This window comes from Podarcis erhardii (assembly GCF_964252035.2).
Source record: "Podarcis erhardii genome assembly, chromosome: 8".
NCBI lineage: Eukaryota > Metazoa > Chordata > Lepidosauria > Squamata > Lacertidae > Podarcis > Podarcis erhardii.
The window spans coordinates 82,614,049-82,758,227 of NC_138499.1; the positions used below are offsets into that span (position 1 = coordinate 82,614,049).

At 45.0% G+C, this 144,179-nt stretch overlaps 1 protein-coding gene and 2 long non-coding RNA genes across 5 annotated transcripts in view; 1 reads left to right on the top strand and 2 right to left on the bottom strand.

Moving 5' to 3' along the window:
- Window positions 1–13,298: 13,298 nt before the first annotated feature.
- On the bottom strand, window positions 13,299–32,203 carry IRX4 (iroquois homeobox 4). 3 transcript variants are annotated; one of them, XM_081872791.1, is made up of 6 exons: window positions 31,887–32,203; window positions 22,919–23,084; window positions 21,024–21,275; window positions 18,935–19,041; window positions 15,660–15,973; window positions 13,299–14,733 (listed from the first exon to the last, which is right to left on the bottom strand). In XM_081872791.1, exons 2-6 carry the CDS (start codon window positions 22,961–22,963, stop codon window positions 13,970–13,972), a joined length of 1,482 nt encoding a protein of 493 aa, XP_081728917.1. In that variant the 5' UTR covers window positions 22,964–23,084; window positions 31,887–32,203; the 3' UTR covers window positions 13,299–13,969. The 3 variants fall into 3 exon arrangements, with proteins under 3 accessions (XP_081728917.1, XP_081728919.1, XP_081728918.1); XM_081872793.1 differs by lacking the exon at window positions 22,919–23,084; XM_081872792.1 differs by lacking the exon at window positions 31,887–32,203 and having other exon boundaries at window positions 22,919–23,631.
- Window positions 32,204–32,227: 24 nt separating this feature from the next.
- Window positions 32,228–62,422, top strand: LOC309347953. Its single transcript, XR_014159070.1, has 3 exons — window positions 32,228–32,447; window positions 58,999–59,148; window positions 62,055–62,422. It is a non-coding gene; the product is annotated as an uncharacterized lncRNA (long non-coding RNA).
- A 53,370-nt stretch (window positions 62,423–115,792) lies between these two features.
- The window catches only part of LOC309347979, a 162,324-nt gene continuing 133,937 nt past the window's right edge, over window positions 115,793–144,179 (bottom strand). Inside the window, exons 2-3 of the long non-coding RNA XR_014159102.1 lie at window positions 118,863–119,917; window positions 115,793–116,378 (exon numbers count right to left, since the gene is read on the bottom strand). This is a non-coding gene — a long non-coding RNA (uncharacterized lncRNA). The remainder of the gene's footprint in view (window positions 116,379–118,862; window positions 119,918–144,179) is intronic.

The following is a 144,179-nucleotide window of genomic DNA, read 5'->3' on the forward strand; positions in this document are numbered from 1 at the left end:
GCCAGCAGTGGAATGGCAATAGATCTAAACAGAGTTGGTTTTAAGGTGCTTTGAGAACATGGCTAGAGGGTGGCCCAATAAATAAAATAAATACAGAGTGTTGGTGGCAATTTCTCAAGCAAATTTAAGGACACGACCCAGCCAAAGTTAAGCATTTAAGGTTTAATTGATTTCAGTAGGAGATAGTTAAGCAAATGCTTTAATTGTGGATAAGTGTAATCGTAACCAGAGCAGCCAATGATCTTTGAATCCTAGGGCACCGTAAGATGAAACCAACAAACAAGCCCAGATGAAAATAGAGGCTACTTAGTAAACATCACTGCAAGGACCTGAAACTTGATTAAGATCTGGAACATCTTCACTGGGCTTGATCCAGGCGAACGTAAACATTCCAGGGCCTCGTTAATTTCTGTACAAATGATTTATATAAGATGTGCATTGTCCTTCTATTAGAATAAAGGGGGTTTTGAAATGCGAAGCTGGCAAGATTGTGCCCATTGTAAATTCACAAGGATAGCTTCCTTTGATGGGAAGGGATTTTTCATAGAAAATTCTTAGCAGTCCACCAAACTACCATTCCCAGGGTTCTTTGGGAGAAGGCCTGTTAAACTAGGGTGTTTGTACTGTAGAGCTACACATGAACACACACTTTATAGACTGCCTCCCCCCTCAAAATACTGGGAACTGTAGATTGTTAAGGATGCTGGGAATTGTAGTTCTGTGAGAGGTAAGCTGCAGTTCTTGGGATTCTTTGGGGGGAAGTTGTGTGCTTTAAATGTGCTTTAAATATACATTGCATATGCAGCATTAATATGCATGTAGAATACAAAGCTGAGGCTTTTGTGATATTTATTTCATACATGTTTACTAGAGATGCTGCCTAGGGGCCCTTGGGAGTTTCCACAATCTCTTTAAAAAATCTTTTTTATTCAGTTTTACACTACACATTTAGATTCAAACATTAGACATAATCATCAATATTTAGGATTCCCTGAATCCTTAGACTTCCCTCCATGGTTTCCATTTTCAATCTTTTTAAACTGCATCATATATTTTCTCTATTTTTCTTTAAACAATCCATTTTTACCTTTGTTTATAATACATTACAAGTGTTACTCAAATCCTGCCAAAGTTTTTAGTTGTTTACAATGTTCTCTTTGATAATTTGTACATCTCTCCCATTCCTTATTAAAGTTTCTCTCTTCCTGGTTTCTGATTTTCCTGGTCATTTTCGCCATTTTGGCATAGTCCATCATCTTCATCAGCCATTCATCTCTGGTCGGGACTTTATCTTCGTTCCATCTCTGGGCCCTCCACAGACTATCTTGTATTGATTTACAAAACCCTGAACAACTTGGGTCCGGGATACCTCAGAAATCCCAGAACCCTTATGTTTCTGCTCTGATATCACTGAGATCATCCGCAGGACCATTTTCAGTCATTCCCCGAGTTGGTGAGGCTCATGTGACAACAACAAGAAGCCGAGTCTTCATTGTCATCAGCGCTGTCCTGTGGAACACCCCGCCAATAGAGATTTGGGGGCACTTTCTGGGCTAACTTTTAAATTTCTGCTGAAAACTTTTCTCTTCTGCCAGGCCTATGCAGGCATTTAAGAGTTTGCTGTTTACAATTTATTTTTTGCTTTTAACTTCTTTAAAACTTTTTTATGATGATATTGTTTGGTTTTTAGGTTTTTGTGCTGTTGTAAACCGCTGTGGTATATTTTATGGTACAGCGGTATATAAATACTTTTATAAACAAAAAAAATATTGATTAAATTCCCAGTTGTTATTCGCCTCTTCTCCAAAGTCAGGGGCGTTCCTCCATAGATAACCTAATTCTGCGGGCAAATCCAGGTATCTGCCTTGTGTTATAACTAGGGCTTTTTAAGGCAACATGACTGTAATCCTATACCCAGTTTCTTGAGAGTAAGCCCCATTGAACTCATGAGGTTTACCATGAATGTATATACATCAGATTGCGCTGTTTATCTCTTTTGAAATCTGCACGATTAACATCAATATTTCACAGAGAAAACAAATTGTAAAGACACAGTATCTGGTTCTGCTTCAGAGAAATTAATTGGCAAAACTCCAATTGATTTCAGCTGGAGACCTATTGACCCCTGAAGTGAAATCAATAATTATTTGGCAGCTTAAGGAAATTAAATAAAGCGGTATCACTGAGGTACCACTTTAGCTAAGCCGTGCGATTTCTGTTCTCATCCTGAAGCAAAGTTCTTAACCCGAGGTACTACTTCTGGGTTAGCAGAGTGTGTAACCTGAAACGTCTGTAACCTGAAGCATATGTAACCTGAGGTACCACTGTATAGCCTACTGACCTTCATCCGAAGATCACAGGGCAGCTTGCAACCTAAAATGTGTGTACAGAAGTTCCTCTGGGATCAGTAGGATTCCAAATAACTGTGTTTAGGATCCAGTAGTAAAAAGCCCGTGATACTGCTTTTGAGAAATTGTTTTCAGAACTATTTCGGTATGTCCCCGTGTGCTCTTGAAATGTTAATCCCCTGGTTCTAAAAATATCTCTTGGAACTAAGGGTTGCTTCCAGCATCTACTTAACCCAACTATGGTCTTTCCTATCTCAGTGGGTTGACTTTCCCACCACTGACATATGATTACGAATGGGCCGAGCTGATATGCTGAACCCCACTGTTTATCCACCAAGCCCAAAACTAGCTCTTTCCCAGCCTTCTGCTCCACACATGCCATTAAATTTAAGGTGCTGGGGTTTGAATGTGAGACCTTATATATATATATATATATATATATGCAGGTTTTGGTGTCCTCGGGTGTCTTCCCGTGTAAAAGTTGGGGTGTCTAGGCGACGTTTCGACGAGGTCTCACTCGTCATCTTCAGGCTGGTGCTTTCGGCTTCTTGTTACTGGAACAGAGCAGGATCTCAGTGTTTGAGTTCCTATAAATACTGTAGAGGGGGTGTGGTGTATAGCCTCCAATGTTCTGGGCAGAGAGGAAGTTCCCAGGCTAGTGTGCCTTTTCTTCTTTTGTTCCTTAATTACTTGAGAGATATCTTGAGTGATTTCTTGAGTGATATCCTGAGTACCACTTAGGTGGGTCATTAGGTGTGGATTAGTTGTTAAAGTCTTTGTGTCTTGACCTCTTGAACTTTGTGAAGAGTTTTCCTGAGAAGATGGCTGTACTGTACTTAGTTGTGCTCTGGCTTGGCTTCGTGTATAGGGGCGAGCTGTGGTTTTGTGGCTTGTGTCAGCCAGATCTGTGTAGGGATTGCAGGGGGGTGCAGCATCCGGAGGTGCCACCATGGATTGGCTACTGGATGGTGTCTGTAATTCATCTGTGGAGAGGGTCTGGGTTTGGGTCTGGTGTGGTTGATTGGTGTTGGCGTTCTGTGTGCCTCTGGATCTGGTGTCAGTTTTTGTGATCACTCAAGATATCTCTCAAGTAATTAAGGAACAAAAGAAGAAAAGGCACACTAGCCTGGGAACTTCCTCTCTGCCCAGAACATTGGAGGCTATACACCACACCCCCTCTACAGTATTTATAGGAACTCAAACACTGAGATCCTGCTCTGTTCCAGTAACAAGAAGCCGAAAGCACCAGCCTGAAGATGACGAGTGAGACCTCGTCGAAACGTCGCCTAGACACCCCAACTTTTACACGGGAAGACACCCGAGGACACCAAAACCTGCATTCCTGTACCCGTGAAAATCTACGAAAGCAAATATATATATATATGTCAAGAACATTCTGTTACCACTGAGCTGTGGCCAGACTGTCCATGGTTTTCATATGCTGCTGCTAATATATTGTTGTTGTTGTTGTTGAGTCGTTTAGTCGTGTCCGACTCTTCGTGACCCCATGGACCAGAGCACGCCAGGCGCTCCTGTCTTCCACTGCCTCCTGCAGTTTGGTCAAACTCATGCTGGTAGCTTCGAGAACACTGTCCAACCATCTCATCCTCTGTCGTCCCCTTCTCCTTGTGCCCTCCATCTTTCCCAGCATCAGGGTCTTTTCCAGGGAGTCTTCTCTTCTCATGAGGTGGCCAAAGTATTGGAGCCTCAGCTTCAGGATCTGTCCTTCCAGTGAGCACTCAGGGCTGATTTCCTTAAGAATGAATAGGTTTGATCTTCTTGCAGTCCATGGGACTCTCAAGAGTCTCCTCCAGCACCATAATTCAAAAGCATCAGTTCTTCGGCGATCAGCCTTCTTTATGGTCCAGCTCTCACTTCCATACATTACTACTGGGAAAACCATAGTTTTAACTATACGGACCTTTGTTGGCAAGGTGATATATATTCTACTGCAAACACATAGACATGCACACATTTTACAGCCTGCTTCACTTCCACATACAACTATCTATATATGTATGTATGTATGGGGGTGGGGGGATCTTATGCCAAGGTTGGGACTGTTTCAGGCTTCATGAGTAACATTGCCTAGCTCAGATCAGCCAGGCATCTTTCTTCTCTTCATATTTTGAGAATAAAGGCCTTTAAAACATATAAAGAAAAAGGGAAGACCAGGCCAAAGGGGGAGGGGAGTAAAATCAGCTGCCTGAGTCTGCCTGAAAATATTTTGTACCATTTCTTTACTAAAATATTTTAAATTGCAAACTGCCTCAGATGCCCTGGCAGTTTCCTCAATGCCCTGAGGGGGGGGGGGCAGGTGGGGTAGCTGCCCCCTGATAAAGTAAAACAATAGAAATACTTAACTAAGTGGCCAATCATATCGGTTCTGCTCCCCTAACAAAAGTCTTGCCCCCCCCAACAAAAATCCTGGCTACGCCTATGAATGAAGAGAAACATGAATCAGGACTACAGCATCGGAATAAAAACTTTTAGATGGACAGTTTTGGGAGTGCCAATATTGGGGGCGTCACCCCAGCAATTTACTGGGACCTCAGTGTTGAGGGGAATGAAAGCAAAGAGTTCATTTACTGGTCCCCGTTTATAAGCTATGTGGCCCAACAAAAACAGTCTAATCCAGGCATCCCCAAACTCGGCCCTCCAGATGTTTTAGGACTACAACTCCCATCATCCCTAGCTAACAGGACCAGTGGTCAGGGATGATGGGAGCTGTATTTTCCAAACAGCTGGAGGGCCAAGTTCAGGGATGCCTGGTCTAATCCTTTCACCTGTTTCCTATAGATCTATCTGGCTTGATTCAGTTTCAAAGCACTGTTGGTCTTTGGCATAGCGAACAAAATTAAAAAGATAAAAAAGGGGAAACACTTAGTACACTGTATTTATTTTAGTTGAAAGTCCTGATAATGATCTCTTGACCTACTCACTGATGCAATTGTTTTTTAATGAGTATATGTTTTAGATACTGCAGTGTGGTGGTGGTTTGTTTTACATTGCTCTACTTGTTTACATATCTTGCAAAGAATTTCAATAAAAGCATTTACAAAACAACACACCTACTCAAATGCATTTTTCATAGCAATCCATGGAATTTATTTCCAGCAGAAATGGGATGCTGGCCGTTCTGTGCGCCTGTGTATCTGGTTATTAAAATATCTGTGAGGGTTAGAAGAAGAAGAAGAAGAGTTTGGATTTGATATCCTGCCTTTCACTCCCTTTAAGGAGTCTCAAAGCGGCTAACATTCTCCTTTCCCTTCCTCCCCCACAACAAACACTCTGTGAGGTGAGTGGGGCTGAGAGACTTCAAAGAAGTGTGACTGGCCCAAGGTCACCCAGCAGCTGCACGTGGAGGAGCGGAGATGCGAACCCGATTCCCCAGATTACGAGACTACCGCTCTTAACCACTACACCACACTGGCTCTCACTGGTGAATTAGGATTGTTAAAGAAGATTATTTGGTCCTCAGCAGCAGGTCATTTCTCTCTCTTCCTCTCTCACAGCCTTAGAACCTTTTTGGGGGTGGGAGAGATGTCACTCTACGAAGCTCATTGGCAGCTGGTTCAGGACTGACCAAAGGAAATACTTCTTCACACAGTGGATATTTAATTTTCTTCTTCTTTTAAGAATTAGAAAAATCTCTGGATAGTGAATCTAAGAACATAAGAAAAGCCCTTTTAGATCAGGCTGAAGACTCAACATGTCCAACATCTTGTTCTCACAGTGACCAACCAGATGCCTATGAGAAGCATGCAAGAAGGACCCGTCCAAAACCTGCCAAAGACTATCCATATCTCTGACACCTGGATTATTGATAGACATGTACATTTGGGCACAGTTGGGTACCCATATCCCATTGAAATCAGTGGGACTTCAGCACATGACTCTGTCTTGGGCTGTGGCCATTAACTTGAAAGTAAGTTCTCGCTGAAGGGACGCGGGTGGCGCTGTGGGTTAAACCACAGAGCCTAGGTCTTGCTGATCAGAAGGTTGGCGGTTTGAATCCCCACGACGGGGTGAGCTCCCGTTGCTCGGTCCCAGCTCCTGCCAACCTAGCAGTTCAAAAGCACGTCAAAGTGCAAGTAGATAAATAGGTACCGCTCCGGCGGGAAGGTAAACGGCATTTCCGTGCGCTGCTCTGGTTCTCCAGAAGCGGCTTAGTCATGCTGGCCACATGACCCGGAAGCTGTACGCCGGCTCCCTCGGCCAATAAAGCGAGATGAGCGCCGCAACCCCAGAGTCGGCCACGACTGGACCTAATGCTCAGGGGTCCCTTTACCTTTAAGTTCTCGCTGTTATTTGGGACTCCCAAGCATTTTAAGCTTTTCTGCACCAAGTTTTGGATAGTCCGGTTTCTTGTCTTTCCCCGTTGGTCTACAGGGAGAGGATCTGATGAGGCCCCATGCACTGGAATCGGTTAAAAAAAGGAAGGTGAATGATAGACAGACACCAAGCATTTTTTTCCAGAGAGAGACGGGGGTGGGAGCACTATGAGGTTCTTCCCCCAACCACCTTGATGCTTTCTTTAAGCTGTCTTTTCATTAGCAACATAAACACTTGACTGACTGCCGCAAAAGAGCTGTTCTTCATCATAGTTCGTAGCTTTTTAATGTTTTGTTTCATGATGTTTTTATATATGTTGGAAGCCACCCAGAGTGGCTGAGGCCAGTGGCGTAGCGTGGGGGGTGCCGGCCGCACTGGGTGCAACATCTGGGGGTTAGGGTTAGGGGACGCAAATCCACGGGTTAGGGGGCGCAAATTACTTGCCTTGCCCCGGGTGCTGACAACCCACGCTATGCCACTGGCTGAGGCAATCCAGTCAGATGGGCAGGGTACAAGTAAATTATTATTATTATTATTATTATTATTATTATTATTATTATTTACGATTTTTGTACTTAGGTCATTGCTGATAACAGATACCTGTAACTAGTTATAACAGCTACAACCCTTTTTCTCTCTGGTTAATGTACACACATATTTATATTTAAAGATCTGCCTGTGTGTGTGTAAGAGGGACTTCAGACAAAATTGCCCTGAATCGTGGACGGCTCCACTCAACCACTTAAACGACCCATTTATTAAAGTGACTAAGAAAACAGAGGGATTGGTGACTTAGAGCAGAACAGAAGCGGAAGCGTTTTGCTTGAAGCCTTTCATAGCTCTGCTTTCTTCGCCAGCGCAACGCGGGCGCTGCAGCCCCTGCCTGGACGCGGCAAGGCGAAAGAGGCAGCGCTCTGCCCCGACTCGCGATTTTGCATGCATGCGTGGGGAAAAGACGAGGCCGAGAAGAAAGGAGCAGGTGACATTAATCGCATGCATGATCTCAGGAGACAATCATTTGAAATCTTAATTGGCTGCCTTTTAAATATCATTTAAGGTCTCGTTTGGCCCGCTCCCCCCCTCTCTCTCCAGTTAAGAAGGCGTTGTGTCAAAGCCTATTTGCTTTCCTGGACGGCTCTCTCGCCTCTTAAGTCTCTCTCTCCCCCCCCCCCCTAAAAAAAAAGGAGAAAAGACAAGAGAGAAAGAAATAGACCCATCATCAGCCGAGGTTTGCGAGGTCGATAAAGCTTTTAGATTTGAAGATGTTTTCAGGAAGCCCATTTCCTGCGGCCAAGAGTTGTTAATGGAGCTTAAGGAATTATCTTATGACTCCGACCCGGAGAGCCCCCAGTCTCTCTCTCTCTCTCTCTCTCTCTCTCTCTCTCTCTCTCTCTCTCTCCTTCCCTCCCCCTCGCCTATTCCCTTTCTCCGGCTCCCTTGTCGAGACTGAAGCTCCAGCCGCCGCCGCCGCTGCTGTCAAAGTCTCTTAATGAAATGTAACGCGCCGCTGATTACAGTTTTATTTGGGCCCTATGTAAAAAGGCCATGTTAATTTCCCCTCCTCTCCGCGGAGGCTGGGAATTTGCCACGGCCCAGTGCGCGACAGAGGCGCTGCCTTGCAAGCCCAGAAATGCCACCCCCCCCCGCGCGCCCTTCCCGCCCCGATTCTTCTCCCCAGTGCCGTGTGTGTGTGTGTGTGTTTGGAGAGAGAGAGTCCCCAATTTCCGGTGGCTTTTTCCGCCATCGCCTCCAGGTAGATGCTGGGTGTTGGGCTTTCATTTGTATGTAACGTTGTCGGTATGTACGAGATGTATTGATCCAGGCTCGCTCGAGATTAATTTCTCGCAGAGCCTGATGCGGATTTGCTGGGGGCTGCGGGGAGGGGAGCGCACGGCGCTGGGTGATCTGAACGCAATCCGCGAGGAAGTTCTCCTGCGCGCCAGGCAAGCGCAAGATTGCGCGCGAGGCTTGCCCCCCCTAGAGGATTGCCGCTTGGGAGAAAGGCCCCCCGCAGTCAGTTTCGTTGGGTCGCAGATCCTGCTCACTTCGACGCGGTTTGCGCAAGAGAACTTCCCCGCGTACTCTATCCCCGTTTATTATAAGTTGTTTCATTTACAGGGAGGGCAAAATTTAAAATTATGTATTGCTCCATAGGATTGATTCTGTACACTGGCGGCGGGGTGTGTGTGTGGATTCCTATCCTCTGTTGCGCTGTGCGGAGAAATTATCCACCCGGAAACCTTGAGCCTTTTCATATTGTTGGTGACGGGGAGGGAAAGTTGTCCTGTTCGTTTCAGTTCGTTTCAGAACAGCTTTCACTCTCTTGAAATTCACGGGACTGGAGAAGAGGGCTCCAGCCTTTCTTCACCTATTTGCTCGCATTGTTTTTAAGGATAAAACAATCAAACCCACAAAGTAATAACAGCAAGTCTCTATTTAATCGCCCATTCCAAAATTCCGCGCGTAAAAATAAAGGAACCTGGGGAGGAGGGAAGCTATAAAAGTGGCTGAGAAACGTTGCCATCAAATCATTTTTTTTAAAGAAAGAAAACAAAAAAATAATAATCCTGAGATATTTGAAGTTAGCTGATTTTCTCCACCTCTGACGTTTCGAAACTCTTTTTAACGTCCTTGTCTATTATTGCCTGGCTGGAGGAGTGCTGGAAAATTAAATGGCTGGGGTTGGTGAGGAGAGAGGAACTAAATATGTCCTGACAAAACACAAAACGCGATTTCTTAATAACAGGAAATAATTCTCGCGGGATGTGTTTCAAAGTCTCACGCGGGCTTACTCTGCGCGGGCACATCTAGAGCCACAGTTTAGCGCGCGAAGGAAGCTGCTTTCCCTCCGTCTCCCCTGCGCACCCACCAGTGGCGTAGCGTGGGGGGCCGGCCGCACCGGGCGCAACATCTGGGGCTTAGGGGTAGGGGTAGGGTTAGGGGGCGCAAATCCACGGGTTAGGGGGCGCAAATTACTTGCCTTGCCCCGGGTGCTGACAACCCACGCTACGCCACTGGCACCCACCAGCCCTCCATCTTTTGAGGTCCCTTGCCCGCTTTGCTTTTCCCCCGAACCCAGAGCCGCTGCCCCCCAGCTCCTCACTGCGTCGGACTGCCAAGATGGTGTGCTTTGTCTGTCCGCGGGGTCCGTTTCCCTGCAGCCGCCCGCCCAGACGGCATTAAAATTCCTCCTGGCCCAGCCTCTGGCTGCAAAGCCATCTCCCCAGAGGCCCCACTTTTCGCTATTACTGTCAAGTACCCTTGACTCTTTATTTTGTGCCCTTTTTATCTATTACAACTAATTCGAGTTCTTCTGCCCTTTTCAGCTCCAAGACGTGCCTTTCCGTAAGATGCCCCCCTCCCCTCCTTTCTCCCCACTCCATCCTCTCCCCGCCCCGCCCCCCCGGGTGCAAAGCCTTCTCGAAATTGAAGAGGCTGCCCCCCCCCCGCGCGTTCCCTCCTTTCCCCCTTTTACTGTCAAAATGAAAATTTCACTTCAAATTATCTTGGCTGATGCAACGGGTTTCCTCGCCCCCCCCCTTCCTTCCTTCCCCTTCTTCTCACACCCCCGCTCTCCCCTCTTTCCTTTCCCCAGGCTGGGGGCCTCCTGTCTCAGCCTTTTGACAGCCCCCATCAGCAGAGAGGTTCACTCATTTCGATAATATCATCCGAGGGAGCGAAAGTCAATATAATGACAGGGGGGAATTTAAGGAGGAGGAAAAGGGGGGGTAGAGTGCGTGGGGGGAGTTGCAGTCCAATTACAGACGCTTGCAAGGAAAAAAAGAGAGAGAAGGGAAGGGACGGCGGCCACACCAGCAGCACAGCCACCGCCTTTCCGCTGCCTCGGTCCGAGCGCCTCTCGGTTCAGTTCCAGCCCCAGCGCGTCTCCTTCCATCTGGGCGCCCTTTGGCGCACCAAACCCAGCCCAGATCCGCCACCCGCTTAAGCACTAAGCGCTTGTGTTTTTCTTCTCCATTTGACTCCTGTCAATAACAGAGGATGTGGCAGTTTCTAATCCCTTCCTGGCGCGATCCGTTGGGAGAAATCTAGGGTGCCCTTTCGGATTTATCCTGCGCTGCAGGGTCGGAGGTGGTGATGTTGGATGGTTTTGTTTTGTACGTTCGTTCCTTTGTTTTGGATAGTGAGAAAACAGAACCATCTCCACCGTTTGTACTTAGGGGTATGTTCTGTTGTTGTGTCGCGTGGGACCTGCTCCCAGTAAATGCGCCCTAGCAGAGTATTTGCGCCACCCTCCACCCCTAACGGGGCGTTTTGGAAATCTGTGTTGTGGCGGACGGCATTAGGCAGCTCGGCCATAAGAACAACAAAAATGCACTGGCAGCGCGCGCGCGTTGCCATTTATTCTTGGACACCCCCACCGTACAGAACCGTCGCAAGGTCAAACAGTCAGTTGCCGTGCGGGGCGGAGAGAAGTAAAGGGATTTGCGCCCTTGGCATACAGAGGCCTATTTAATTGCTCAGAACAAGGTTGCTGGGTGCGTAAAAGCACCAGGCGCAGAAGTGAGCTGGCCAGAGACGGGGGCTATATGTAGAGAAAGAATCACATGTGGTCTGGAGGAGGAAGAGGAGGAGGGTGTCCTCTAGAGAAGCCTTAAATGGCACCCTTGGTTCTAATCTCATCCCTTAGACCTAACTGGGCAACTTGTGGATAGGGTGGCATTTGCGCATAATTTTTAATTATTTCTATTTTAAATACGGTAGGTGTCCATTGGAGCCTTCTTGGGGGGCACAAATCATTGCCTTTTCACCTTGGCTTTTGGGGACTTCGAGAGAGGCGATGAAAGACTGGTTTAAAAACACTTTCTCTCCTCCCATCTCCAACTCCCTCAACCCCTTAAACTTCTCTGGATTGTGGGTACAGATCTCAGGCGAGTTCTGTTGGTGGCTCTCCCCCCTCATCCTGCAGAAAACTTTACACCCCCGGACTTGCGAAGAGAGGCGAGATCTTCAAAGCCCTGTCTGCTTTCTTCTAGCTAAATGGTAAATCGCCCGAGCCTTCTCCTGAATCGCGCGCGGGGGCGGGCGGGCGGAGGGAGAGAAGCGCTCGCTCTTTCTCTTGGCTGAGCTTCTATTTAATGTCAAAACGGTAAACCATCCGTCCTGAAGTGCTGAAATATTCATAGAGAATCCAACGATTCTTTCTCCCCGTACCAGCGAAGAAGCTTCAAGTTAAAACAGTAGTTTAAATCATCAAATGTTCCATGTGAATCAATTGCTTCGCGCACATTGAAAAAGAAAAGGACCAGCCTTAGTAAATGGGACCTCTACTCCACCGGTGACTTCGCATCCCTATGCCCAATTTTTATACAAAACCATTTATCGAGATCCATTCTAACTTTTCACAAAGTTTTAGCATATTAACACACACCCCTTCTAAAAATAAATAGGCAACTTCATCCACTAACCACTTAATCCACACCATTTGTATATAGCCTTGCAGTTTCCTGGGGAAACCGAATTCCCTTAAATTCTCTTGCAACTCAATCCTGTGCATGTTTACTCGGAAGCAAGTCTCCTTGGCTTCGGTGAAAAGCAACCCTGCAAAGGTTCTCACCCTTAGTCGGAAAGAAAACAAAGACACGAACGAACCCCAGTTTACATCACAGCAGTCCCCGCTTAAGCTGGACTGAGGATCGGAACTCTGCTTTGAAAATTAAGGTCTACCGGGTTTGCATACACACATACTGTATATCAGGGTAAAAGAACCTCTTAGGGTGCCTCGCCCCTCCCCCTATTTCAGACCACACGTGATTCTTCTACGCACGGAATAACTGTTGCAATAGAAACTATTAGACTGGCTTGTGTCTTTTTTTGCTTAAAAGATTGTGCCATCTCTGCTTTGATAGCACAGTGGGTAAATTCAAAAAGAACAGAATAATGGAATTCTTTCCCCACCCATTTCCTGCCTGCCCTTATGTCCCTGAGCGAGCTTTGGGCCCTTGTTGTGGATGTGGCCAAACTGCACCAACGCCTGCAGCTGTCCAAAGGGAAACGGAGAGGACAGGAGGCGCTGAATCGGCATTCACTGGGTAGGTGCGAGGGAGGGTGATCGCTTGATTAAAAAGCCAGGAGAGGATTCTTTTGGAGTCCCCCCCATTGAAAACTAAGATTACAGTCAGACAGGTGAAAATGAACATATATATTTTAAGGCGTAATGAGAAGTCGCCAGCCTCTTAGAGATTCTCGGTTTCGGCTGCTAGTGATGCAGCTGAACCAGGTGAAGTCAAGGTGGCCGGGTCTCAAGCTGGTTTAAGGTCCAGAACCACATCAGCGCCAAATGCACCGTTGATTTTAGAGGGGGCCGTTTTCCTCTCGTGGGTTCCTACTGAGGTCTCTACCACTCGGGAGTATGTCCCGGGTGTCGAAAGGGACGGGCTGCAAACGCACTTGCGCGTGGAAAAGAATGCCACCCAGGTGCGCAAGACTTTGATTTCCAAGAGTGCGCTCCGCCCTACATTTATTGACTGGGGAATTCCGTACATCTCCACGGGACGTGAAATAGACACGCGTCTTCCAACGCGTTTGGGACCCAGGCGTCGAAGCTCCACTTCCTACGCAGGCAACGCAAACAGACCACAAATCATAGGGTACCTCTGAGAGACAGACAATTTATTTGGAGTGAACATACCTTTTCGACATAGCTTATTTGTCAAGTTCAAATTCGGTGTGTGCGCGTGTGCGGGCAATGGTGTCAACTTGGTGGAAGAAGTGCTGTTTTTTCGTGGGTGAGATGCTAACGATGAGAAGGGGAGGGCGGGGTGGGTGGGTAGGGAAGTTCGAAGAAGAAACTAAAATTGGCATGCCACAAATCAATTTTTTTTTTTTGTTTTAGAAAAAGGAAAAAAAGGGAGGGGGGAAACAGAATAGACAAACAACTCCCTCCCCAGGAAGCTGAATTCGAATCTCGCGCCTGGTAAACTTTGCAAGGTAAACGCAGAAGGACGCCTCTATAAACTAGTGGAACGTGCTATGGACTTAAATAACCGTGAAGACATTGATCCCTTAAGGCTGCAGCCAAGTGACAGTCTTTTCGTTCTCTCTCCTTATACCAGAAACTTTTAAAATCCTTGCTCGGTTTTTGCGACGGAAAAAACGTCTCTGGTTTGGAACGGAAACTCTCTCCAAGTCTCTCTCTCTGCGTGTGTCTCTCCACCTCCCGCCGCTCAGTCCCTCGGGGCCCAGCCTGTCTGCCCCCCCCCCATTCCACCGTCTTGCCTCCCTCCCCCGGCCTGTCCCAGGGAGGCGGACGGGGCGGGCGTCGGTCGTTAGGAGCAGAACATTTTGCTGCCTGCTTTGGGGAAAGCCAGAAAGTCTTTGCCAGAGTCCTGGGGCGCAGCCAGGCCTGCCAGCTGCCCTTTGAGCACGGCGGTGGCGCCGCCGCCCAGCGAGCGCCCCAGGGCCCCCGTCTCCAAGAGGGAGCCTTTGGTGGTAGCCCAAGACACTGCGGTGCTGCTCAAGGCCTGGTTCAAAGTACTGTGCCGGAAGAGCGGGTCGTGGAACACGCCGTCAACCCAGTTCCTGAGGTTGGTGACGGGGGAATCCTTCGGGTGCCTCTCCAAGACGCCCCCAGCCGTCGGGGCCGGCGCGGCGCTAGAGGCACTGGACGCCCCCTGCTGGCGCTTCAGCATGCACGACGGGTACTCGGCCTGGTTGAGCGAGGTGGCCGTGTGCGCCAGGGACCAAATCCTCGGCTTGCTGGACGCCTCCAGGAGCTGCTGCTGCTGCTGGTAACACGGCTTGGCCTCGCAGCTCCTCTGCCGCGCGCTCAGCAGCTCCGCTGCCTCGCAGCCCTCCGCGCCCGCCGTCGGGTCCTTGAGGCAGCTCTTTGCCCGCTCGAGGGGGCTTTCCAGCGGGGCGGCGCCGGCGCCCAAGGAAGAGGGATCCTTGCAGGCCTCGGTGGCGCACGCTTCCCCCTCCGCGTGGCCGAAAGCCGCAGCCTTCAGCTCGCCCTCGGAGCTCTCCGACTCCAGCGGGTCGTAGTCGTCCAGGTCGCTGAGGCCCAACTCTTTGTCCTCCTTGCTGGCCGGCTCTGGGCAAAGGAGGGAAAGGAGGACACGTTACAAACGAGACGGGCAGGGCGCGGCAGATGCATTTGCAGTTGAGGTTCATTCTTGGCTAGTTGAGGTTCCTGCATTGCAGGGAGTTTATCTAGATAACCCACGGGGCTTACGATTCTGTGCAATGGCTTTAAAGGCGAGGACTCCTCCACCCATTCTCTGTCTGTATTTTGCTTCCCCTCACTCTTCACAACAGCTCTGTAGGATGCGCGGTTAACATTTTACTAATCGGAACCAGAAATGGGCAGTCACTTGTGTTGGGATGTGTATAGGGGGACGTGACCAGTTTATATAGGCTGCGCCCCTTTACCTGTCTTGCTGGACACAGTGGGCGTGGCTCTCACAGGGAGGATTTCCTGTAGACCCTGTGAGATCCAACTTCCCCTGTGTGTGCCTTTCTAGCAAGAACGCATTGTGGGTTGGGCTGCGTCGTAAACGTCCCTCAACTTACCCAAGGCAACCCAAGCACTGCATGCCTTCCAAAGGTTTCGAAACCCAAATGAAATGCCGGTGTTGCCCTCAGGCCTAGCAAAACAAGCGACGCGCTTTTCTAGACGAGGAAGCAAACCTTTCTAAGGTTTTTGGTCGGGTGGGAAACCGTTGCAAAGCCCAGCAGGCGCACCCCTCATTTGACAGCCCCCTTCCCCTGTCAAAGCAGAGCAGACTCAGAAGGGACACTGGCCGCCTCAAGACATTCTCTCGAAATCCCCAAAGCAGCTCAACTGCAAATCCAGAAGCCTCTTTATTGCATTAAAGGCAACACACCCATACTTTTTGTCTCCTGGACTCCCAACACCCATCGCCCTCCCCGTGTGCCCAGTATCCTTGTCCCAGAGAAGGGCGACAGGCCTAAGATAGTTCCTGCCTCCAATAAACGGCTAAGAGACTTGGAAGATACCCTCGAGTTTCTCATTCTTCAAGCTCTCCCCTTGACCCTCTCCCTCGTCCTCGTCTTCGTAGGGTCTCTTTTCGTCCGCACACTTGTTCCTGGGGGGCCAGGTCATCTTGTTCTCCTTCTTGAGCCTCCTCCTGGCGTTGGCGAACCAGGTGGAGACCTGCGTGAGGGTCATCTTGGTGATGATGGCTAGCATGATCTTCTCGCCTTTGGTGGGGTAGGGGTTCTTGCGGTGCTCCTGCAGCCAGGCCTTCAGCGTGCTAGTGGTCTCCCGAGTGGCGTTTTTCCTCCGCGTCCCTCCATCCATGGTACCATATCTAGGGCGGGGGGAAGAGTGTCAGTGAAAATGCAGCGCCAACGAGCCGGAAGAAAGCACCACCCACATTGGTCTGATTCACCGACGCAATTCCATTTCCCGCGAGAAAGGGATCCTGGTATCCGAGGTTCACCTTTAAATATTTCCTCTCTTTCTACAAAACCCAGAACGCGCTGGTCTTAGCAGGAAAACGGTTCAACTTGGTTAAGCCAAGCAGCTAGAAAGACGGAGCGTTTGGATACACAATTGGTGATTAACAGGACCTTAATCAGCTTGCTATCCTGCCTATACTTACTTGGGAGTAAATCCCCCCTTGAAAATGGGGTCGTACAGTTAATCTTGGGATGATCACCTCGATCATGGATAGAGTCTTTGGGACTTGCCTCGCTAATAACTTACTCGGGGCAAGACCAATGTACACCTGATCTAAATCGGGAGTATAGAGAGCCTCAAAACAAGGACACTCGGGCTGCTGAAAAGCGTGCTGCGGGTCTTGTACCCGCTTCCTCTGAAGTGAGTCCCGGTGACTTCTGAGTTTGCACCGGATTGCAGCCTGAAAGCATGTCTACTTCAGAAGGCAAACAGCCGCCCTTGAGAGTTATCCAAAATTCAACTCCTGCAAAATGGATATGCTAAAATAATATTTTTTAAAAAAGTCTACTCTTGCTCCAGCGCTCTGAGAGAGTCCACCGAAGTAACCTCAGGGCGCAGTTATTAATAAAAGTATTTATTTTATTATTAGTAAATTTCTCTCCTACCCATTCCATATATATATGCTGCACAAGACACTGGGCTATACCTGAATATTTAATGCACATCATCTAAGGAAAGGTCATCAGCACCCAGTGGGCTTGAAAGGTTGGAACAGCGTAAGGAGGAATCTTGGTGTGTGTGTTTTAAAGCAATAACCGCACCAAAGGTTTAAAAAAAGAAGAAGAAATATAAAATTGTTCGGCACATTTGTAAACGTGGTGGGGGAGTGACAAAAAGCGGCCCCCAACCTGCCCATGTAAAAGTAAAAAGAGAAGCCAGTAGATGAGTGAAACCAACCAAACGATGAGTGAAACCAACCAAACGATGAGTGAAAGGCCAACGTGACGTCTTGCTCGTGTGAACGAACCATCGCGAGCTCAACAGAGGCAGGACTTCCTGGCACCTTAAACGCCGTGTTGTTAAACGGGTCCAATTTATACTTATAACAAAGGCTGGATCATCTGAGGTTGGCTACGTCAGGGGTTAAAGAGTCGTCAAAAATAGAAGTCTCGGAAAGGACTTCCCTATCATCTTCACAGTGTTTTTCAGCAGAGTCGGTTTCATGCATTCAGATCCCAGTTAATGAAGTGTGCCCTACTCAAGCAGAGAGAAAGGATGCGCGTGCACGTGTGATGTAGCCCGTGGAAGCCAGTCGGGAAGAGAGTATTTGTGATTAAATCCATACGGATCTATTGCTGTGATAGGGCAGATCCTATCGCATAGATCGAGCGCTAAGTCAACCACAGCGCTTTCCTACTATCCCTGGACAATATCCACCAGGGATGCTATACTTGAAAACGCTAGAGGATAAAACGCCAATGATAGGAGTAAGTCGCTCGTGTGACTTCGCCTTGCCTTCAGATTTATTGTGTTCCGCCAGTGAAGGCGCGTGTCTTCCTTTCTCACTTTGTAATTTTGGTTTCAAAGCCCACCATTGGACTTCCGCATGTGCAGAACTAGACTGTATCCTGTGGAAAGCGGAGGCGTGCGAATGAAATGGCACATGGGAGCTAATTGAGATCGACTCCGTGAAACTCTTTCATCAGGGAAACCTCTCCAACCCCCCTCCCCGCGCCTGACTACAAATCCCATCAGCTCAGGCAAGCATAGCCACTGACCAGCGATGATGGGAGTTTAGCAACATCTGAAGCAGTTTCCCAAAGTTGGGTCCCCAGCTGTTTTTTTGGACTACAAGTCCCATCATTCCTGACCATTGATCCTGCTAGCTAGGGATGATGGGAGTTGTAGTCCCAAAACAGCTGGCGCCCTAACTTTGGGAAACCCTGATCTGGAGGACCAAAAGTTCTCCACACCTGATTAAGATCAAGGATGGAGAAGAGGCTTTCCCCAACCGGATGACCTATAGTTGTTGTTGAACTACAACTCCCATTATCGAGTTGGCCGGGCTGGCTGACGCTGATGGGAATTGGAGTTCAACAGAGTGGAGTGCCGCAGGCAAATCCGCTTACTCCTTCGTAAAACGGATCGGGTCACAGTATCGGTCTCCATTACTCAATGAGGACTTGCTTCCAAAGAAATATAGCGAGGAGAGGAGGGGTGTCATTCAGATTAAGATCGATGAAAGAGGTCAAAAGGAAAGCTTTTGCATTCTCTGTGGGCTCCTCCAAAACGAATCGGAGATTAGAGGTGTAAAACTAGCTCCGGATCAGTGCAGAAGAACGAAGAACAGGTTCGTTTCGTGCAGACAACACGGAAACATAACTTGTTATTGGCATTTATAGAGATAAAGAGCGGACGCCATTAAAGCTCCATTTAAACCCATTTCTTTCTTTCGGTAATGCGCTGGCTTTTAGGCGCCTTGGTTTCTCGCTGGAGTCAATGGGGTCTGAGCCGCTTCAGGGCAGGTTCACACGTGCACGCTACACCGATTCCTCGTGCCTGATTTGGTGAGCAGCCTCTGCTGAAAAGCACGCCCGTTCTCAAGGAGGCGCGCTTCGGTGCTTGCTTCGGATGCGTTCAGGATCCCGTCTTGCAAGCGCTCCATTGGTGAGATCAGAGATCATCTAACTCTGATAAAAGGGCGGCTTATTCTGGCCACACTCGTTTGCTACTGGTCCTTTGAGAAAAGCACAAGCTGAAGACGTTTCCTGATTAAGAAGCGCAACTAACCTCCTCTCCTCTCTCCCCCCCCATGGCCCCCACTGCCTTTTCCTGCCCCTCAATGAATGGCTGATGGTTTGTTTCTTACCTGTCATATTGATACTGACTGAGCGTGTGGTCGTATGGATAGTAAGCAGCCGCCTGGGTGATTCCCGCATGCGCAGATCCGCTCCCATCCTTCGAATCAAAGCTGTTCTGGAACATGAAAAGCAAAGGCGTCTTCTTATCAGCGTTCCCCTCCCCCACGGGCAGTGCGGGTGGGGGGGGGCAGGAGGGGAGACACGCGCAAATGGACACGTTTTTATTTATTTTTACAATGGAGAAACACATCGAGGAGCAAAAAATCCTCTAGCACATTTTCAAAGCTAAACAGGATCCGGCTTGATTTCAAATGGGATGGGAGGCCACGTGTTGAGATTCCTGCATCGTAGGGGGTTAGAATAGAATAGAATAGATGACTCTCGGGACCCTTCCGACTCGTCACTTCTGTGATTCTATCGGGGGGTTAAACTGTTTAAGCTGCAAACTTGGGCACAAGTCCCACTGAACTCAGTACAACTTACTTCTGAGTAGACTGGCATAGATTGTACTGTATTTCAGTATTTCTTCAATTCCTGTATACTGGACTTGCACTTAATTGGAGAGGAACACGAAGTTCCTTGTACTCTTGTCCACTGACTCAGTGTTAGCATCTCTTGGCCCGATTTGATGCGCGTTTACTCAGAGGAAACCTTATTTTCCTGCCATGCAATTTACTCACAGGAAAGCTGGTTTAGCCTCTGCAATCCACTGGAGTCCAGTGCTTTCCTTCATCCGCCTAAGAATGGTATTTTATGCACACTGGGCTCAAAGAACAAGTGACTAGGGATAAGCAAGGGCCAAATATCACCTAGAGCAGTGATGTCCAAACTTTTATTCAAACAGGGCCAGATTTGATGAAGTGAAGGGCCGTGAAAGCCGACCAAAGGGCCGACCGAAGTTGTTAACCTTTAGGATTGAAGTTGTTGAGCGTTTTTTTTAGGATTGGAGTTATTGAGGTGCGACTCAATAAACATACTTTCACAAAAAAGGGGGGGAAAGAGGGGGCAATTGGGACGATGAGACGTGACCTGTTTGCCACACAGGGAAGTATACAAAGAGTTAATTTCTTGACGCAGACATTTTATGCATAATTTTACATTTAAACATTCGGTGAGCAAACTCGAGTTCCTGTTCCAGTGACAACTCCAGACTCCTTTTCTTGGGTCAGTTTCAGTACACAGACAGAGATCAGCAATGCCACGATGTCTTAGCGTTTATCATTTATCTCTAATTAAGTAGTTGGATCGCAGAGATCACCAGACAATAGTTTCTCAGCGCTTATTACCGTCTATCTCTAATTACATAGTTGTAGGCTGATCTCCGTGTTGTTAGACACCTGAATTAGCAACGCCTATGATTGACTGAAGTTTCTCACAGCCCCGATTCATATTCACTTTGGATTAGCCCATGGCACATAGACAGGTTACATAGCCGTTGTCTAATTAAGCAACCCATGGCATTTTAAAGTCTCTGTGGATTATTTTTATTGTTTGGTACTACATTTTGTGTTTTTATATTGTAAGCCGCCCTGTGCTCCTCGGATGAAAGGTGGCATAGAAATTTAATAAATAAAATAAATCGGAAACATTTTGTAATCCCTCCAGGTTTAAACAAAACAAATTCCTTCCAGTAGCACCTTAAAGATGTGTATCTGAAGAAGTGTGCATGCACACGAAAGCTCATACCAAGAACTGACTTAGTTGGTCTTTAAGGTGCTACTGGAAGGAATTTGTTTTGTTTTGACTATGGCAGACCAACACGGCTACCTATCTGCCTCCAGGTTTACTTGTACTAGTGATACATCTCTAACTCTACACACACGTGGGGATGCACAACACACACACGTTGCTATTAAAAAGTGCATAACTAGAAATTAAGTCCCGCTTAACTTGATGAGGTTCACTCTCTTAGGGTCTCAGTCTGCCTTAATGTCCTTAGGGACTGGGTTGAGCTGTGAAGCTTCTAGCTAAGCTGCGACTCTCTCAGTTTGCTGACTTGGAAGAGCAAAAGTTCCTTGGTAATGGGGCAATGGGGTTTCCTTCTTGCCCAGTCAATGCGTTGAGGTGGAAGTCGTGCTCGCTGCGCAGAAGACTTACCAAGGAGTAGAAAGCCGACGCCTCCGTCCCGTAGGTCACGTAGTTGCCATAGCCTTGCGTGTTCGTGTAGGGACTCCCATAGACTCCCAGGGCAGCTGCCGAGTTGAGCTCGTGCCTGGCCGTGGCTAGCAGCCTGCTCTCGTACACGGGGCAATAGACGGGGGTCTGAGCCGAGGCTGCGGCCCCAGAGTCCGTGAGCGTCCTGCCGGTGGTCTCACAGCAAGTGGTCAAGGAGTTGGTGGTCATCAGGAACTAGGACGAGAGAAGACAGGGCAGTGATCTTAGAAGGGGCGGCTGACAGCCATGGCAACCAACAGGCCGATCTACCAACCAGTTCTAGCGAGGGTCATTTTTGGTCCCAAATCAGTGAGCTTTCACACAACCCACTGACTCCCGTGTCCATTGGTTTTAATGAGCATCTCTTCTTCACGTTAATTAATCCGGAGCAACCGCCACCCCCTCTATCCGACCTCACAAAGGGCACAAACTCGGGACAGCGCGGTCCATCCGTGTTATCACACAGAAACGCGCGACGAAACGGTCGTCTGCAACAGCCCAGTCACTTGCAGAATCCTCAGCTCCCAAGATGGAGGGGGGGCACCCAGGCCGAATAGCGGAAGGGAAAAGCAGTGGCTGCAATCCTATACACGTTTACCTGGGAGCAAGTCCCATTGTGCTCAATGGGGCTGACTTCCGAATAGACCTGCATGGGATTGCAACGTTAGTGATCTTAAATAAGTACCTTATATATTATGTTAAACCCAGTGGCTTAACTGGTTTGTGGATCGGGGAGAAATTTAAAGATCGGTTGGGGAGGGGGGGAACCTAGTTCCAGTTCACACTTGTCAACTAAGGAGAAAGAGAAAGAGAGAAAGAAAATACTTTTCAGTTTTTAATGCATTCTTCCGGCGAGCTAGACCGCTCACATTAACATTAATACATACATCCGTCTCGGTTCTAGAACACGTTTATTTCCGAGTAAAAGTACTGAGAATGTTAATGAAGTTTAATCCCAGATCCTTCGCGAGAGCTAATTGAACATTTGTTTTAACTGCAGATTCCAACACCCACTTCTGTCCCAGAAGTTCGGTCCTGCTCTCTTTTAAGGGTACGATCCAGAAAGGAGTTGAGCCGAGGCCTCAGCTGATACAGGGCCCCTGACTGCAGCGACCTCGCACCTCACCCAAGTTCCTGGTAAACGAAGTGGCCCGTGAATCTGGCTTGAACCGGCCAGTTGTTGGGGTTGTTGAATCGGCTTCCATCCACCCGCTTACTTCAGAGTAGGTCCGCGGACCCGGGGGAACGAGCTGCTTCCTTCTTATCCCTTGCCCCAATTCACCTCTGGGCAGTAAGTAAAACCCTCTGAGATCAATGAACACCTGAGATCTTTCCGTCCTTAGCGCGCTGCGGGAGTAATTTGTTGCAGGCTAGCTAGCACCCCTCTGAAACTAGAGACCTTCCAAATCTCAGGACGGGGCTCTCCAACCCAATCCTAAACGATACCCCGCCCCTTGACTCCAATTTAACTCCCCACCCCTCACTGTTAACATTCTCACTCTAGGTCAAGGTTCCTCCGAAGTAAGCCTCGATGAATCCAGGACAGGTGGACTTTCTAAACCAGTTCGTGGTTAGAGCACCGCAGAATTAGGATACCAAGGCGACAGTCTCCCTTTTACCTGGAAGTAAGTGCCTTTGGTTTCACGGAGGCCTTACTTCCGCGTAAAGATGGCAGTCACTGCTCTTGGGGAAGGGGGGGGGGTCATCCCTTCCTCCAGCCCCCAGTTGATCTGAAGCAGATTAGGTCCCTACAAAAGCGCCTCCCAGGAGATGGGAATTCTCCCGCGCGCCTTCACAGGGGAGGGCAGTAGATGCGATGGGAGTCCGGCAGGACTTACCTGGGGTGCAGACGAGTAGGGGTATCCGAACTGGGGGTAGGACATGGCCACGGGGGGCTCCCAGGCTCCAGGAACAACCAGGAGAGGCGCTGGATCCGCGGGCTCCGCAGGCTGCCTCGCTGTGCCGTGTGGCCCCGAGTGATGGATAATCCGAGCTTTCTAGGGGCTTAGAGGACCAAGCATAAAACCATCTTGAATTCATCTGCCTTGAACCTGAAACTATTTTTTAGTGTGTGTGTGTGTGTGTTGGGGGGGGGTGTCTTCCCTCCCCCGCACAACACACACACGCACACACACAACTCGCGATCTTAAAAAGATCTGCCTAGGCAGCGTGGCGCTTCTTCAACACGAACAACATAAAAGGCACGGTTGCTCTGAGGTTTCATGGGGGGAAATACATATTGTTGCCCACACACAGGCAGCGGCGGAGGGAGGGGAAGAGAACCACTCCTAGCTCAAACACACATGTCAAATCAAACATCTGACGTCAAGAAGAAGAAAAAACAAACCCTACAGAAACTGCCTCTCGCGCGCATATTTGTGTGCACCTTTGTGGTAGACCACGGCCTGGAATTTAAACCGAATACCCAGGATGAAAGTTTGTTTTCAAACGCCTCAGAGCACGCTGGCTGATCGCTATTTCAGGGAGTTCTCCTGCGCTGATAAGGAAAGCGAACCCCAAAGGTACAAAATGGCAAAACCCTGAGTTGTTCATAACTGCATCTCAGATATCAATAGTTTGGAGAGGGGAAATCAGTGTCGTCTCTCCCCCCCCCCCGAATCACTGAAGGGTGGTCAGCACTTTTAATTAGAAATTAATTAATGAGCAGCTGCCTGCTGCTTCCTCCCACTCCTCCCTGCCCTGCAGTCATCAGTCCCACTTACAAACGAGGCCGCTGGAAGGGCAGGCGCGCAAGCGAGGCTTTTAAATCAACAGTTGAAACGAGCTCCGGAGCTGACAGTCAAAGCACGTGGAGAAGGACGAAGCCCCGCCACCAAAGTGCACGTTAGGAAAGGGCAAGGAATGGGCATTTGCGCTGAACGGACATTATGTTAGACGTTTTAGGCTTTAAGAAACTTTTTGGGGTGGGGAGATATGGAAAACCAAAGTGAGGAGAGGCCACAACTTCAGGCCATTGAGTGGCAGGGGGAGAGTGATCTTCAAACTCAGGCCAGATCTGATTTGCAAAGCGAGAGTATCTCTCCATACTCAAAACAGCAGCTGACATTCATACAGCATTGTACAATCTTCGAACTACTTCGCATGCATTATCTCAGGAATCCTTACAAGAGCAATGCAAAACTGAGTGTTTCCAGGTACACACACACACACACACACACACACATATATATAAAATTGGGGCACAGGTCCAAATTTACATTAAAAATTGCATATGCTAACTTAAATGTCTATGTGCAGCTATAGACAGCAAAGTCAACTAATTTCTCATCCAAGCCACTCTAGTTTAAAAATCCAGTTAACTGGTACCCATTTCAGATGTGTTCCTCTTTAATTCATTTAAACAGTAGTAAAGTGAATTTCCCAACAGATCCTGCTTCAAATCAATTAAGCGCCCCTTCAGTTATCCCATTTCATTACTTCCAACTCATCTTAAGAGAAAGTCATCTTCAGCTGATGTAGTTCCCCAAATTTACACTCTTATACCTCGAATTAATGTCAATTAAGACCAACCCTTTCATTTCCCCCTGAATTTATTATCCACTGGCAACACTTCGGGGCATGGAGAAAAAGATCTGGAATCTGAGATACTTAGGCTCACCACTAGCTACAGCCTGGTCAGTATCCTGGTCTTGCAGTGCGGGACAGTTGCTGAGAGGGTGATTGGCCTAAAACCTCTTAGCAAGTTCATAGGGGAGGGGATTTTGTGGTTCACAGTCTGTGCTAAGGTAACTCTCAAACTCTCTCTTAATGGTTTTAATTTTTTGTTGTGTGGGAATATACAAGTTTTCTAGGTAGGTAGAATATGAAAACTAGTTCATATTTTTTTAATCAGGAGACTGATCAAAGAATACCACCCCAATTGTAGTTGTGATTTCCTGGAATAAATATGGCTTCCCATATTGTCAAGCCCTCTACGCTTCCTCTGGTGTGCCCTCTCTCACATGTCCAATGATCCCCTCAGATCTCTGACAGAGAAACAATAAATCAGCTTTGTCCCACCTGGCTTTCAGTCCTTAATTTAAGCCACATTTTCCTGAGTGGCAGCACAGAAATAGATGAAATAAACATCATTCCCTATCTGTATCATACAGATTCACTACCTGTGACCATCCAACTTCCATACAGTTTTATCAAACTGTGCCCCTTTCTCTCAATGTCCAGCTGGTATCCATTAGCTCCCCAGAATCCCACTGTCCAAGAGTCGCTAGTTTATATTATAACATGAAATCACAGAACAGCACCACCTCTCTTTAAAACAAACTCTGATATTTGACCAGAGATTCTGTTTGAGAGCAGAAGGCAGAGCTAGGCCTTTCCTTAGTACCTCCCTGTTCACACCTTTGGATTATCTCTGGCCAAGATACATTCACAACAAGCCATTTAAACTTCACATGAATTGGTCAAGAATAGTCATCCCTCCCACTTTTGAACTGGAAGAGAGGGGAGGGAGAAAAATCAACCTTTCCTGAAAGTATGCGTAAAGTGTTTAAGAGGTGGCTAATTTACTATGTGATCTGTGTATACACTCTTATTTCATTTTATGACTACAAATATAAGACTACATCAGAAAGTCATTTTCTTGGAGACTTATTAAACTGTAGATCTCAGATTTCTGCCAAAGCCTCTTGTTAGACCTTTTTATTCTACTAGGGAAGTTTAAGTGTTTAATGGGAGTGGTGCTTTAAATGTTTAATGAGAATGATATTTGGTCTTTCTTGATTTCTATCTCTCGTTGTTAGCCCAAGTCGCCAGCACCATCCCTGGAAGGAGCAATGCACATTTCATTGATGTTAGTAGCAAAACGCCAATTAATTTTAATGGAGCTGGAATTTCTGCAATGCTGAGTGCTGTCGAGGGCTCAAAGGCCCGCCCGCAATTCTTCGGGCAGGTCGGGATCTCTCATTCTCAGCGTGTGATCCTAAACATTTGGATCCTTCAAGACTTTTCTGTAGTCTTCCTTTTAAGTGAACTTACTGGCCTTAGCTGGAAAGAGCTAAATGCTCAGTAGGATGGTTTCAGATACTGCCATCAGTAAAGTGGGATTACAGAATACAATATTCTGGATGAAGGAACAAGGTAAAACCAGAAAGAATTTGGTACTTTAGAAGGTTCATCACAACGATGAAAACTGCATTCAAAAGGCAAATACGCTGCGAATGAAGTTTTGTTTGAACTCGCTTCCCATTTATGGAAGTCAGTTGCATGGAGGGTCAAGGAAGCCCTATGCAAAACCTATGAAAAGTATAGGACCCTATGCAAACTCTTGAGGGTTTGGCTAGGCTGAAGGTCTCTCTCTTTATCTCCCCAGGATATTTACCATCTGTCCCATTTACAGGGTAGGCCAGGATATAAATTCAGCAAAAATGTTCGCTTTGAAGACAGTTCCAGTGTGATTTACTTCCGGCATGTTTATTAATCCTAAAGGATTAATTTACTTATAGTATCACTCTACTTAAATTCTAGTTCTGACCATAAAACAGCAGGGGATGTCCAGCAGCAGCCATACTCAGGGTAGATAGAGCCTTAAGTCCACTGACTTCAATGGATCTACAATATGGCTGCCATTGGATATACCCAGGAAATCTATTTTTTGAAAGTAAGTGATTTCAGGGGGATGAGCAAAAATATTATTTTTAATCATTTTTTTGAAGGTGAGAGTGGACTGTTACCCTCCTTAGTAACTCCCGCTAAATTCAGAGGAGCTTTTACTTTGGGTTAAAAGAGAGAAGTTCTTATTAATAAGTTGGCATACCATTACTACTGGTTTCACGACCCCTATCAGTCCCCTTCACCTTGTCACCTTTATCTAGGCCTCTCCTGGAAAGTCCAGTACATATAATTTTCCTCTTGTGTATGTGTATGTGTTGGGGAGTGGGGAGGGTAGGGGATCTAGAAAAACCTCAATCTCTGAAAATCGGGCTACTCTGCCTAGAGAGGAACTTGCAGTGGGGAAGTTAGCCAGACCCAGGGCGGGCGAGTTTCTGTGCGCATTTGCGCGCGTGGAGAGGGGAGGGCAGCTGTGGCGGGGGAGGGAGGGATGAAAGGAGTGCAGACTTGCTCGGAGAGCTGCCTGGGTTCAGACATGTGAATAGCCCCAGGGTCACACTCTAATTAATGATGATGTTCCCTTCTTCTCCCCAGCTGGAAAACTTGGTGCCTCCCAGGGACGAATCTGCCCGCTCTGACAGCTCGATTGAGGGTGATGGATGACTATCTGGAGACCGCAGTACACCTAATATAATCATATCTGCTGCGTAATTGCTATAATTTACCGAGGCAAAGCCTTGGCTCTAGGACGAGCGCGTTAAAAGGCAGCAAAGGAGCTCAGCAGCCTCTTGAAAAGAGTGGGCCACCCTGAACCTAGTTTAAGCGCGTTTACCTAGGAGTAAGAGGCACAAGGGATGTATTCAGATTATCTGTGCTAGTTCCCTGGAACTTTGGTGAAACACTGGGCTCATCCATCCTGTCCTTTAATGTGGATAGTATGAGGGAAAGGAAAGTCTGGGAAAGCACTGATTTTGAGGAGAGCGTCATATGGACAGTGGAGAATGAACGGGTTGGAAACTTAACCAGTCACATTAAACGACAGGGCGGACGATCACCCCTTTCCACCCGCATTGTATGTTTACTCAAATGAATAGGCCCTACTTCTAAGGAACAGCCCAATTCCACGTGCGTGGTTTTTTAAACTGTAAAGCAAGTCCCACTATGGTTCGTCAGGAACTGAGACCAAACTGGGGAGGAAAGAGTTAACACCCCCCCCCCCCCAAGGCTTCTGCTATCTCTCTCCGCTCCGCCTGCGGCTTTTAAATGAAAATAAATACGTCTAGCACATGTCCAAACACAGATGTATCGCGCGCAATATGTGGGGTGTCCCACCCTCTAGTCCGCAAACAGGGTTGTGATCCTGCGCACGCTTGTCACGGAGTCAAGTCCACTTCTGGGAAGCTATGACCAGAGTTGCACTGTAAAGTTTATTTGGGTAGATCTGGAGGTCGCAACACACATTGGTGGAACTTTCGCGGAAGGAAGCATAAGACTGCAGCGGTTGTATAATATTTGCAGGGCGTATAAGCGTATCAGACCCCAGGAATCTCCGGCACGCAGATCACTTAAAGCGACTGAGCGGTTCATGGCGGCAGCTCCAGTAGTTTAGGGATCGCAGACGCTTTACAAATAAATGCATTGGGGGGCGGGGGGGGGCTGCTTCATGGGCAGGCTGTGACATTAATTTCTTCCCCCCACCGGCTGCATTTCTAAAACTGTTTCTCCTCCTCGTAGCCTGCCTGTAGTTGAAGAAGGAACCAGCCAACTGGATGGAGGAACCTCTTTCAGAAACGAAAGCCAAAGTTTGCAAGTACTTCATGGAGACTGGGGATGGTGGCAGCTGCAGGTCTAGCCAGGCTTACTCAGAAGGCACAACCCAGTCGATGAAAGTAACTCCTAAGGAATAAATCAGCTTTAGAGGCCGTGGTCCTAAACAGGATGCGATTCTGTGCTCGTTTACCTGGGAATAAGACTTACCGAAACTCAATGGGACTTACTTTCGAGTAGACCCGCTTTTTAAAAATAAATGATTGCACGAGGACCATCTCTGAAGATAAAGGAAACCCGAGAGCCACGCAGCCTATACATTGCAAGTATACAATACCAGGAGGTGGGGCGGGGGGTGTTTACTGCAACACGCAGGCGCGTCGCCCTCCAGGAGACGGGGGCGGGGTGCAGCCTCCCAGATCTCCAAAGGAGCTCAGCCTTAAACGTTGCAATTAGCTGACTGAAGCAGACAACTTTTACAGAGGATGGTGCAATGTTTTTTTTCTCCTCCCCCCCTCTTCCGCCAAACCGCAACGTTGCAAATCCATCTTCACACACACACACACACACGTCTTTTTCAAATACTCAAACAATTCCACCGGGATCACCCCGCACTGGCAGACGTAGCAAAGAAGTTTCTCGCCCGTTTCTGGATCCATAACATAGCGTCTCCACCATGATCCATGCCATCCTATCCCGCTTCTAGACGAAATTTCCTCCCTGGGACCCTTTGAACTGCAATCCTTTATCCACGATAAACGCAGCAAGTCTAGGATCGCGTTGTTGGTTAGGTGCTCAGTCGAAATCAATGCGTTTTTTCCTTCTTTTTTGGCTAGGGACTTCCATAACGTTCTACTACAAAGTCATGGTGGGTTGCTAACTACTCGCCCTCACCCTTGACTTCGGAGTAACCGCACGATCCGTGCTGATTGACTTGGGAATGTGTCTAATTGGGTGCAGTGGCGCACCCCTCCCCGCCCCCGGTAAGTATCCAACTTTAGGATTTCAACTTTAGGTTTGTATCCTGAAGCACGCTTCCTTGGAAGTTCAGGCGTTGCAATGAACGAGTCTCGCGCCCGAATAAACACGCGCAAGATCGGCACTGACTGGCTTCAACGCGCCTAATAGCAGGGTGCGTGGCTCCAGCTCCACACACTCAATCGGAAGTCAGCCCCCCAAGAACAAAGTGGGATCATGATTCCCTCGAGTCCCTGAAATAGTTCTCCCCCATACAGCCTAAGTTCCCCTCTCCTCCAGCAAACACCACGCCAAGCGCTGCCCTGTTTCCAGGCTCCTCATAAATCTCTGTGAGGGAGGTGAGTTTTCTCGCAAACGCCCCACTTTAGGAGGAAAGGCATTCTGATGAATTTCATTATTTCCCCATTCAAAGCTAGAAAGTAACGGTGTCCTAAAGACAGTCCCTGCGTTTAGCAGCGTACCTCGCTCACGAAGAGACCCAGGGACAGGAGTCTGAGCGCTATCCTGTGGAAAACAACAACTTTTGCGCATAAGGCAACAAGCTGACTTCTACACGTAACAGGGAGCAGCCAGAGCGAAGCCCTTCTTTTGCCAAAGAGACCACCCAGCGCAATCCTCATAACACATCTCCCAAAATCAGAACGAGTGGGTGCTATTTCTTGAAAAACAACAGCAGCAGAAGCAACAAATACGCAGCGTAGCAGAGCGAAGTGTGCAGCGTCTTCAGGGTTTAAATCTCTGCAGATTTTTTCATCGTTCTTCTCCAAGAAACTAAAGCCAATGTCTGGTTGGTTTGTTTTTTTAATCCTCCCCAAGAAAACTTGAAAGAAAGAGAAGTGCAGGAGCAGGCCTTCGCAGGTTAGGTAGCTGCTCTGATTGAGGTCGGCAGGAAATTGATCTGAACATAACCATCGGGTTATTTTTGCCCTAACTTTCTCTGCCTGAATGGCCCAGGACTAACCACTTCCTCTGGTTCCGAATTTACAGTTTCTCAAGACACCCCTGATAAGGAAAGATACCGCCGCATCTTCGCCCCCAACCCCTACAAACACCCCCCCCTCAACCAGCACCCAAAAGGCGAACAATCTAAGTTGAACTCCTGCGCATATTAACTTGGAGGCGAATCCCAAATAAAAGGAGTGGGACTTCCTCCCGTAAACAGGATTTGGATCGGGCCAGAAGGGTGTTAAAAGAATCTGGAGCCCGCGACCTTGGAAAAACCTTTCCCAACGCTTTGGACTTCGGAGCTAGCGGCGCTTCTCCAGCTTTCCTGTTTGTAAAATGGATGAAAAAGCGTAAACTAGAAAATTGAGGGTATCTCCTTGCCGGCGACCTCACCAAACCTGACACTGGACTTGCACTAGCCAGAGACCCGCAGAGGGTCTAGGATCAACCAGTGCGTGTGGACAAACTGGTTTTAGACAGGCGCCTGGCCAGACCTAACACAGAAGCCCCAACCCCCTATTTTCTCGCAAATATCCGCACGGACGTTTTTTGTCGTTTTATTCTCCCGGCCTGGCTAATAACCGAGGCGAATTTACTCCTGTAACCAACAACAACAAATCAATGGGATTCATTTGCCAATGTCTTTGGCTCCCCCCATTAAACCCCCCCTTTTCTTCGACTTACAGTAAGGAATCTGTGGCGCTTCTCCAAAAAACACCTCCCCAGAGGACCAGGTTAGAAGGAGGACCCACCCAGTTCTTGTCAGCGCCGAAATCTTTGCAGTCGTAGCCCAAAGCTGTGAAGCCGGAGATTTTAAAAGTGTGTCGTCGAACATGTGTAGAGTGCCTTGCAGTCACTCCTGAACCATGCACAACAACACGATTGGGATGGGCGGGGGGAGGTGACAGAGTTTTCGGGCTCGATTTCTAAGCAGCCCCACTTCTCAGGCTAGAAACTGTGTCTGAAATCCTATACCCACTTGGCTGTGAGTCCGCCGCGTTGAACTCCGTGGGACTTCCTACGCAGTAAACAAATACAGGATTTCACCGACCAGCGCGAGTTTACAGAAGCGATTTAAAGCAACCCCCCCCCCCCGCCAAACAGAGGAACTTTACACCCGCAGTTCCCTCATAGGGGTGCCCTCCCCACGCCTTCACGGTCCTCCAAGCTTGGGCTCCTTTTCCACGTCCACCAAACTTTCTTGGCCAACGCAGCCTCCCTGCCCAAAGTCTCCTAGAGCAACCAACCAAAGTTGCACTCTATGCATGACCGCGAAACCCTTTCCCTTTCCCCATCCCCGCGCCGAGAAAAGAAGAAGCATGTGTGTAAGGCGGCTTTCTCTTCAGCCCTAGGTAAACACTGCCCAAGCCGCATGATGGATCGCCCGTAGTTTCTCTTCCATAGGCAGCCCGAGATTTCCCAGCCGGCTGGCTGCAGAAGGCAGGCTATTGTTGGGGTGCGCGTGGATGGATGGAAGGATAGATGGGCGGAAAGGAAGCCGGGGTGCAAGTGCACCGCCAGCAAGGAAGTGCCTCTCTTTCTTGTTACCTGCAATCACGCCGGGCTGCGCCTAGGATCTCCTGGCGAGAGCTTGTCCATGGCAAAGGGTGGCCGCGTCTTTTCGCCTCGCTCGCAGCGGCTCGCTTTGGAGAGAGCAGCAGCCACAGCAGCGCGCTAATGGAGACATTGCTCAGTGTATGGAATACCTGACTGGAGTCAGTCCGACGAGTGAGTGCCTCCAGTCCCCAGGCGCCACAGTCACTTCACTAACCCCCTGCACCGGAGTGACGTTCGAGTGCAGAGCTGCGCTTACCGCGCGCCTTTTCCTCCTCCTGATTAACACTTTCCAACGCTGCCCTCGCTCGCTCGCTGCTGCTGCTGCTGCCCGCCCCCCCCCCCCGCTCGCAACTTGCGCTGCTGGCCGCTGCCTGCGCAGGTCAGAGCTCCGCCGGTTCGAGTCCGGAGGGAGGGCAGTCCTCTTGCATCCCTAAGACCAGCAAACGCGCTCTTTAAAAACCAGGCGCCACATTTCTATAGCTCTTTAGATTATCTTCCAAGTTCTTCAGAACCGTCGTCGTAGTAGCTATCCCCCTACAACAACCCTGGAAGGTAGGTCGATTACCTGCTGATGGAGGTAGGGGAGGTGGGGGAGGGGGAAGAGAGAAAGCACCGAGGCTTGTTATCAAACACTAGTTGGGGGTTGAGATGAGATCTGAATCCCGGGCTTCCTAGATCACTGCCCACTCTCTTAGCAACTATGCTATAACTGCTCATTGGGTCATTTCTGCAGCACTTTCATTGTCCAAAGCTATTTCTGACCCATTTTCAGCTTAGCATTATTTGGGACCCATTTCCACAGGGAGCCACGACTGGGAAAGATGCTCACACTCTGTGCCCCTAGCAACCAAGAAGCTGACAACAATATCAAAATTGGTGAAAACCATTTAGCCTTATAGTGCAATCCCATGCAAATCTATTAGGTCAGTTCTACTGAGGATTTAAATGCAATTCAGTAAATGCCCACTGAATTGCAACCTTGCAACATAGGCCTAGGTATCTTTACTCAGAAGTAAGCCTCACTGTGTTCAGTGGTGCTTACTCCTAGATATGTGTGCCTAGGATTGCAGATTTATAGTGGGATTCTCTATGCTGTCTACTCAGAAGTAAGTCCCACTGAGTTCATGGGATTTACTTCCAGGTATATTAGCACAGGGATGCGGGTGGCGCTGTGGGTTAAACCACAGAGCCTAGGACTTGCCAATCAGAAGGTTGGCGGTTCGAATCCCCGTGACGGGGTGAGCTCCCGTTGCTCGGTCCCTGCTGCTGCCAACCTAGCAGTTTGAAAGCACGTCAAAGTGCAAGTAGATAAATAGGTACCGCTCTGGCGGGAAGGTAAACAGCGTTTCCGTGTGCTGCTCTGGTTTGTCAGAAGCGGCTTAGTCATGCTGGCCACATGACCCGGAAGCTGTACGCTGGCTCCCTCGGCCAATAAAGTGAGATGAGCGCTGCAACCCCAGAGTCGGTCACGACTGGACCTAATGGTCAGGGGTCCCTTTACCTTTACCTTTATATTAACACAGGACTGCACCCTTAATCTTATTCCAACCCTCCGAGCACTGTCCAGATTTTATTTACTTCCTTTCCTCCTAATGTGCAGTTAGATTGGGCCATACAACCCATATCACCCAGTCTGAAGTTGCCAAAGTCCCTTCTCCTGGCACACCAGGTGGATGTAGAATCTGCAATTTTAAATCTATCCAGAAGGAATATTTCATTCAGGGTCCAGATCCCACTTACATGGGAAGTTCCTCAGCTTTGGAAGGAACAGGCAGAAAGACCCAGAAAAGCCTATGCTGAGGAGCAGAAAGAGGGAACACTAAAAACAGATCCACAGGGGCAGGAGGAGGCCTGGAAATAAAGACCTTATATCTAATGCCTTTATATCGTGGGAGGAAGATAAGAAATTACCCCTGGGATCTGAATGCTGTTCTTTCTTTGTGCTTGGGCGGTTCACGCGGTCCCCAACCTGAAACACACTGCGGTCCAGTTGATGCATTCTGTAGAATTAAATGGCAAAGCTCTTCCTGGCCTGTATCACTGCAAAGGAAACTCCATCTTAGGAAGAAAGAACCTCCTTCCAGATTCAAAACAAGCAGCGCACTCCCCACTGCTGCCTTTGAAAATTGCAATGCTTAACAAATATAGATAGGTAGCCGTGTTGGTCTGCCATAGTCAAAACAAAATAAAAAAATTCCTTCCAGTAGCACCTTAAAGACCAACTGTGTATCTGAAGAAGTGTGCATGCACACGAAAGCTCATACCTAGAACTAACTTAGCTGGTCTTTAAGGTGCTACTGGAAGGAATTTTTTTATTTTGTAATGCTTAACAAAGTAGTTCAATCCAAAGGGAACGAAAGCTTTGCCCACGTGATTCTGCCTGCTGAAACTATAAACAGGAGTGAAGTATGTGCTGGCCAGCTAATAACAGTTCCCTGATTTTAAGGGGTTTGCCATAATCAAGGCCATGATTGCCAAAGCCACCTATCAGGGCTGAATTCAACAGAAAGCAAGGCAGCTACAAGCCAAATGGCCTTGTGAATGGCTACCTCTGAATTAATGGCCCGGCTTAACTTTACAGTGATACCTCGGGTTAAATACTTAATTCATTCCGGAGGTCCGTACTTAACCTGAAACTGTTCTTAACCTGAAGCACCACTTTAGCTAATGGGGCCTCCTCCTGCTGCCGCTGCGCTGCTGGAGCATGATTTCTCTTCTCATCCTGAAGCAAAGTTCTTAACCTGAAGCACTATCAGTGGTGTAGCGTGGGGGGTGCAGGGGGGGGGGGCGGCCGCACCGGGCGCAACATCTGGGGGTTAGGGTTAGGGGGCACAAATCCACGGGTTAGGGGGTACAAATCCACGGGTTAGGGCGTGCAAATTACTTGCCTTGCCCTGGGTGCTGACAACCCACGCTACGCCACTGAGCACTATTTCTGGGTTAGCGGAGTGTGTAACCTGAAGCGTATGTAACCTGAAGCGTATGTAACCCGAGGTACCACTGTGCTTGAAGGGAGAACTACTTATTTCAATCACACTCACTTTTGAGAATTCCCAAAGACCGGTCTTTTGCAAGAGGCTGTGCGAGTCTCTTGAAGCAAAAACCACAGAGAGTCTTGTGGCACCTTCAAGACTAACACATTGATTATGGGATAAGCTTTCATGGAATCCGGCCCATTTCCCACCCCGCTGGATATATGCACCTGCAAGTCAGGATAACACTTGGTGCATATGACGAAGTGGACTGCACTCCACAAAAGCTTATGCCATAATGAATTTACTTTTGAATAAATCGGCTTAGAACGGCCGCCTTTATTGTGGAATTGAGCCTTCGTATCGCTGTAATCCCTGCAACCTGCTAAAGTCTTTAAAGCTGTTGCTGGTGTATACTTCTGAGTAGAAGGGCAAACAACTTTTTACAGGCTGATCTGAAAAACATTTACTTGGAAATAAGCTCTCTGGCCTTCTGCAAACCTTACTTCCAAGGATCAAGTTGCTTTGCCTTTCTTGTTGTCTGTTACATTTAAAGATGGAGGAGCAAGAGTCAGGGATATCACTTGTTTGGACTGGTGATATTCAGAGTTGTGAACTCACTCAAAGGCCTATTACAGTCAGAAGTGTGGACTGGAACTTTTCAGAAGGAAAAAAAGTAGTTACAGTTTGTATCATTGCACATTATGGTATAGGAAATATGAAAAAAAAACCTTTATATTTATATAGCACTTTAAGATTTCCAAAGTGCTTCACGGACAAAATCTCTGTAATCCTTACAAAGAATCCTTTAATGTAGGCCAGTAGAATTACAGTGTTTCCATATTGCAACATGGGTGAGACTTCACTCCCTTTCCTGCTTGAAGAATGAAGGAGCAGACACTTCATATTTTGAAACTTTAATTCCTGCTCCTGAACTCAGACTTGACATTCTGCAGACTGTATTCTAGCACCAACACTGGAGTTTAATCACCATCTGCCCGCAAGTAAGGCAAACCTCCAAGTTTTGTGCTGAATCAAATCCAGGAGTTTCACTGTGAAATCTGAAGATAAAATGTTAGAAATTCAGAATCAGAAACTTAAACAAGAATCCCAAATGAAAAATTCACACGGTTTACAAAGTTGTATCGTGACAAAGAAGGCTAGCTCTGTTAGCTCATCTATCTTCCTATTTTAAACACAGAAGCCTTGTAACTCATACAAAATGTGTGTGATGGGGAGGGGAAGAAGGAGAACAAAAATATCTAGCCCTCAAATAGTGCAATTACTTAAACAGAAGGTGTGAAGTTGAGCTTGTTTAGGGCATGAGGAGTAAGTGAGTAAGCCAACCTTCATCACCCTTGCACCCTCCAGATGTTTTAGACTACAACTCCCAGCAGCTGCACATCTGGAGTGCATTCAGGTTGGCGAAGGCTGAAATAAGTCATCAAATTTCCATTGCATCTATTTGAGTTCCCTTGTGGTTTTGGTACACTGCTTCTTGCTCATCTCCAAATAGCAACACTGAGCCTAATGTACAAGGACCTGCAATGGGGGACATTTCTTTTTCCTCACGCTGAATTCATGACGTGATGTTGCAAGGACTGAAATACATTAGAAAGCCCTTCAGGGCTTTCAGAGTGAAAGGAAAGTTATTAATTTGAATTATGGCAGCGCATATATTTAAATATTAACTATTTACCTGGCACTGACCTGCATTCATCCAAACCTGCAGTTGTACAGAACTGGTGCAGAGCTTTTAAAAATGGGAAGAGGGTTCGGGGAAACACAGAGGATTGCCTGTTCTGGCCACTTTCCCAGTGAGACTAGACCTCCCTTTCTTTAATGCAGCCATTTGAAAGATTTTGAGATGGAAATTCAGCATACAGATCCTTCAGCTTCAGAAAGTTTTGGGCTGTGGTTTTTGAACAGGAAATGCCAGTTCACACACATGGAATATATCTTAGATTAGAAGTAACCACGTGTGAGAAAAAGCTCGTGGCTTCTTACCTCACTGCAAAGAGAGCCAGTGTGGTGTAGTGGTTAAGAGCGGTGGACTCGTAATCTGGTGAACCGGGTTCGCGTCTCCGCTCCTCCACCTGCAGCTGCTGGGTGACCTTGGGCCAGTCACACTTCTCTGAAGTCTCTCAGCCCCACTTACCTCACAGACTGTTTGTTGTGGGGAGGAAGGGAAAGGAGGTTGTGAGCCGCTTTGAGACCCCTTAGGGTAGTGATAAAGCGGGATATCAAATCCAAACTCTTCAAAGCAACATGGCGAGGGGGCAGTTTGGAGCAGAGAAATGACGGGGAAAAGGGGTGTTTAATTTGTGAAACCTCAAGCGGGGAGGAGTAGCTTGGAAAGCAGCAACACAGGAAGCCAGGGCAGGATTAGAACCTGAATCGATGCTCTTTGTTTTATATTGCCCCCTCTTGATGCTGCATTTTTCTCAAAGAACTGGCTGCCAAGGTCTATTAGTTATTGCATTTACTTTATATCCCACCTTTCTCTCCCTGTGAGAAAAGGGCACCTAACCCTTTCCCCTAATCTCTCATTGTTCTTTGGACAAGAAATATGATGCTCAGGGCCTGAAACGGTTGGAATTTGTATTCCAGAATAATTTATATATCCTTTGTGGGAGCCCTGCAGATGTTTCGAAGGGGTGGTGTACGTATTTGAACAAACATGGTAGAAGTGCTGTCAACCACATTATAGTGTCATTGTCAACCTTTGTGAACACCTGTGAAGTGTTAGAAAGAATAGAAAGAGACCACTTTCTAGTACAGTGGTACCATAAGTTAAGAACTTAATTCGTTCTGAAGGTCCGTTCTTAACCTGAAACTGTTCTTAACCTGAGGTACCACTTTAGCTATTGGGGCCTCCCACTGCCGCCACACTGCTGGAGCACGATTTCTGTTCTCACCCTGAAGCAAAATTCTTAACCCAAGGTACTATTTCTGGGTTTATCTCTGACTATCGGTCGAATAAAGGAAATTGATTGATTGATGGGTATTTCTGGGTTAGCGGAGTCTGTAACCTGAAGCATCTGTAACCTGAGGTACCACTATATCAGTCTCCACAGGTCCTCTAATATAATGCAGGATGTGAGCTTGGAAAGTATGAAATGGTCTCACAGACTGAGCAGTGATATTCAAGAAACACTATATAGTAATCATCTGATGATCTTGTGTCAACTTTTTATGAGCAGCTATCCAAATCTTGCTGATGTCTTCCAGTAAATTGTCACAGAACTCAGGCCCTGTTCCATAACTTCTACAATTATAAACTACACACAATCAATACACCTAAGCTGGTTTGACAGTCAGTGCAAAGAGGCCCAGAAAGTTCTGGCTAAGACAATTAGGGATTCCTGTAAGATGAATTCATGGGAAACTTGATTAAATGTAGGTTGACACGGCAGAAAAACAAGAAAGCTGAATATATGAAACCCCAGTGGCAAGAATTGGGACTAGCAGTAATGGAACAGAGAGAAGACAAATTCTGGAAACTGGTGATCTGGGGTATTAATTCAGTGAGCTCATCACAGGAAGACTCAGTTCTTGCCTCTGAGTGGGTTAAATGTTTCTCCAAAATAATTGGTGGTCAATCTGGGCAATCACATGTACCAGCAGTTTGTAAGGATTTCTCAAACCTACCTGAATGGCAACCAGTCTCCCTATTGTTTTCTAAAGAAAGCTCTGTGTAGAATGGGTTGAATCTGGAATTAGTCATACATAGAGTAAACCCTCTAAAGTCTGTAGGAATTAAGATAGTCCTCAAGACTGACAATCCCAATTGATTTCAATGGGTCTACTCTAAGGCTGTACAGTGCTACCTCGGTTTAAGTACTTAATTCGTTCCGGAGGTCCGTTCTTAAGCTGAAAGAGTTCTTAACCTGAAGCACCACTTTAGCTAATGGGGCCTCCTGCTGCCGCTGTGCCGCCGCCGCACAATTTCTGTTCTCATCCTGAAGCAAAGTTCTTAACCAGAGGTACTATCAGTGGCGTAGCGTGGGGGGTGCAGGGGGGGCCGGCCGCACCGGGCGCAACATCTGGGGTTAGGGCAAATCCACGGGTTAGGGGGCGCAAATCCACGGGTTAGGGGGCGCAAATCCACGGGTTAGGGGGCGCAAATTACTTGCCTTGCCCCGGGTGCTGACAACCCACGCTACGCCACTGGGTACTATTTCTGGGTTAGCGGAGTCTGTAACCTGAAGAGTATGTAACCTGAAGCGTATGTAACCCGAGGTACCACTGTATACACATTGTACCTTTACAGCACATTCAAAACACGTTCTTTACCTCAGATAATTCTGGGCACTATAGTTCACCCCCCCCCAGTTACAATTCCCAGCAGCCCTTAACAAACAGCAGTGCCCATAACTCATTGAAGGGAAAGAATGTGCTTTAAAGGTTTAGTGTGTACACAGCCTTAGTAATTCTGGGTGATTTACTTTGTTTGGAATGTAACCTGTCATATAAATGAATGAAACTCAGTTATCCAAGTGTAGATCCTTACGTAGCCATAAGATGGTGGGAACTGAACCTGGGACATTAGGCGCACAAGCCATGTGCTCTTCAACTGAGTTCATATGGAATTGCGAGGCTGTAGCTCATCCACTGCAACGAGAACTTGAGAAATCAATCCATGGAGTCAATGGGATCTCCTCTCAGTATGGCTAAGTATGGATCCATCCTAGTTGCATAGCCTGATGAAAGAAATACACACCACCACCTCTGCCTTAGCCAGAAGCCCACAGCCATCTGTATACTTATTCCTGAATACATATGGTCAGGCTGCAAGCATTCATTCATTAAAACTGATGTATAAATAAATAATGAATTATTATTATTATTATTATTATTATTATTATTATTATTATTGTTATTATTTTAAATATTATAAAGTTTTAAGTAGGACCTTTGCAAACACCCTTTTGCTTCTGAATCCAGTGTGAGGCAGGCCATTCTAGGGTGAATTAACACGGCGCCTAGTCAACAGAGTAGAGCAGTTGTGTATAAGTGAGGAGGTCACTCAGAAATTGAGCCTTGTTGCGGGGATAACATGGGCATGACAAGTCCACAAGTGTCCCTAAGGTAAAGGACCCCTGGACAGTTAAGTCCCGTCAAAGGCAACTATGGGGTTGTGGCGCCCATCTCGCTTTCAGGCCAAGGGAGCTGGCGTTTGCCCACAGACAGCTTTCCGGGTCATGTGACCAGCATGACTAAACCACTTCTGGCACAACGGGACACTGTGACGGCAGCCAGAGCGCATGGAAACGCCATTTATTTCCCCACACTGGCTTGCTTTTGAACTGCTAGGTTGGCAGAAGCTGGGACAGAGCAATGGGAGCTCACCCCATCGTGGGGATTCGAACTGCTGACCTTCTGATCGGCAAACCCAAGAGCCTCAGTGGTTTAAACCACAGTGCCACCTGCATTCAGCCATTACACAGAAACAAACCCAGGTTTGGTGGATGCAGCCAATGAAGAGCTCACAGATGGCTGGATGTGCTGGGATATCATGCAAGTTTCCAAACACGTTACTGCATTTACACTGTACATTTTTAGGCAGTCACTTAACACATCTTAGGTGACATAAAACAGTCTATTCTCCATAAGGGTTCACCATTGGCTTGACCCGAGTTCATTCTCTTTAAATGGGGTTGATAGCATGTGAGAGTTAACAAGGTAGTGACAATTATGCTATTATACAATAATTAATGCAACATTTACATTTTCCTGTTAGGAACTGCTTGAACAAAACTGTCTGCTAATGATTTAAATTAGCATTTTAAAAAGACTTCTATTGAACACTCACAACTATCATTGCTGCAGAATAACATATATATATATTTCACTGATTATAAATACAGAGAGAGAGAGATGGGGAGAGGAAAACAGAGAGAGAGAGAGAGAGATGAGGGAAGCACAATTTACTGTAACAAACATTTGTTATTCAAATGTTTCTGACATGGAGTCTAATTGTGTTTGCATATCACTGTCATGTAAATAATATCACTGAACCTCAGCCTAAAATGGTGCTAGGATTCTGGAAAAAAAGATATATAAAGAGAATGAGACAATTTTGCTTGGCTTGACAAGTCTTTCACATTACCCATATATGTTTTAAGTTAAACCAAAATATAGCCAGGGGCAGACAGGAGTTTCAGCAGTGACCACTGTAATACTGAGTATTTTTAATTACTGTAACAATAAATCACAGAGGAATGTCCTACAGGAGTGAAATAATTTTCTTTTTTTAAAAAAGAAAAGCCCAACATCTTGGAATATTTCTGAAATTCAATTAATTGAAGGCACCAGATAAAAGGTACAAGTTCTTAATGGTTGTAAAGGAACCCTAAGGGATGGAAGCGAGCTCTCAGCTCAACTTCAAAGTGTGACAGAAATACTTACAGTATTACTTTAAAAAAGTATTCAGATCAATGAATCAGTTAAAATTACTTATACATTTAAGAGCCTTTTCATTTTCTCTTTTTGAGCTGGAGAGGCAGAAGTGCTCTCATTTCCTGTGATACCAAAAAAAAAAAAAAAAAAAAAAAAGGCTGTTGAAACCTGTAAAAGAAATTGTAATTAAAGCCAGCCTTCAGTCAAAAATTGATATTATGGATTTCCAGTTGACACATGATAAAGAGGCCAGGGAAACATAAAAGTGGCTTGATGAGGCCTACATTTGCAGGCATTATTTCACATTTCACAGGGTTGTGTAAAGACATATTTCCTGAACCATTTGAGGTGCACCCAGTGTTGGCTTTTCCATTGACACGAGAGCTTCCACTCACCAACGACCATATTGTACCATTCCCCCAACCCACCGTCATGACGTATAATTTCACAAAATGTTTCTATTTTGCTTAATGTATGTAGGGTTTGGTGTCAGCGTTGCTTGTGCTGTTCATTTGTGTTCCTTTGGTAGTGAGAGAGGTTGGGATTGGCCTAGGGTGTGGTTGTTTGTTTGTGACTGGCTGTGGTGGTCTTTGTTTTCGTGTGTGAGTGAGGTGGGTGGGTGTTTTGGATCAGGTTAGCCATATTGATTTGTATGCTGTTGGTGGATTATTGTCATTGTCTTGTTGGGCTGTGTATGTGATAAAGGGGAGCCATACTGGGGTAAAGGCGTCTTCTTCTGTTTGTCCCTGTGTCAGTTTCAGTTGATTGGTTAATTTTTCTAGTAGGGCTGTTTCCCATACTATTTGGTACCATTGGTCCATGTTTAAAGAGTAGAGTTCTTGACTTATGAAGGTTGATGGGCTGCTTTGGGGAGGTACGGGGTTGGCCTAAGACATTTTTCTGTCTGCTGTGAAGGAGAAGATGGTGTTCCTCCCCAGAAGTAGACTCTGTCTTCAGTGCCAGGGATGGGGCAGTGTCCTCTACTGTGCTTAAGGGCAGCAGAGAAAACAGGACAAGTTACATGGCACACATAACTCTTATGTGGGAGATGGATTGAGGATTCAATATATACATTAAAATTTAAACCTCCCATTCCATGTGTGTGGGAGAAATACAAAAAAGTAAGCAGACTGTGAAGCCCTTATAGGTTTTGCAGCTTACAAAAAGTTAGGAATTGGGCTGTTATACCCTTTTCCATCCCTTTTATTTGTGGTCTATTGAAGTCCTGTCTTCACCCCAATTGCAGAGAATGAACCACACTTTTTAGTAAGGTAAACAAAAATGTTTACTTACATTTCAATGCAGGCAGCAAATACAAGACAGGTAAGAAAAACTTCTTAGGTACAAAATAAAAAAGTTGGCTTCAGTATAGGCTGTGGGTCACCCCCCCCCCCAAAAAAAAGGCTGTGTGTGTTTGGAGCTCCCAGACACATGTCTGATTAGTTTGGAAGCATGGTACAGAGAGAGTCTCCTCAAAGGCAGGAGGAAGTATAAAAGGATTGTTACAGAATTCCCACCCAGAGTAGGCAGGGGAAGTAAGCACACAGAGGGTCCTCTCTAGGAAGTTTAAGAACTCTCTGTGTGCTAGCCCTGTTCTTGTCTAGCAAAACATGCATTTGCGTTTGGGCTACAAACCCTACAGCTCTGACCTCCAGCTCCTTAGCACAGCTCCCTGCCTGCCTGGTTGCTGCCACCTGAGGCAGCTGCTGTACTCTGCATAATGGTAGGGCCAGTCCTGGGGACACTATTATCCTGGAACAAGGAGGTATTAAGGGACACGGGGAACCGCCTTATACCAAGTCACATGATTGCTCCATTTATTGTTAAGACTGAGCTGGCTATGCCCCTGTCCCCAAGTCAGTCTAATTGAAAAAGTGCTCATTTGCTTGCCCAGTCCCAGAATTTGGGCTGCTCGCTTCACAAATAGCTGTGCCCATCCTACTCTTCAAATAGAAGATACAGGGTGTGTGATGCTTGTTGAATTAATGTCCCAGTTTGGGCTTAGCCACATATCTCAGTTTATGATGTAACCTGACACATGTAGCACTCTGATTTATGCATTTAAGCCTTTGGTGGAAACAATGTCAAGAGTTCCTACTATCCTTTGCCCTGCTGTGAAAGCCAGGACAGGTACTGTATCATAAGACCACATGGTATGTGTATATGTGCATGCCAACCTTTTAATGCTCGTGGGCACATTTAGACTTTTGAGTGAGTTCTGTGGGTGCCACGCTTCTTGCAACATCTCTGTTTGCTCCTCTGGACCCTCATCCCACCAGGACAAAAAGGGAAATTGAACACATGCAGGTGTTTCACTTTTCAAGGGATCTGGGTAAAAGTTGGATCCAGTGGAATTAATCTGAGCCTTGAAAAGCACATAGAGCTGAAACAGGAAGTGGCAAGGAGTGCCACTCTTCCAACTTCCTCGTTGTTTTCAAGGGAGAAAAAGGTAACCACCCTGTGCCCAAATGGGCAGTATGATTGTTGGTGGTAGTTCAGAACCTGTGTTGGCACCAGAAGCCTGAGAGAGCACTTTGTGACCTGTGGATACAGTCTCATAGCAGTGTCCCTGGTATGTAGGTTTTCATGTGAAATAGCAATTAAAAAAACAACCCTCTCCTGCAGCTTGAAGTGGCAAAATTTCACTGGTTCAGCTATTAACATTACAATAAATTATGAAAATGAATTGATTGCTTCATGGCATCATATTCCAACAGCCAGTAACAGAGAACAAGGTTTAATTCTTTATGACTGAATAATCCATATAAATGGCTGAGTCCTCATTTGCAACCAGAAGTTGAGGCCAGGGAGAGGCTGGCGCTGCAGCAAAAGGCTGCTGAACACGCCCCCTCCGTGGCACCTGGTTGGATGGCCACGGGGGGGGGGGGCGTGAGCGCCAGCCAGGTGAGCTGGAGGCAGGGGGCAAATGCCCCCTGCTGGGCGGTGCTCGGGCTCCCGCCCACAACCACTCTCTTTCAGGAAGGAGAGTCTTTCTATGGTCCAGAAACAAGTTTGCTGTCACCTGTTGTTTGCAGGAACTTGGTGTAAAAGAAGAGAGTGGGATGGAAGGAATTGCAACTTGTTGTCAGGAGGATAAGTTATGAACACCTGCTCAGAAGTGCATGCATCCCAGAGAACTCCTTTGAACTAAGAGTTATTATGACACATTTTTGATAACTCTGTGGACTACCCCCCCCACCTACTGTGCTGGCAAAGGGGAGTGCGTGGGTCACTGAGCAATGAGAAAATTCACAGTGGATTACAATCACAAAGTCAATTGTGCTAAGGTGTCCTATGATGGTTTATTCTCCAGAAACCAGAACAACAATAAGAAAGAAAGTTGATTCCCAACAGACAGTCGAACAGAGCAACGAAAGTTCGTGACAGTGACCTATAAAATATATGGATCACCATCTTGCAAAACAATTTCCTGTATGGAATTGTAATGCAATGTGTATACAAGATGATAAGAATGTGCTCACAATCAAAATATAATGCAAGCCCTGCAATCGTTTCAGTTTGTAATGCTGTCCAACTTAAAACCTGCTTTTAGGCTGATGGTAATGCAAGTTGTTGACGATGCTACAAAGAGCTAGTGTCTAAGAGACAGAGCTGCCTTATTATGATTATTATTACCTCCTTCAATAGCACTTCCAGTCTAGAAGCTAACCATCTCCTCAGTGAGAAGCTAATCTAGTTCTTCATTTCAGCTGATGCCCTACCCAAGAGGATTCGGTGGGGAAAAGAAACGGTCGCCAAACAAAAATATCAACAATTCTTGCCCTTTGGAAAGTTGAAAAGTCATACTTGGCCAATATGAATGAAAGGAGGACATACAAGTCCTTTCAAAACACCAGAAGATATTAGCCATTAATGGTGAAATTCTCTTGGTCTGAAGTCATAACTTTCTGGAGGGGTCCAGCATTGTGTAAGCAACTCAAATTTTAACACATCTGATGGAGGATTTGCTTTCATTACATAGTTCCCTTTATCCACCTCTTCCTGTTGTTCGAGTTGTACAGTATGGATAGCTTTCTCAGTATTTTCAGTTGGGATGTTCTCATGCCCTGCCCCTGTCTGTACCTGGATCTTTCCTGTCTCTTTTGCGGCAGACACTGCTGCTTGCACAATGTTTGATGAAGTAGTGTGTCTGGGACTCACTACTAGCTGTCGTCTGCTTCTTGACGCCGGTGTGGTTTTCCACAGCTAAACAAATAGAAACAGCACTGCTTCTTTGCTTTTTTCTTCCTCTAGAAGCATTATACAGAAAACCCCTATGCCTTTTCTTCAACCTTCAGCCATTCAAAACAGTAGCACTGCATTCCTGTTTCCCAATTAAAAAATATGTTTACAGTGGTACCTCGGGTTACAGACACTTCAGGTTACAGATGCTTCAGGTTACAGACTCCGCTAACCCAGAAATAGTACCTCGGGTTAAGAACTTTGCTTCAGGATGAGAACAGAAATTGTGCAGCAGCGGCGCGGTGGCAGTGGGAGGCCCCATTAGCTAAAGTGGTGCTTCAGGTTAAGAACAGTTTCAGGTTAAGAACGGACCTCTGGAACGAATTAAGTTCTTTATATATATATATATTTATTAATTTCCCAATACAACTGTACATTTCTATCCAAATTTTAACAAATTTTCACTTTTTGGACTTCCTTCAGCTTCTCTGACAATCATCCATATTTATCTCATCAATACGCATTCCCTTCATTTGTATTGCCATTTGTCTTCCCTTGGAACGAATTAAGTTCTTAACCCGAGGTACCACTGTTTTCTCAGAACTGTGTCAGCACTTTTGGCTTCTGTTCTTCTGAGTTACTTTTGGTTTCTGTTCTGAGTCATAAGCACCCCACCTGCCCCTCAAAAAGCAGAGCTGAGTTCAGCAGCACTCTGAAACTCCTCACCCGGTCATAGAAAGGCACCAGTGCTCCTTTGTTTATATGATCACTGCATTTCCTAGGTTTTCGAAGCTTGTAACATTTGCAGAAGCAACATCATTAGATCAGAACAAGCTGCATTCATCTCAGCTGCCTGCTGCCCCAGGGAGGTGCAGAGAAGCTGAGCTGGGCAGCTAATATCAATAGGAATAGTCTTAGAGATGACTCTAAACCTCTTGTTATAATAAAAAACTGTAGAGTTGGAAGGGACCAGGAGGTCCCACCGCTATTTGCTCACCGCAGGGCTCAAACCCACAGCCCTGAGATTTAAGAGTCTCATGCTCTACCAACTGAGCTATCTAGCATTGCTTCATGACATTACAGTCCTGGGTGTGTGTATCTGCATGCATGAAAAGAAATACACTTCAGATTCCAAGGGGAGCAAGTTCCCCTGCCCCCACAGACAGACACCTATGGCTCCAGGACCATACTGATCATTTGCCAGCTCTTTGGGGGGTCACATGCTAGGGTGCATGGGCCAAAAAGTGTCTGGTGTCACCCCACACTCTTCCATGCTCACACATAGGCACTCAGCTCCCCCTTATGAGCTGATCGGTGCAGATCTGCAAAGGAAGGGGGTTCATTGCCCCCTCACTGCTCTTCAGGTGATTAATCTAATGGCTGTTTGTGTGTGTTTGTGTGTGTGTGTGTGTGATTTGCATCCCCATCAGGATGTTTGGTTGGGAGGAGTTCAGACATCTCTGCCCATGCCAGAAATGTGTCTACACACTTCTCCCCAGCTTTTTGCTACCGTTGCCAAAAACATGATGTTTGGAGGGGGGCGGAAATAGTTGCTTGAATCGGGCACATCAAGTCCCCAGGCCAAGGGTTAAATACCCTGTACAAACCCCTTTCAGAGCAAAATGTGCCTCCATTTTTTTTTTTAGAAGGGTGTCTCTGCTATCAGAATTTTGGGCAACGTTGCTGTAGATAGCTACTGGAGACATCAGAAAGGCTTGTTTGTCTTTAATATTGCATATTTCTCACTAAAATTGGCTTTCGTTCCACACATAGACTCCCCTTCTCCCATTTTTTTTTAAATTCAGAAACCTATGACAAGACAAACAATCAAAGAGATATCGTTAACATCAGATTTCCCATGCTCTGTTAATAACATTGTAATCCACATTAGCTATAAAAAACCTGTTCCATATTAATTCTTTGCTATTGCACCAACACCTGCATACTTTCACAATGGTCACGATCCATCTCTGTCTTATTCAGCTAATGTCGATTTTATAAATTGCAACACAGGATCACAGCTGTTTAATATTCTTTTGTAATTCTTAGCAGTTCTTAACACTGCACTTGGTTTATTTAATTTGTTCCCATAGTTTACACAGTGATCTTTTCCTATCAGTACTCCAGCTGCTTTTCCACGTTGTAGCAAAAGCTATTCTGGCTGCTACTGAAAAAAATATCTAACTTACTTCTCCATGCACCCCCCCCCCCCAATTGCTTAACAACCCTCAATGGATTCTAAGCAGTCTTATTATATGCAGGATCTTACCCTTTGAACATTGTTGCTGTGGTGGTTATTGTTAGGGGAGGGGAGGGAATCCCACTCATCATATTAGCATAAAGTGAGACATCTGTTTGTAGAGTTTGAAGGAGGAGAGATGTTTGAATTGCAGAATTATTCTTGGAGTGGTGTAATTTATTCCTACGCAAACTTCCTTTTTTCCACCCTTTTTTTTGTTTTTGTTTTTAAAAGAAATCTACTGACTTTAGGAATCGTGGGTTTGCATATGGCGGATAGATAGGGCTCCACTGGAGATAAATTTGGGGGAATGATAGTGATTCTTGTCTCCAAAGGGTAAGGGATATACAGTGGTACCTCGGGTTACAGACGCTTCAGGTTACAGACTCCGCTAACGCGGAAGTAGTACCTTGGGTTAAGAACTTTGCTTCAGGATGAGAACAGAAATTTTGCAGCGGCGGCAGCAGGAGGCCCCATTAGCTAAAGTGGTACCTCAGGTTAAGAACAGTTTCAGGTTAAGAACGGACCTCCAGAACGAATTACGGTATTTGAACTGCTAGGTTGGCAGGAGCTGGGACCGAGCAACGGGAGCTCACCCCGTCACGGGGATTCGAACCGCCGACCTTCTGATCGGCAAGCCCTAGGCTCTGTGGTTTAGACCACAGCACCACCCGCATCCCTTTATTGATTATAGTTTAGAAATTATTTATTGTGACTGTTGAGTGGATTTCTGTTTAACTTTTATATGTTATTATTATTTAATAACATTCTAATGATTGTTGAATGTTACTTTTTGATGTAGGTTGCCTATTTTAAAGTTATGTTTTATTATCACATTTTTGTATTGCATTAGATTGTTATAAGATGTACATTTTTTGTTTCTTCAGCTTGTGAACTGCCTTGAGTATTGTAAGACAGAAAGACGGTATACAAATTAAAAATGATGATGGGAATTGTAGCTCTGTGTGGGCACTAAAGATCCTAAGAGCTCTCCAACACCTTTAACAAACTACAGTCCCCAGGATGCTTTGAGGGGAAGCAGGACTGTTGAATGCGGTATGATGCTGCTTTGAATAGATAGTGCAGACAGAACCTTAATGTGTGGTTTATGGGTGACTGACCTTTTGATTTGAGTGTTTAGCACCACCAAAGATTGCAAGGTGTGAAGACACCTTTGCCGCTATTATTATAGTGGTGTTAGCTTTTTTATAATAAAAAAAGGTTGTTGATATTTTTAAATTATTATTCATACCCCACCCAATGTGGCTTCACAAAGTCCTTAAGGCACCTAGCAGCAGAATACATATAACAAAGAAAATATAGAAACAGCATAAATTTAAAACACACAAACTACAACAATAAGCTACATCAGAGCAAAATAACTGAAAAACCTGGCCAGCAATTTTCTTATTTAAAAAAAACAATGCCAGCTTTTGCATCAAGGTCATTTAAGAGATTAGATAAAAATATGCAGAAATATGCGTTACTGGTCTTGGGAGAAGGGTGGCAAAGAGGTGGCAAAATTCAAGATGAGAAAATAACTCGGGTTAGTCGAGGCCCCAGGAAGCTGTGTTGAATGCCAGAGAAGTCAACAGGGAGACGTGACAGGAGAAGCTGGTGACAGGTAGCGTTTCAATATTAACGCATGCAAAGCAGAGCACAGTGGAGGGAATAAATATATTTAACTTCTCAGATGCTCTAAGCTGCCGTCCAAAGAATTTTCAGAAGTTGTATGGAACCCAGAATGGAACTCCAAATTGTAGGACTTGGGAGCAGAAAACACGCTCTCTTCACAGACAGATACAAATCTTTTTGGCCTGGGTGGGCTAAAAACCTAGTTTTCCATATAATACCAAAAAAATTACCAGCGCTAAGTGATTAAACAGAATCAGAAAGGGTACAAGACAAAGAAATAAAGGCATCATAAGTTGTATAATGAAGTTATCCATCGTGCTGCCTCAATAGGAACCTTACAATAAAAGTTGGCTGGCATTGGGGATATGACTTTACCTGCAGGTGTAACTTTTCCAGAAGGGAAACTGCATCCTGGTAATTCATTATTCCATCCTTTTCTCCTCCCACCTGATTATTAATATAGTGGTAAAGGTAAAGGTAAAGGTACCCCTGCCCGTACGGGCCAGTCGTGTCCGACTCTGGGGTTGCGTGCCCATCTCGCTTAAGAGGCCGGGGGCCAGCGCTGTCTGGAGACACTTCTGGGTCACGTGGCCAGCGTGACGAAGCTGCTATGGTGAGCCAGCACCAGCACAGCACACGGAAACACCATTTACCTTCCCACTAGAAAGGGGTGCTTTCGAACTGCTAGGTGGGCAGGAGCTGGGACTGAACGACGGGAGCTCACCCCACCGCGGGGATTCGAACCGCCAACCATGCGATCGGCAAGTCCTAGGCGCTGAGGTTTTACCCACAGCGCCACCCGCATCCCGTAATATAGTGGTACCTTGGGTTAAGAACTTACCGTATTTTTCGCTCTATAAGACGCACCAGACCACAAGACGCACCTAGTTTTTGGAGGAGGAAAACAAGAAAAAAAAATATTCTGAATCTCAGAAGCCAGAACAGCAAGAGGGATCGCTGCGCAGTGAAAGCAGCAATCCCTTTTGCTGTTCTGGCTTCTGTGATAGCTGCGCAGGCTGCATTCACTCCATAAGACGCACACACATTTCCCCTTACTTTTTAGGAGGGAAAAAGTGAGTCTTATAGAGCAAAAAATACAGTAATTCCTTTTGGCACAGTTAACCTGTATATTTACCCGTATAAATATAGGCTGTTCCTATTACTATTATTTTGTGTCCCCTTGGCCCTGATGCACCCATTCCTGATTGAAGCTCAACATATGATGCAACAACTTTGAGTTTCTCTGCCTTCAATTGAGCAGAGGTCAATGGTGTTGAGTGGGACAGGGGCAATTAACAGTGTGATTAATCCCATATCGTCCATTGAATTTCACTGGGCATTACAGAGGAGCAGCAGCAGGGCAACTGTGTACAGGGATGCCATTTTCAGTGACAGTCTTGCATCTTCAGTAGCAGCTAGTTCTGCCATAACAAGGTTACTCTCCCAGAACACTGTGTTCTTCCAGCCATAATTCAGCAAGATAGCAAGGCAGGGTAGATTACAAAATAAAGCAAACACAATTAATTTAATCATTGACTCAGTCGTATAATTCAAGGGCACTCAAGTTTCTGCGAAACACAGACTTTTCCGATTCGTGCGGTGAAATAAACTCTTAACTCCTAGACACAAAGTAATGAACATTTGTTATTTCTGTATGACACTGCCATGTCTTCCCTTCTTTTTCTACTTTTGTAGCCTACTTTAAAAGAATTCCAAGTGTTTCCACCTTTAATCAAATGAATCTTTCAGAGCTTTAAAAATGATTTTCTGGTGCTTTTATAACTTTAACATCTCCCGTGAAATCTTTAGGGACTGTATAAAATCTAAGTAAAAGTATTCCTAATCCTTTCCTATTATCATCTCTGTTTACTGTGCGGCAGCACCACAGATTTCTGAATTCTAAATACCTTAATTATTTAGCAGTATATCAGAATAATACGTAATAAAAAGAGACAAATCATCATGTTTTTTTCAAGAGGGAGTGCATCATACCTGAGCAAATGACCTGACTTTTCCATTAGAGGCGACGCGCTGAGCCCACAGCTCACAGTGTTCACACTCAAATGAAATGCAGATTTCTTTTTGAACATCTGACAGACATTTAAATATAGAAATGGTTCTGTGGGCCCTTCCAGTAGCTTCAAAAAACCATAATTCAGACCTAAAAGGACAGCAAAGTTTAATCAATAGATTAGGCTGCAGTCTTAACCCTACTTACCTGGGAGTAAGCCCCATTGAATTCAGTTGAAAGTAGTCTTGGTGAGGGTTGTGTTGTATAGCTTTAGTTGAAACCCTGTGTTGGCCAGGTGTTTGGGACTACAATTCCCATCAGTCCCAGCTAGCACAGCCATGCTGTCTGGAGCTGATGAGACTTGTAGTCCTAAACATCTGGAGAGTGCAACTGTACTGTACAAGCATTCTTTAGTTTTAGCAAGTTATTTAGATTTTTTGTGTGCAGTCCTTTAATTAGCCGAAGTCTGAATGAGGGACCTCAGGGATATGAGTGCTCCATCAGTGGAGAGCATCTCTTCTCCTGGAGTGGCACTTACACCCCAGAGCAGCCCCGGATTGGCTCCCAGAAAGCTCCATGGATGAAGCAATTGTGCAGCAATGTTCTTGGGCATAAGCCTGGGATAGCTCAGTCGAGCTCCATGTTGGGCAAAAGATTCCTGCATTGCAGGGTGTTGGACTAGATTACACTCAGGGTCCCTTCCAACTCTAAAATTCTATGATTCTATGATTCTATAGTGCAGACCCCAATGACAGCCTTCTTTGTGTTACTGCTCCCACCAGCAGTCAACTTTGTGGAAAAGGAAACAGACCGTTGGGGTTTGGGAAATTGCTTGGGCACCATCACATTCTCAAAGATGGTAACAGGAATGTGAGGAATCTATCATCTATCTATCTATCTATCTATCTATCTATCTATCTATCTATCATCTATCTATCTATCTATCTATCTATCTATCTATCTATCTATCATCTATCTATCTATCTATCATCTATCTATCTATCTATCATCTATCTATCTATCATCTATCTATCTATCTATCTATCTATCTATCATATCTATCTATCTATCTATCTATCATCTATCTATCTATCTATCTATCTATCTATCATCTATCATCTATCATCTATTATCTATCATTATCTATCATCTATATCTATCTATCTATCATCTATCTATCTATCTATCTATCTATCTATCTATCATCTATCTATATCTATATCTATCATCTATCTATATCTATCATCTATCATCTATCTATCTATCTATCTATCTATCTATCTATCATCTATCTATATCTATCATCTATCTATCTATCTATCATCTATCTATCTATCTATCTATCTATCTATCTATCTATCTATCTATATCTATCTATCATCTATCTATCTATCATCTATCTATATCTATCATCTATCATCTATCATCTATCATCTATCATCTATCATCTATATCTATCTATATCTATCTATCTATCTATCTATCTATCTATCTATCTATCTATCATCTATCTATCTATCATCTATCTATCTATCTATCTATCTATCTATCTATCTATCTATCTATCTATATCTACCTACCTACCTACCTACCTACCTACCTACCTACCTATCATCTATCTATCTGTCTATCATCTATCATCTGCAGAACTCTTTCTGAATTCTTTCTGGTCTTACCCACCACTAAAGAAAAAAGTGTGCATCAGGTATCAGAAGTCTAAGAAACACTATCTTAGATGAAGAGGTAACTGATTTTGTTTTTTCCTCAGAGCACTCAGAGAAAAAGAGGCCTTCACAAACAAAATTTACACTGTTCTGAACATTAATGGTCAATAGCATGAAATTATATACAACTATAGCAGAAGGGAAAACAAAATGGAAAGGGAATCTAGGCCTCTCAATCAATATCTGTCCCTGTACATATTTTTTCATGGTTCAATCGCTTTTTGCCTTCTGCTCTTCAACATTCAAGCATTCTGTAGTATTAAAAACAGGTGAATGATTATAACTAAAACCCAAATCCCACTGGGGCCCGGAATAAACCTCCCCATTCAACGTGTTTCTTCAGTGCAGTTAAATGGCATTCGGGGAGCCTGTGGGCATTTTACTTTGAATATAATATTGCTGTTATTCCCAAAGCGTGTGCCAGAAATTACTCGCTCTTGTGGGATTCATGTTCCCACTTTCAGAAAAGCCTGCCCACTGTATCTCTGCACCATCTACAGTTCTTTTCTGGTCTTTCTTCACAGTCTTCTGAGGCTCATTCTGTCCTTCATTTGCCCACTGAATGTAAGGGTGTCTCTTCTGAAGTGGGCTAGAGATGCAGCATAACTGGCCTCAGAGAAGTCCAGCTTGTGATTTTGCATAAGGGATTGTTCCATGTTTGCTGTGGCAAGCTCAAGAGAGCCCTGTTTCAGTTTTCCTCTTAACCACTACACCACACTGGCTCTCTTAACCACTGTAGTGGTTAAGAACAGTAGTCTCGTATCTGGGGAACCGGGTTCGCGTCTCCGCTCCTCCACATGCAGCTGCTGGGTGACCTTGGGCCAGTCACATTTCTTTGAAGTCTCTCAGCCCCACTCACCTCACAGAGTGTTTGTTGTGGAGGAGGAAGGGAAAGGAGAATGTTAGCCGCTTTGAGACTCCTTAAAGGGAGTGATAAAGCGGGTTATCAAATCCAAACTACTACTACTATTCTTCTTCTTCTTCTTCTTCTTCTTCTTCTTCTTCTTCTTCTCCTCCTTCTCCTTCTCCTTCTCCTTCTCCTTCTCCTTCTCCTTCTCCTCCTCCTCCTCCTCCTCCTCCTCCTTCTTCCCTAAAGGGGTGGGTGTATGAAGCAGTGACCCGTGGTGGCGATCCCAGGGTTCCCCATTAAAGGGGTTGTGTTGAGGGGAGTCACTGGCCATACGCTGAAAGGTTGTCAGTGCACTCCCCTGTGTTGCAGTGAAATGGAGGGCAGGCTGTCTGCTTAAACATACATCTTCCAGAGCCAGCCCAATCCCCAAACAGATTGGACAACCCTGATGTGCCCCAGATCCCCGGCTGGGGACTGGGAGGTATATACGCCCAATGCCTAAGCCAAGGTCCTCCTACATCTGAAAGTTTAATAAAGTTGTGGCCAATTTTAATCCCATAACACAGGCATGTCCAAAGTCCGTTTTGGAGGCCTAATCCGGCCTGCTGGTCGGTTTAATCTAGCCCCTGTGGCAGTTTATTTACTGGGGTGAAATCTAAAAAAACCCTCAAGAACTGTAATCCTAAAAGAAGCTCAACAACTCCAACTCTAAAAAAAGTTCAACAACTCAATCCTAAAAAAAGCTCAACAACTTTTTGGTTGGCCCCCATGGCCCTTCACTTCATCAAATCTGGCCCTCTTTGAAAAAAGTTTGGACACCACGGCCATAACACGTTGTCATGAGTCATTATTCCACCTGGGTGTTGCCTGGGGGTCTCCGCCTGGGTGCGCAGTATTTCACACAATGCCTCCCAGTCTTGGAGACTCTCCCCCTGCGATTTTCTTAACGCAGTGTCTTCCAGCAATGAAATAATGCCAGGGGATGGAAATTTTCCAAGAAGAACATCAGAGGATGCCACTTTTGGTGCCTCCAGATTCCCAGTATTTTGCAAGAGTTGTTCAAGGGCATTGTTATGTGCTGAGTTGAATAGGATCCAAAATGCAGCAGTCTGATTGGTCCTAGAACAATAGGATCTAGAATGCAGCAGTCTGATTGGTCCACAGGAGCCACCCAATCCCGCTCCAGGTGGAAGTGAATCCACAACCTGATTGGCTTACAGGAGAATCCCGGAATTGGCCTATCACGTGGGGCCCATTGTGTTAATAATGACCGCTCCCCGCTTAAAATGGGGGGCGCCCTTTGCGTGGACGCATGCAGCCCCTAGATCTGGAGCAGCTCCAACAGCATAGGCTTGGCTTTGCCTTCCCTCAGGTGGGATACCAGAAGGTCTCCGCCTACCTCAGTCAGTTGTCCAATCCCACCTGGGGGAAGCGTTGCCAAGGAGACCAGGCCAGGTAGGGGAGGGATTACCTGCCCACACAATAGAGGGGGACTCCGCCTGTCCACGCAATGTATATAAAGCAGACATCCTGGGGGAACTTCCATTCCTCCTCACCACTATGAGCTGAATAAAGAACATGAAATCCACTCTCGACTCTGAGTATATTTCAGGCATCATGGAACTTTAGGTTTGTAGAATTAAAGCACATTGAAGGGGCTCTGTCTCCTTAACACAACAAATTAACTTGAAAAAAGAACCAGGCTTTTTGTTGTTTGGAAGGTGATAGGGAAATGCATTGAAAAGTGTGGAATGCATTAATGGCTAATGGGAAGATGTGTAAATACCTTGCAGAAAAATCAGGATGGGTGCAGGATGAATATAAGTGCCATACAAGCAAATCAGAATAAATGCTCAGTCAAGACTGGATATGTGGTAGCCTCTGTGTCGCCTGAAGGAGCCCTCTGTACTTGTTTATAAAAAAATAAATTGTAATGGTTGAAGATGATGCACACAGAAAAATGGTTTAAGGAAGGAATGGAAACTTTGAAACACAAAGTCAAGTGTATCAGTGATTTCAATAAGACAACAAATGATGACCTAACTGATGTTATGCTAGGAATAAAATTGAAATATGCTGAGGCTAGGCCAAGCCTGGATGGGAGACAGAAAAGCTTAGAGAAACTATTACAGAATGATAGCTGAACATCATGTTAGCGTGACAGGAGATTCTGAGCACACACAAAGAAGTTACAGTGACAGAGTTTTTCAAAGGCTCCTAACAGTTCACTGAAGATGCAATGGCAACCAGTTCCATCCATGCAATAAGCAATGTTTAAAAATAACACCCCTCTTGAGCTGACAATCATCGTGGAAGAACAAAGATTTGTGCGGATGAAAAGAAGGAAAAGTTCAGTGATATACAGTGACTGTTCATAGTGAGGTTGACAGGAATTTGTACTTCTGTCCAGACGCTGCTTATTTCACTGTTTCCCAAAATCCCGATAGCTGAGGCTCATTTTCCCCATGAATTGAAACTGGAGACATATTTTATTATTATTATTTTTAACACCTGAGATGGTTTGCTTTAAGAGTGTGGGAAGACAAAGGTTTATTTACCTGCTTTCTGAGAAACCCAGCCTCCTGTGTTCTACATGGGCATTTCATCAGCTACTTATTTTTGCAATGTATATACAGTGGTACCTCGGGTTACAGACGCTTCAGGCTACAGACACTTCAGGTTACAGACTCCACTAACCCAGAAATAGTACTTCGGGTTAAGAACTTTGCTTCAGGATGAGAACAGAAATTGTGCTCTGGTGGCGCGGCAGCAGGAGGAGGCCCCATTAGCTAAAGTGGTGCTTCAGGTTAAGAGCAGTTTCAGGTTAAGAACGGACCTCCAGAATGAATTAAGTTCTTAACCCGAGGTACCACTGTATCCCAACTTTTGCATAAGGAAAACAAGATAATAATAAAAACAGTAATGAATAAAGAAGCAGAAGGAATGGTAAGGATGTGCTGGTGACTCATAATCCTAACATAGCAGGAACTCCATTAAAAGCTGGAACCAGTTATCAAATGCCATTTAAAAGCCAAAGAACAGGATGAACTTCCTGGCACCCAAAGAATGGGAAAGAAAGAAGCATGATGGGTCCCCCCTCATAACTTGGGGTGCTTCCAAGTGAATTGGAAGAGTGACTAGTGGGGTGCCACAGGGTTCTGTCTTGGGCCCGGTCTTATTCAACATCTTTATCAATGACTTGGATGATGGACTCAAGGGCATCCTGATCAAATTTGCAGATGACACCAAACTGGGAGGGGTGGCTAACACCCCAGAGGACAGGATCACACTTCAAAACGACCTTGACAGATTAGAGAACTGGGCCAAAACAAACAAGATGAATTTTAACAGGGAGAAATGTAAAGTATTGCACTTGGGCAAAAAAAAATGAGAGGCACAAATACAAGATGGGTGACACCTGGCTTGAGAGCAGTACACGTGAAAAGGATCTAGGAGTCTTGGTTGACCACAAACTTGACATGAGCCAACAGTGTGACGCGGCAGCTAAAAAAGCCAATGCAATTCTGGGCTGCATCAATAGGAGTATAGCATCTAGATCAAGGGAAGTAATAGTGCCACTGTATTCTGCTCTGGTCAGACCTCACCTGGAGTACTGTGTCCAGTTCTGGGCACCACAGTTCAAGAAGGACACTGACAAACTGGAACGGGTCCAGAAGAGGGCAAAGCAAAGGTTACCCCATACGTTTCAGTGCATTTCCCTCTCACTTTCCTTATTGCAAAAAGTCCAGAATTCCTCAGCATCACCTACACTGACGGGCATCAGTTCTCCAGGGTCTCTGACTTGTGGTCTTTTCCAGTTGCACTTGGAGTTGCCAGGGATTGGACTCTGGGATCTTCTGCATCCAAAGTACATATTGTGGCATTTAGTTATGCCCCTCCCACAAATATTTTGGCCATGGAGGGGTTTGAATCAGTGAACTCCTGGGTATATGTTTGCTTGCACCTCAGGGTCCCAATTGACCCAGTGCAGACATAGATTTTGTTCTGTGTTTTCTTCCAGTTCCCACTACACATTAATAGTGAGCCAGTGTGGTGTAGTGGTTCAGAGTGGTGGACTCGTAATCTGGTGAACTGGGTTCGATTCCCCGCTCCTCCACATGCAGCTGCTGGGTGACTTTGGGCTAGTCACACTTCTCTGAAGTCTCTCAGCCCAACTCACCTCACAGAGTGTTTGTTGTGGGGAAGGAAGGGAAAGGAGAATGTTAGCCGCTTTGAGACTTCTTCAGGTAGTGATAAAGCGGGATATCAAATCCAAAAAATAAATAAATAGTAGCCCGAGTATAGTTAGCAAATTCACATGAGCGAGTAAATGTTGGGGTGATTAGAGTCATAGCACATGTATGCGTTGTAAAGGAGTTATTATTTTCAGTCATGATTTTACAGAGTAAAAGGGTGGGCAGGAGTTTGCCATTGTTTTCCTTACTTTGCCAACACACAATATAAGGTGACGAGTATATTTTTAATCTGAAGAAAGCTACTTAACGTTACAACGCCCATTCATGGAATTAATGTATATTCCCATTGTTGATTTATAATGCCATGTCGGGAACAAACTGCCAGAGGTCCTAACCTGCTTTTTAAGTGGAGTTAACAAACGAAATAGAAATACGAAACCGAAAGCGCACACAACCCTCCACATTAAACTCGCATTTTACCTGTAATTTTGATCCTTTTGGGTTAAAGGAATGTTCAAATGCTTTCACAGTATTATTATTTTTTGATTGAAAGAATTTGTAATTGGATTTCCAAACATGCTGCTTTCATCTTGGGCAGTACAATATGCACTTTGATAATAACACGGCTATGTCATTAGAAAGAAATCCATTTACGAGCTTTGGCATAAAATGAGATACAGAAGGAGACAATAAAATGCTTTCTAACATAATGTACCTTATTTTTCATTGTATTCCATGCCTGCATTATGAATAAGTAATTTTATAAGTGCATCACCAATACGGTTCGCCTGATCAGTGGCTGCTGTCTTTGAGCTGTCAGCTTTCCGTTGCCACCAAAACCGTTCTCACTATCGCATGAATATCTAATGAACTTTATGCAACTTTATTACAGATCCGAATCGGGGGCTAGAAACTTTTTTCATGAATTTTAAAGTCATCTGAATGAGAAAAATGGAAACTGTCAATACCAAAAGGAGGAATAATGTGAACATGTACAAATTGTTGCATTTCCCCATCATCCTGAATTTTCCCCGATTTTCATGTAAGTGTTCATTATGCTTCCATGTATTCACTGCAGGTTTTCTTTTTGTAAGTTGTCTACCTGCCAGTTGTTCTCAGCTTTAGGGATTTTGTCATATGTTTTTTTCTCCAGGAATGTAATAATAATAATAATAATAATAATAATAATAATAATAATAATTTTTATTTATACTCCAGCCGGGCTCAGGGGGTTGAATCAAGCTAAGACCATCTAGTTCAAGGGTAGCCAAAGTGTTGCCGTCCAGAGGTCTTGGACAAGACTTCTCCACATCCCTCTGACCTTACCAACACCTTACTGTGAAGATCTACTCATAACCATGACTTTTTAGAGTTGGTGACTTGTGGAAGTCAGTTGGTAGTTCACCACACCTCAACCAGTGTGATGCAGAGTCTTCAGAGATTTCCTGCTCCCAGCAGAACAGCTTCTTCCAGAGTCCTCAGTTAAGGGGAAAACTCTGTCGGAACCGAGGGATGAAAAGCCAGCTGGAGTGTCTCCTCTCTCAGCCTTGCCGCTGCGGAGATCCATCAACCTCTGCTCTCTGATGTGCGTCTGTGACTCAAGCAGAGCAGGCTTGAGCACACATTACTCAGCAGTGTAAACTTCACAACAGATGAGGCTTGAGGCGCGGACACAATACTAAACTACACATTTATTATACATAAATCAGGACAGAGAAAAACATGGCTTCTCTCCTTGCCATTTTTCTTGGAGAGAGACTGCAAAACAAAAGCAATACAGAGCAGAAGTTCCGCTCACGCCAGCAATCTGTGCTGGGATGTAAACAGACATGTGACATGCAAGAATCCACATATCTGCAGCAAAGGGTGGAATGGAATCTCCCAACATCCTCCCGCATTACATGTAACCCATGGTGCAGTATTTTAGCCTAACTGCAACCGCTGTACATAAACCTGAAGTTGTTCCCTATTAACAACTTTTGACAACGGATCTGCAGGAATTTCATTTCCTGGCATGTAGGGCACCTGAATAAGTCCTTTCTGGATACATTCACTTGCACGATGTAATTTTATCTGCAAATACTTGGTTCTTTGCTTGCAACTCTCTGAAGCTAGCAAAGTCAAACAGGACAGTTGCAACAACCATTCACAATCCAAAAGTGAATATGACAGTGCATTGAGTTCAGCTTCACAAGAACGTAGGCTCACTGTTGTCTGCTTCTTGCATGACCAGCCAAACTGTGCTCTCCCACACAGTTCAAAGTAACAGAGTGTTCATGGTCTCCAGACACAAGACAAAGCTGAAAACTGCTGTCTACTTCATAGAGTTATTTTGGTCTTTGAAGTACAGATATATATGTACAGAGAGATCTGCTAACAACTTCACCAGGCTAGCTGTCAGGGAATGGGCAGAGGAGGAATGGTGGAGACCGCCTCTCCAGTCTGACCCTTCCAGAGAAGAAGGAGACAGTTCAGAATCACAACAGGGGTTTGAGGGAGGTCACAGCTCAGAGGCAGATGAGGGGAAAAGTTGGGAAATAACGGGAGAGGAGGAGGCGGTGGAGCAGCTGACTGACACGTTATCACTAGAAAGCATTCCAGACCCACCATCCCCCAGAACCAGGAGAGCCTTAAAAGTAGGAGAGCAAAGAGCTTGGAGACAGATGGCCCTAAGCAGCAACCGTAAGGTGTGTGTGTGTGTGTGCGTGAACGCTGTTGATGAATGAGGAAGTGGGAGAAAAGGGGGTGGAGAATTACTTGGGACAACGCCATTATTCGAAGAGGCGGCATTCCCAAGCCTCTCTATGTAAATATTGAATAAAAAGCAGATGGTAAGGATGTTTCCTTGTCTTATCCGTTCCTGGCAACCTGCTGTGGGGGTTGGTTCCTCTGCTGCCTGACACTAGCTAATGCACAGCCTCTTCCCCTGACTCTCACAGATTCAGAGTCAGACCCAGATATGCAAAACAGGACAACAGCAGGGCATGACATGGACAGGCCATAACAACAATACAATGAAAGCAGTATAATGAAAGCAATGCCCTAGAGACTATTATTCTGTTATACTTCAGTGGTACCTTCAGTTGCTAAAGGGATCCATTCTGGAGGTCTGGCTGCATCCTGAGGAATTCACAACCAAAGGACTGCTTCTGCACATGCGTGCATGGTGAAACCCAGAAAAATACTTCCGGGTTTGCCGCGTTGGCATCCCGAAGTGTATGTATCCAGAGGGATATGTAAGCGGAGATACGACTGTATTATAAATGGCCTCAGCTCTGTATATCTGAAGCGGTATCTCCACCCCTGTCATTCAGCCCAGACACTGAGGTCCAGCATTGAGGTCCTTCTGGCGGTTCCCTCACTGCGAGCAGTGAAGCTGCAGGGAACCAGGCAGAGGGCCTTCTCGGTAGTGGTGCCCACCCTGTGAAATACCCGCCCATCAGATGTCAAGGAGATGAGTAACTATATGACTTTCAGAAGACATCTGAAGGTAGCCCTGTACAGGGAAGTTTTTAATGTTTGTGGTTTTATTGTGTTTTTAATATTTTGCTGGGAGCTTCCCAGAGTGGTTGGGCAACCCAGTCAGATGGGTGGCTTATCATTATCAATATTATCAATATTATTATTCTGCTACAAGTTTCTCATGGCCTTTAGCTAGAACAATAAAGTCATGATCTGGGCTGAGAAAGAGTATGACAGAGAGAGAGAGAGAGAGAGAGAGAGAGAGAGAGAGGGTGGCCCCCAACTTTTGGCCCTGCCCCACCCACATTTGGCTCTGACCCCACTCACTGATGGCATGTGAGTCTCTCCTGCAGGAATGCTGCCCTTAATAGAAAAAATTCTCCCCAACCTTTTCCTGAACCTTTCATGAGTTGACCAGCCTTTTAATTTCTCAGTTCTGTAAAGGGTGATCTTCTACTTACCATCCCCTTTACTTTGCCTCCCCAGTGCTTGGAGTGCATTGCAAACGGAGAACTCAACCAGACCAGCTTCTGTACTGCGTTGCAGCACAGTGTTTTTTGTTGAAAGCTTTCCCCATTTCTCCCTTCCTCCTTTGCTGGAGACTAAGCTGCTCTCTCAGCATGGGGGAATTTAATGTCAAAGGTGAAGTTCTTCCAAGGTTAATGCTGATTGGATAGGAACCACTGAAGCTTTGTCTATTACTGTGTTATTCACAGAGGAATATTGCTAAGAAGTGTGCACTGCCGGTGGCATTCTTTTGAAAGCCTGGCTATGCCATTGCTGATCATCTCATCCTGTGGTATGATCCACAGATCATATGCTGGATAATAAACATTTATTTTGATGCGTTTTAAGTCTGTTGCAAATTTATTCATTGTTTGCCTGTAATGTTTAGTATTGTCTACACTGATTGGCAGTAGTTTTCCAGGGTTTCAGGCAGGGAATCCCTACAATTTGGGACCTTCGGCTCTGCCATTGACCCACAAGTTTTCTTTGTAGTATTTGTAATATTTGAAACTGGGCATTAACTGAGAGAAATCAGAATATTGCTTAAGGAGTTATGCACAAAAGAGAAGAATCTGAAGATAAGCATAGCAAGAGCCATATAGACTCAATACTGAAATTTTAGGGAAGAGCATGTGAAGTTAAATGATATGTTTCAGGAACAGGGAAAAATGCATTTGTTTTTTTGAAGCAGAAATATTCTGAATGTAAGGGGAAGCCTTAGAAACTAGTAAACAAAAGGGACAACATTATTCCTCCTATTTTGAAAGATGAAAGTGAAGGAGGAGAGGATGGTTAAAATAGCTGCAGGAAACAATATGACATTTTCTCTTTCGATAAGAAAGTTTATGAGGTTGACTCAGATCCTACAACCCAAAAATGTTTCTGGTTGCAGGCCCAGGTGCAGTGAGTCCACGACTGTTGAAGCCCTCAGTGAGACAAGTAAATAAAGGCACAGGACAACAAACATGGGTTTGAATAGGCCATAACTTTTTACTGATTACAGATGCAAGTCATTTTCACAAAATTAGAATTGCAGAGTTGGAAGAGATGACAAGGTTCATCTTTTGCCCAACATGGGGCTCAAACCCACGACCCTGAATTTTGGAGTCTCAAGCTCTACCGACTGAGCTATCCCAGCCAAAGTTGTAGGCACTGGGTATGTATTCTGAATCAAGCAGCCCATCTGCTGGTTGATTATTTTGGCCAGGTCAACTCTGGATTAAAGATCACCCTATGACATGCATCAAATTGGCGCAACCATCAAGGTCCACCATTCTGGAGAGGTGCCTATGGCCCATCAGCCTCTGTCTGGGTATCTGGACAGGTACCCCCTCCTGGACCCCTTGCATTGGGGGATTGGCTCCCAACCCCCACCTTCTAGTAGGGATCCAACCCAATGCATTTTCTGCCACCCAAGCTGGCCCCTTCCTGCTGGGTCACTGCCAAACCACTCACATCTGCAACCAACTCCAAAGGGCATTGGTAATATCTCACTGTGACGTTAACATATATGAGAAAGTACAGGAGGTGGGGACATCGGTGGCACTGTGGGTTAAACCACAGAGCCTAGGACTTGCTGATCAGAAGGTCGGCAGTTCGAATCCCCATGATGGGGTGAGCTCCCGTTGCTCGGTCCCTGCTCCTGCTAACCTAGCAGTTTGAAAGCACGTCAAAGTGCAAGTAGATAAATAGGTACCACTCCGGCGGGAAGGTAATCGGTGTTTCTGTGTGCTGCTCTGATTCGCCAGAAGCGGCTTAGTCATGCTGGCCACATGACCTGGAAGCTGTACGCTGGCTTCCTTGGCCAATAAAGTGAGATGAGCGCTGCAACCCCAGAGTTGGTCACGACTGGACCTAATGGTCAGGGATCCCTTTACCTTTACCTTACTGGAGGTGAAATAGTTAAACAGGTTGCCCAGTCAGGACCCGGGGGGGGGGGATGGAGTCAGTGGGACTATAAAACCAGCTCTGGGAGGGGCAAAGGGAGGAGTTTGTTGAGGAGTTTGTTGGGAGTTGGGTGGTTGGTTGGAGTGGGAGTGAATTGGGCTAGAGTTGTGGGTAGGTTGAGTTAGTGTAATGAAATAGGCTGAGTCAGGAACAGTTAGGGGCTAGGCAAACAAGTAAATATTGGAGAGGTGGTTTAGTGAGTGAGAGCAGGTAGTGAAAGTTATAGGACTGGATAGGCACCCCATGAATGTAATTGACGGATACTGTTTATGAAACCACACTCTTGTTAAACTGCAATAAATAAACAAAAATTTAAGTTTCAATTTAACCCTGACTGGACTCAGTCCAGGTAGGGCCTGGGTGGTGGCAGCAAGAAAGAAAGTGGTGGCATAGGGATCAATTGATGGTGAAACGTTCAGGGACTCTGTGTGATCGCCACACTCACAACCACACCTCATGCTCAGTGGATGAAAAATGCACCCCGTCTGGTCAGAACAGACTGTCATTGTCAAATGCAATGCCAGGGTGTGGAATTCCCAAACCTCCAAGCACAGCCCTGTTCATCTTTTTCCAAGCCCGGTTGACCCAAGCAGGTTTCACAGTGGCCTTCGAGTGCACTCCAACATATCAGACCAAAGCCAGGAAACACGGGGGGTGGGTGGGGAGCAGTATGCTAAGCCTTGAGACCTGCAATTGCTGTAAAAGTGAGGCCAGTGCCCTTCCTGCTGCCCAGATCACTTTCTCCAAGCTCAATAATCAGGGCATAGGGCGGTCCCACACGATTTGTGCTGTGAGCAAAGGCTTCAGGCCATGTCAGCGCATTCTTCTGTAGCCGAACCAGGTGAGATGAGCTTGTGCATCTAGGCTGTGGTGGTGGCTCCAAGGCATCGCCATGACAGTGGCCCAGTGCACGATGCTGCAGCCACAGATCCACATTTCCACGGGGGGCAAAACTTGAAAAAGGATAATCAGAAGGAATGGGTAAGTTTTGTGACCTTGGGTTGACCCACTGTGAAAGGAATGGGTGGCATAATCAGTGGGGTTAAGCCCACAAGCAAGCACGGCCTTCTTCAAAACTGCTATAAATTGCCACAGACGTGGCTGCTTTATATGTGTGGGTAGCGGACCTGAGTGATCCCTAGGCCACCCAGGTCCGCCAGTCAGGCCACACCTCCCAGCCTGCCTGTGACTGGCCAATTCAAGGCTCCCAGAGGCCAACATGGCTGCTGGAGGGGTGTTATGTATTCATTGGTCTGTGTTTGCCTGAGCTTGAATCTGGACTAAGGGTTCTGTGCCCCTGTGTTCTGATTTGATACATGATATCCAATGACATATCATGTCAGGATTTGGGCCTCTGCCATTGGCCCTTAAATTCTGACTTATGATTCACAGCTTGGAAGTTTAGACAGCCAATCACATTGGGAGTGGGAGTGGCCCAGGCCTCCAGAAATGTATATAAGCAGTTGTCTTGCCCTTGTTGTCCAGTTATGTAGTTCAATAAAGGTCCTTGCTGTTATCACTGTGCCTTGCCTTGTGGGAACACAATGGCTATGGCCCCCAAATGGCCATGGCTGTGCTGGGCCACAACAATCAGCTTCCCAGGATTACCAGTGAGTGTTTTATAATCATTAGAATATTTCTTGTACTGATACACAGGATACAGAAAAAAACTTTGCATTTCCCCCTGGGCAAAAAATACTTTGCTTTCAATGCTCATAAAAGCAACATTGCTGCTGGTCACAGGTAGGGTGGTGACTGTCACCCACAAGTAATTTATTTAGCAGTATCAATGCCATAGCAAAACCAGTCTGTAATGCGAAGCCGGCACCTTCACAAACATCATATGAAGGATTTTTAGTAGGAAAGTGGAAATTCTCTACCCAGCAAAACATTTGCTTAATCCTTTTTTAAAACCCCCAACATATTTCCATTAGGGCACCTGGATCCATAGCTTCATGTGATAAAATAAGTGTTATTCATATATGAGTGAACATAGTGTTTCGGTCCTTCTTGTGGGACTTGCCCCTGTTACTAGGGGACGTTTTCCTTTTACTGGAAGTGGTTAAGAAAATCTCAGCAGGCTTTGGTACAATTATCGTGGCCCGTGGTTTCCATCTTCTGCCCTCCTAGCTCTGCAGTTTCTCAACCGGTGGGAATTTAGCAAACTACTTGGAAGGAGTTCAGGTCAATCAGGCATCACAATCTACCTTCTTCTCACACACTAGACGGTACTGACGCAGTCTGAAAGCTGCACTGTGCCTTTTCACATGGTGTGCTCACCGGGGACAGGAGCACCAAGGTTGGGAAATGGTGTCCAAAAATAAACACCTTTCAGGAGTTTCACGGTAGGGCCTCTCTCTCTCTCTCTCTCTCTCTCTCTCTCTCTCTCTCTCTCTCTCTTGCTCCTGTCCTGGAAACTGAACACAGTATCTTCTTTCTTCAGCCGCAGCATCTCTGTTAGGATTAGTTGTATGTGGTAATCAGGAAGAATGCAATGCGGTTATGAAGTCCCAGCACACAAGAGAAGGAAAGCACTCACAACCTTGCACACCTCCTTTTTCATTTTGTGTAGATTAGAAGTACAGATGACGAGCTGGGAAAGAAATACAGTGGTACCTTGGGTTAAGTACTTAATTCGTTCTGGAGGTCCATTCTTAACCTGAAACTATTCTTAACCTGAAGCACCACTTTAGCTAATGGGGCCTCCTGCTGCCGCCACACCGCCAGAGCCCGATTTCTGTTCTTATCCTGAAGCAAAGTTCTTAACCTGAAGCACTATTTCTAGGTTAGTGGAGTGTAACCTGAAGCGTATGTAATCCGAGGTACCACTGTACTTCAAACAGAATTTGAATTCAGTGTTCCTGAAATTGGCTGGAATGAAAAGCACAGGTCACAAAATCATAGAGTTGTAGATTTGGAAGGGACCCTGAGGATCATGTGGTCCAACCCCCTACAATGCAGGAATAGGCAGCTGTTTCATATGGGGATTGAACCTGCAACCTTGGTGTTATCAGCGCTTTCCAGGCTGGTATCCTCCACATGTTCCCTCAAATCTAGCATAAAGGGACTTGGGATTCAAATAATGGATTGCATTCTAAGATAAGTTCGCTTAAGTTGCCCATCTACTTCTCCCTCTGCAGCCACCTGACTCTCCTCTGGGTGAACCCTCACAATAGGGTTGCCATACATCTGGAATTTCTTGGACAATGCTGGGATTTGGCCATCTGAAACAGTGTCCGGGTGGAAAACGCTGGAATGTATGGAAAAATCAACAACTTTTTTGTCCGGCCTTTCACTTTTTGAAATATGGCAACCCTACCACGACTGAGGGGCGTGGGTGGCGCTGTGGTCTAAACCACAGAGCCTAGGGCTTGCTGATCGGAAGGTCGGCGGTTCGAATCCCCGTGACGGGGTGAGCTCCCGTTGCTCAGTCCCAGCTCCTGCCAACCTAGCAGTTTGAAAGCATGTCAAAGTGCAAGTACCGTAGTTTTCACGCCATAAGACGCAACTAGTTTTTAGAGGAGGAAAACAGGAAAAAAAATATTCTGAACGCAACAGTGGGTGCGTGATTTTTTTGATGCAGGCTGTAGCCATGGACATGCTATGTGATCTGATGGTGAATTTGGGGTGACCCAATGCAAAAATCCTGAGGATCCATGTGGATCCGTGCTTTGTAAACACATTTTTGCACCATTGCAGCCCCAGGAAACAGTGGATGCGTGATTTGTTTGGTGCAGGCTGTAGCCATGGACATGCTATGTGATCTGATGGTGAATTTGGGGTGACCCAATGTAAAAATCCTGAAGATCCATGGGCTTTTACCTTCCCCCTCCTAGTCAGCCACCGATGTCCCTTATTTCTCTTCCGATCCCACCGATCAGCTGTTTCCTTTCAACACTCCCTTCCCTCTTGTTTGCCTTAGTGTCTTTTCCTTAGCTGGAGCAGTTTTTTGCTCCTCCCTTTCTTCTAATTTCTCTCCTTATTGCTTTAGCCTTCCTGTTTCCCCCCTTTGCAAGTTTTCTGTCTTTACCTACCCCCTTCCCAGGCAGCCTCCTTTATCTCTAGCATCCCTTATCTCTCTCCCCGATCGGCAAATAATCAGCGGCTTTGTTTCAACACCCACTTCCCTCTTTCAAAAAAAAAAGAAAAAGAAAAAAGCATGATTTGCTTTTTGCCCCTGGGCAATTCAGCTCCAGGGGCCATGCACTCACTCCATAAGATGCACAGACATTTCCCCTTTTAGGAAGAAAAAAGTGCGTTTTAGGGAGCGAAAAATACAGTAGATAAATAGGTACTGCTCCAGAGGGAGGGTAAACGGTGTTTCCATGCACTGCTCTGGTTCACCAGGAGTGACTTGGTCATGCCGACCACATGACCCGGAAGCTGTCTGCAGACAAACGCTGGCTCCCTCCTGCTGCCTGAGGTGCTTACCTCACCTTGCCTCTTGGGTGGGCTGGCTCTGTGAAGATTCCACAGGTGGGCCTAAGTGGATCTTAGTTTAGGAGGATCATCCTGAAGGAAGAGACATTACAGGTCAGAGTTTGAAATGAATACCTCATCTGAAGGAGGCCTGAAGAGGGAAGACAGGCAGCAGGAGACGGAAAAGTTGACGGACATGGATGCTGGAAGACTGGAAAGGACTAGCGGAGGCTGGATAGAGAGGCAGACAAACAAGCAGAGATACCTAGAGAGATGAAGGAGTCACACATGCAAGCCTACTTTTTTGTGCAAAGTTCAAGCCGGACTGGGGGCAGTTATTTAATAAACAATAATTTCCGACCATAACGCTGTGAAGATGGAGATGAATCAAACAACAGCTGGTACTTTCAGATGGAGGATGAATGACTCATTATTCAGAGATAAAGAATTTTGTAAAAAGGCCCAAAAAACACTAAGAGACTATTTTGAAATTAACATGAGGACTAATGTGGAAAAAAGAGTAATCTGGGACGCAAGCAAAGCGGTTATGAGAGGTTTCTTGATACAACAAAATGCAATAAAGAAGAAAAGCCAAAACGAGAAAAAGGATAAGATATTAGAAAAAATTAAAGAAGGAGAAAAGAAATTGAGATCAAAACCAAAGTCTCAGGAGATCTTGAGAGAAATTAAATTATACCAAATTCAATACATGGAACTGATGAACCAAGAAATAGAATGGAAAATCAAACAAATGAGACAGAAAACGTTTGAATCTGCTGATAAATGCGGGAAATTTTTGGCTTGGCAATTGAAGAAGAGACAAAAACTAAATACAGTGACAAATTTAGAAGTGGATAGAAAGAACATTAACAACCCAACTGAAATCAGAAGCTGCTTCCAGAGATACTTTAAACAATTATATGCACAAGGGCCAGAAAAAGAGATTGATATAGAACAATTCTTGAAGAAAAATGGGATGAAGGAAATTTCATGTCAAGACAAAGTGCTTCTGAATCAGAAAATAACTGAACAAGAAATAGAAGATGCCATTCAAAACATGAAACTGGGCAAATCTCCAGGACCTGATGGACTGACTTCCAAATATTACAAGGCTTTAAAAGAATGGCTAACACAACCTTTGAAGGAAGTCTGTAATGAAATCCTTGAGGGGAAAGAAGCACCTGATACATGGAAAGAGGCTTATATCATGCTTATACCAAAGACAGAGACTGAAAAGACTCAACTGAAGAACTACCGCCCAATCTCTTTATTAAATGTGGATTACAAAATTTTTGCTGACATTTTAGCTAAGAGATTGAAAAAAGTTTTGATGGGGGAGACTCATAGGGACCAATCGGGCTTTCTCCCGAGAAGACATCTATCAGATAATGTAAGGAACATAATAGACATTTTGGAAATGTTAGAAGTTAATATAAACACAAAAGCTGTTTTGATATTTGTGGACGCGGAGAAAGCCCTTGACAATATTTCTTGGACCTTTATGAAGAAGAATCTCCACAGGATGGGGGTAGGCCAAGGTTTTGAAAACGGTATAGGCGCAATTTATTCTGAACAAAAAGCAAAGCTAATTGTAAATAATGTTATTACAGAAGAACTTAAGATAGAAAAAGGGACACGTCAGGGGTGCCCAATTTCCCCACTACTTTTTATTTCGGTCCTGGAGGTTTTGCTGAACATGATAAGAAAGGACCAGCTGGTTAAAGGGGTTCAGGTCGGAGCGAGACAATATAAATTGAGAGCATTTGCAGATGACTTGGTACTTACATTGCAAGAGCCGGAATCCAATACGAAAAGGGTTTTGGAATTAATTCAAGAGTTTGGTCAAGTGGCAGGATTTAAATTAAATAAATTAAAGACTAAGGTATTAGAGAAAAATCTAACAGTAAGAGAGAAGGAGAGGTTTCAGAATGAAACAGGTTTAACTGTGGTTAAGAGTGTAAAATATTTGGGGATTAATATGACAGCTAAAAACATGAACTTATTTAAAGACAATTATGAGAAATGTTGGAACCAAGTGAAAAAAGATTTAGAAATTTGGTCAAACTTGAAGCTTTCTTTGTCTGGTCGAATAGCAGCTATTAAGATGAATGTATTGCCTAGAATGCTATTTTTGTTTCAAACACTGCAAATTGTTGATAAGATGGAGTGTTTTAAGGGATGGCAGCGAGATATTTCTAAATTTATCTGGCAGGGCAAAAAGCCCAGAATAAAATTTAAGATTTTAACTGATGCAAAGGAAAGGGGGGGATTTGCCCTGCCAGATTTGAAACTTTACTATGAATCAGCAGCTTTCTGCTGGTTGAAGGATTGGCTGCTCCTTAAGAACACAGACATTTTAGATTTGGAAGGTTTTAACAACTTCTTTGGGTGGCATGCATATTTGTGGTATGACAAAGTTAAGGTTCATAAAGGCTTTAAAAATCATATTGTCAGGAAAGCACTGTACAATGTTTGGATCAGATATAAACACCTACTGGAGAACAAAACTCCAAGGTGGCTTTCACCAATGGAGGCAAAAGCTGTGAAAAAACTTAATATGGAGTGTATATGGCCGAAATACTGGGAAATTTTAGAACAGGAGGGTAGTAACTTCAAACTGCAGAGTTTTGAGAAATTAAAGGATAAAGTGAGAGATTGGCTCCACTATTACCAAATAATGGAGGTTTACAAGATGGATAAGAAAATTGGCTTCCAGGTGGAGAAATCTAAATTGGAAACAGAATTGTTAGAATCCAATACTAAAAATTTATCAAAAATGTATAACTTGCTGTTGAAATGGAATACGCAGGATGAAACAGTTAAATCAGCTATGATTAAGTGGGCGCAAGATATTGGTCATAACATTATGTTTGCTGACTGGGAAAGGTTGTGGACCACCGGCATGAAATTTACGGCGTGTAACGCCTTGAGAGGAAATATTATGAAAATGATCTATAGGTGGTACATGACCCCAGTCAAGCTTGCAAAAATTTACCACTTGTCAGATAACAAATGTTGGAAGTGTAAAGAAAATGAAGGCTCATTCTTTCACCTCTGGTGGACGTGCCCAATGATTAAGGCTTTCTGGGAAATGATATATAATGAAATGAAAAAGATGTTTAAATACACTTTCTTGAAGAAACCAGAGGCCTTTCTCCTGGGTATGGTCAGCCATGTGGTGTTAAAGAAGGACAGAACTTTGTTTTTATATGCCACAACAGCAGCAAGGATCCTCATTGCAAAGTATTGGAAGACATCAGATCTACCCACTCTGGAAGAATGGCAGATGAAGATGACAGACTACATGGGACTCGCAGAGATGACGGGCAGAATCCGAGACCAGGAGGAAGAGACAGCGGAAGAAGATTGGAAGAAATTTAAGGACTATCTTAATAAATATTACAAGATTAAAGAATGTTAGATTGACATGGACTTAAAAATATTGTGGTTTTCAGAGACATTAGTGTAAGAAAAGGAATGGAATTAGTAAAAAACCTTTGGGAAATAAGGGAATGGAGTTGCTGATGGGATAATGAAACTAGAATACAAAACGGTGAGGTATGAGGAAGTCGGGGAAATTAGGTTGAGAAAATAAGTTTTGAAATTATACTTGTTGTTTTTTGTTTGTGTTTGTTTTCATTGTAGTTGTTTTGTATTTGTATGTTTTTACTGGAAAGTTTAATAAATATTATTTTTTTTAAAAAAAAATATTTAATAAACAATAATTAACGTAAGTGATGATGATGATAACAGGCCACATCAGAGGGCAACTAATGGGCTGTGTGGAAGGTGGTACTTGGGAAGAAAACACTGCTCCTTTTCTTCAGTCTGGAGAGTTCATAATGAAGTGTACCCAGTGTAGTATCACCATCATTTTTATTATTAAAATTTATATACTCCTCTTCACCTGAAGGTCACAGGGAGGTTTACAACATAAAACCTCAAAACAAAAATACAAAACATAATAACAAAAACCAGTACCCCCACCCAGTGCACAAATGAGAAGACACCTAGTTCAATACCCTGGATGACCTGATTGTAATTCACTGCTGTTCTGGATGATATCCTCATTGCTACCACATATTTCCTCAAAGGACCTGTGAAAGCCTTTGATTGAAACTGGCTTTATCCAGCTGTGTAATTCTGGAAACAGTCATTTTTAATTCAAAGGACCAGACCCCAAAATGTGACTATTTATTTGGAATGACCTGATAGGTCCTTCTTTCTCTTTAGGTCAGAAATGGCCAGACTTGTCCCTCCAGCTGTTTTGGACTACAATTCCCATCATCCCTGTCCACTGGTCCTGTTAGCTAGGGATGATGGGAGTTGTAGTCCCAAAACAGCTGGAGGGACAAGTTTGGCCATGCCTGCTTTAGGTAGGGGGAAAATAAAACACTTTCTGACAGCGGAACAGTCTCCCTTGGGAGGTTGTGGACTCTGCTTCATTGGATGTTTGAAAGCAGAGGTTGGATGGCCATCTGCCATGGATACTTTAGTTGAGATTCCTCCATTGCAGGGGGTTGGACTAGATCAGTGTTTCCCAACCTTGGGCCTCCAGCTGTTTTAGAACTACAACTCCCATCATCCCTGACTAGCAAGACCAGTGGCAAGGGATGATGGGAATTGTAGTCCAAAAACAGCTGGAGGCCCAAGGTTGGGAAACACTGGACTAGATGACCTATGGGGTCCCTTACAACTCTAAGATTCTATGATTCTAAGCAGAACTTTGTGATGGTACTCAATGATATGGAATACCAGCCTCTGTCTCTCTCTCTCTGTCTCTCTCTCTCATTTTGCATGGCATTGCTCACTAGTTTTTAGAAACTAAATACTTTACGCTCATTCATTTCTCCCCACAAAGCATTGTTATATTCTGTAACAGCCTTCCCTAATCTTGTTCCCTTCATATGTTTTGGACTACATTTGCCATGCTGGTCAGGTCTGGTGAGAATTGGGAGGGTACCAATTTGGGAACGACAGTTCTGTAGTAAATATCAGGCTTGGTCAGTTATGTTCCATTTGCATTGTACGGAATCGAAAGCCATTTAAATAGTGGGAAAGCAAACCTTAATCCATTCACAATGTTATAAATGAGACAATACTGCCTCCCCCGCCCCCTGGTAAAGAAAGAAGAAATCAAGATATCTGTCAAGCCTATTTATACAGAATAGGTAACCCTGGGTCACAGGCAACGCTAATAAAAAAGAATGACAACCCATTTCTTTTAATGACAAGCTGACATATTTATTTTTATTATTCCACAAAGAACTCGCCAGACCCATCTGTCATGGAAAAGCCTCCTTCTTCAGTCTTCGGGAAATTCTCTCACTTCGAGAATTTCGGTTTTGCAGAGAAGGTGTTCAGCCTCCTTGAAATGTCAACATTTAGGGAAGAAAAAGAAAATATTTTAAAGGCTGCATTTCTGTTATCTGTGCTGCTTTTGTTTTCAAAGCTAAGCTGTGGTGTTAATATAGATCAGTGTTTGCTGGACCATGTGTAGGTATACAGATCGGTGGCCTTTGAAATGTGAAGAAGATGGGGGGGGGGAAGGTTCATTGGATGCTTGAGGGAGTTCCTCAGTGAGTAGATCAGTAGCGGTAGACAAGCCCTTGAAAGAAAGGTTTCCCACTGCAATTGGTATCCTCCGGTAACGAACAGATCTAGGAGAGTGGGCATCTTTTAGGGCAGCATCTGTGGCTCTCCAGATATTGTCAGGCTATAATTTATATAAGCTCTGATCAGTTGGCCATGCTGGGTGGGATGGATGGGAGTTGGAATCCAAGGACCCCTGAAGATCCACAGCTACCCTAGGGCACTGTCCTTCAACTGGTGGGTTGGGACCCATCTGTGGGCTGCAGCCAGATCCAAGGTGGGTCGCAACAGGAGCACGACCACCTGTCAGGCTCCCTCCCCCTGTGGCAGTAGATAAGAGATCAAACGAAAGGAATACCTTACCAGTTAGAGCCTTTTATAATCACAATGAGAGAACAAAGAACACATCTCCTAGAAACGGCGGTGCTCCCAATTAAGGGATACTCCCCCCTCCGTCCCTATTAATCTACGCCACTCCTATGTTGTGTAATCTGAGCTTGTACCCTCTATGCTTTCTGTTCTGAGACTTTCTGAGCTCTCCATGACTGGAGAAGGGGGTGGATGCTATCCAGTGCCTGAAAATCTGTTAACTCTCTCTCTTCTAGGGTTTCTTCTGCTAGCTGTTCCCCATCCAGTATTTCCCAGCTTCTGCTTTCTGAACTATGCCCCTCTGCAAACCACTCTTCCAAATCTATGATGTCCTGGGAAGATTCAGGATCAGGATCAGGGGGAGGGGGTGGCTCTCACCATTCTTCCTCAGTGCCACCCTCCTCAGCACGGTCCCTGACACCACCCTGCAAATATAAGATTAAGATTAAGAAATACATCCCCCAAAGCATGTTTGGGTTAAAAAAGTGGGTCCTGGGTCTGGAAAGGTTGAAGATACCTGCCCTAGGGTATACTTTCAGGATGTCCCTTAGAGCAGCGGATGCTTGAGGAAGCCATTATTTGTGAATTCTGACGTGACCGAACCTGATTTTCACCTCTGGGGCTAATATGTGGATTGGAATACCCCTCAAATTTCTCACGTCTCTGAATTTTGTGATGCAATTCTCTGTTCCAAACGACACAAAGCTGCACTTACAAATGCGTATTTTGAAATGCGTATCGGAGGGAAAAATACATATTTCTGTATGACCTTTTTTTTAAAGTCACAGAGGAACGTAGAAATGGGAAGGATGCATTGACGAATCAATGTGTGCGTGTTGAAGATCTTTTTACTGTTTTATCACTTGTTGTTTGCCTCCCTGCGCTCCTTTGGCGGGATATAAATTTAATAAATAAATGAAGCGAAAGTGACATGGACAGAAATAGATTTAAGACTAGGGTACTTTCCATTAAGGGCAGAGTTTCTTGATCCTCTCTGTGGCTTTTGATACTGTTGACCACTGTTGATTGCTTGATCTGAAAGCTGGAATTAGTAAAGAATGCTGCAGCTTGGCTGCTGACAGGAGTGAGACCCTGTTTGCAAAACACACCCCTTCTCTGAGATTTGCACTGCTTGTCCATTGGCTACCATGTCTGGTTCAAGCTGTTACTATTAGTAATAATAATAATAATAATAATAATAATAATAATAATAATAATTTATTATTTATACCCCGCCCATCTGCCTGGGCCTCCCCAGCCACTCTGGGCGGCTTCCATAGAAACCAAAAATACAGTAAAATCACACGTTAAAAACTTCCCTGAACAGGGCTGCCTTAAGATGTCTTCTGAATGTCAGGTAGTTGTTTATCGCTTTGACATCTGCTGGAAGGGCGTTCCACAGGGCGGGCGCCACTACCGAGAAGGCCCTCTACCTGGTTGCCTGTAGCTTTGCTTCTCGTAATGAGGGAACCGCCAGAAGGCCCTCGGCGCTGGACCTCAGTGTCCGGGCAGAATGATGGGGGTGGAGATGCTCCTTCAGGTATACTGGGCCGAGGCCGTTTAGGGCTTTAAAGGTCAGCACCAACACTTTGAATTGTGCTCGGAAACGTACTGGGAGCCAATGTAGGTCTTTCAAGACCGGTGTTATATGGTCTCGGCGGCCACTCCTAGTCACCAGTCTAGCTGGTGGATATAAAGCCCTGATCAACTTAGGAGCTGTCTGCTACTGCAATTGCTTACTCCCTATCTGCCAATTCAACTACTGTGATCTGTGGAGCTGGGACTTTTTCAAGTGCCACATAATACTCATTATTCTGCAGTTGCAAGAAATTGATCTTTGGAACTTCTGGCATATTGAGATCAGGCAGTCACCTTCATTGCATTCTGTTCTGTACCTGCTTAAAACATTTTTGTTTAGACTATATGGGACTGGCAGAAATGACCGGCAGAATCCGAGACCAGGGAAAAGAGTCGGTGGAAGAGGACTGGAGGAAATTTAAAGACTATTTGCAGAAATATTGTAAAATTAATGAATGTTAGACAGAAATTAAGTGGTTACCAGCTGTAATGTAAAGGTTGAGTAATAAGTTATAAATAAGTTATAATAAGGATTTGCTGAGTAAAGAATTTGTTGTTTTTTTAAAAAGATATTTATTAAAATTTCAAATATTACAGATAAACATAACAACAATACAAACAAACACAAACAAAAACAAGTATAATTTCAATCCTTGTTTTCTTATAACTTACTTCCCCGACCTCCTCATACCTCCCCTTTCTGTATCCCAATTTCTAATTATCAAATGAGCAAATCCTCTCCCTTATTTTTCATTTACTTTTTAACCCTTCTTTTCTTTTTACTTAGTCATTACTGCTGAAAACCATCTAAGCTTCTAAATCTATTAAAAATTTTTTGTTTAGGCAAGACTATCCAGGCACGTAGATGTTGATGTGTTTTAGTATCTTCCTAAATCTTATTATTTTCTAAATGTTTTAATTGCTTGTTTTAAACTGTTCTTTGTCGATCATTTAAATATTTATTGTAAACCCCTTGGAGGTTTTATTCCAACCAAGCGGTATATAAATTTTGTTAAATAAAAATAAAATGGCTACTCCTTGATGTAAAACGATTCTCCGCAGGAAGTAAATTTGAAATATATATCATTCAGTTCCTGAGGTCTCTTCTGAATGGTCTTATGAGAAATAATATCCTTCTCTGTATAAAACACCCATGTAAATAAGTGGTTTCCTGGAAGACCAAGAAACCTCCTATAGCATTTAGAAAGTAGCATAAAAATTCTGTTGACAGCCAGTCCCATAAAATGGCTTCATTTCCCTCTGTCTTGAATAAGGACAGAAGATCTTCACTTGCGCTGAAGAAATGTATTTCACCCCCCAATCCAAATTACTTCTTCTTTTTTTTTTGCCGCACAGAAATTTCTCTTCACTTTGTAAAATGTAACTGTCACTCTGATAGAGAATGACCTTTTGTAAATGTTGAAGCAATCACGGATGGGAAGTAAAATAGTGACACCTTTGTAAGAAAGACACCTGGCAACTGTCTGTGCCCAAACTGCCGACTTCCTTTTTGTAAAGGATTTGGGTGGGCATGGCACCGTCATAAAATGGCTATTAATTGAGCGAAGCACCAGTCAAGTATTTGTTCGCATATGATGCTCAACATGACCACTGGGGCTGGTGAGAGCTGCAGTTCAAAACATCTGGACGGCATCAGGTTGCAGAGAGCAGATACAGCCTTTAACTCAAACATACAGTACAGGTGTTGATGCATGGTCATATCCTGACTAGCATGGCAGACATGGCACCCAAAGGGGGAGATCCCTGGAAGGATGTCTATCTGGACTCCTCTATGTTCTGGCCAATGGCCAGGAGGAAGAATATTTTCGGCTAGTATGTCTTGGCAACTCTGGATGGAGATGTCAAAGGATTAAGTGGAGGAATTCCCAGCTTTCCAGCCCCAGATGTGCATTTTAAAGAATTTTCCAGACCAGGTATGTTGGCGTACCTTAGATTTCTGGTTAATAAGAGTTAAAATCATTAAAGAAATCCTCCTAAATGCACTCTTTTTAAAAATTCACACATGACTCTTGTCAAATATATATGTAGCCCTTTGGGGTGAATTTGCCACCACCCTGAAATTCTGCACTTGTTTCATCATCATCATCATCATCATCATCATCATCATCATCATTTATACCCTGCCCATCTGGCTGGCTTTCCTCAGCCACTCTGGGCAACTCCCAATAGAATATTAAAAACACGATAAAACATCAGACATTAAAAACTTCCCTAAACAGGGTTGCCTTCAGATGTCTTCTAAAAGTCAGATAGTTGTTTATTTCCTTGACATCTGATGGGAGGGCATTTCACAGGGCGGGTGCCACCACCAAGAAGGCCCTTTGCCTGGTTCTCTGTAACCTCACTTCTCACAGTGCTATAGAAAGTGCTATAGAAATGCTACATAATGTTTATTATTTATTATTTATATTTATTCTTAACATTTATTTGGAATGCCCCTCGGATATGTTCTCCTAGTAGGGCCCCCAAAGAAACTTTAGAATGGACTTTCTGCATGGTCTCACTAAGAGCAACACATGAGAAAGAGGCATCTTTCCTCACTTTGCTTTCTACAAGCACCAACAGGAGGCTAGATTTTGTTTTAAAGTTTGTGTGCTTAGGATCCATTGATTTCAATAGGAATGAAGAACTTCTTCACTTGCTTTCAGTGGGTTCCATTCAAAAAACTTTGACTTAATCGATTGCAGATATGGCTGATTGTGTAGCCAAGTTGCCAACAATGAAAAGAATTGAATTTATAGACTGTTAAAAAGAAAAATCAATTTAGGAGAGAAAAATGGAAAAGTCACCCTGAAATGCTCCAGGACTCTTGTGTTCTGTTGTGCAATACAAGTCACTTAAGAAATATCTATTTGCTTTGTAGAGAAGTAAGTAATATGGAAGCAGGTCATATTACATGCAATTAATATAAATCATGCTGATTTATATTATTTTTTTGAGGGGGGAATCTTGACATTCTCATTTCTATTTTTTTTCTGAAATGATGCCATTTTTGAAAAACACCCAAAGCAAACCAAAAGGAGGTGCTTAATCAAATAATTTGGCTATGTAGATAAATACACCTTTATCTCAAACTCTTCCCCATGGTCCAACTCTGACAGTCATGAGGGAACATATGCACAGAGACTGTCCTCATATTCAGACGCGTCTCCCTGTTTTCCTGTCCCTGTCCTCAGTAAAACACAGTCTCAATGCTTTCTGGTGAGATGTTTCAAAAGACCCCCCCCCCCTTTTAAAGCATGCATGAGCTGGAATTCTCCATATTTCAACTCTCTCTCTTGGGCTTCTAGAAGTTAAATCTCTTAAGTAACGGGATCAGGAATGACTCTTGAGTCCGGAGTTTTCTGATTCAAGTGAATGTATCTGTTGTGGAGGCCTTTTTTGTAGTTCCATCAGTGATTTATTTCTACTGTTTGTTTTTATATTATTTTGGTTTGACTGTGACCTGCCCCGAGATACTATTTTGAGTTTATTATTTTTTAAAAAATGCAAATCATACCTTCCAAACGCCCTGGAAAAAAACCAGGACATCCTGTTAATTCGTGCCAGATCTTGGTGGCCATTTTGGGTCCTGCGATCTTGCGCTCTCTCATGCGGTGTTCTTGCCCTGAAAAAAGCCCTTTTTACAGGGTGAGAGCGAGGCACGGGTTACATCACTAGTGTGATTACGGTTACAACACCAGTGTTGAAACAATGATTCTTCAACATCAACTTCGTTGGACTGGTCATGTTGTGCGGATGCCTGATGATCGTCTTCCAAAGCAACTACTCTATTCCGAACTTAAAAATGGAAAGCGTAATGTCGATGGTCAACAAAAGAGGTTTAAAGACTGCCTCAAGGCAAATCTAAAAAAATGTAGTATAAACACTGACAACTGGGAAACACTGGCCTGTGAGCGCTCCAGTTGGAGAAAAGCCTTTACCAAAGGTGGCATGGGCTTTGAAGACACTCAAACTCAGGACGCAAGGGAGAAAAGGGAGAAAAGGGAGAAACGTGCTAAGAGGAAGGCACGCTTGGCAAATCCACACCATGATCAACTCCTGTCCAGAAACCAATGTCCCTACTGTGGAAGGACGTGTGGATCCAGAACTGGCCTCCACAGTCACTTACGGATTCATTGTTAAAACCGTGTTTATGGAAGACAATCTTACTCTGCTACGAGTGATCGAAGAAGAAGAAGAAGAAGAAGAAGAAGAAGAAGAAGAAGAAATAATTTGTACCCCGCCCATCTGGTGGGTTTCCCTAGCCACTCTGGGCAGCTTCCACAGACACCAAAAATACACTAAGATGTCACACATTAAAAACTTCCCTTAATATGTCTTCTGAATGTCAGGTAGTTGTTTATCTCTTTGACATCTGATGGGAGAAGAAGAAGAAGACTTGCCCAGGAGCATGTCCTGGAAGACATGCGTCCTGGTGGATATGGAAGGGAGCATAATTACACTTAGATTCACCCTGTCCTACTCTGGAAGCAAGCCACTTCACCTTCTTGCATACCAGGGCTGGTTCTCTAACTCTCTCACACAGAGCAAACATTATACATTTCTTTAGGTGTAACAGGCATTCGGTGGGAAACATGAATTTTGTCCCCATAACTTAGAGCCACCCAGATGTTCTGAGAATACAGAAGCATATTTGAGTTGTCATTTAGCATCTGATTTCCCACCATCCTTTCTGACTCTCTACCAGGATAACCCTGCTTGATATGATGGTGTCTTGAGAGCTACCTGAGCTCTCTTTACATTCATTTGCCCTTCTCAAAATGAAGGCATCGATCTTCTTGCACATTATTCATTACACCCCAAAGGGTTAACAGGATGTTCTTGACATGTACTTAGCTGCACAACATTGCTGTGGGATGTTGAGTAGTGTTGCCCGATGGAGCAGATAAAATTTGTTTTATGACCCCCAAGGAAATTTAAGATGGAGAGAGGACTCGTTCAGAAAGAGTCGAAGAACAAGAACAAACCTCAGAACCAGCACTTGGGGGACCGGCCAGGCCTTCCAACTAAGCAACAGATAAAACAAATTGCTCCCCACTTTTTCCCTCCGAAAATCTTCATGGTGTGTATTCTTCAGATATTCTCTGAGTACTTGCCAAATGTTTAGATTATCTGCACGCGAGTCAATGTTATTTAAACTAAAATATTTGATGCTCAACAGCTGATATTTGACAGAGTGCAATAGTTGGCATGCAATTGCAATTAGAAGTTGGAAATATCTCTTGATTTAGTTGATGGCTAACATGCAGTGGCGTTTTTTTAATCAGACTCTATTTGATAGTTGACATGTGCTACTATTTGGCATTGGTCGGATTTTGATAATCGGGATGGAATGGTGTTGAGTATTCGGCAGTATCTTATAGGTGACTTGAGTGTGGGAGCTTTAGACAAATGACACGCAATGGCGCTGTAGTATTTGACAGCTCAGGGGATGCCTACAGGACTAAAGTACTCAATTTGTACCCAACATTTGGTAGTTCATAACTAGCTCCATTTTCAGGTTAATAACGGACCTCCGGAACGAATTAAGTTCTTAACCAGAGGTACCACTGTAGTTTATGTTAATATGATTCATATTCGTGTGTGTTTTCTTTAAGAGGGACAGAAAGGGATTATCAACCAGGAAAGTATACCAGTAATTATTGATAGGACTCAAACGAGTTAGCAACCTGCTTGTCGCTGCATAAACTCAAACAGGGGATCGTTTAAACTCTGCTAAACTATATAAACGTTCCCACAGTGCGACTGCAGTACATTGTTTATTGCTTTCATTTTATGGATCAATGGTCTCATTAGATAGTAAAATTCATGTTAAATTGCTGTTTTAGGGGTTGTTTTTAAAAGTCTGGAATGGATTAATCCATTTTGCACTACTTTCTATAGGAAAATGCGCCTTGGTTTTGGAAAACTTTGGTTTTGGAATGGACTTCCGGGACGGATTCAGTTTGAGAACCAAGGTACCACTGTATTTGAACATATTCATTTCTGATTCAGACTGGGCTGTTAAATATCTATAACCAGGACAGTTATAGCAACGGCTGCAGCACACTTCTGGGAGGCTGGATCTGTTGCCTCTTCGGCAGCCCCCCCCATAGGAGGGGGGTCTCTCACACTTGCTCCTCGTGTAGATCTTTAGTCGTCCCCCCCCTTGTACCTGACTGCCTCTCCTGGTATGCCCCGCAAAGGACCTTAAGGTGCATGAATAATCATAGTTTAGAGGTCCCGGGCCCTAAGGAAATTAGATTATCCTCCACCAGGCCAGGGCCTTCTCAGTGATGGCTCCGACCTGGTGGAATGCTCTGTCCCATGAGACCAGGGTCCTGTAGGATTTAACTTCCTTCCACAGAGCCTGTAAGGCAGAGCTATTCCACCTGGCTTTCAATTTGAACTTAGCCTGATCTTTTATTCCCCTTCCTTCCCTCCCCCTCCCCTTTTTATGAAGATTGCCTGCTCTGGGATCCCACAGCTAATTTTCCCCTGGTTTCCTCGCTGGCCAGCTGGTGATCATCTAATGTTTATTGCATGGATTTTCCTCCTGAATTGATTTTTGAATTCTGAATTTATTGTTATTCATGTTTTATACTGTATTTTATGCTGCTTTTTGTTTCATCAATTAAGTTTTTTAAATTTGTTGTTAGCCACCCTGAGCCCGGTTTTCTGAATAGGGAAGGGCGGGGTATAAATAAAAAATTATTATTATTATTATTATTATTATTATTATTATGCAGCTCTTCACCCACCCCTTCAATAATAATAATAATAATAATAATAATAATAATTTTTATTTATACCCTGCCCTCCCCAGCCAAGGCCGGGCTTCGAGCAGCTTACAAGCAATAATAAAAACAAGATGAATGATTACAACTTAAAAACAAAAATAAAATACAACATTAAAATAATGGAACATTAAAATATTAAAATGTAGCCTCATCGCAGGAGGAGAAGGAAAAGAAAAAAGAAAGAGAGGGAGGAAGGGAGGGAATCAAATTGGCTCCAAGACAAAGGCCAGGCGGAACAACTCTGTCTTACAGGCCCTGCGGAAAGAAATCAGATCCTGCAGGGCCCTGGTCTCATGAGGCAGAGCGTTCCACCAAGCCGGAGCCAAAGTTGAAAAGGCCCTGGCTCTGGTTGAAGCCAATCTAACTTCCTTAGGGCCTGGGACCACTAGGGTGTTGTTATTTATGGACCTTGAGGCTCTCCGTGGGGCATACCAGGAGAGGCGGTCCCGTAGGTACGAGGGTCCTAGGCCATGAAGGGCTTTAAAGGTCAAAAGCAGCACCTTAAATCTGACCCTGTACTCCACCGGGAGCCAGTGCAGCTTGAAAAGCACTGGGTGAATATGCTCCCATGGCAGAGACCCTGTGAGGAGCCTCGCTGCAGCATTCTGTACCCGCTGGAGTTTCTGGGACAGCTTCAAGGGCAGCCCCGCGTAGAGCGAATTACAGTAGTCAAGCCTGGAGGTGACCATCGCATGGATCACTGTGGCCAGGTTGGGGCGGGAAAGGTAAGGGACCAACTGCTTGATGCGGCGAAGGTGGAAAAATGTCGCCTTGGCTGTTGCTGTAACTTGCGCCTCCATGGAAAGGAGTGTCAAGGATTACACCCAAACTCTTAACGGAAGGCAATGGCACTAATTGGGCCCCCACAAGAGAAGGGAGTTGGTCCCTCATCCCCATGCCATCCCGACCTAGCCATAGGACCTCTGTCTTCGAAGGATTTAGTTTCAATCGGCTCCCACGAAACCATCCAGCCACAGCTTCCAAGCATCTGGTCAGTGTGTTCAGGGCCGTGTAGGTGTGGCCATCCATTAGCAGATAGAGCTGAGTGTCATCAGCATATTGGTGACAGCCCAGCCCAAAGCTCCGGATAATCTGGGCAAGGGGGCGCATAAAGATGTTAAAAAGCATCGGGGAGAGAATTGTGCCCTGCGGCACTCTACACACCAAGGAGCGGTGAGACGACATTTCCCTCCCTAGTGCCACCCTCTGTCCCCGACCAGAGATAAAAGAGTACAACCAGTTACGGGCTATGCCCTGTATCCCCACGTCTGCGAGGCGGTGGTCCAGAAGATCATGATCGACCATGTCAAAGGCTGCTGACAAATCTAAAAGGATCAGCAGTCCTGACCCGCCTCGATCCAGTTGTCTACGGAGATCATCTGTTAGGGCGACCAGAGCCGTCTCCGTCCCAAAACCAGGATGGAAACCGGACTGAAATGGATCTAATGCCGATGTTTCCTCCAGAAACCTACCAAGCTGTTCAGCAACCGCTCTCTCAATTACCTTACCCAGGTATGGAAGATTTGAAACTGGGCGGTAATTGGATAGGTCTAAGGGATCTAATGAAGTTTTCTTTAAGAGTGGACACACCACTGCTTCCTTCAGTTCCCCTGGGAATGTCCCCGTGTCAAGGGACAAATTGATAATTTCAACCAGGGGGGTCTGCGCAACATCTGGACACTCCCTAATCAGCCAAGATGGGCACGGATCAAGGAGGCAGGTGGTGGGCCTACCAACTTGGAGGAATCTATCCACATCAGTAGGGAGTATCTGATCGAAATGGTCCAACACTGGACCTGAAGTCAGTCGAGGGGCCTCCAGTTCAGTCACTGTATCTAAATTGGCAGGGAGGTCACGGCAGAGTAACAGGACTTTCGCCGCAAAAAAGCTCGCGAATGCCTCACAGCTGTGGGTCGAATTTGTGCTTAAATTTGGTTGTCCTCCTAAGGACGTTATTGACCTAATTATTCTAAAAAGTTGTGCCGGGCGAGAGCTAGCGGATGCAATGGAAGCTGCAAAGTAAGATTTCTTAGCAGCTTTCATAGCCATCTCATAGGCTTTCATAAGCGTCCTATAAGATGTTCTTGAGGCTCCGTCACGGGAATTCCATTAAAGGAATTCAGGGGCTTACCATCCTCTCGTCCAAACCCCTGGAATCGGGTGCGGGCCGCGTAAGCTCCTGGGAGCATGCGGGGAGAAGCTGAGGGTCTGTGTCGCAGCTCCAGTTATCCCTGATCTTGTTCCTCCACACTGGCTCTCGCTGGAATCCGGGAGTCAGTGCTGTCCCCCAAGGCGGGGAGGAGAGCTAGTCATAACCAATGCCTAAGCAACCACTCACAATTTGTATTTTAATAAAGTTGTGGCCAAAATTATGCCAAAAACCTTAAACAAAAATTATGTGTGACGTGTGAGTTATTGGGGTAGGGGTGTTTTGGGGACCTCAGCATGCAAAGCGTGTTCTCATTAAAGGAGAGCACATGTTGCGGATGGGGCCGAGCAAAGCACCACATGGTTGCCAGGCAGGATAGATTGAAGGGGTGGGATATGTGGGGGTGGCTCCATTTTGTGGTTCGCCTCAGGTGCCAAAATCTGCCATTTTGAGCTCCAGGAGAGGCACCCTGTGTATACTTATTGCTGAGATTCCTGCATTGCAGGGGATTGGACTAGATGACCATTGGGGTCCCCTCCAACTCTAAGGTTCTATGATTCCACAAACACAGGACAGCATAGAAATCAGTGGGATGCTACACACACACACACACACACACACACACACTTGTACTGTATACACATTTGGATTCTCTCTAAAAAATTAACAAAACATTCTAATTCCAGAGAAAATGGCAAGTGTGGAATCAAATGTTCTATAGCCATATACTGTATTTCACTCAATAGTAGCAACCTAGCCTAGATGGATGGGGTATAAATAAAATAGTAGTAGTAGTTGCGTGGTGAGTTCCCGCCCCCTCCCAGGAAGAAATAAAGACACAGGACACCAAGTATTAAGGTTAATGGGCGAAATAGGCCACAACTTTATTGATTACAGGAATGAGCGGTATTGGCTTAGGCATTGGCCCTATCGACTAGCTGGTTTCAGCCCAATTGCATGAAGACCGGAAAGGGTTAACCACCAGTAGGGGGAGTCCTGCTGAGGCACGTCCACTAGGAACTCCCCCCGGAGTCACCGCTTGGGGGCATGCCTTGGGCCCACACCTCCATAGGTTTTGGACAGGGCAACGCCCCCCGGAGTCCTTTACCGGACTACCCTTTTCTGTGGGGGAGGCGATGGCGCTTCTCTCCCCCCCTTTCATCCACTTAACCTTCCCTTGCCAATGCCTAACCTGAAAATCAGCCCAGAAAAACCTGAAAACAACCTAGAGAAATACAAACCCAGGGCAACCAACTGATCAGCTGGCTGGCGCGGATGCAAAGAGGGGGAGCCTCGGCCATGCCAGCCCTAAATAGGGCAGGCCACGGCTCCTTTCCCAGCCAGCCGATTGGCTGGCTGAGAGCGTGACGCGGCCGAGGATTCCCCTGCTCTCGCGGGGGCTGCACCCATGGCATAAAATAGATCTTTGTTGCTTGAAACTGAATGGTTGGTAACCTGAATTCTTGCAACTGGCACGTATAATCAGCAGTAATACTTCTAAATGGTTCCTGTGAACAACACCGTCAGATTCCGTATATAAAACTCTGAGGGGTTTGTATGTGTGTGTGTGTGTGTGTGTGTATTCTAAAAACACTGCACTGTTTGAGCTGGAGCTTTAGGGCGTGTTCACTCAAAAGTGCATTTGATCTTCCCTTGTTTTTTTGCGTGTGGCATGCATGAATGCTTTAAATGCAGGACAAATTTCAAAAGAGAAATGGAATAAACACAGCACCCAATGTTTATTAGTCTTCAGAGCAAATTTAAGACAAATCTGATTTAAGCTTTGTTAAGACACCCTAAGAAGGCAAATTATATTAACAAGCATGTTCACTTTGGGAAGCTCAGAGTATAATGGACTTGCTTTTCCAGCTATCAACCTGGGAAGAATTTTCCATAGAAAAATAGCCTTTGCATGCCCAGCTGACATACCTTCCTAACACCTGGGTGGTGCCTGGGGCCTTTGCCTAATAATTATAGGCCTTTGTTCTTGTTTCTTGACAGTCTCTAATTATGAATTTTAACTGTGATGAGTTTTCTATTACCAATTACCACCCCTGTCATTTTTTCCATCGCAAGGCTCATCGTCTCAAACATTTCTTGTTGCTGCACCAACTTAGGTTTTCCCAACTTGAGCAGTAATGGCGCAATCTATCAAAAAATATCTGTGGCCAAGGGTCAAACTACACATGACTAGACCATCTGATGTCTTACCCAAAAAGTCACCACAGAGACTAGAGATTTGGATTGTTGGGATTTAATAAAGGTAAAGGTAAAGGTACCCCTGCCCGTATGGGCCAGTCTTGCCAGACTCTGGGGTTGGTGCGCCCATCTCACTCAAGAGGCCGGGGGCCAGCGCTGTCTGGAGACACTTCCGGGTCACGTGGCCAGCGTGACATCGCTGCTCTGGTGAGCCAGAGCCGCACACGGAAACGCCGTTTACCTTCCCGCTAGTAAGCGGTCCCTATTTATCTACTTGCACCCGGGGGTGCTTTCGAACTGCTAGGTTGGCAGGCGCTGGGACTGAACGACGGGAGCGCACCCCACCACAGGGATTCGAACCGCCGACCTTTCGATTGGCAAGCCCTAGGCACTGAGGCTTTTACCCACAGCGTCACCTGCGTCACCTGGGATTTAATGCTTGCCCCCTAATGCAGATTCACAAAATGTCTATATGTTTTCCTTGATGGAGGTGGGTTGAGGATTAAATCTGCAAATTAAAATAAGAACTCCTATCCTATGTGTGTGAGAGAAGTATGAGAGTAAACAGGCTGTGAAGCTCTTTTAGCTGAGTAAGAACACTTTTGCAGCTAGGAATTTGGCAATTTCACCTTTTTATCCCTGTTTATTTGTGGTCTGCTAACCTTCCCCTCTTTGTCCCCATAGCTAAGATTGAACGACATGTAGTAGTAGTAGTAGTAGTATTAGTAATAATAATAACAGTTTGCTTACATTTCAGTGCAGCCAGAAAATACATCAAACTAGTATGCAGGTAAAAATACTTCTTAGTTACAAAATGAAAAATAGGTTTCCAAAATGAAGTCTGGGATCTGAGTAGTGCCCAGGGACAGACGTTTGCTCACATCACTGAATTGAAAGAAAAAGAGACAGAGCTCAGGAAGGAAGGAAGTACATAGAATTATCTCCTTTGTTAGAAATTCCCTCCAAAGCATTAAGGAAGTAACTTCATACAGTCCCTTCTATATTGATGCAGGAACCCTATGAGTGTCAGCCCCTCATGTGCTTGTGTGGCAACCATGCCTTTGCCATTTTGACTGAAAATCCCACATTCCTCCTTTGGATAATAGCAGCTTGTGGGGCGGTGAGGGGAGCCCATTTCCACTGAAGAAAACAGCTTGCAAGGGTGGGGAGACCTGTGTTGTTGCTAGTTTAGACCAGAGGTTTTTAGACCAGTGCTTTTTTCTGGGGGGTACGCAGGGGGTACTCATACCCCTAAACATTTTGTGAATCTAACAGGAGAAGAAACTAAAACTACTTTTCTGAGTACAGTGGTACCTCGGGTTAAGTACTTAAATCGTTCCGGAGGTCCGTTCTTAACCTGTTCTTAACCTGAAGCACCACTTTAGCTAACGGGGCCTCATGCTGCTGCCGTGCCGCCGGAGTACAATTTCTGTTCTCATTCTGAAGCAAAGTTCTTAACCCGAAGCACTATTTCTGGGTTAGCAGAGTCTGTAATTTGAAGCGTATGTAACCTGAAGCATATATAACCCGAGGTACCACGGTACTTTTCAGAAAATAAGATTCCATCATCTCTTATGCCTCTTTTAAACACAATCAAGAACATCCCAATTTCAACAAGGGAGTGTGAATGTGATTTCTCTCAGGTGAATTTAATACTGACTCCAATAAGAGCTCTGTTGCATTTAAACACTGTAGCCAACTTAATGTTTATAAAAATTGGTAGGACCTCCTTTGAGTTTGTTTAAGCCTTCAATGTATGTAAATTCATGGTTTTTGAAAGGACAACATCTGGCGACGGACACTAACAGCAAGCAGAGGAATCGCGAAGATGTTAGTGCACACAACCTCATGCCTATGTGGAAGTTATTGTGAGCTGTCAACTGTGTAATATGAGGTAATGCATGTTCTTGGTACTTTTGTCCATTTACTGTATTTGTTTTACCCAATCTGAATTATAAAATGGTGGTTTTCTTGAATCAAAATGAGAGTACCCCTAAACATTTTTTTAAGAAAAAATGTACCGCTCAAGGGCCACATTCAGTCATGGCAAGCTTCTGGGGACCACATACCAGCAGTAGGTCGGGTAAGATGGAACAAGTGGGTGGAACAATGGATGTGACATCTTTGTTCAATAGGCTACATTCCCAGCCACACCAGTTCAGAGGTTTTGACACATGCATGCCCCACGTCTCTCCATTCAGGCAAGCCAGAGGCATTAGCAGAGTTCTCGCAACTCAACAGCACAAGGAGAGTGCAGGTCAGCATCTGTGAGGGGCACTCCACACACCAAGGAGCGGTGAGACGACATTTCCCTCCCTAGTGCCACCCTCTGTCCCCGACCAGAGATAAAAGAGTACAACCAGTTACGGGCTATGCCCTGTATCCCCACGTCTGCGAGGCGGTGGTCCAGAAGATCATGATCGACCATGTCAAAGGCTGCTGACAAATCTAAAAGGATCAGCAGTCCTGACCCGCCTCGATCCAGTTGTCTACGGAGATCATCTGTTAGGGCGACCAGAGCCGTCTCCGTCCCAAAACCAGGATGGAAACCAGACTGAAATGGATCTAATGCCGATGTTTCCTCCAGAAACCTACCAAGCTGTTCAGCAACCGCTCTCTCAATTACCTTACCCAGGTATGGAAGATTTGAAACTGGGCGGTAATTGGATAGGTCTAAGGGATCTAATGAAGTTTTCTTTAAGAGTGGACACACCACTGCTTCCTTCAGTTCCCCTGGGAATGTCCCCGTGTCAAGGGACAAATTGATAATTTCAACCAGGGGGGTCTGCGCAACATCTGGACACTCCCTAATCAGCCAAGACGGGCACGGATCAAGGAGGCAGGTGGTGGGCCTACCAACTGATGCAGGTCAGCATCTGTGAGGGGTGCGGCTTGCAGAGAACCCCAGGGCCAGACAGAGAGGCCATGTGAGCAGTTTTTGGCTCAGGGCCTGAGGTTCTCCCCACACTTGGTTTAGACATACCTGCCACACCTTTCAGGATCAAGTTTTCATAAGGAAGTACAGAACTAAATAATTAAAAATATAACATAATATAGAAACACAATTATATGCAGTGAATTATAGAAAATTACTTTGGTGTGTGTGTGTGTGTGTGTGTGTGTGTATGTATGGTGATGATGCCTTGTATTGGTGTATCTATGTAAATTTTGTATATCTCTTTTTTAGTGGTAGTTGAAATGACTGTGATGGTCGTAACAACAAATAAATTCATTCATTCATTTAACAACACAGCTTAAAACCAAGTGGTTAAAAACAAGAATGCGTCAACATAAAGTCATTCAAGAGAAGACTAAAGGAACCAAATGAATCTTTGTGGGCTGTTTAGAACAGCCAGAGAAGGGGCTTGAGGGAGATATTTGGGGAGGCAATTCCAGAGATGTAGGCCTACCATGAAAACAGTCCGGTCTCTGGTTGCTGGCAATAGGTTCTTTCTTAATGGCCTCTAAGACCTTTCTGTTGTAGCCTTGATTCAAACTGGGCAATGGTGGTAATGAGGAGAAGAGTCTGTGACTATATCCATCCCTCTACCATGGAAAGCGACTTGGTAACCTTTGGCTTAGTCATCAATAATGATGGAGTGGGACTTAGTCATGGCTGATGTAAATCCCATTGATTTTGGTGTGAGTTGAGTTGGATACTCATCCCTTTGGTTGAATTGCGCTCTATGAGTTTCACAGCAATTTTAAAGAAGAAGAAGAGTTTGGATTTGATATCCTGCTTTATCACTACCCTAAGGAGTCTCAAAGCGGCTAACATTCTCCTTTCCCTTCCTCCCCCACAACAAACACTCTGTGAGGTGAGTGGGGCTGAGAGACTTCAGAGAAGTGTGACTGGCCCAAGGTCACCCAGGAGCTGCATGTGGAGGAGCGGAGACGCGAACCCGGTTCCCCAGATTACGAGACTACCACTCTTAACCACTATACCACACTGGCTCTCAGGTGTTCTCCAATAAAGCTTATCTGGTGTTCTCCAATAAGAACAAGCTTTCCTGATGGATGACCCTTCACTGAAAAACGGCTTGAATGTAATTACTAATCTTCTCCCGTTCCATTAGTTTGTACAAGGCCACATCTAGACCCACCAGATTTGCCCATTGCCCTGGATAAACAGTGGCGTTATGGCCTCCTCAAAGGACAAATCAATGTGGGGAACGTTTCCTGATGGCCAAAAGTTTGATAGCCACTGGTCCAGGCTGTAAAACAGATGATAGGTAATGAGAAGAAGAATCTCAAACAAAGATATGAATATAGAATGCTCTATTTTTGTAAAATGGGTTCCCTGGAGAAGATATTTTAAATTGATTGATATGCTGGCTCTTGAATCAGCTGTTGTGACCTTAACTTAAAGCAAGGCCAGGAGGTTTTGCCAAGAAACACAAGGCATATCTCCTGGCTGTACATATTTTAGAAGGAATCACGTATGCATGGTCACACTGAAAATGGGCCTTTTGTGTGAGGCGGTGAAGCATGTAACACCCAGGGGGTAGTGATGCATGAAGGTTGGGTTTTCAGTGTATCACACACAGAGCGCTCTCAGAATGTCTCAGACTGAATGCTTCAACTGCTCAGAGAGCAGAGGTAAGGGGCGCAGCAACAGAGACAAATGGCTTCTCAGTGGCAAGAGGCATTTCCCTAATTGGATGGCATTGTCACAAAGCAAGACAATTAGCTATAGGTAGGCCATGTTTGGTTAATGTAACAGTCCACCCATACTAGCCCCAAAGGAAGCGATGGCCGTTGAGGTGCCAAGTCGAGGTTATTATTAAAGTTCATTGAGAAATGTGCTGTGGTGGTGTCTCTTAAGCCATAAATACTTCAGGGTAATACTTTTGCCTATGTAAAGGCTAAGCTGTTATAGCCCTACCAGGTCAGAGGGAAAGCAAAGATGATTTAGATGGAACCCTGGGATAAGATCATAGCCTTGAGTGCCTTTCCGTCCACTGCCATGAATGTGTCACCACAATGGACAGGCGTGTTTCAGTAGGTGCAATCCGCATGCAGCAGTTGAGGCTTAATGTAGCTGTGGCCTGAGCCACCTTTCCAGGTGGCTGCCATTGTAATTACCCACAATGCCCTGGAGTGACACCATCACAGCTGTCAACTTAGATTTGAAAATAAGGGACCAGCAGCCTCAAAAATAAGGGATTTTAGTCAACCAGCTGAAATATGAAGTTAAAAGGGAGCAGATAATTTTGGAGAGCAGCGCCGGTTTTTAGCCCTTCGTTTCCAGAGGTTGCTGCTCAAGACACCAGCTGATGAAACACTGTAATTAAATAACTACAAGCAGCAACCACTTTTCACTTTCCCCTTCTATGGTTAGCCCTTGGAAGACCTGCCTGCACCTCCACCTCTGCCTCCTCTCTCTGAACTGCTTTCTCTATGGTTGCCCTCGCTCTCCTCTCAAGGCTCCTCAGCAACTCATAGGCCATGCCAGGCTGCCCATCTCATCTGGGTCCTTCGGCGGCGTAGCTGCAGTATGGCCTAGCAGGAGCGGCGGCGATGGGCAGAAGAGAGGCCCCTGGCAGAGACCCTCAGTTTGGCGGCCGCAAGGAGGATAGTGGCGGAAGGGCCCGAGGCTCCCACCAGTCCCGGCAGGGAGGGGCTACCAGGGGCCGAGGCTGGTGAGAGGAGGCCGAAGGGGGGGCGGACGGGGCAGCCAAGCAACACAGTTGGAGCCTCCCTCCTCCCTGGCTGGCAGGCAGGGAGGGAGAGGAGCTGCTTCCTTTGAAACCCGGGAAATTTAAGGGACTTCATCAGTAAGGGACATGGTGCTGGGATAAGGGAGTTTCCTGCCAAATAAGGGACGGTTGACAGCTATGGACACCATGGGGAATTACAATGGCAATCTCCTGGCATTCATCAAAGTAGTAGGCCCACATTTCTCATAGAAATAAAGCAGAGAGGAGGAAAAAAGAGGCTGCCTGCCAACATGGGTGGCTGGGGCTGGCATGGTAGATAATAACAGCATAAAGGAAGATGGACCCCACAAATCTGCAGCCAATTCTGACATCAAGCAACAAAGCACAGACCTGGAGGTTTTCAAATATAGCCCTGGCAACTCTGGACAGAGTCCATGTTCCTTGAACAGGTCTTGACAAAATTGGCAGGGTTTCTTCTTGCAATTATGTGATAACCCAATTAATATTGCCACCTGGTGTCTGACCAGTTAGTCATCTATAGTTCAGGCTGCATTACAAGATACAGTGGTACCTCGGGTTACATACGCTTCAGGTTACGGACTCTGCTAACCCAGAAATAGTGCTTCAGGTTAAGAACTTTGCTTCAGGATGAGAACGGAAATCGTGCTCCGGAAGCACGGCAGCAGCAGGAGGCCCCATTAGCTAAAGTGGTGCTTCAGGTTAAGAACAGTTTCAGGTTAAGTACGGACCTCCGGAACGGATTAAATACTTAACCTGAGGTACCACTGTACTATTACTATTTCAAGATGATGCCACTGTTTCTATTGTCATCATTGCTATTTCAACGTTATATGCCTCTATACACTACCCTGAAATGTCATTGATGTCATTTTTGAAACTATTTTTGCTTCCCTTGAAATTCTTTGGACGTTACAGCCAAGTGGAAACCTTCAAATTCACCTTGAATTTTCAGTTTAAACAGAATCCAGTGGTAATTCTTCTCTGCAGGATAGCTGGGAGAGCAGAAAGGAATTTTGCACAACTAGATTTTTTTTTGTGGGTTGCCACATTCTGTGGGCTCATTCATCCACATGATGGCCTTGTGGATTCAAAGTTACTTATGCTCAGGTTTATGGATATTCTGGAGGGCGGAGAAGCAGAAATTGAGGAGGGAGGACAAGAGCACACACAACAAATATATCCCATCAAGAACTTCCCACTAGTACGGATGGGAAACATCAAGATAGATTTGGGAGTGATAAGTTTTAAAGTGCTCCTTTGTATATGAGAGTGAACAAAAACACACATGGGGGGAAAAAACAAACTATCTCTGTAACTTACATATGTATTAAAACCCTGGCACGGACACAGCCTGAGGGTTGGTTGGTAGCAAAACCAAAGAAAGAGGTAATATTTCAATGTGGAATGTTTGTCTCACATGCCTAACATTTGAAAACAAAATTATATTCCAGGTGTGTAATAGAGTTGGCAACATTTTTATGACATTTTGATTAATATTTGGTAGACTCACTGAGGCCAAATAAAACTGGGTCCTTACTTTGATGAAACAGGACGACAATAGAATCAAAGTCTGTCTAGCCTACACCTACACATTTGATCAAGTGTATTTAATACTGTCAATGACAACTGATTCCTCTAACCTCCGCCATAAAAAGGTAAAGGGACCCCTGACCATTAGGTCCAGTTGTGACCGACTCTGGGGTTGCAGCGCTCATCTCGCTTTATTGGCTGAGGGAGCCGGCGTACAGCTTCCAGGTCGTGTGGCCAGCATGACTAAGCCGCTTCTGGCGAACCAGAGCAGCGCATGGAAACGGTATTTACATTCCCGCCAGAGTGGTACCTATTTATCTACTTGCACTTTGACGTGCTTTCAAACTGCTAGGTTGGCAGGAGCAGGGACCGAGCAACAGGAGCTCACCCCATCGCGGGGATTTCAACTGCCGACCTTCTGATCAGCAAGTCCTAGGCTCTGTGGTTTAATATGTTGCTCCTATAGAAGATATAATTATGGAAAAATGCTGGACATTTGTTTTCACATCAATACATTCTTCATTCGGCTCCAGTTTGAAGATGATGATGATGACCTTTTCTTGGTTTCTTTGTCATTTTTGGTCCTACTGTTCTTCCCTTTCTTATGTGGTTTAACCTATAATACAAGAAAAGCCAAAAAAAGTGACAAAACAATTTAACATTGGCCTCCATTCCAATCATATTACTAAAAGGACACATGCATATGCTGCTATGTTGTAAAACTGAACAATAGCTTGCTTCAGATCATTATGTTTGGTTTGTAAAGTTCTGATACTGACATCTTCCACTTGGCTTGTTGGCAAAGGGCATCCCATCTAGCGGCTCAAGTTTAGAATTTGGAAATGAGTCAAGGTCTTGCAAAATCTGCTTAGAGACGAACCAGTTAGAATCAAGCAAAAATAAGCTTGTAGAGAAGTTGAGGCCTGACAATAGGCTCTGCTTCGGAACATGGGCTTAGATTTCTTAAGGTTTATTTTAATTAGCCAGGAGGAGAGCAACTGCTTCACATGCCTGCTTAGATCTTGTAAACTCAGGACTTGCGGAGGTGCCTGCCCAGGAGATTGTTCAGCAAATCCCAAGGAAGGTGAAACTGACAAGAACAAAGGCAAATAGACCAGCTTTCAAAGCCCCTGTGAGATAGATGAGGCCCATTTAGCGGAGGGAGTGCAAACTACTCTTTATGGTCCAACCATTTATTTTGATATTATTTATTTATAATGTTTCTAAATGGCTTTTCTATTAGAAATACATAAAGTGCTGTAGAAAAAAACATATTTTTGCAAGCTTTTGACCACCTTGTCACCATGGACGAGCGGTTGGGGATCTGACAAAAGACTATTAACTTCTCCTAGCTCTGTGTGGGAAATTTACTTGCAGAACCATGCTCCCCTGCAACTGTAATTGTTTTGGGGGAAGGAAGGTATTAATTGCCCACTAAGTATTAAATGAAATCTAGTTTGGTCCTAAGAGTTCACAGCTGGAATTAGCAGCCTTTGGCGTGGGTCTTTGAGACTCTGCAGTCTGCTTATAGGAGTTTGCATGCCTCTGCTTATATAGATGTAAAGAATGTAAATATTACCAAGATACCCTAAATCTTCAGCATGCTCACATACTAAGCCTGCTAGCACTGCACTGCAAGTTTTCATTGCTTGATAGTGGGGGTCCTTCCCAGCTGTATGAAAAAGAAAAAAGAAATGACTAGCAATTTCAAAAATGGCAACATTTTTTAAAACATATAAAAAGCATTCTAGAAAGGCAATATAAATGCACTAAACTAAAATTCATGCTGGAACATTAGGTATCATTTTATGCCAACCTCAAAATACAGTGGTACCTCGGGTTACATATGCTTCAGGTTACATACACTTCAGGTTACAGACTCCACTAACCCAGAAATAGTGCTTCAGGTTAAGAAATTTGCTTCAAGATGAGAACAGAAATCGGGCTCTGGCGGCGTGGCGGCAGCAGGAGGCCCCGTTAGCTAAAGTGGTGCTTCAGGCTAAAAACAGTTTCAGGTTAAGAACGGACCTCCGGAACGAATTAAGTACTTAACCCGAGGTACCACTGTATTGTTTAATACTACAGGCTATTGCATGTCAGCCATCAAATGCTAACTGCTATTCCATGCCTACTTTCAAATACTCTCAAATATCGATTGTCAGTAATGAAGCCGGATGATGCCACGTGTCAAGTTAGATACTAAATACCAGCAAGCAGAATGTCAAATTAGATCCCAAATATTTTGCAAATAGACAATATTTGGAGACTATTTTACGTTCCGAAATTTGTGTGCAGAGGATTTTGAGAAGAAGTTTTGGAAGCAACCGTTTTCCAGCTGTAGTTATAAGAAATGCCGTTGTGCATTTCTCTCTGCATTGCGCCCTACGGTTTTGCCTAGAAATGTAGAAAAGAACATTGCTACCCATGCCCTAGTAGTGCAAGTCAATAATAATAATAATAATAATAATAATAATAATTTTTTATTATTTATACCCCACCCATCTGGCTGAGTTTCCCCAGCCACTCTGGGCGGCTCCCAGTCAAGTGTTAAAAACAATACAGCATTAAATGTTAAAAACTTCCCTAAACAGGGCTGCCTTCAGATGTCTTTTAAAAATAGGATAGCTGCTTGCTCCTTCAGGTAGCAAGGTCCTGGAGGGAGTGGAACATATGGAGCTTACATTCCTCCCTGGATGACAGTCAGTCACAAGCATCACACCTAAACTGCCTCAGTTTGACCCGACAGTCTGCCTTCGAAAGGCCCTAGTGAAGTTACCTTGCATTCGTAAAGAGGGTCAGGTCCAAGTCGCATCCAGTTGAGGAGCATTATTAGAGGTGTCTAATATGAGCAGTGGCACGAACACACAGAGCCAGCCTGACCACAGCCATTCGGATTTCTATAAAATGCCAGCTTAAAGGGTGGCTTTGTGGGGAAACAAAATAAAAATAAAAAGGGCAAGTCTTGTTTGTGAGAGGAAATTACCACGAGGGGAAGGAAAAAAAAAAAAAAAGAGACTTATACAGTCAGCAATATATGTTCAAAAATGCAATTTCTGGATTAATAACAAAGACACAGTTCTACTTCAGCGGTTCCTCTAGGACCTGTGCTTTTGACCCACACAGCTTATTGTACCCCATGGCTCTTAGCTGAACGGTGACTTAACGGTGCCTATTTTTTAAAAAATGTGTGATGTCTATTAAAACTAGCTGAAGCTTGTCTCGAGACCCCAGTGGAAATGAAATAGGTGTCTCAGTGGACTGTCCATTGGTTAAATATTAAAGCATCAAACTTTAATATTTAAGAGTGCAGGAAGTGTATTTTCTAAAAGAAATTCCCCAGACTGCATGTTTTAAGTTGGCTCTTTCCTCCCAGCAAAGCCAACAATTTATCCCTTTCACTATAATTAAAGAGATAAAAAAGGCGCTTTGAGGCTCTATCTACTGTGAAAGATTCAGGTGCTTCACTGATTATATATATCATTGCTCCAAGGCGCTTATTAATTTGCTTAAAAGTCCATGCATCATTTCACAGATTGTTTTAGCACTTGTAATCTTATCAGCTTATGTCTGAATAAGGCAGACTTGTAAAAAAAAAAAAGGAAAAAAAAGAGTGAAAGATTAAGTCTTCCAGATTGATATATGTTATTAATACAACTTGTCTTCATTTTAAACGAGTTACCATAAAAATGGAGTAACAGAGTGTGGAGAAAGCAGATGGGAGCCATGACAAAAAGGCAGTTATATGGGTGCAAAGGTGATCAATCCATTTCACAGCAAAACTGGGGGGGGTTCAGATTTTTTGCTCCCTGTTTTGGAGGACCTAGTATTGGGAAGTTAATTGCCTGCTGCAAAAGCCAGGAATTAGAGGAAAAGGCAAGCAATTGGGAGTCCAGCCGCTGATCAAGTCAGAATGACAAATTCAGCTCTGCAATTAGAATTTCACATTTGTCACTGATGGGCTTCCGTCATAAGAGGGTTAGGAACCTGCAGAAGCACTTGATACCTCTGCTCCCTAATGGACTGAATGGGTTTAGACCTGCGCGATAGACAGGCAGAGCAAGGGGGGTGCGGGGGGTGCGGTCTGCCCCAGGTGTCATCCCTGAGGGGGGGTGACATTGGTGCAGGCAGTGCCCCCCCCAGGACACTCCCCACATAGCTGTCAACCTTCCCGTATTTGGTGGGAAACTCCCTTATTCCAGCGCCGTTTCCCGCTGCTATTCCGGATTGTTGTTATCCCGTAAATTTCCCGGATTTCAAAGGAAGCAGCTCCTCTCCCTCCCTGCCGGCCAGGGAGGCCCCTCAACTGCGTTGCTCACCAATAAGGAGTCTGAGAACGACTGGGGGATGGAGTTTGCATGCCTTATGCCGATCAAATTGGCCGCGTTGCCTGGGGACTCGCCTTTGCTTCAGTGCTTCCCAGCGGAGAGGTGACGGTGTGGTTTTCCTTGCTGCTGTATCCCTTTGCTGGGTTGCTGTGCTGTGGGAACCACCGCTTGAGGCTTCGTTCGGCTGCTGGCTTGGCTTTCTGCCTTTGGGCCTTTGGCTCAGAGGGGCTCTACTCTCTCTCTCTCTCTCTCTCTCTGTGTGTGTGTGTGAGAGAGAGAGAGAGAGAGAGAGAGAGTGTGAATGTGTCACTTAAGCTGATAGTAGGAATGCTGTAGCTTCACACACTTACGGAATTTTTTTACCGCAGGATGTGGTGAGGTCAGTACTTTAGATTTGCAAGGGGATCTGAGAGATGAATGGGAGATACGGTTTGTCAGTATTAATGGACAGCTAAATAGAAACTTAACCCCAAAAGTTCGGACCAAGATTCAAATCCTGACTGGGTAACTTTGCTCACTAGTAACATTGAAGCATGAGGACGAGATGGTTGGATAGTGTTCTCAAAGCTACCAGCATGAGTTTGACCAAACTGCGGGAGGCAGTGGAAGAGAGGAGTGCCTGGGAGAGGTGAGGCTGCTGATCCCTTCTTTTCAAATCTGAAAGTTGACAGCTATGACTCCCCACCGCCGACGCACCCCTCTGGGACGTGTTCTGATAGCTCTGCCTCTGCCTGTCCCTATGGGAGCTGCGCTCTGCGCCCCATCCTTAACCCCTATGGGTGCCGTGGTGCACCCCGTCCCTAGCTCCTATGGGCACTGTGTGGCGTGCTCAGCCCCGCCCCAGCGGGCAGTTTGCCCCGCCTTTGGTGCACTGCCCCAGGTGCCTGAGAAGCTTCCTCCGCCACTGGTGATAGACTCTTTTTAGTAGTTCTGTCCTCAGTTGCTCTGTTGTTCAAGGTTCTGCATCAGGGGTCCAGAAGACAGTGGCAATGGCAGCAATTGCCTCTGCTTGCTGCATTTGTTTTCAGTTCTGAGTTAAGGGAGTCCAGGAGGATTCTCTCAGAGCCTGTCACCTTTGTTGGCTGCTAGCTATCCCCATAGGGACGCGGGTGGTGCTGTGGGTTAAACCACGGAGCCTAGGGCTTGCCGATCAGAAGGTCGGTGGTTCGAATCCCCACAACGGGGTGAGCTCCCGTTGCTCAGTCCCTGCTCCTGCCAACCTAGCAGTTCGAAAGCACATCAAAGTGCAAGAAGATAAACAGGTACCGCTCCGGCGGGAAGGTAAACGGCGTTTCCGTGCGCTGCTCTGGTTCGCCAGAAGCGGCTTAGTCATACTGGCCACATGACCCGTTTCCAGTTAGTGCCCAACCTGTAACTTCCTGCTGGTCTGGCAGTGCTTTGCAAAGAAGAAGAAAATGCACTCAGTGCATTTGCAGGGGAGAAGTGGTGTCCATGCTGCACAGCTTAGGCTACAATCCTGCACACTCGTTGATCTCAGTGGATGTTATATTAGTGCATAGCTGTCAAGTTACAGATTTGAAAATAAGGGATCAGCAGCCAAAATAAGGGATTTTCCAAGCACAGATATGTTCAACTTCTGAGCCCCTCCGAGCCAAAGGCAGAAAGCCCAGCCAGTAAAAATAAGATTGGATGGATAATTAGACAAATTAATTGGATATGAATTTGCTGAATAAATTTTTAACAGGGATACAAAAAAGGGAGATGTGCGGAAGTCAAGAAAATAAGTGAATCAAAGATGAGAAGTAAAAAGAGGGATTTTTGTGTTTTTTTCTTTTTCTTTTTAAATGTGTTTTTTTCTTTTCTTTTTCGAAATTATTTTTCTTTCTTATGTATTTTATAACTTTGTATTTTTGTGTACTTGTTTTTCTTTTTGTTTGTTTGTTGTCATCTTTAAAACTTAATAAAAAATATTTATAAAAAAAAGGAAAGAAAGCCCAGCCAGCAGCCAAATGAAGCCTCAAGCGGTGGTTCCCACAGCACAGCAACCCAGCAAAGGGGATGCAGCAAGGGAAACCATGTCACCTCTCCGCTGGGAAGCGCTGAGCAAAGGCGAGTCCCCAGGCAATGCGACCGATTTGATTGGCACAAGGCATGCAAGCTCCACCACCCAGTTGTTCTTAGACTCCTTATTGGGTGAGCAACGCAGCCAAGCAACACATTTGGAGCCTCCCTCCTTCCTTCCTGGCCGGCAGGGAGGGAGGGAGAGGAGCTGCTTCCTTTGAAACCTGGGAAATTTAAGGGACATCATCAATAAGGGACAGCAGCGGGACACCGCGCTGGGATAAGGGACTTTCCCGCCAAATAAGGGACGGTTGACAGCTATGTATTAGTGGATGTTATATGTATAGAAATGACGCTGTCATTCCTTAAGGCCAAGCTAGGCAGGAAGACTGTGAACTTGATGCTACCACATATCTGAATGGTTGGGTTTTCAGAAGTGCATGGTTTATGCATATTTATAATGGCAGGCTTAAAATAAAACGGCCCCAGCAACCTTAATTATTACTAACTTCTTGGTAGGTAAAATGCTTTGCCTCCAGTTCAGTAACAGTAAAAAAAGTATAAACAACTATGAGGGGATTAATACTTGAAATGCAGAGTAAAAAGGGGAATAAGTAGCCAAGGTCTTTGCAGCTACTGGTAACTGAGCAGGGATCTTTGCTAATCTTCCATTGTTTTTAGCCTTCGTACTACCAGGAGCTGGCATTACAAGACTCTGTGGAGAAATTCCGCACATGTAATGAGGTTAAGGAGCTTTGGCTCAGAATACGTGTTGTTAATTGATATCATATGATCAGCCTGAAAGCCACGCAGCGGCTTTGCAAACCCACCGGCCAAACACAGTTGTAAACTAAAATGCGGCTCATTCAGTCTTCGTATAACAACAGGCCACCCCTCTGCAGCTTCACAGTTAAAAAGCTAGCCCATATAGTGGTACTTCAGTTGAAGAACAACCCCATTAACGAATTATTTGGTATATGAACTCTGCAAAACCGGAAGTAGGTGTTCCGGTTTGCGAACTTTACCTTGGTTTACGAACGGAAGCTGAATGGTGGAAGGGCACTGGTGGCAGGAGGCCTCATTAAGGAAAGTGCACTTCGGTTTAAGAATGGATTTGGTTTAAGAACGGACTTCCGGAACGGATTAAGTTCATAAATCGAGGTACCACTGTATAAGTAGCAGGTTGTGTGGTAATTACAAGGGGAGGGGTCAAATGTTTATCTATCTGTCTACCATCTATCTATCATCAATCTTTCAAGCAACTGCAGCCTACCCCCACAAACAAATAAATTAGTGGGCACGGCTCCCTGCCAAGCCACACAGCACACTTCCTATCCTAGCCTGAGTACAGTGGTACCTTGGTTCTCAAACACCTTGGTACTCAAACGCCTTGGTTCCCAAATGCTGAAAACCCGGAAGTAAGTGTTCCAGTTTTCAAACGTTTTTCGGAAGCTGGCCATCTGATGCAGCTGTTGGCTATTGTTTCTGGGGTGCCTGCACCAATCAGAAGCTGTGCCTTGGTTTTCAAACATTTCAGAAGTCAAATGGACTTCTGGAACAGATTAAGTTTGGCGCTTTTGTTTTTGCTATTTATTTTGCGTTTTTGTTTTTGACGCTACTGATTGATTGATTGATTGACTGTGTGACTATGGAAATGGATAAAAGCCCCCTATCCAAACAATGACTATCATCAGTGCAGGTAAGAAATATATATATATATTTAAATTTTTATCATCTGCAATACTGTCTAAATTATTTTATAGTACAGTACATTGATTATTGCTTTCATGTTATGGATCAATGGTCTCGTTAGTAAATTCCTGTTAAATTGTTGTTTTAGGGGTTGTTTTTAAAAGTCTTGAACGGATTAATCCATTTTGCATTACTTTCTATGGGAAAGCACGCCTTGGTTTTGGAACGGACTTCTGGAACTGATTAAGTTTGAGAACCAAGGTACCACTTTAATGCCCCCACTTCGCTTCCCAGGATTCTGATAATATGTTGCAATATAAGTGTGTGTGTGTGTGTGTGTGTGTGTGTGTGTGTAAAGTTCTAGCTTCTGGCTGCATTTGTATACTACTACTGAACCTTATGCTGCTCCTCTGAACCCTTCTTGAGTCTCCTTATGGTTGCCATAGGTCGTTAGCAATGATTCTCCAGGCAGCGGGGATGGGCAAATATGGCAATTTTGTTTACTCTCAGTTTCTCACTTTTTCCAGTCTTGTTTGGCTCACTTTGCAATTTTTCAAGAAAATAGTCCTCCAGAATGTCCATTAGTATTTTACTTTGAATTTCCAACAACAACAACAACAACAACAACAACAACAACAACAATTTATACCATGCCCATCTGACTGGGTTTCTCCAGCCACTCTGGGTGGCAGAATATTAAAGGCATGATAAAACATCAAACATTAAAAACTTCCCTAAACAGGACTGCCTTAAGATGTCTTCTAAAAGTCGATACAGTGGTGACTCGCAAGACGAAATTAATCCATTCCGCGAGTCTCTTCGTCTAGCGGTTTTTCCATCTTGCGAAGCACGGCTATTAGCGGCTTAGCGGCTATTAAAGGCTTAGCGGCTTAGCGGCTATTAAAGGCTTAGCGGCTTAGCGGCTTAGTGGCTATTAGCAGCTTAGCGGCTCTAAGAAAAAGGAAACAAACTCGCAAGAACTCGCAAGACGTTTTGTCTTGCGAAGCAAGCCCATAGGGAAATTCGTCTTGTGGAACGACTCAAAAGACGGAAAACTCTTTCGTCTAGCGAGTTTTTCATCTTGCGAGGCATTCGTCTTGCGGGGCACCACTGTAGTTGTTTATTTCCTTGACATCTGATGTGAGAGCGATCTACAGAGTGGGAGCCACTACCAAGAAGACCCTCTGGCCTGGTTCCCTGTAACCTCACTTCTTACAGTGAGGGAACCGCCAGAAGGCCCTCAGTGCTCGGGTTGAACGATGGGGATGGAGACACTCCTTCAGGTAAGCTGGGCCGAGGCCATTTAGGGTTTTAAAGGTCATCACCAACACATTGAATTATGCTCTGAAACGTACTGGGAGTCAATGTACACACTTTGCTATGCAATTGTTTTTCTGATATACATCTTTCTACAAAACAATTTCCTGTAGCAACCCTTTCTGTATGTTGTTTATATCACCACACCTTATCCTTGTACATGCATCTCTGGACACATGATTTGGCCAGAGAACTGCATTGCCAAATTCAGAGGGGTGCTCATTTGGGAGGATGGTTGGTTTAGAAGGCCACCCTCGCCTTTCCGGCATTCCCTCTGCAGCAATTGCCAGGAAGGCTGCCAGCCTCTTTGGCAGCAACCCATGAGTGCAATGAGCTTGAGACCAAACCTGTCAGCACTTCTGATTTAGGATTATCAACTTTAACACCAGTAAGAAGTATTAATTTCAACACATTGCCCTAGCAGAGAGGCCCTTTGTTACTTCCGCTGGTAGAAAAGTAAATAACAGTGCTTAACTTTTAATGTTAAGGATTGCTGAGACAATGCGTCCTCAAAAATCAATCCGCACTTACAACAACCCTGTAAAACACAACAGTACTATAGGTGTGGCAGGGAAGGAGAAAATGAAGGTGCTTAGACCACCTGGCGAGATTTGTAGCTGAGCTCAGATTTCAGCGGAGAACTTTGTAGCTCACAGCACATACAGTACTTTTATAGTGAAACTCTGTCCAGGTTGACCCAGCAGAAAGTCCCACTTTGTTTGAAGGAGATCCTTCCTTAGTTTGTTTTTAGGATTGCAGCCTTAAGCACAACACTACATCTTGTAAAACAGAGGAACTTGAGATGCTGAGTTTTGTGATTGGCTCATCCTACAACTTAAAAACTGGGTGTCCAAACCCTGTTTTTGTAGTCTGCCTGTGTTTGTGTGTGTGTGTGTGTGTGTGTGTGTGTGAGAGAGAGAGAGAGAGAGAGAGAGAGAGGGGGAACCTTTTAATGAGGGTGAAAGAGGAGAGTGCAAAATATTGTCTGAAGCTCAACATCAAAAAAACCTAAGATCGTGGCCACTGGTCCCATCACCTCCTGGCAAATAGAAGGGGAAGAAATGGAGGCAGTGAGAGATTTTACTTTCTTGGGCTCCATGATCACTGCAGATGGTGACAGTAGTCACAAGATTAAAAGACGCCTGCTTCTTGGGAGAAAAGCAATGACAAACCTAGACAGCATCTTAAAACGTAGAGACATCACCTTGCCAACAAAGGCCCGTATAGTTAAAGCTATGGTTTTCCCAATAGTGATGTATGGAAGTGAGAGCTGGACCATAAAGAAGGTTGATCGCCGAAGAATAGATGCTTTTGAATTCTGGTGCTGGAGGAGACTCTTGAGAGTCCCATGGACTGCAAGAAGATCAAACCTTTCCATTCTGAAGGAAATCAGCCCTGAGTGCTCACTGGAAGGACAGGTCGTGAAGCTGAGGCTCCAATACTTTGTCCACCTCATGAGAAGAGAAGACTCCCTGGAAAAGACCCTGATGTTGGGAAAGATGGAGGGCACAAGGAGAAGGGGACGACAGAGGACAAGATGGCTGGACAGTGTTCTCGAAGCTACCAGCATGAGTTTGACCAAGCTGCAGGAGGCAGTGGAAGACAGGAGTGCCTGGCGTGCTCTGGTCCATGGGGTCACGAAGAGTCGGACGTGACTAAACAACTAAACAACAACAACATAGGTATATGAGGTTCTGGGCTGCCTAGACAACAAGACATCCCTTTTTGCCTCATTGATGTGGTCCAATTTGTTTTGCTCCTCCTTAGCCTTTTCTTTTCCCAAAGATACTCCACAAAGCAGTGGAGGAACAGAGTTTTTCTTTCGCTAGATGGGCTACCTTCCCAGGTTGATGAGCCCCATTTGCCCCTCCCTTCCCTATAGCATGTAAAGAAACCACCTTCTTGAACATGGGTAGGCAAACTAAGGCCCAGGGGCCAGATCTGGCCGGATCGCCTTCTCAATCCGGCCCACGGATGGTCCTGGAATCAGTGTGTTTTTACATGAGTAGAATGTGTGCTTTTATTTAAAATGCATCTCTGAGTTATTTGTGGGGCATAGGAATTCGTTCATCCCCCCCCCCCAATATAGTCCAGCCCACCACAAGGTCTGAGGCACAGTGGACCGGCCCCCTGCTCAAAAAGTTTGCTGACCCCTGTTCTTGACCTTTGGACCTACTATCCATCTTGTCTGCTTAATCTGCAGGAGCTTGTCTTTTTATGCAGGGGAAGCTCCTAACTCTCTGAGGGTTTGACACCCATCGGCTACCCTCACCTGGTTTAGCCGGCCAGTTGAAGCTGCTCCTGGGGTGTGGCTGATGTTGCATGCTGACAGCTTCTAGGAGACACAGGTGAGAGCTGAGTGCAGGGTGGGGGACCAAAGGTGGACAAAGTACCCCAGAGGCACCACCAGAGGCACTATCCCTCCCCTAACACCCCCTGCACCCCAGAGGTGGGATATTAATGTAATACATAAATAATAACCAGAGGGAGGCAAGGGAGTGAGAACATGAAGTCGGGCTTCATTTCACCTGGGGATGACAACTATGGTGTAAAGTCAAGGGATACATCGGGAAAGCAGGCTTTGAGGAGGAAGGTGAAGGAAGAGAGAAATTTGAAGCATAAGTGGGCAGCAACGTAGAATGGGCAGAGTTAAGAGAGTATGGCAGTTTGGGGGCAGCTGAGTGCGGGAGAATGGGAGGACCCAAAGCCACCAGTGGGGATGGGAGGAGAAAGATTGTGCTGTGGAACAACAGCTCCCCAGCTGCTTCTAAGCTTTACCACGGGGGTAGGCCAAGGACCGCATTCCTTTCCAGGCAACCTTCTGGGGTGAGGGGCATTTGCCAGTGATGGGCAGAGCCACAGCCCAAAGTGGGCGGAGTGATAAATTTGAATGTATAGTGGGCTACAGTGGTGCCCCGCAAGATGAACGCCTCACAAGACGGAAAACCCGCTAGACGAAAGGGTTTTCCGTTTTGGAGGCGCTTCGCTAAACGAATTTCTCTATGGGGTTGCTTCGCAAGACGAAAAAATCTTGCGAGCTCCCGCGGGTTTTTTTCGCTCCCCCCCTTTCCTAAGCCGCTAAGCCGCTTATCAGCTGTTCCACTGATAAGCCGCTTAACAGCTGATCGCTAAAAGCCGCTACACCGCTAATAGCGCTAATCCGCTAAGCTGTCAATGGGCTTGCTTCGCAAGACGAAAAAACCGCTAGACGAAGAGAATCGCGGAACGGATTCTTTTCGTCTTGCGAGGCACCACTGTACTTTCTTCCTGATCACCCATCCTGTCCTAGATTCAGGTAGGTAGCCGTGTTGGTCTGACACAGTCGAAATATATATATATAAATAAAAAAATTGTCCAGTAGCACCTTAGAGACCAACTAAGTTTGTTCTTGGAATAAGCTTTCGTGTGCTTTCTGAAGACGTGTGCATGCACACGAAAGCTTATACCAAGAACAAACTTAGTTGGTCTCTAAGATGCTACTGGACATTGTTTTTTATTTATATATTCCATTCTGCCCTCTTACCCAAGAAGCATGATGACACTTCAAGTACACGTTCCGACCAGGCAAAAATACTCAAGGAGGCTGCCAAGCAGGGCTGGCAGTGGGCATGGCTTGGGAGTGTGTGTGTGTGTGTGTGTGTGTGTGTGTGTGTGGCCTGAGGAGGTTGCCTTTGTTAAGGAAACACATCAAGTGCTAGGCGCATATATGACCACAACAGCCAGAATATTTTATGCAATGAGTTGGAGGCTGCGTACAATTCTTTCCGTATTGATAGTGGGCAAATTATGGGAATAAGCTCTTATGGCAAAACTAACATACATCAGAATGAGAAAGTAAGCAGAGAAGCGACAAATTTAATTAAAACCGGGTATGCTTCATTGATTATCGCAGAAGCAGATCAGCCTACCCAAATATACAATATTGTTTTTCATTTATCTAGAACAATCTCTTATAGTGGGCTAGAAAGGAGAAAAACTAAGTAGGCAAGTTTTCCATGCTACTTTAATCATTTCTCTTGCTCCTTCTGTGGTGCTGTTCCTAAGTTTTGTGAAAACTTTGGGAATATATGGAGCATAATTTTCCATTTATATAATCAAATACATACAGAGGGTGCACAGGTCCTTAGGGGGTGTGATTGGTGCTGTTTGGGGTTTAGAGCTATCACCAGTGGTGGACCTTGGCATCTCAAATTTCAGTGGCACCCTGTGCAGTGCTAAAATCTTGTCTCTTGCCTTCCATTCCATTCCATTTGAGAGCCAGTGTGGTGTAGTGGTTGAGAGCTGTAGTCTTGTAATCTGGGGAACCGGGTTCCTGTCTCCGCTCCTCCACATGCAGCTCCTGGGTGACCTTGGGCCAGTCACACTTCTCTGAAGTCTCTCAGCCCCACTCACCTCACAGAGTGTTTGTTGTGGGGGAGGAAGGGAAAGGAGAATGTTAGCCGCTTTGAGACTCCTTAAAGAGAGTGAAAGGCAGGATATCAAATCCAAACTCTTCTTCTTCATTCTATGTCATAGTTGTGGCATTTGCTGGGATGTCCAAGAAACTTTGCACCCAGTGTGACTGAATTGGTCGCACTACCCTAGATCCATCCCTGAGCTTCTACTTGATCTACTGCTGTAAATCTGGTCACAAAGGGATACAGTGGTACCTCAGGTTAAGAACTTAATTCGTTCTGGAGGTCCGTTCTTAACCTGAAACTGTTCTTAATGTGAGGTACCACTTTAGCTAATGGGGCCTCCCGCTGCTGCGCGATTTCTGTTCTCACCCTGAGGCAAAGTTCTTAACCTGAGGTACTATTTCTGGGTTAGTGGAGTCTGTAAGCTGAAGCATCTGTAACCTGAAGCATCTGTAACCTGAGGTATCACTGTATTACAAAAACATCATACGTCCTCACATCACAAGGAAAGTGATCCCCAACAACAACAACAAAAAAAACAAACTCTAACAAACACCTGAAGTCAGCCCTGTAGAGTTTTTTTTTTTTTTAAATATGTTTAATGTTTTAGTATGTTTTGATATATGTTGGAAGCCGCCCAGAGTGGCTGGGCCAACCCAGTCAGATGGGTGATGTATAAATAATAAAAGCATCTTCATTATTACTTTGGAATAGAACACTCTGATTTTCATCAGAGAAACATCAGAGGGTATCAGAATATTCTGTCGCGGGGCAGCTGGCTCTTGGAGCAGAGTAGTCTTTCTGGCAGGGATGGGGAAAGTCATATTCCCAGAATCTGCTCCTTCTTTGGTTGATGGATGGTGACCAGTAGTCCCCACCTGCTCTTTGCCATCATGTTCTTCCTGGAAGTCAGGGATGGGGGTGGGTAACCTTCCAGTGGTCCTTGGTCACCTGGCCAGGGGTGGAGGCCAGAAGGTGCTGCCCTTTGGCTCTGCAGTGGGGGCCTACAAAGTTCACCTGCATACCAAGGCCTCTGTCCATTTTTGTCAGGGTGCTTATGCTAAGGATGCGGGTGGCGCTGTGGGTTAAACCACAGAGCCTAGGACTTGCTGATCAGAAGGTTGGCGGTTCGCATCCCCACGACGGGGTGAGCTCCCGTTGCTCGGTCCCTGCTCCTGCCAACCTAGCAGTTCGAAAGCACGTCAAAGTGCAAGTAGATAAATAGGTACCGCTCTGGCGGGAAGGTAAACGGCGTTTCCGTGCGCTGCTCTGGTTCACCAAAAGTGGCTTAGTCATGCTGGCCACATGACCCAGAAGCTCGGCCAATAAAGCGAGATGAGCGCCGCAACCCCAGAGTTGGTCACGACTGGACCTAATGGTCAGGGGTCCCTTTACTATTACCTTATGCTAAGGAGGGCTGCACAGATGAGGAATGGTGGGAGCCTCCCCCTTTCCCGCTCCTGATGAGGATCCTGAATCTTCCCAGGAGCAGTGGGACAGTATAGATTTGGAACAGTGATTCGCAGAGGGACATAGTTCAGAAGACTGAAGTTGGGAAGAACTGGGTGGTGAACAGTTAGGAGAAGAAGAACCAGGAGAGAGAAAGTTAACAGACTCCGTTTTGCTGGAAAGTGTTCAGCTGCTCAGTCCAAGGTCAAGAGATTAGATAAGGTAGCTGCACAGAAGGCACAGTGGTTGTTAGATCAGGTTGCAAGACAAGGAAGTGACGAGGATGGCTCAGGGGGAAGTGGGTGTAAACCTTAATTGGGAGCACCTTTACTCTGAGAAGGTACTTTTGCTATGATCATTAAAATCTCTTTAAATGATAAGAGACTATTTTTGCTTTGTTCTGCTTATCCACAGCCAAAGGGAGGGAGGGAGCTGCTTCCCTGATGCCTGACAATTTTATGTGCTCTTATGAGGGATCTTAAGGACATTTTGACTGAACTGTCTGGGCTCCCGATCACGAGTGTACATCTCAATAACAATAGGGATGTTTCTTTACCCCTTGGAGGAGGGATATGGCTGTATTGCAACCTGTCATTGACAGCAGCACCTTGTTCTTCATGAAAGCAAAAAGTGATCTCAGTGATAAGGAGCTACATATATATATATATATATATATATATATATATATATATATATATATATGGTAACCACAGATTCATGGTCCAGTTTGGCATGGCACAGTTTTGAAACGCAACATGAAAGTGCTTGAGAAGATTACTGGGTGATTAATCACCCCCCCAATTGCTTATTGAAAGCGTAATATTTGAACTGGCAATTTTATGGGTCAAGGGGGGCTGCTTTAGAAGATGCACAGATTTCAGTGCCTTGATGCACAGCTACTCAGTTCAAAGAGTGGCAACAGATTTTCTTGACAGTCCCAATTAGCTCATCTGTCCAGTGGCTGCTGCTGTAAAAGTCCTCGACCAAAAGCTTTTGCAGCACCCCGTGCTAAACCACAAGAATGTAAGAACACTTGCCTTTTAAAAACTGTCTGCGTTTCCTGTTCATTTACTGCAGAAGGACATGTGTATGTCAGTTTGCATGCTTCATTTTTATTTTGTTTTGTTTGGGCCACGACAAATTGCAAACTTGATAAATTACACTTCTAAGCAATCTGATTCTACAGACGGAAACAGGGAAACAAGGGATTGTGCTCTTGGCTGAACATGCCCTCAGCCCCCTGAGGTATAGAATCTCACTTCGGTGGGGGCAGGGTGGGGTGGAATTATCTCATGTCAATTATTTTATTTATGCAGAAATATAAAACAGTTCCTGCCACATTTTAAATTCATTCCAACTGGCCAGAAGCCAGTCTTAGAAATCTTCCACGAATGCATTCTTCATCAAGTTCAGAAAGTGTTTGTTCCTTCTGATCTGCACCCCGCAAACAGAACAAGGGTTCAGGCTTGTCTTGAGGTGGGGTTAGAAGTAGGTCTTAATTAACTAGGGTTTGCTAGTGATGATCAGCCCTGCAATTTGTCAAGAGTGCTTCTAAGCATGTGCAAAGGGTGTTATTTGTCAGGCCTGCACATAACTCTCTGCTTAAAAAAAAACCTACTAAAATTCTGCATGAAGAAAATAATTCCACTTCCTCAGTTAATTACGCAGCTCATGCAAATTTGCATATATTCTGTTCATTTGCATAAGTTATTCAGCTTCTGTTAATCATGGGGTGTATGTGTGTGAAATGAATTATGCTGGGCACTGAAGCCCCACCTCCTGATCATTGGAAATCCTCATCAGAGCCCCAGTTTTATCTTTGGAGATTTCACAAGATAAGGCCCACTGTGCTTTCCAGACTATTTTCTCGGATGCAAGTCCTAGGAACTTGCCCTTTGAAAAGGAAAAAAAGAAGGAAAGAAAGCTGAGATTCTTTGGATGCTCAGTTCTGCATTCAATATCAGATTCTCAGACTCATTTGCACTTACAGTGGTGTGGCAGGATGTGTCCTTCGGTATAACTCTGCTTCACCCTCCGTAGTGGGACCCATAACAAAACATTGCCATGGCATGTGGCTCTCCTCAGGCTGCCTTGGCCCCTTCATCCTCCTCTCCCTTAGGATTCTTAATATTTGGTGTGTGTACTTCTGCAGACCTCAGTGTATTATGATACTTCCCTCTTTTCATTGAGGCACTGGCTGCTCCCAAGCCATGGCTGTTGGCACTTGCTACCATAGTTTGCTTTGGGGGCAAATGTTTTCCTTTGGGCCACACTTTCAGAATTTGCTCGTGCCACGCTGAATTTTTTTATTGCTAAGAAAACACATACAGTACTTGATTAATAACATAGAGCACAACTACTTTATAATATGATCATGGCACATCCAGAAAGTATAAAATAGGCATGTCCAACAGGTGGACTGTGATCTACCAGTAGATCACTGGACACCTGTGGTAGATCACTGGTAGATCACCATGGTCCCCCCCAAAGAAGCTCAACAACTTTGACCTGAAACCCCCCAAAAGGGGATAGATCACTGCCAGTTTTTACCTCGGTGAGTAGATCGCAGTCTCTTGGGAGTTGACCACTCCGGTATAAAACAATGCAGCTACATAAGAACTTGTATTCTTTCCAGAATCGAATGATAAAAGAGCCTCTTACATATGTACCTTAAGCATATATACAAACTCAATGAGAGCTGCCAGCTTGCTTTTGCTGTGTAATCTGATTTATATTAGGTCTAATTTGAGACAAACAAGCTCTCATCTCCTCATCAGCACAAAGAAGTATGGTCTTTGTTCTGCATTTAAAGCATGGACTGGTTTATTTTTGTGCTGGGTAAATGACATTTTCATGGGATGCGGGTGACGCTGTGGGTAAAAGCCTCAGTGCCTAGGGCTTGCCGATCGAAAGGTCGGCGGTTCGAATCCCCGCGGCGGGGTGCGCTCCCGCTGCTCGGTCCCAGCGCCTGCCAACCTAGCAGTTCGAAAGCACCCCCGGGTGCAAGTAGATAAATAGGGACCGCTTACTGGCGGGAAGGGAAACGGCGTTTCTGTGTGCTGCGCTGGCTCGCCAGATGCAGCTTTGTCACGCTGGCCACGTGATCCAGAAGTGTCTCCGGACAGCGCTGGCCCCCGGCCTCTTGAGTGAGATGGGCGCACCAACCCCAGAGTCTGTCAAGACTGGCCCGTACGGGCAGGGGTACCTTTACCTTAAATGACATTTTGCTCAACCTTTGGCAACTTGTTAAATATTTGAAAAAAAACACAACCCACTGCAATCACCTTTCAGAATCATGTTCCTATATCTCATACACTTATTCTCATATATATATATATATATATATATATATATATATATATATATATATATATAATGTGCTTATATATATGCTTATATATATGCTTATATATGCTTATATATGCTTAGGACCCCTATTGCATTTTTTAATTACTGTCCTCTACCCTGGGACCTTATGATGAAGGACAGGTAAGGAATCAAAATAATACTTTTGTTGTTGTTGTTTAGTCATTTAGTCGTGTCCGCCTCTTTGTGACCCCATGGACCAGAGCAACCCAGGCACTCCTGTCTTCCACTGCCTCCCGCAGCCTCCCGCAGTTTAGTCAAACAAAATAATACTAAAATCACTAATAATATCAATAGTGATAATAATAATGTTTATAGTGATAGCAGCAAATATGCATTTTTCGTTACTGATAATGAAAATAATGGATATTTGTTGCATCCCTGTTCAAGGATGGGCCCAGAGCAAGTTCCCACAGTCATGTCACAGTGCTTTATGATCAGCTGTGCCAATAGTTCCAACAAGATCAATAGGGTACAACTGACCCTGTTCACCTCTTCTCAGAGATCATTGACCAAGTGACTGGCAGTGGAGCACAAAGCCAATATTACCCAGGTAGTTTGTGAATGAATCCACTGAATATTATTAAAGGGGGTACCAAGCTTGTTTTCTTCAAAGTTACAAGAAAGAGATTCTGACTAAACATATGGAAAAACTTTCTGACAGCAAGAGCTGTTCGACAGTGGAACAGTCTCCCATGGGAGGTTGTGGACCATCCTTCCTTGGAGGTTTTTAAGCAGAGGTTTAGATGACCATCTGTCAATTCAATTCAATTCAAAATCCTTTATTAGGCATAGCACACCACACATTAACAAACAAACATCATATACAGACTGTATAAGATACGGGCTCAGCGAAGACATTTTATCCCATTCCTATTCTTAACTCCCAGAAATAATTCGATATACATAAATGATATAATACAGCAAAACAACATCACCTACCATTAAACCATATGACCATCTGTCATAGATGCTTTAGCTAAGATTCCTGCATTGCAGGGGTGGACTAGATGATGCTTGGGTCCCTTCTAACACTATGATTTTCTGGGTTGCAGTGTTCCTTGTTGCCTCAGGATAGAAATAAATATTCCTAACTCAAGCCACTACAACTTGGAGGCCCATCAAGCTGTTTGCAGCTCTCTGGTCATAAATAGAGGCCCACTAGGACCTTTGAGGGACACGGGTGGCACTGTGGGTTAAACCACAGAGCCTAGGACTTGCCAATCAGAAGGTCGGCAGTTCGAATCCCCACGGTGGGGTAAGCTCCCGTTCCTTGGTCCCTGCACGTGCCAACCTATCAGTTCGGAAGCATGTCAAAGTGCAAGTAGATAAATAGGTACCACTCCGGTGGGAAGGTAAATGGTGTTTCCATGCACTGCTCTGGTTTGCCAGAAGCAGCTTAGTCATGCTGGCCACATGACCCGGAAGCTGGCCACATGACCCGGCCTATAGAGCGAGATGAGCGCCACAACCCCAGAGTCAGCCATGACTGGACCTAATGATCAGGGGTCACTTAACTTTACCTAGGACCTTTGAGTATGATATGTCCTCCAACAGAGGTGCTGCCCCTCCCTTAACACCTCATACATCCTGTGGTACTTTGTCCATCTTTGGTCCCCATCCTGCACTCAGATCTCACCTGTAGCTCCTAGAAGCTGTCAGCATGCAACAGTGAGCACACCCTGAGAATTGGCTTTGACTGGCCAGCTAAACCAGGTGAGGGTAGCTGATGGGTCTCAAACCCTCAGTGAGTAATGGACTTCCCCTGCATGCAAAGATAGGCTCTGGTGGATAGAGCAGATGAGACCAATAGTGGATCCAGAGGTCAAGAAGGTGGTTTCTGAAGGTGCTGTAGACGGAAGTGTGGGGCAGATGAGGCTCGTCAGCCTGGGAAGGGAGCCAATCTAGGAGAAGGAAAACTTTGATCCTAAACTTCAGCTGCCTTGTGGGACATCTCTGGGAGAAGAAAGGGCTAAAGAGTAAACTCTACACAAATCCAGAATGGAGTCCCTAAGATGGCTGGATGGTGCCTTTTATGCCTCCTTCCAGCAACTCCAGCAGCCAAGCTGGTGCTAAACCTCTTGCTCTGCTTTCCTTTGGACCGCATCAGCGAGGCTGAGAGGGAGGTCTTGTCGTCTCGGCAGCCCAGGACCTCCATACACATTGCCCAGTCTTGCGCCTCAATTAAGTGCTGAAGGGGACTTTGCTCCTGGAGGTGCACTCCATTGCTTCTCGAGACAGATGAATGCCAGTGAAGAACCTTTGAGGCCAGTATCATAGCTCAGTGGCAGAGTATGTCCTTTACATATAGAGGACACCAGGTTCTGTTGTTGTTTAGTCATTTAGTTGTGTCTGACTCTTTGTGACCCCATGGACCAGAGCACGCCAGACACTTCTGTCTTCCACTGCCTCCCACAGTTTGGACAAACATGCTGGTAGCTTCGAGAACACTGTCCAACCATCTCGTCCTCTGTCGTCCCCTTCTCCTTGTGCCCTCCATCTTTCCCAGCATCAGGGTCTTTTCCAGGGAGTCTTCTCTTCTCATGAGGTGGCCAAAGTATTGGAGCCTCAGCTTCACGATCTGTCCTTCCAGTGAGCACTCAGGGCTGATTTCCTGAAGAATGGAGAGGTTTGATTTTCTTGCAGTCCATGGGACTCTCAAGAGTCTCCTCCAGCACCATAATTCAAAAGCATCAATTCTTCGGCGATCAGCCTTCTTTATGGTCCAGCTCTCACTTCCATACATCACTGCTGGGAAAACCATAGCTTTTACTATATGGACCTTTGTTGGCAAGGTGATGTCTCTACTTTTTAAGATGCTGTCTAGGTTTGTCATTGCTTTTCTCCCAAGAAGCAGGCGTCTTTTAATTTCGTGGCTCTGGTTAAAAATGACCTGGTAATGGAGTGGTATGGAAAATTTCTGCCTGAGACTCTGGAGAGCTACTGTTTGTCAGAGTCAAGAGTACTGAGCTAGGTGGGCAAAGAATCTCTGACCTGATATGAGGCAGCTCCCTGCGATAAGCCTCCTGTTATTGCTGTTTTCCCGAAACTGCAAGAACTGAGAGGCTGCCATGTGTGCAGCTGGCTACTGCAGCACATGGCTCTTTGGTTTGATGCAATGGATGGATCAAACTGACTAAACATGAATTTGTTTTATTATACTTGTGCCCTTGTCATCTCCTAGTGTGGTCCACATGGTGGCCCTGATATCTGGGCCCTGATCAGGTCTACATCTGCTCAGCTTCAGCCCTGGTTGCTCCCAAGCCGTTCAAGTAAGCAGTTGTTATGAGGGTGGACTGTGTTGTTGCAACTCTACCTGGAAGGTTTTCTGCCTATATTTCTGGAAAGCGTTCAAAGAACTGTTTTGTTGTTGCTTCCCATTAGAGAAGAATGCTTCTTTTCTCCTGCCAACGTTTTCTGCACACGCGATGAGTTTCAGAAGAGGCTCCAGGTGAAGCGTTTGAGGTGCTGAAAGCCAAAAAACCAAGGACATTTTTCTTTTTCTTTTAAAGAATCACTTCCCATATTTCCTTAGGGATTCTGCTGAACTGAGTACGAGCTTGATTGAAAAGGGGAACCTTTATGCAATATTTGTTTAACATGTCTTTAATATATTATCGAACATCATACTTTTGAAAGACATTTCAATTGCACTATTAGTTCACACAATGTTTGACTATGAATGATTTGCTGTATAAAGAGACTCTCAGCAGAAAAATGTTTTTTTTTTTTTAAAAAAAAAAACTTTTTTGCTCGGTAATTTGTAAGAATGTGTTATTCATAAGGGGCAAGTTTAACTCGGCAAAACTCATTGTCACCTTTCCTGCTCATAGTTTATCCAACCAGTTCCCAAAACTGGCTTCCTCCAGGTTTTCCCTCAAGTCAGCTCTGTAGCTTGCCAGAGTGACTCATTTTATACAAAACCATCACCTTCTTATTAAATTCTATTTTATTTGTATATTATCAAACTTAGCTACTGTTGTTAAGCTATATGTAAGCAAATACAACCATGAGTTTTTGCCCATTACATAAATCTGAGAGGGATGAGAACAAAAACAAATCAAAATTCACAAGACTAGAATATCAGATATTGATACAAAGGTAGCCAATATGGTACCCTTCAGATGTTGGAGCATAACTTCCATCCATCCCAACAGGTGTGGTCGATAGTCAAGGCTGATGGGAGTTGCAGTCCAACAACATCTGAGGGGAACCACATTGACTACCCATCAAGAGGGTCACTAGTTTATTTTATTTCTTTCATAATTTTTTTTTATACCGCTTGATTGTAAAAAAGCAAAGCTGTTTGCTAGGGGCTTGTTTACCAATCAGTTCATTCTATAGTTAATATACACCTCCCATCTTTCTAAAATGTTATTTTAGTAGGCGGCCTTTATATGGTATAGCTACAGCAGCAACCCACTTCTCATAGTTTATTGAACCATATAAAGGACAAAAAAGAAGACTGGACCACACTGAGAGTTTGTTTAAGAGCAATGTGTTACTTTGTATTTTTTGCCAACATTTATTTTGTAACTATTTTAAGACTGTTTCCAGTAAAGCTTTGAAACTCATTCTTGCAGTGGAGAACAAATTCTCCTCTACTCTGCACAAACTCCAGATCAGGGATTCCATTTGTGGCAACTCTAAGACATACTAGTTATACAGCTCACTTGTCAGACCCTCGCACACAATGTCTCTGACTTTTCCAAGTCCCACCTGATTTGGGTGCTGACACCCTCTTGTGAAAATTCAACTGCCTATACCTCTACTACTACACCCAGATGGTTATGGGACCCTCTCAGGAAAAGTTGCCGTAAGTACGTTGTTCAACTTGAAGCTGACCCCAGAGGTTGGGTTTTCCTGTTTTTGTTTTGCTGTAACGAATGTCCATGTTTTATTGCAGATCAATCGTGTAGCAAACAGACACAAATACGTTGAAAATGAAACAAAAGTGGAGAGGGTGCACCTCCACAGGCACATACCTCTACATGTGGTGGGAGTGCCCCAAAATCCAACTATTCTGGAAAACAGCCACGCAAGAAATACGTAAAATAACTAAGCAAGTATTAGACATCACCCCAGAACTGGCCCTACTAAACGTCTTCCAAGACAACAATGCCCATTTACACCACAAAGAACTCATAACCCACCTACTTTCAGCAGCCAGAAACACCATAACCAGACACTGGAGAGACCTGTCAGGAGTAAGCATGGACCAATGGTACCAAATAGTATGGGAAACAGCCCTACTAGAAAAAGTAACCAATAAACTGAAGATGACATGGGGACAAATAGAAGAAGACGCCTTTACCCCGGTATGGCTCCCCTTTATCACATACACAGCCCAACAAAACAACGACAATAATCCACCAACAGTATATAAATCAATATGGCTAACCTGATCCAAAACACCCACCCACCCCACTCACACACGAAAACAAAGATCACCACAGCCAATCACAAACAAACAACCACACCCTAGGCCAACCCCAACCTCTCTCACCACCAAAGGAACACAAGTGAACAGCACGAACAACGCTGACACCAAACCCTACATACATTAAGCATAACAAAAACATCGCCACCCGACCCCACCCATCTTCCCCCCTCCACCCCTTCTTTTTTTTCCCTCCCCCTAATGTCTCAACAAATGAAACGGATTTGTAAAAATGTTACATGGAAAAAATATGAGAGACATTACACTTACTTCTGTAAAACAAGAAAATCTTTAAGAAAATAAATAAATATGGACGAAAAAAAAAAGAAAGAAAGAAAGAAAATGAAACAAAAGAACAGCAGCAGCCACCATCCCATCCCATCTGTAATGCAGGAAGTGAGGCAAATTCTAAGGATATTGAAACAAGGCCCTTGTGCTCCTAGTGTCACACCATTGATTGTGCAGCTGCGTTAAGTAAAATGGATGAGTTTTGGGGAGGGGGGAGAATGTACCTTGCAGGAATCCATTCTCTTGTTGAATTTGTCTAACATCTTTGTTGATAGTTTAACAGCCAATTTGACATCGGAAACGTCTGTTCACTGCCTTGTTGAACCCTTGTCTAGAAATCTTCTGCTTAAAACCAAAAGACAGACTAAGGGAATTTGAGACTGGCTGGTGATGGAGGAGGAGGAGGAGGTCAGTAGCTGGGAGAAAGAACATTTTCTGCAACTCGCCTTCAGTCAATTTAACTGCAAGACAAACTCAGGGTGATGAGAGCTGTACCAAGTGAGTATGTGCACTGACATGTCACTGAGTGCGTTTCATGATTCATCAGGCACACAGTGATTGATTGGACCTGCAGACTGGCAGAGTCCAGAACACACACACACACACACACACACAGAGAGAGAGAGAGAGAGAGAGAGAGAGGAAGAAAGAAATAATCTGTGGTTCTTCAGGCACTCTGTGATTGATTGATTGATTGATTGACAGACTGGCAGCAGCTAGATCCCTCCCTCCCACCTTCCTATGACTCAAAAATATTTGATTGCTGATTTATCATACACAGATTATTGATTGGCACATTGGCAAAGCTCCAAATTTTATACATCAAAGATTACGTTTTATTATTTGTCAGAAAAGAGACTCCCTCCTCCACCACTTGATGTGGCCTGCCAGATTTTACTGTTGATGCATGCATGCATTTTCATAATAGAATTGAGCCCTTGTTATACAAGTGTCAGAACAGTGGTTTTCAGACTTCCTTCCTTGGGGAAACCGGTTCCAAACTGACTCATCAGCTATGGAATCCTGCCTGCTGCAAAGTATTCTGGTGAACGCCCACCAAACCCGGAGAGCATGGCCAGTGGCCAGGAATCATGGCCACTGGTCCCATCACCTCCTGGCAAATAGAAGGGGAAGAAAAGGAGGCAGTGAGAGATTTTACTTTCTTGGGCTCCATGATCACTGCAGATGGTGACAGCAGCCACGAAATTAAAAGACGCCTGCTTCTTGGGAGGAAAGCAATGACAAACCTAGACAGCATCTTAAAAAGCATAGACATCACCTTGCCAACAAAGGTCCGTATAGTTAAAACTATGGTTTTCCCAGTAGTGATGTACGGAAGTGAGAGCTGGACCATAAAGAAGGCTGATCGCCGAAGAGCTGATGCTTTTGAATTATGGTGCTGGAGGAGACTCTTGAGAGTCCCATGGACTGCAAGAAGATCAAACCTATCCATTCTTCAGGAAATCAGCCTTGAATGCTCACTGGAAGGACAGATCGTGAAGCTGAGGCTCCAATACTTTGGCTACCTCCTGAGAAGAGAAGACTCCCTGGAAAAGACCCTGATGTTGGGAAAGATGGAGGGCACAAGGAGAAGGGGACGACAGAGGACGAGATGGTTGGACAGTGTTCTCGAAGCTACCAGCATGAGTTTGACCAAACTGTGGGAGGCAGTGGAAGACCTTGCAGGTTATCAATATTTTCTGGGCATGCTTGTATTATTAGGCTGTAACATAGTCTCACAATTGAGAATAGTGGCCAGTCCACTGTGTTTATGAAATAGCAATTTCATGCAGTGTACAGCGCGACAAAGCATGTCTGATCTCTGTTCATGTGCAGACTTGCTTCTGAAAACATACCTCTGAAAGATGAGTGGCTAATTATACCAATAAGGACCTACTGCCCCATGCTCCCTATAAATAGTATCCTACCTTCCCTTTGTTAAAATAACTGTTTACATGCAATTATTCAATTAAACGCACCCCACTTTAAAACAGATTTTAAAGCAGGCATGGGCAAACTCGGCCCTCCAGATGTTTTGAGACTACAATTCCCATCATCCCTGACTACTGGTCCTGTTAGCTAGGGATGATGGGAGTTGTAGTCCCAAAACATCTGGGACACTTTCACATTATTAGCCCTGTGGTGAAATAAAGCAGATCTGGGTGCCATGCAAGGCTACATCATTCCCTCCTTAATGAGTACAAAAGAGTTTGGAAACAAAATGGGGCCACCAAAAAATTAAGGTAGAAACTTCTGTATACTCAGGGGTTGCACAAGTATGCAGAAATAAAATTAAAATGTAAATATGGGAATTATAAGAAAATGACGTTTTGCCTCTGCACTGAAAAAATAAAAAATTGTTGACAGGAACTTGTGAGCTTATAGAAGGCAGTTGAGCCTAGAGAGAAAATGAGGGAAGCTTTAAAGCAGAAGGAGCCAACATGGGACTCAGCTACACAGCTGCAAATAAAACATTTTAAGTGTGTTTTAAGTGCAATATACAATGTGACACTAGATGGCGATGGTGAGCCTTATGGAAAATTCAATGTATTTTAAAAAACGCTTTTTTAAAAAAAAGCATTTTCAGAACATTTTTTATATGTGTGTAGATTCCACCATGGTGAACTTCTGAAGCTGCTGGACTACAGCTTCCATCAGCCCCAACCAGTATGGCCAATTAAGATTTTAAAGGTTACAAAAGAAAAAAGAAAAGAAAACAATCAAGGAAGAAAAAGAAAAAAACAATACATATAAAAAAAAATCATCAAAAAACCAAAAAAGAAAAAAGAAATAAAAAACAAGTCAAACCTTTAACTCACTTACTTACATTCACTTATTTCCGTGACTTCCTCACGCCTCCCATTTTTGTATTCTAATTCAATTAAATATTCCAGCAAATCCTTCCAACTTTGTTTTTATCCTAATAATTTATCTTAACCTATTATAATTTTTCCTTCTCTCTTTCACCAATTCATTTTTACTTAATCCTTTATATCCTTTCTGCTAAAACCACATAATTTTTTTTCTCCCAACATCTTTCTAACATTCCTTAATTTTACAATATTTCTGAAGATAAACTTTAAATTTCTTTCACTCTTCTTCCACCTACTCTTCTCCTTGGTCTCGGATTCTGCCAGTCATCTCAGCCAGTTCCATATAGTCCATCAGCTTCATCTGCCAATCTTCCCGGGTCAGGCACTGCAATTGTCTGCAAGGGATTCCCATACAGCAAAGGTGTACCCTTCATAACTTGTTTTCAGACATCTTTATACACAGTGTTTGCCTGCCAGTAGGCCTGGATTTTTGGGGAGCCTGCCATCTTCCACTCTGTGGAATGGACATGAGCAAGCCAACATAGACGTCACTGAGACAGGAGTGTGAACATGCTTGGAATGTTGGCTTGGGACTGCACATACTTGCTTGAAACTCTGCCTGCCATGTGATGCCCAAAATCTTCCTTCCTGATGCAGAAGGCATTGAGGTGTCACTCCTGGTGGGTGCAACTTGCCTATGACTCACTTCCATAAAACAGCGTGGTCCACACAGAAGTGTGGGGTGCTAGGCATTGTTGTCCACCAATATCTGGAAGATATCACCTGGTTTAGCCGGCCAGTTGAAGCCGTTTCCCAGTGTGGCTACTGTTGCATGCTGACAGTTTCTAGAAGCCACAGGTGAGAGCTGAGAGCACAGAAACTAGCCCAGAAGGAGCATGGTGTGTCACCCCCACCAGAGGCACTGTTGTTGTTGTTTAGTTGTTTAGTCGCGTCTGACTCTTCGTGACCCCATGGACCAGAGCACGCCAGGCACTTCTGTCTTCCACTGCCTCCCACAGTTTGGTCAAACTCATGCTGGTAGCTTCGAGAACACTGTCCAACCATCTCGTCCTCTGTCATCCCCTTCTCCTTGTGCCCTCCATCTTTCTCAACATCAGGGTCTTTTCCAGGGAGTCTTCTCTTCTCATGAGGTGGCCAAAGTATTGGAGCCTCAGCTTCTGGATCTGTCCTTCCAGTGAGCACTGAAGGCTGATTTCCTTCAGAATGGATAGGTTTGTTCTTCTTGCAGTCCATGGGACTCTCAAGAGTTTCCTCCAGCACCATAATTCAAAAGCATCAATTCTTTGGCGATCAGCCTTCTTTATGGTCCAGCTCTTCCATACATCACTACTGGGAAAACCATGGCTTTAACTATACGGACCTTTGTTGGCAAGGCGATGTCTCTACTTTTTAAGATGCTGACTAGGTTTGTCATTGTCAGGAGGCACTACTCCTTCCCTAACTTCCCATTACACAGAGAGTGATCTCTTCGTGGCAAAAAAGGAGGTGCATGCAAATCTTCCATCCTTTGTAGCACTTGTATTGCCTCCATTTGGGCCAAGGAGAAACAGAACTCTGTTAGCCCTACTGTGAGTAGGTTCTGGCCCCGCACTTGGAAAGACTTGGCCCATTGGTGAATGTTGACATTTCCCACCACATCTAAATATTTAAACAAACCCTGTGAGAAATATTAGAAGAGCATGTCATTTACCCGTAAATTTTAAAGCCAACTTAGTGGCTTCCATGATGGCTGTCCAAATGAAACCCACATCGCCATCATGTACAAGCAGAAGGCAATGTGTGAATGGCAACGTTCATGGCTAGGATTTCTTGACATTTGCCAATGAGGTTCATGTCAACATCTACCAAGTTTCTGACACCAAATGCTAAAATATAAACAATACTTTTTCTCTCCACAATACCAAGGTCTTTGTTATTGCAGGGCACAAACGAACCTGCTTTAATAGTGAGTTATTGACCCAATAAATGCTACATAGGGAGGAAAAAAATATATCCTAGCATGCAACACAGATGTGCACTACTACAGCGGCCCCAATGGGTGCATACAGATGATATTTTACCACGTGGTAAAGTATTGTAATTGCATGATTAAGAGGTAACATGCAAAGATATGCATTTTGAGTGTCCCACCTCACAAGGTTTCTGGAGAACCTGGCACTTGAAGAAGGGTAATAGCCCCACAAAACTACAGTTCTAAATCACATGTGTAACCAGGATCCCCACTCCAGTTCTTCTGCCTCCAATGTGTGGGTGGCAGCCGACAGGGCCTGCAGAGCACACCTGACTAGGGCTACAGACAAGTTGCTTACCAAATGATTACTTGTGCATTGTAGAAAGTTTATCCTGATAAATGTGGCCACCCTAGAGCTTATTGCAGTGAATCAATAGGCAAGGTTCACGTGGTCAAATGTTTCACCACAGGTAAATAAACTTACCTCTGGACGTGTAAAACTGTAGCCTTGTTCCCTTAGTGCCCTCCTTACAATGCCAATTGCATGAGTGGGGAAAAGCAGGGGGTGTGGGGTGATGGACACACATTGGCTTCTACCAGACGGCCCACCCCTGAAGCCCTCTATGCATTTGGCCAAACCTCCACCTCCTCCTCCTCGACTTTTATTGCACTAGCCATAGGCCATGACATAATTCAGAAAAATAACAAAAGGAAAAACAGCAATAACCATAAAGATCATCAGGCACCACACATACAATATAAACCAGGGTCACAGCTACTAAGATTGTTTGTTACATAAAATAGAATAGCAGAAGATTCTCTAGTAAAATGTGCTAAATTAAATATCTGAATCCCCTTTGCAGTTGACCGCTATTTTATCTAGTTCTTTCCTCCTGATCTTCTTAGCTGCCAACGCATAGAGTGCTACTTTATAAGTTACATAGTCATTTGGACCAAACCTGTGCAGCGGAGGTAGAGTCTCTTATACTTGTGTAGGTTCCCCACATGATCAGATACAGCAGGATTCTAAGTCACACAGGGAGGCTCTATGTGTTCAGCAGACGTCTCATGGCTGAAGGTCAGACTGAAATTGTGGAAGACTCCAGGGCTGGGCTGTGATAGGAACTGCATGAAAAGGAACATGTGGAGAAGGCTTAATTGGGTTCTAATATAAGGCTCCCCCCCAACACGCTTGCTTTCTATGTACAGTAACTTTTGTGTGTGTGTGTGTGTGTGTGTGTGGAGCAGCAGCAGCAACATTAAATCATTTGAACCCTTGGCTGAATTTGGGAAGGGGCTATATTACAATAAAATGGAATCTGCGTTCTGAAAAGGCAAGAATCAGGCCTGAATCTTTGTGGGCAGGTGGACAGTTTGCATCCTCATGTTATTACAACCATGAACTAAGAAGAACACTTAGCATTTCTACAGTGCTTTGGAGTGTGTGGAACAACTTAAAACATGATTATCCCAGGAAACAATATCCCCCAGCCTGGTGACCGCCAGTGTGACCAATAGTCAGAGACGATGGAAGCTGTATTCCAAGACATCTAGAGAGCACCAGGTTGGGGAAGCCTGCAGTAAGCTGCTATCACCCTGTAATCTTCAAAGGCTGTTTCACATTTTGGGATATTTTAGGCGTGCAATTACTAATACTAATACTAATACTAATACTAATACTAATACTAATACTAATAATACTAATATAGAGTGTTCTTAGAAATGGAAAGCACAACTGAGGCAAACCAAAGTTTGCAGATGTATACCTTAGGTGTATTTCTAGCAGAGAGACAGGAATAGCAGCATTCCCCTTAATTGTACAAACCATGGTTTGCTGTCACATAATGCACAAATTAATCCTTAAGCTCAAAAGTGACTGTCTGGGATAAGAATTACACGGAACTGGGCACCCCGGACTTGTGATTCATCCGTTTTTATGGACTAACGTGGCTTGCAAGGGATGAACAAGGGGCGTCTATGCGTTTCATAAGGGCATGTGCGTACACTTAAAAAAGAAATATCGAAAACAACGCTCAAGGGCCAACCACGTGCAGAAGCAGCCTCTCTTTTTCCCCGGGTCTCTCCCACAACGACATGCAATTAGTAGCAAAATCCAACAGGTGGCACAAAAGTATTTGAATTTTATATTGATCCATCCGGACCCGTCTCTCCCTCCCGCTCCGTTTCGAGCTCTCCAGTTGTCAGCGGCGCTTCAGAGGCGACAGACGGCAGGGCGAGGCTGGGATCCGGCGCGGAGACTCCCCCTGCCTCCCCTGCTTGCTCCCATTCCCAAAAGCTCGGACTTCTCAGCCGCAGATCCCCCCATTTCCCACCTGAGCTCGACTGCCCTGCCAGCTCTTTAAGGCGCAGCGGAGATGGGAGCCACCGGCGCGCAATGAAGGCGCGGTGGGCAGAGGAGGGCGAAAGCGGGAGCCCCCCGGTAGGCTTTGTTCTAAGGCGGGGAGGCGGGGAAGGAAACGTCCGTTTGCAAGCGGCTTTCTCCAAAGGGAGGACGGCGGAGCTTCAAGGGAAGCGAGCGGGCGAGCAGGGCGAGCGCCCTCCTCGGGCGGCTTGGTGGATGTCACGCCAGGGAACGCGCCTGCTTCGCCAAGCTCGCCGCTTCGCCAGGGTTGTTTTTTTGGCGCCGGAGGGACTCCCCCTGGAGCTGAACGGAGGTGAACGTGCAGCAGAAGCTGCAGGACTTTGAGGGGTAGTTGCTGCACGCTGGGGAAATGCGCCTCTTCTCTCGAGCTTGCAAGGAAAAGGAGCTTTTTCCAAGCTCCCTCCCAAGCCGCTTTTGAGTGGGACTGCGGGAGAAGTTGCAAGAGCGCTCCACGAAGTCGTGCGCCTCTCAAGGAGGAGGCCCTCTGCCCCACCCCGATCAGTAGGGATCAGCAACCGCCCAGCCTGTCTTGCACAGGGTAAAGAGCCTGTGGAGGAGACAGGTGGACGCAATAACACAGGGATGGGGAATCTGTGGGCCTCTCCAGCTCTTGGACAGCGGCAGACCTTCTTAGGGCCTCAAATGTCAGAGGTGCCCTGTGGTGTGCCAAGGTTTGGCGCCCCTCCGCCTCTCGCCCTCCATTCTAAATCATAGTGGCAGCTCCCCCCTGACAGCACCCCTAAGACTCCGCACCAAGTGTGACTGAACCAGTTTGTTGTTTAGTTGTTTAGTCGTGTCCGACTCTTTGTGACCCCATGGACCAGAGCACGCCAGACACTCCTGTCTTCCACTGCCTCCTGCAGTTTGGTCAAACTCATGCTGGTAGCTTCAAGAACACTGTCCAGCCATCTTGTCCTCTGTCGTCCCCCTCTCCTTGTGCCCTCCATCTTTCCCAACATCAGGGTCTTTTCCAGGGAGTCTTCTCTTCTCATGAGGTGGCCAAAGAATTGGAGTCTCAGTTTAGGATCTGTCCTTCCAGTGAGCACTCAGGGCTGATTTCCTAAAGAATGGAGAGGTTTGATCTCCTTGCAGTCCATGGGACTCTCAAGAGTCTCCTCCAGCACCATAATTCAAAAGCATCAATTCTTCGGCGATCAGCCTTCTTTATGGTCCAGCTCTCACTTCCACTGAACCAGTTGCGCACCCCTAAATCCACCACTGTGTTGGACTCCACCTGTTGCCAAATAGGTAGGCAAGCTGTGATCCACATCCTTGGCCTGCGCGAAGCCGAAAAGGATTTGTCCAAGCCTTGGAAAATGCTTCACGTCCAGCACAACTGCCAGATCAAGGGGAGGTGTTGTTGCCTTCCTGCAACAGTGCCTGACCTGGTGGTATGTGTCAGTAAAGCCTCTCCTCCTAACAGAGGGGAGGAGTTGTGAGCGGGAGCCGGTTCCTGCATCTGCAGTGGGGCGTATTCGGCTCCCTGTGTCAGTTATACCAGCTGCCGCACCGCACCTGTCAGCCAGCCAATAGGGCTGGCTTGGGGGTGGGATTTAGCCGCATTCAAGCGGCCGCGGCAGCTCTGTGCCCTCATTCATCAGGTTCAGCGAGGTGGCTCTGTGAACCGATGAACCGATGGCGTTCATTTGTCCGATCATGGAAATGATGTATGGTTGGCCAATATCATCAGAAGCATTAGCGATTGGTTGCAGCTGTGAGGGTATTTGATGGCGAGCCTCTTTTGGCTTGGGTGGCGGTTAGGCATTCGAATATGTGTCGTGTGTTGGAGGGCAGGTTGTGGCCATCACCTACCCCATCCCTTGCTGGGTATTCCGTTAAAGGAATACAGCGGTCATGGATCCTGTCCAATGTCCTGCTGGTGGCTAGGGCCGTGGCACGACCCCCAGTGACATCAGGGGAAGCTTCCAGTTGTATTTGCATCAACAAGCTCCTCCCACTGGTTGTTAACCTTCGAAGGACTCCCCGCTGAGCGGGGTGGAGTCATGTATAGATTGTTTGATCCAGTGCCTAAGCCAATGCCACTCACATGCTGTAACCAATAAAGTTGTGGCCTTCTTTAGCCCATAAACATAAAATACATGTGTCCTTGTGTCTTATTTATCTCTAAGCGGGTGGCGGGTCCTTGACTCACAACTATGAATGGTTTTTCAAAGTTTTCTTCCTCCACGGCCTCCTTATTTTTATTCAACAGCCTTCACCTCCGAATTGCAGCAGAGAGTACTACTGCCCGCTGAATCCTTCCAGCGCCCCAGGGGAGCCGAGTATTGCCTGTTTTGGGAAACACTGACCTAGAGGGATGTTGTCATGTGTTCCTGTTGTTACAAAGGCCTGACTGGCTTCAACTAGAAGTTGGGCATTTGACTTTCAATAGAGAACTTTTTGTTCTTCAATAGAGAACAATTTTGAGGCGTTCATATGGAGCTCCCGGTCATCTCACAGACTATTGACCCATACACCACTAAACCGCTGCCACCAACCAGGTTCCCCCTGGTAAAATCACTTCAGTCTCAGTCAGCTTCTCAATTAATAAAGACGAGTGTATTTTATTTCAGACACAAACAAAACTTTTACGGCAAACAGTGAAATAATATGCCATTATTTCATTTATACATGTACTTTGGTTTAGCTTCAGCAAGGTGTTGGGACTAGCGGGATATTCCAGAGGCTGACTGGGTCTTATTCCTTCACCATGTTTGCTCACTTACTAACATAACAAAATTGCTTATGTAGATAAAAACCAATGAAACACACCAAAGACTAATGTATCCCTAGACCATTTTGAAAATGGGGTTATTTCTTTCTCCTCACTTGAATCTCAGAGCATGAAGTCTACCTTAAAATGCTAGACAGCAAACCAAAGGACATATGAGGGGTGTGTTTGTGTTTTTTTGTTTGCTATGGGCCTTATTCCTTTCAGTCTTTGAGAGATTTTGTGCTGTCCCTTAGGAAAGTAAGTTTGAAAGCAGCATGAACTGGCCCTGTGACCAATGGAGGGAATATTCATAACATTGTGTCAAATAAAGGCTCTCCCTAGCAGCACACTTACTAATTTATGGGCTCCGTATCTTTAACATTCTGTAATTAAACCTGATTATAATTAAAGTAATCATGGGCACGTTTCTTGATAAAACCCCAAATTCTAGACTACAATTAGCGAGTGCTCCTAACAAGGGTACAGTGTGCTCAGTTTGATTTACAGCAAATGAATTGGTGTTTTGTAATGTGTCAAATTAGCCGTAACAAAGATGAACTTGATTTAAAACGAAAAAAGGTGCAAATAATAGTTACACTGAGCGACACTCTGCTTTTCTCTCACCTACATCAAAACTGCACAGGGATGGTTACAACTTTGCAGCTTTTTCAGGCAAGAGGAAGGTGTGATATAAAGTCATTTCTGATCACTGCTTGGTCTGGCTCACAGTGACTATGTCAGATTATGAACTTGGACAATATTTTGGATATCATTTCCAATGAAAAGGATCCTCACTGGTAACTCTTCATAGGAAATGATTATGCTTTGGAGCCTGGATGCCCCAGCATAAAATTGTGTTATGCTCAAGTCATGGTTACAGACTTCCCAGAGGCATCTGGTTGGAGACTATGAGAACAGAATATTGCATTAAATCGGCCTCTGACACATCAGGACCCTTCTTATGGCCTGAAATTGTGAACATTGCTTTGTAAATTAGGAGTTGTGAGTTTTTATTCCATTCTTGGCATATAGAGCCTGTAGTTAATATTTGAAAGAGGTAATGAAGTATATAGTACATAAAAGACCGAATCTTGTAGCAGGAACTCCCGAGCTCAAAAAGTATTGCCTTGTTGAATCAGACAAAGGATTCATTCATTGAGTAGTTCTCAAACTTTTTTCCTCTGGGCCACACTTTCAGAATAAAAATTTGCATGCGCTGCACCAATTTTTTAAATATATATAAATCTTGCTCCCATTTTGAAAAGGTATCTATCCATATTCTGCAAATAAATAAAAAAAGTTTTGATACTATACCATACTATAGTACACTGAAATATTTAAATGTTCATTTGATTCTCCTTGAACCTTCCTGCCACACCCACTGACCACTGACTCGTGGCCACTGACTGCTGAACCACCATTCTTTCTCCAGCAAATGCTTTAGAGAAGCTCACAAGTAGGGGGACAGACATCTCTGATCTTTTCCCTCTAACATTTGGCAATAAATAACTAATATTCACCCTCAGCTCCCAATTTCCACAAACACTTTAAGCACTTAGTAAGAGTCCTATGGACTGCAAGAAGATCAAACCTCTCCATTCTGAAGGAAAACAGCCCTGAGTGCTCACAGGAAGGACAGATCCTGAAGCTGAGGCTCCAATACTTTGGCCGCCTCATGAGAAGAGAAGACTCCCTGGGAAAGACCCTGATGTTGGGAAAGATGGAGGGCACAAGGACAGAGGACGAGATGGTTGGACAGTGTTCTCGAATCTACTAACATGAGTTTGATCAAACTGTGGGAATGCTCAGGGATGCAGGAGAAGATATATTGTTTGATTATAGCCTTTCCAACTTGTGTTAACAAGTTCACAATTTAGCAGAGTAACATCCCCCCTTTTAAACTTACAGTGGATGCTTTTGCTCAAGCTCGCTAAAGCCTCTATAATAACTGTTCTGGTATTTCCCCCTTATTCCCTCATAAAAGATAAGACACGACACAGTCTTCTATAAAAGTAAAAAAAGAGTTTACTCACATTCTGTTCACAATCAGATCCCAGAAGGCAGACTTGGCATAGAAAAGTAACATACACCTGGAAACTATCTCATAAGGAAACAGTCCCTTTGTCCTCTCTTGGCTGGAGGCCAAGAGAGCATCTTTGGCTAAGCAGATGTTGCTTCTTCAATGCATGTAGTCATAGAGAGAGAGATGGCTGCCCTGCCCTGTGTTTTTGTCAGTACCTGCACAGGTGAGGCCACGCCCACCTCTAGTCACATGCAGAGGAAGTCTGTCCCAGCTCAGAAGGAAACAGGAAGTTTACCTGCTGCCTGGACAAACATTCCTCCCCATGTGTAAACACGTTCACTCTAGAAATGTTGTACTTGACTGCTCTTGTGTTTCACATCCCACAGAAACTGCAGGAGGCAGTGGAAGACAGGAGTGCCTGGCATGCTCTAGTCCATGGGGTCACGAAGAGTCGGACACGACTAAACAACTAAACAACAACAACAACCAGAGTCCTATATACGGTTATTGGCTTTACTTTGTATTATTAATAATGCCCCTTTCATTGTAAAATGACAAGGCAATTTATGGAATAAAATCAGTACAGTAAGAACAGCAAATTACTAAAAGCACAGATATCCAGAATGTCCAATCACGCTGGTACAAAAAACAACAACCCAGCGCTTGGAAATAGGTATGTTTTAACTAAGTGGTGGAATACGATTATCACTAGTTCCTGCCACATCTCCAAGGGAAGGATATACAACAGCATGGAACCCATCCATTTATAAGAACGATAGTAGATCTGTGCAACATATGGAGGGGGGGGGGAGAGTTGGGATCAGCCCTGCTGGCTTAGCCCCCAGCTTCCATGCAAACATTCAGATAAAGGATCAAAGTGCTCAAAGGCTGCACATGTCCAGCTTTTATGTGCGGAAGCTCTGTGCACAAAGCCTGGTCAACACATGGAGATCAGCACAATCCCGATTCCCTTTGCATGGTGATTATGCACAGCTCAGAACATCTGTACAGAGCTAATATCATTAGAACTAGATACAGGCTAGTTCTAATACAGTATATAGTTCTCTATGGTATAGATACAGTTCTATACAGTATATGGAACTATATTCTAAATACAGTGGTACCTCGGGTTACATACACTTCAGGTTACATACGCTTCAGGTTACAGACTCCGCTAACCCAGAAATAGTGCTTCAGGTTAATAACTTTGCTTCAGGATGAGAACAGAAATCGCGTGGTGGCAGCGGGAGGCCCCATTAGCTAAAGTGGTACCTCAGGTTAAGAACGGACCTCCGGAACAAATTAAGTACTTAACCAGAGGTACCACTGTATTGCTAAAAAGAAAAGTGAATTTTTGACTGTCACATTTGCTTCTTCAACATGGATGGGATTGCTGCCTCTGCTTGAGCAATTTAGTATTTTTGGTTTTCCTATCACACATGTGGTGGCTGCACTGGGATTCTGCTTCACCTTTGTCCCATACTCCTGTGTCTGCTTCATGTCTTATCCCTACCCCAGAACTAGGGGTGTCACACCATAATGATGGGGATGGAAAAGGAAGGAGAAGATGCTGTTGTTTGCATGTTCATCCGTGGTCAGGAATATCTTCCATCAATCAAGCGAATTTGATCACATCCTTCTTAAGTTCACAAACGATACACATTTAATGAAAGGGAAATTGTGCACGTTTATAGGAGTGTGGTAGATAGCACATGAATGCCTATGGATTTGGAAAATGCTGGTGGATTTGGGATGGGAAAAGATGGTCCCGACTGAGTAGGGATGCTATATGGTTCTCTATTGAACTTAACTGATGCTGGCTGTAGGTTTGGATATCACACACAAGGCTAAAAATAGAAAAAATTGCTCTCATTGAAATAGAAATACAGGTGGACTAGTAGTTTAGTTTAGCAGAACTGCTGCAGGCAGAAAACAAGTTTCTTTAACATGTATTTTGTACTATCTGTGCTAAGTGCTGCGAAAGGTAAGAATCAATGCATTTCAGATTTGGGACTTATCCAACCATAAAATATTATTAATTGGATGCTGTACAATCTATTGATTTGTTTTTGCCACACCCCGCTGGTCAAGCAGGCAAAAATATGAACTCCTATCCTGAACAAAAAAGTAGAGACATCACCTTGCCAACAAAGGTCCATATAGTAAAAGCTATGGTTTTCCCATTAGTGATGTATGGAAGTGAAAGCTGATCGCTGAAGGCTGATCGCTGAAGAATTGATGCTTTTGAATTATGGTGCTGGAGGAGACTCTTGAGAATCCCATGGACTGCAAGAAAATCAAACCTCTCCATTCTGAAGGAAATCAGCCCTGAGTGCTCACTGGAAGGACAGATCCTGAAGCTGAGGCTCCAATACTTTGGCCACCTCATGAGAAGAGAAGACTCCCTGGAAAAGACCCTGATGTTGGGAAAGATGGAGGGCACAAGGAGAAGGGGACGACAGAGGACGAGATGGTTGGATAGCGTCTTCGAAGCTACCAGCATGAGTTTGACCAAACTGCGGGAGGCAGTGGAAGACAGAAGTGCGTGGCGTGCTCTGGTCCATGGGGTCACGAAGAGTCAGACACGACTAAACAACAACAAAACCCTGAACAAAGAGTTATGAGTGGTAGTCAACTAAGTTTACTCAGAGTAGACCCATTGTAGTTAATGGACCTGACATTTGTCTTATTTGTCAATTTCAGTGGCTCCACTCTGAGCAAAACTTAGTTGAATGCCGCCTCCTGTTTTGTTTTTAAAATATCTGCCCGAGAGGAAAATGCTGTTTTAAAGCATTTCAGCTTTAACCTGTTCCTTAATCTCTTTTACATTAAACTTTTTAAATGTAAAAGTCCTGCTGGCTTGGCAGTATAAAAATGGCCTGTTAAAAACAGTAAAGGGGCCACTGTGTTTCTACAGTTACTCAAACGTGAAGAATGTTGGAAGTTGGAATGAAACCTTTTTTTGTGCGTGGGGAGGGGAGAGGGACAGGATGGGAAAGCAGGCCCCCAAAATGCCTCAATTTGTTCCAGCTGATTAGGAAAAAACAGAGCAGGTAATGTGACCTGTTTTGTTTTAGAGGAATCATTTTAATGCCTTGCAATTTTCTTAGCCTTCCCCTCCACCTCCCCTGAGCAGCCAGTGCTAGTGTGGGATTTTGAAAAAGAAAAAGAAAATCAAGGTGGGGGAATAGAGATGGCAAAGTAATTTGATGCTGCTGCTGCTCTTGTCTGCTTTGCAAAGAGGCTGTGAAAATGTGGAGGAATGTTTGTGCTGGGTGCTGGATGCCTGAGGTGAGGGGGGAACTGGCGATCCCTTCTTAAAATAAAAGCAAAACACTCTTAACTCGAGAAGGGCTTTTTTATGCTTCCCTGGTGTGAAAATTATTAACAGCTAGCCAAGCAGTCCCCAGCTGGGAAATCAGACTCCTGCTTGGTCTTTTGATCAGATTAGTGGCTCATACTAAAGGGAGCGGATTCTTAGAGAGTCTCTGTCTGAGTTTATTATGCCAACTCCCCCTTTTGAATTGGCAGCATCTGGCTACCGATTCCAATTCTTTAATTTCCCCCTTTGGTCTGCCATTTCATTATACCAAATACGTCCCCTCCTTCCTCTGTCTTCATCATGGGAAGATGAGGGGAAGCACATAAGGAGAAGAAAGAAGAGGAAAACGAGGCTCTATTGGAGCTGGCTCCAAATTAAAATTGATGTGTCATGGAAGGGAACATGGCTGAGCCAACACATATTTTTTCTCAAATCATGTAACCTGAGCTTTGAGTATGGTTCGTAAACAGATTACTTGAGCATTTATTACCTGGGCATTTTAAAGAAAAAGACATCTCTGTTTCTTGCAGTTGCAAAGTTATATATTTTGTTTGTTTGTTTGTTGAGTTTATATCCTGCCTTTCCCCAAGGTGGCATACATTCGTCTCTTCCACTCCATTTTATCCTCACAACAACCCAGTGCACTTTTAACTCTAGTTATCTCCCGCTTGGACTACTGCAATGCGCTCTACGTGGGGCTAACTTTGAAGGTGACCCGGAAACTACAACCAATCCAGAATGCGGCAGCTAGACTGGTGACTGGGGGCAGCCGCCGAGACCACATAACACTGGTTTTGAAAGACCTACATTGGCTCCCAGTACATTTCCAAGCACAATTCAAAGTGTTGGTGTTGACCTTGGAAGCCCTAAACGGCTTCGGCCTAGTATACCTGAAGGAGCGTCTCCACCCCCATTGTTCTGCCCGGACGCTGAGGTCCAGCGCCAAGGGCATTCTGGCGGTTTCCTCATTGCAAGAAGCAAAGCTACAGGGAACAAGGCAGAAGGCCTTCTCAGTAGTGGCGCCCACCCTGTGGAACGCCCTCCCATCAGATGTCAAAGAGATAAACAACTACCTGACATTCAGAAGACATCTGAAGGCAGCCCTGTTCAGGGAAGTTTTTAATGTGTGACATCTTAGTGTATTTTTGGTCTTTGTGGAAACCGCCCAGAGTGGCTGGGGAAACCCAGCCAGATGGGCGGGGTACAAATAAATAATAATAATAATAATAATAATAATAATAATAATAATAATAATAATAATTATTATTATTATTACTACTACCCTGTGGGGTAGGCTGAGAATGAATGATTGGCCCAAAGTCACCCAGTGAGCATCATGGCTGTGGAGATTTGGTGTTTGATGAAATCTCAGAAGCCTAGGGATGCAGTGGCAGTGCTCCTGAACTGCACAAGACTCTGCTTCTATTAGAGACCTGCTGTGGAGTTTTGCTGTCAAAGAAGTATAGAATTGTAGAGTTGGAAGGGACCCTGAGGATCATCTAGTTCATCTCCCCCCCCCCAATGCAAGAATATGCAGCTGTCCCATATGGGGATCAATCCTGCGACCTTGGGGATACCACCGCCATTCTCTAACCAGGTGAGCTATCTCCCTGGGGATCATGCATGAACCTTAAGTCAGCAAGTGAACAGGCCCTTGTTCTCACAGCCTCTCATGGTGGAACTTGATTCTTCTGGAATCCAGAGCTACATCCTTCTTCCTCCCACCAAACATGAATTTCTCATGGGGCTTTTAGAGGATCCAGCACTAATTGCTTCAAGTGTGATTTTCACCTTCCTCCTTTCTTTAGTCCTTCTGTAGAGCAGGTTTCCATTTTTAAAGGGGTCTTGGTGCCAGGGATTCAATTAGTTTTGGGTAGGGGAGATAGCTGGATTTTTAACTGGGTTGGTCCTGGGTGGAATCAGCAGGTAGATCCTGACTTGTCAGGTTACTGAAATAGCAGTTCTTTGGAATTCAGTGCAGCACTAAGCACATCACTCTGCCAGTACCTTTTCTGTTTGCCCAACGTAACAATCTGTTACCTGCTCTCCTGAACTCCTGACCCAATATGGGGGTGGAGTACACATGGGGAGGTGAGGGCAACCCCCTTCCCTGCACTAGCAGAAGTTCCAGTTGATTCTTGCCCCTTGAGTTTAAAGAGCAAAAAGCTTTTGAGACTTGCAGAGTGTTTCTGTAACAAAGTGAGGGTGACACTAGGCATGAAACTGATCGTCCAGGTTAAGATCAGAAATGGCAACCCCATCGACTCAGCAGTGGGCTGGACGAGGGCCAGTAAACTGACTTTGAATCCTAGCAAGGTGGAGGCATTGTGAATAGGTGGTTCTGGATAACTGGTCAACTGGTTTTGGATAATGGAGTTCTCCAACCTCTGAGCCATTCTGTATAGGGACAATTCTGTATAGGGAAGGGTTTTAAAAATATGTTTCGTGTTTCATCATGTTTTTATATACAGTGATACCTCGGGTTAAGTACTTAATTCGTTCCGGAGGTCCGTTCTTAACCTGAAACTGTTCTTAACCTGAAGCACCACTTTAGCTAATGGGGCCTTCTGCTGCTGCCACGCCGCTAGAACACGATTTCTGTTCTCATCCTGAAGCAAAGTTCTTAACCCAAGGTACTATTTCTGGGTTAGCGGAGTCTGTACCTGAAGTATATGTAACCCGAGGTACCACTGTATGTTGGAAGCTGCCCAGAGTGGCTGGAGCAACCCAGTAAGATGTGTGAGGTATAAATAGTTAAATTATAATTATGGAATGGGACGCCCGTATTTTTATCGGAGAAATGTTGGAGGGTATGTGCTGCTTCCATTGACAGAGTGCAAGGTGTTTCATGTTTCCCATGTTTTCTCAACAAAACCTTACTGGGAAGCCTCAGTGGCCAATACTAGATGCAAGGTTTACTCTTTTCAGTATCCTATGATTGGCACCCCATCTCAGTGCGTCCCAATCCCTTTAGGGTTGACTTAGGAGTGTGTCTTTCACGGGATGCTGGGGAGACTAAACTTTTGGTATTGGACGTGAGATTCAGTCTGCTTCCTAAGAGAAAGATTTATGGGGAAATGTGGTCACTGGCAAGGAATGAGCTTCTTTCCGACCTCCTTAAAGATAAAGGGTAAAAGGGACCCCTGACCATTAGGTCCAGTCGTGGCCGACTCTGGGGTTGCGGTGCTCATCTCGCTTTATTGGCCAAGGGAGCCGGCGTACAGCTTCCAGGTCATGTGGCCAGCATGACTAAGCCGCTTCTGGCGAACCAGAGCAGCGCATGGAAACGCTGTTTACTTTCCTGCTGGAGTGGTACCTATTTATCTACTTGCACTTTGACGTGCTTTCGAAGTGCTAGGTTGGCAGGAGCAGGGACCGAGCAACGGGAGCTCACCCCGTTGTGGGGATTTGAACCGCCAACCTTCTGATCGGCAAGCCCTAGGCTCTGTGGTTTAACCCACAGCGCCACCCATGTCCCTCTGCCGACCTCCTTAGAGTCCCCTTTATCCTACTAACGAAGCATGCTCTGTTGAAATAAAAGGCCGTGCACTTGGAAAACAACTATCGCTTTCTCACCTGGTGGTATCTAGCTCTCTACTTTAGTCCTTGTCACTCCCAAGGAAAATCCTTCATGTATCTGCTCTGTGGAGGGTGCAGTTTGGCTAGCCAAACTGGTAAGGAGAAAGTCCAGCAACCTATTAGATGCTTAGCAACTGTCCCACTTTGGCAGCTCCCAGCAAGCAGCAGGAACAGGAAGTTTTCAATTAAAAAAAAATCAAGTCCTTGCTGGGCTGCCATATATGGTGGCCCAAATTCAGCTTTGTAGGTCATAAGCTGTGCATGCGAGACCTGAAAGGGTTGCTTCGCTGTTCCTCGGCTGCTGGCACAGCGGTCAAATTGTGGCCAGTCCTAAGAAGTGAAATTCTTTGGCTTAGGCTATTTGTCAATAATTAATGTTGTGGTGGGAGACATTCAAGGCAGTAGCTTAAGCCTGGCTATTATTTCTGACAAGAAAGGCTTTTTTCCTACAGCGCATATAACTTAACTTATACGGCTGAGGTCTCAGCCTTGAAATTGCAAAGGTTTCTGAGGTGAAGAGAAATTGGCAGCTTCTTAGATGAGAGCAAAGCACCAAACAGCTGTGAAAGCGAAGGGTTTTTTGGTGTGTGTTTTTTTTACTACTATTATTATTGTTTATATCCTGGGCCAATACTTGCGAAACTCTGCCAGGCTGGAGGCAGACAGATGATCGCTGAGCAGGTATTTTGAAGAAAAGGTTGAGGTGTGTACAGTCATTCCCCTTTTGTTTCTGGTAAGCAAGGGGGAGTGAAAGTTTTTGTATCACTTCAGAAGCTGGCAAAACCTGTTTTACCTGAGGTGACAGTGGCTGCCGTTAGGTACCTACTCCATATTGATTCGTCTGTCTAGGAACACCTGCATGTGTGACAGAGGCCCTTTGAGCACCTGCAAAGGTTTTTGGGACACTTTCAATGGCATACAGGGCACAACAGATGTTTGAGGAATTCAGGATTTGTGAATTCTGATATGAGCCAACTTACACACATACCTCATGGAATTGCTCTGCTAAAAGTATAATGCAGGCCTAGCCCCCAAACAGGCATCAAAATGCATTTTAAAATGGATCTTTTGAGGACAAATACATTTAGAAATGCAGTTTTTTTTAAAAAAAACAACCCACATTTTTAATTACTGTGAGAGTGAATACAGTTAGAAACTTATAGAAATATTTGGAGAGAAATTACACTCAAAAACACACATTTAAATGACACCACAGGCAAATAAACCCCTCCAAAAGATGCCATAGAGTTAATGCAGAAACAAGCCTTACGAGAAATGGCCTGTCCACAGGATTGCAGCCTTGATCATTTATATTAAAAGCATTTTGTGCATAGAAGTTGTTTGCAAATGGAAGAGAACTTATTTTCATGCTACACTGCAAGCCAGAAGAGGTTTCCGCTTATCCAAGGAACGACAGCCATTCGAAAGGTGGATTCACTTGGTTTTTTGAAAAAGAAAAACCTCCTTAAATGATTTCTGCATTTCAAATATTGGATGTCATTTTGCAGTGAGGAGAGTCGGTGGTCGTCCTGCTGCCATTTCTCCCCTTTTCAGAGCAATGAATGCAGCCTAGCCGACCCGTGCTTTTCAGATGCCGATTCAAAGCAAATCTGAAGACTCTTTAGGTGTAAAAAAACCCCAAACCCTGAAGGGATATAAATTGTCCTTTTTTTTCTTTTTGCAACTGAGCTGTAGCACTCCGCAAGGCCATGATAATCATAAATCAAGTGCACATGTGTGAGTGAGCCCACCTACACTCGCACAAACAAATACATTTTGCTCTTAGTGTCAATGCTGAGATCTTTCCAGGGTTATTAATAGTTATGCCAAGTGGCTCCCAGCAATCGAGTGCCTATCACACAAACTGTTTCTCCAGTGGCTGCTGAAAGCCGGGCATGCCTTGGGATTGGCTCAGGCCGCTGAAAGTATGTACTGAAACATGTTTTCCACCAAGGGCTGAAACCCCCCTCCCCGTTTGCTCTTTACATTTCAGCCTCAATTTCGCTGCTGTATAGATCTTACACTAATGACTTTCCAGGGCTTGGCTAGCCTTACGGATGTGCAGACAGTATTGGGTGAAACTAGAACAACATTCTTTTCACTTACCCAGTTAAGGATACTTTTCTTTGTGGGGAGAAGCGTAAAGGTAAAGGGACCCCTGACCATTAGATCCAGTCGTGACCGACTCTGGGGTTGCGGCGCTCATCTTGATTTATTGGCTGAGGGAGCCGGCGTACAGCTTCCGGGTCATGTTGCCAGCATGACTTCTGGCAAACCAGAGCAGTGCACAGAAATGCTGTTTACCTTCCCGCTGGAGCTGTACCTATTTATCTACTTGTACTTTTGACGTGCTTTCAAACTGCTAGGCTGGCAGGAGCAGGGACCGAGCAACAGGAGCTCACCCCGTCGCGGGGATTCAAACCGCCAACCTTTTGATCGGCAAGTCCTAGGCTCTGTAGTTTAACCCACAGTGCCACCCGTGTCCCTTCTGGGGAGAAAGACAATAGTTAAAGTACATATGTAATGCTGTATCATGGAACTGCGGAACGTCATTGAACTTATCAGAGGGCATTTGCCACTGATGATTCCTGGATCTCTAATAGCTTGGGCACAACCCCTCCCCCAACTAAAATTCTTCAGTCTTGTACCCAAAAATATGTGCATAAATGGAAGAAGCCCCCACCCTGTCAGGATGCTGTCTGTGGCTCCCGGCTAGTAGCCCAGGAAAGCATAAAGACAAGGAAAAGTTTCTTACAGTCCTTTTTTATTTCAAATTATACAGAGAGAGGCTATAGGTAATGGCGTTGTCCCAAGTGATTCTCCACCCTCCGTCTCTCCCACTTTCTCATTCGTCATCATCATCACCTCCTCTACGTGTGCCGCTAAGTGCCCTTTGTCTTTGAGCTCTTTGCTCTCCTACTTTTAAAGCTCTCCAGGTTCTGGGAGATGGTGGGTCTGGATTCCTTTCTAGTGACAACGTTTTAGTCAGCTGCTGCTCCGGCTCTCCCATTATTTTCCAACATTTCCCCTCACCTGCCTCTGAGCTCCCTCAAACCTCTGTTCTAAATCTATACTGTCTTCCTCTTCCTCCTCCCTGGAAGGGTCAGGATTGGAAGGCGATCTCCACCGTTCCTCCTCTTCTCAGTCCCTGATATACCCGCAATAAGCCTAGCTGTTCTGTTTCAGCTTGACTCCAATGTTGTGCAGTGGTTAAGAGCGGTAGACTCGTAATCTGGGGAACCGGGTTCGCGTCTCCGCTCCTCCACATGCAGCTGCTGGGTGACCTTGGGCCAGTCACACTTCTTTGAAGTCTCTCAGCCCCACTCACCTCACAGAGTGTTTGTTGTGGGGGAGGAAGGGAAAGGAGAATGTTAGCCGCTTTGAGACTCCTTTGGGTAGTAATAAAGGGGGATATCAAATCCAAACTCTTCTTCTACTCCTTGTTTAGCGACATCTACATCCCCCTTAGAAACAAATCTCTTAAATTTTCCTGGAAAATGCCATAGTGTTGTTTTTCCAAGGTTTTCTTAAAAAACCTTAAGATAAAAATGACTGAAATTTATGTTCCCCATCCCTGCCAACCCCCTACCCCTTTTCTCTTCCTCCCTGCCCCTCTCTATATGAAGGCTTGCTAGATTGTAGAGGTGTTTCCAGCTTCTCCTTAACTGCAAACAACCATTTCCTGCTTGCCTGCATATCCAGTGGTGCCCCGCAAGACGAATGCCTCGCAAGACGGAAAACCCGCTAGATGAAAGGGTTTTCTGTTTTGGAGGCGCTTCGCAAAATGAATTTCCCTATGGGCTTGCTTCGCAAGACGAAAATGTCTTGCGAGTTCCTGCGGGTTTTTTCCCCTCCCCCTTTTTCTAAGCCACTAAGCCGCTAAAAGCCACTAAAAGCTGCTAAAAGCCGCTAAGCCGCTAATAGCACTAATCCGCTAAGCCATCAATGGACTTGCTTCACAAGATGAAAAAACCGCTAGACGAAGAGACTCGCGGAACAGATTAATTTCGTCTTGCGAGGCACCACTGTAAACAAAAGAAGAGGCCTATTGGCTCAGGTCAAAGGCCTGTCGAGTCCAGCATTCTGCTCCCATAGAGGCCATCTGGATGCCTATGAGTAGCTTACAAGCAGAAAATGAGCACAAGCTCACTAGCGGCCAGGTTGCCAACCGAGGCAAGATGGTTTGAGCATATAATGCCAATGTCATATAATGACAGGACAAATGCTAGAACATTAGCAGTGGCAAAGTTTTTATCGGTGGTTGCAAGAACCAATGATAAATGCTTGTTTAACCTGGAGGTAGGCTGTATGAATTGTGTATTGCTTTGTAACAATTTGTTGGGTCTCTGGACTGTAATAAAGATTGTTGTTGTTGTTGTTTTACAAGCTGCAATAAAGAGCAGTGATGCCAATCCTGGCCCAACTCCCAATTAGTTTCTGTTCCCGGTCAAAGTGCTATTTTTGACCTAGGTAAAGGTAAAGGTAAAGGTAAAGGTAAAGGTAAAGGTAAAGGTAAAGGTAAAGGGACCCCTGACCATTAGGTCCAGTCATGGCCGACTGAGGTTGTGGCGCTCATCTCACTTTGTTGGCCGAGGGAGCCGGCGTACAGCTTCCAGGTCATGTGGCCAGCATGACTAAGCCACTTCTGGCGAACCAGAGCAGCGCACGGAAACGCCGTTTACCTTCCTGCCGGAGCGGTACCTATTTATCTACTTGCACTTTGACATGCTTTCAAACTGCTAGGTTGGCAGGAGAAGGGACCAAGCAACGGGAGCTCACCCCATCACGGGGATTCGAAACGCCGATCTTCTGATCAGTAAGTCCTAGGCTCTGTGGTTTAACTCACAGCACCACCCACGATTTTTGACCTATAAAGCTTTAAATGGCTCAGGACTGCAGTACCTCAAGGACTGCCTCTCTCCATATGAACCTACCCAGACCTTGAGATCATCATCTGAGGTCCTCCTTTGTGTGTTTTCTCCAGTGACTCCCCATTTGTGGAATGCTCTCCCTAGGGAGGCTTGCTGGGCACCTTCATTACATGTCTTTATGTGCCAGGCAAAAACCTTCCTCATCTCCCAAGCCTTTGGCTAATTAAACCATCTATGGCCTTTAAAATGCACACACTCCTCTTCTGGGGTTATTGTCATTGCTTGTTACTATGTTATGTATTTTTGTGTTTTTATATTGTAAAGCATTCAGTGATCCTCAGATGAAGAGTGGGATGGAAATTTAATAAATAAAATAAATAATGAAAAATAGCAACTTCCTGCTTGTGGCCACCAACCTACATGGCTTTGAAAGAAGATTAGACAAATTCATGGAGGACAAGCTATTTGGGCCTTTAAGTGGAATGCAAGCAAACAAATAAACAAACAAACAAACAAACCACAAACCTATCCATGATGGCTGTTTACTACTTCCAGTATTTTTTCTGGATACCCGTTGCTGGGGAACAAAGTGAGAATAGTGCTTTTACACTCCTTTCCTACTTGTGGACTTCCCACAGGAATATGTCTGGTAGGACAGGGGGAGATTTTTCCCCCAGTTCACATTTAAAGCCACATTGATTGAATCTTCAGTTTCTAAAATAGTATGAGAAGCGAAACACAGCCATTATTTGAAATTCGCAGCTATCTGAATTTTGTGATGCCGTTTTCCAGTCAAGCAACATTTACAAAAATGCATGCATTAGGTAAAAAAAATGAACATATTAGTAAAAATGATATAAAATGCATTCTATTAAGATAAATTGATTCCATAAATGTGCAAATTAGTCAAAACTGGATGCAAAAAAAAAGGTGTTTACTGGCAGAAATTCGCACAAAAATGCTGAAGAATTCTCATGATTTCAAAAAAGAAAATCCACAAATTGCTGCAGAAATGGGGAGAGCTGATCTGAAGACTGGAAAAAAAATGAGAAATTGGGAGAACTGAAATTGGCAGATCTTAACATCCCTACTGGTTGGCCACTGTGAGAACAGGATAATGTTAGACCAGATGAGCCTTTGATATGCTCCAGCAGGAGCATATTCCTACATTTGTATGGTAGAGTGTCTACTGACTGGAATGAATGAGAGCAGTAAGGCCTGCACAGGTAGGAAGCAGCCTTATCCACTCTGACTGGAAGTTGCTCTCCAAGGTCTCAGGCACAGACATTTCACACCACCTCTTATCTGATCCTTTTAAACTAAGAGATGCTGCAAACTTAACTTGGGGCATCCTTTTGCAAAGCAAATACAACAAACAGATTCCTTAGGGACTATTTCTGCTGTATCTTTGGATCAGGACTGATTTAATGATCCAGTATAAGTGAGAGACATCACCTTGCCAACAAAGGTCTGTATAGTTAAAGCCATGGTTTTCCCAGTAGTGATGTATGGAAGTGAGAGCTGGACCATAAAGAAGGCTGATCGCCGAAGAATTGATGCTTTTGAATTATGGTGCTGGAGGAGACTCTTGAGAGTCCCATGGACTGCAAGAAGATAAAACCTTTCCATTCTTAAGGAAGTCAGCCCTGAGTGCTCACTGGAAGGACAGATGCTGAAGCTGAGACTCCAATACTTTGGCCACCTCATGAGAAGAGAAGACTCCCTGGAAAAGACCCTGATGTTGGGAAAGATGGAGGGCACAAGGAGAAGGGGACGACAGAGGACGAGATGGTTGGACAGTGTTCTTGAAGCTACCAGCATGAGTTTGACCAAGCTGCAGGAGGCAGTGGAAGACAGGAGTGCCT

Bases quoted from the DNA above. Each gene is read 5' to 3' on its own strand.
- IRX4 (XM_081872791.1), bottom strand. From the start codon at position 22,963: ATGTCCTACCCCCAGTTCGGATACCCCTACTCGTCTGCACCCCAG. The intron at 19,042-21,023 runs GTAAGTCTTCTG...TTCATGTTCCAG, and splicing joins CGTCGGCTTTCTACTCCTTG to AACAGCTTTGATTCGAAGGA. The intron at 14,734-15,659 runs GTATCTTCCAAG...TCCTTTGCCCAG, and splicing joins GAAGAATGAGAAACTCGAGG to AGCCGGCCAGCAAGGAGGAC.